This window comes from Pagrus major, chromosome 15 (genome assembly GCF_040436345.1).
Source record: "Pagrus major chromosome 15, Pma_NU_1.0".
In the NCBI taxonomy this organism is placed as follows: domain Eukaryota; kingdom Metazoa; phylum Chordata; class Actinopteri; order Spariformes; family Sparidae; genus Pagrus; species Pagrus major.
Window position 1 is genome coordinate 21,288,596 of NC_133229.1, and position 144,179 is coordinate 21,432,774.

Below are 144,179 nucleotides of genomic sequence, written 5' to 3' on the forward strand. Positions count from 1 at the left end.
TAAAGCAAAACGCCAACACATTAAAGGATTAAATACACCACATTAGTGAACCTATGCTGTCCAGAAACAACCAATCTCCTCTCAGTCTTTCCCTCCTGGGTGGGCCAGGTTCACCAGACCCCGTCTAATAAGCTCGTGGTAGTAAACAGTCAATGGAGGCATCCCTCCAGCAGTATGTATAGACAGTAGTCAGCAGCGAATGTCTCATTATCACTGCGACACAGAAAGTGCCGGTTGAACATGTCTGAGCTGAAAGGACGGTGCTCAATGGGAGACAATACAGGACACAAGGTCAAGGTCGCAGCTGAAAGTGTCAAGGTTGCTTTTAAAGTGTCAGCTATTATAAAAAGAAAGCAACATTATCTGTTGCAGTCATGCAGATTTCAGAAATAATTATAAAATCCACAGGAAATGAGGTCAGTTTCAGTTACTGCTTTTTATTTTCACTGACAGCAGAACTCTAAACTCTAACAACTCTAATAATAATAATACATTCAACTTTAATACAAATTTCTAAAGTCTGTCTGTGCATGTATGTATATATACTGAAGGTTATGCCATCCACAAGGCAGCTTTGGAACAAAGACATACAGACTAAATACTGTGACGCTGATGACAAGTTCCCCAAATCAACCAACAAAACATGTCTGATGCCTTGATTGGCAAGACATTTGTCTTTGCCTTCAGGTTTTTAAACATCATCTGCAACTTTATAATGGCCAAATAATGTTTGTAAATGAACTACACAGTATTTATGAACCATTTACAAAGTATAATAAACACGAGTTGCAACGTTACAACAAACAATTGCTTAATAAATGGTTTATAAAGCATTTCATTGTTTGTTGACAGTGAAATAACTATTAACCCTCAAAGACCTAGACAGCCACTGGTGAAAAAAAATAGCTATTGTTCTTAAATGTTTAACAACTTTTTAACTGCTAATCCTATCAATACGCTTTAAAATATTATAAAAGCTGAGTTTGTCAGCTTTTCGGTGGTATCACACGTCTCATTACACGTTCTGCAGCATTATTTTGGAAACTCACTTTTTTTTTTCCTCTGGGCCAACAGAGGAATGAAAGGCCTGGTTGTAGCCAAGCTACTTGTGTTGTTCATGTTCAATGGATAATATAATTATCTGGGGAAAAAGGACACTTTTGCTTCTGCATCCTCTGCTATGGTTTAATAACATTTCTGTTTACAAAAAAAACTAAACTTCCCCAGGTTCTGAAGTTCACAGTAAAAAAAAATAATATGCATAAATACAAAAAAAAGGCACCAAAGTTTCCATGCTCAGACAGAGCAAATCCAAAATTGGGACTTTAAATGAGCGAGGCTTGAAACTTAAGGTTCTCCTGAATCAAATGATGTGTGGTACTCGACGCTGATTGTCACGACTCATCAAACTGGATAAGTTCCCCTCTCTGTTTTCCTCATGTTTCATTCCTTGTGTTTCCTGTCTTACTTTGTCAATCACATGTTGTTTCCTCTCAGGTTCCCTCCCTTCTTGCCCTCCTGTGTGATTACCTGCCCCGCCCTGATGTGTTACAGCTGTGTAACTTACCATTATTAATGTTATAAAGTCTTACAGAAATCATCTGTTAATGAAGCGACATTGACACTTTGGTTAAGGTTTAGTTATTTAATCAATGGTTTACTTAAATTAAAGCATTGTATCATTATATACCAATGACTCTCTATTTTACTATGTTAAACAATAACATGTAAAACAGTAACATGGACTTATTGAAACATGAATTCTCAGGGTTTTTTTTCACTCCTGTACTTTTAATCCAGCACATTCAGTCCTGAGCAGACCTGCAGTATATTATGTCAAAGGCACGTCTAACTGTTGAGCTATACTCCTTTTATTTTGCCCATCAAAGACGCCATCAAACCACAGTTTGAAGCTTCACAAAAAGAGATTTCACAGAGGTTGAAGCATTCGAGCGGCAGATGGAAGACAGCAACGCGAGGACTGAGATCTGAGAGCGAAGCCGAGCGAAACCCTCCGGCCTCCGTCAAAAGTAGTTCTCAGATTTATGTTTTGAAATGAAAGCTGAGCATTTGAAAAGTAAAAAGATGTGCTGCGCCTCTCAGAAATGTTCGGGTAACTTTTTAAAAGCCTTATTTTTCCGTCTTCGTTTTCCTGCGGGTGAATTCTGGGTAAAAGAGAATATCAATAAGATTTCCTGTTTTGTGGAAAGTAAACAAACCTTCAAATTATAGCAAGCCTTTAATTAAGGAGACGATCAAACAATTAAAAGCTCGTTAATTACAGACCTCACAACCATCTCCGCCAACATGAATATTGAGGTCCTAATTAATATTTGTGGGGCTGTTTTGTTCTTGGAAGACATTGGCGTTAATTAGGCAAAAACAAGTCAAATTAACATTTCACTAATGAAGAAACATACCTTCATGTTCTTATTTCTCTCTGTCTGAACGCGCTCTGATACAAATTTGGCATCTCAAAGCTTTCTGAAGCATGTTGATGATGAGTTTTATCAAACAGAGGCGATGAAGTTTTCTGTTATTAATTTTTCATCCCGATGCACAACTGCTCAAGGTGTTTGTTCCTCCGCTTTCTTTACGCAAAGACAAATATTTACTGCTGTGGGAAAAAAAGTCACTTTTTAGTCTGAAACATTTGCTTTGCCGCCATCGGATGCAAGAGCTCTAAAGTCCAGCTTCAAGGAAAGATTTTAAACGTCTAAGTCAAAGAAAAATCTCTAAAATTGTTTTCACACATCATGTTTTTTTAAAGTGAATCTCTGTAGTTTCAAGCAAAAGTTTGTTATTCTATTTGGGGGGGGGGGGGACACTTATTCACTTTCTGGTGGAGAGTTAGATGAGAAGATTAATACGACTCTCGTGTCTGTAAATATGAGGCTACAGCCAGCAGCCAGTTAGCTTAGCTTAGCTTGACCGTGACCTGTACATTTCTGAATTCTCCACCGTGGGTGCACGTGGGACACGGACAGCGAGGATCACAAAAAATACAAAATCATCTCTGAAGTTGCAAGTGACAAGCATGTGCCTCGAGCACACAACACTCTGTGCGAGTCCCAAAAAGTTGGGTAACACTTTTTGGTGAACATGACCACTAAATCTTTGGACTCCACTGGCTTTGCAACTGCTCAGACTAGCACATCTCCACAAAGGTTTTCTGGCTTCCGTGTTTACTTCCTGGTTAGACTTTCCCCCACTGGCCCCGCCCACGAGTTCCCGCTCGGCCCATAGACTTTAAATTGTAATGATGTCACCGATTTTTAAATCGCTTTTCTCAGCCTATTGGAAGTTTTACAAATATGTTGCCACGTCCTAAATCATGCCTCGATTTATCATCTATATGACTTGAAACTAGTGATTGAGACCATAAACTCATTAGGAAACTGTTAAATGAGGTAACAAATCAAGTGAGAAGTAGGGTCATTTTCTCATAAGCTTACATACATTCTTTTTTGAAACCAGTGGAGTCGCCACCTGCTGGCCATTAGAAAGAATGCAGGTTTAAGTCACTTCTGCATCAGCTTCTGTTTACTTTTTATTTTCCATTTTTCTATGCTTGGAGAGAACCAGGCTAGCTGTTTTCCCTTGTTTCCAGTCTTTGCGTTTAGCTAAGCTAACTATATATTTATCCTCATGTATCCCAAAACGTCAAACTATTCCTTTAATCTTTATACTCCAGTGTCATCCTCGCCTCGGTCATCAGTCACCCTCCTCCTCCTCATTAGACGCTCTCTCACACACACACACACCACCAGCACTTAACCAGCCTCCAGCCCGGCCCACCAGCTTTTGCAACAAGGTTCTCCTTTTAACTGTCCCTTTCAGGCCGGGACAATCGGACACCTCCCATCGCCTCTTTTCAGGCTGCAGACTCGCCCGCTCCTCCACCTCCTCCTCCTCCTCCGCCTCCTCCTCCTCACACTGCTCCCTGTGTCACTTTGTGTCCGCTTCGCCCCCTCGCAATGGGTTCACATGACCAGAAAATGAAGCAGGGGTCTCTGCAAGCGGAGAATGAAAGCGAGTATGTTTGTGTGTGTTTGGGAGAAAGAGAGGGAGAAGGAGAGAGATTAACATGTGGGATTTAAGCTGGCGTGACGGGGTGAGGGTGTGTGAGCGAGGTTACACAGGGAGGAAAGTTCGGATCACGTCGGGCTTGCTTGCGTGTGTGTCCATCCATCTCAATCTTAATGTAACAAGACCATCACACTCACAAGGCTGTAACCAGGCACTGATACAGCGCCGTCATACAAACATGTGTATGTGGCACTGCAGACACACACATGGAAACACACACGCACTCCATTAGGCTGCAGGGTGAAAGGCCTGATACTGTTAGAGAGATTATCACATCATTAACTGCTAATGAAAAACCAATTCAGACGGCTCTCCTCCTGCGTTTCGCTCTCTCTCGCGCTCAGTCTGAGATTTTCTCACTAACGGAGGCAATAAAACATGAAGCATCTAAAGCAAGAAGAGAAGAGAAGAGAAGAGAAGAGAAGCTTCATGCTTCATGGTTCATGCATGTCAAGATTTATTTGCTTTTATTTTGGCAGGTTCAGCAGCAGTTCAGTCAGATAGCTCCATCAGACCTTGACCTTGTGTTTCAGCAGTTTAAAGGTCGCCAGTCGTCTCGACTCGAGGCCCGTTGATGAACCTCCAGCAGGCCTCGCGGTCCAGTGACAGAGATAGTTACTGTTAACTCAGATTGTTCATCGTTGCTGCTTGTCAAAGCTGAAACCATACCTTCTTTTCTGGGCCCGGAAGGATGAATCTTCTGTGAAATGAATCGTCTGCATATTTTAATGCTCCAGGAGAAGGTTTATGGCACAGAGAGAGAGAGAGAAAGAGAGAGTGAAGAAACAACTTCATCACACACATCATCTGTCCTGTGACTCTTTGCCTTGTGACACCGGTTTGCTCCTGTGTACAGCAGTTTGATATTTATGCGTCTGCTCATGCACACTTTTCTGTACGTGTTTGAAGGCACGTGTGGCATGTGTATGTGTGTTTTGACCGCACGCAGCAATAATAAAAATCACACCAGCACAGGCCACATTTTTCAAGTTTGTTTGACGCATTTAAAATGCTAATAACCAGTTTATTATGTGCTACATCAAATGCAAATGCTCTGTTTTACTGCCGTGAAGTTGGGCCGACGTTAGCATTTGCATATCTTATGTCTGTCTCCTTAGCATGCATGGAGGAACTGGATAGCGGGCAGACTCCCAATAAATAACATTAACAGGCGCATTAGATAAACAAGCTCCGATGATGCTGCTATTAGGCGATGCAGAGCCATATCCCGCTTAAATGTAGGTGTTTGACACAGCAGCATATGGCGCGGAAATTTCCCCCAAATCAACCGAACGCCGACGTTATCTGGAAATGTCAGGGAGAGCAGACGGATTGAAAAAACATCGCTTTAACGGCAGACGCTTTACGATGTTGAGAAAATGCTGCGGAGGAATTTGCCTCTTTAAGACCAACTGGCGGCTGGTGCTGCTCGTCATGTGTGTGTTTGTGTGTGTGTTTGTGTTTGTGCGTGTCAATGAGAGAGACAGCAGTTAAGACTATAGTTCAAACTCTAATTGTAAATGAGAAACTTTGTCTGGTTTAATGTTTAGTTCACTTAAAGTCTTAATCGCCTTCAGGCTCCATTCAGAAACTCGCTAAGATGCGAAGTAAACATTCCATAAAGAGAAAGTCGTATATTCTCGTTAAAGCATCTCTGAATATCACAGCGGCAATTCATTATGGATATAGACGGGGCATGATGACACTTTAAGGTGATCGGTTTTGTCTCTTTTGTTTAGTGTGTTGTGGCATATTGACAGATGTTTTCTGATGTGTCTATAACACACTGAGAGAGGGGAATACACAGCTGAAAGATGGCTTCATATCACCACACTACGCACTAGAGGGGTTATTCTGAACAACAGAAATGAGTCCTGTACTGTGACATAAATAATTGTTTCTAGATTCAGAAAATAGCATTGTCTGGTGCACCTGCTAAAGTTTTAGCGTACAGTGATTTCTTCTCTTCTGAATGTTTGTTTCAACTGGCACTAGAAGGCTGTTTTAACGTCCATCTGGTGTGAGCGGAAATTTTCTCCATGCTCATTGAAAATCTGGTTTTAAGAGGCTGATTTGTGACATCACAAATAGTTTTGAGGCCTACCCTGGTCCAACCCAACCACCAGAATAAATGTTCGCGACGTACGTTTCTGCAAAACCACTGATATGTTGAAACTTTACGTTTTTTTCATTAATTCATGTTGTGACGACGCTGTGTTTATGCTCTGGTTAGGTTTAGGAAAACATGCGGATATAATGTAAGCAACATTTCTGCAAACCGCAGAAGCATCCAGGGTAGACATTTGGCATATCACGTTCACATTAAAGTTTGTACTTATTAGATGGCATTCAGTTAGGGAGTTGGAGGGAATGGTGGTGGCACTTTGAGTCGGCTTTTTTTTTTGAAGGAGATCTGGCTTTAACTTTTCTGTGGTTTTGCAGAGATGTACTTGGCTAACATTTTTTCTGAAGTTTGGGTTGTAAAAAACACCCAGTTTTGTTGCCACAAATTCAGGTCACACTTACAAATGTTAAAACACTGCCCTCCTGATATGAAAAGCAGGCCATGAACAGGTAATGTTATATTACAAGTATCACAAAAAACTCAATATGGTACGTTGCCTTTGACATGTATAAATATGAATGTATCAGTGGTTTGCGGAAATATTAACTTTTTATTCTGGTGAAATCAAAGTGTTTTTTTAAAATAGAAATGATGACAAAGAGGTGCCATAATACAGTAATGTAAACTCAGTTGCAGCAATTCTTAGTAAACACAATTAAGTGTGAAAAAAAAGTTAATCAAATAGCAGAAAATTGTCTTGGCATGAGCTGATGGTGAGATAAAATCATGTGAAATATCTTTAAACCTCAACCTCCACAAATGTTGTGGACACACAGCTGTTAACTGTCAGAATATAACAGATGATTGTCTGCGGCATATCTTTGGCTTTAAAGAGTCGGATGGGAACGTCAGTCCTACTTCCTCTCTTTTAAAGTGTTGTGGTATTGTGTAGATATGTAATTATAACTGTGTTAGGATAGTCTCTGTTTAACCCAACGCTCTCCTCTCTCGTCTCCTCAGACCTCCTCTCCTCCTCCCCTTTGTTAAAAAGGCCACTTGTGATGAGATGCAAGCATTCACTTGTTCCTCCATTTGTACGCACTGTAAACGCGGGCACTCCGGATGAGTGTCAGCTACATAACCACAAACAAACGCTGAAGTGTAGATGCTAATGCTCTCTTTTTGTCGTTCTCTCCGTCCTCCTCCCAGCCTGCCCCAATAATCTCTCCTCCTCGCTCTCCTCCTCTTGCTCCCTGCTCCTAATCCGCTCCACAGCCGTGAAAACTCTCCATGAGAGAGAGATGACCCGTTCTAATGGGTGGAGGCAACCACCCACACACACAGCCGCGGAGGGTCCAGCCAACACACACACACACACACACACACACACACACACACACACACACACACACACAAACATATACACACACACCAGACCTCACTAAGCTCGCTTGGCTTAGTGTAGCCCGAGTAAGACGTAGCAAGCCGGGAACACGCAGCGTGATTTAAACCTCCATTATAACCCTTAACAACTGGTTTTCAAGCTTGTCAAGAATCTGCCCTGACAGCCAAAACACTTGTCTGCTGCTGAAACCTTTAGTTGATTAAATCATTAGTCAACTGATGGAAAAATGTATCACCAAAAATGTAAATAATCGAGAGAAAAATGTCAAATATTCTCCGGTTTCAGCTCCTGAAATGTTAAGATTTGCAGCTTTTCTCTGATTTATATCCTTGTAAAATGAATATCTTTGGATTTTGGACAGTTGGTCCAAGTAAACAAACAATCTGAAGACATTTTACAGATGGGGAATTATTCACGGATTAATTAGCGATGTGAATAATTGTTGATACTCTCGTATTTAAATCTCTTTATTCCTGCTTGATTTTTACAACTTTTGAGCTGATTAAATACAAAAATATGAATGCAGGGTGTGACACCCACAAGTTGTTTAGGATTTTGAAAGTTTTTGCACGTCACAGCTTTTGTTTTTATCTTTGTTTCAATAGAAAAAAACACCCAAATGTCTGGAAAGGGAGTTGGTTTAAGCTATTCTTATGTATCCCCATGCAAGAACAACCTCATAAACCGTGCTGGATCATTTGATTGGAGATCTCAAGCTTTCTAAGAAATATCAAATACACCAGGTTTGACTGTGACGAAATTGATAAAATTATGCACAAGGCATCTTCAACTTTCCATTAAATGTAATGTTGCATGGTGTAGCTCCAATGATGTGTTGAAAAAGACATAAAAATGTGATATTAACATCATTTTTTTGTCGTTTTAAAAGTCACATAGTGTAATCAAAGACCGGACCCAGTGCGCAGATCTCCAAACTGAGAGAGCGACATCGCTGTGTATGCGAGCAGCTGTCTCGGTGAGCTGAGTGTGTGCAGGTGTTGAGCTCTCAGTGGGATCGTTCAGCCATTTTCCTGCTCGTTCCTGTACACTTGTTTATTAAACGGCGTAAAGGACCATACAGCTGGTTGTGAATGCTTCTGGCCAGTCGAGTACCGATTGCATATGTTTCACATCCCTGCTGACCATTTTCCAAATCCCGGCACAAGTTTTAAGATTGGCTCTACACTTAGTAGATAGTTTTACCTCCAAGCTGTGAAAGTTTTTACTTACTTGAGAGACAATCAGTGTAAAAATAAGTTCCACTTTATTATTGTTCACAATTTCTTGTTCTTTGTCTCAGAGGTTTTGTTAAATGCAAACAAACCTTGTGATTCTTTTAGCATGTGACATATTCGCTCAGAGCATCCATAAATGAGGACAGTTTTTAAAACTACATCACAATGTGACAAAACAAACTAATATCAAAAAGTAAAATGTATGTTATTTTGAGCATGAATATAGCAACAAACTTTCTGCTTTTAGTGGAGCAATGGCATCCTCAACAGAGAACGAAGTCACACTCCCTCTGTGTGTGCTGTGATCTGAGCTTCTCTTTTCCTTGTTCTGGTGGCAGGGCTTGCTGCTCGTGTATGTTAGTGCGTCGCTCACATGCGCTAACATGAATTTCAGTGTAAACTGACAATAAAGTTGTATCGCATTGTATCACATCACAACGCATCATATTCTATTGTATTGCATCACATCGTATCATACCACAATGCATTGTACCGTACGGCATCACATCTTATTGTATCGTACCATACCGTACCGTATCGTGTCGTGTCGTATCGTATCGTATCGTATCGTATGGCATGGCATGGCATGGCATGGCATTTTATTACAGTGATCTTGGAAAGGTGGTCCAAATTGTGCATTGAATCTTTCTTTGTGCATGTTCAACCTCGAGCATTCAGCTTTTCAGACTATGGAAATGTTCACAAATGGTCGAGTTCACTTTTACATTTATGTGACCAGGGTAATTACTCAGACACAAGACCAACGTGTTAAATTGTCACCTGATTGACGTAACAAGGTGAACGTCTAACAGAGGCTCGACTGTAAAAAGAGTGTTCTGAATTTTTGTTGGTGTTTAACTGCTTATAAATTCAACTTCCAACATGTGAGAAAAAACGTGTTTCTCATTAATAACTTATACAGGCACAATTTTTAATGGTATGGTCCTTTACGACCAAGTTTAGATGATAAAAGTCCTGGAAAAATACACAGCAGTTTTTGGACAAATATGCCAGGGACCATCTACCCTGGGACACCCTGACACACACACACATTAAAAATACCCCTGCTAGTTAGCGAGTGCCAGGCTAGCCACATAGCCATGCTACAGTAGCGTTTCCTCTAGACCAGCTTCTCTGGTCCTGCTTCAACAGATGGCCCGACAGGTCCCTGGACAGGCCTGCAAGGTGGAGGGAGGGGAGTGGAGGAGGGGGGGGTGGGAGTACGGGGGAGTTGAACGGGGACGGAGGGAGGTTGTGGGGGGTTGGCACCCTCTTAGGAGGACTGAGGGGGGTGTGGGGTGAGCGAGGGAGGGAGGAGACATATGTCCACAGTCCTGGCCCCTGCCGACGGACTGTCTCTGCTGGCTGCCTGGTGGCTGGCTCGCTTTCTCACAAACACACACACACACACTGTAACTTGTTTTTGTCACTTAGGAGGACATTACATTGATTAACAGACTAAATTGATCCAAAACTGTAACTACAAACACAATCTTGACTAGTTTACCTTGTGGGGACCGGTGTTTTGTACCTTAAGTATGAGGTCGGTCCCCACAATGTGAGTAATATAAGACTCACACACACTCTCTCTCACACACACACTCACACACACACACACACAGATACACAAACTTACTCCACTAAGCTTGGCAGATCACTGCAGTACAGCTCCTCTCCCTCTCCATCTGCATCTAAAAGACCCACGCGCCCCGACAATGAGGTGACCATGTCACTGCCTGAGTCGAAGCAGAGGGATGGAGAGAGGGAGAGACGGAGAGAGAGAGAGAGAGAGAGAGAGATGCAAGAAGAGAGGGGAGAGGAGGGGAGGGAGGGGACGAGGGAGGGACACATTAACAAGCTATAATCTCAACTGCCTTATCCATAATGCATTGTGTGGGCCAATTTACATGGTGCTGGTCCCTCTGGGAGAAGGGAGATCATCCATCACATTACTTTATTAGCTCCCTCACACTCTCTCACAGATGCACACATGCGTGCACACACCCACGTGCACACAAACACACACACACGCACACACACATCATTATTTGTCTCTGCCTGTCCTTCGCTCTCTCTCCCTCTGTTTTGTGGGCCTGTTTTGTCATGGTTGTTGTTTCAAACTGCTGCTGCCTCTATAAAACAGCTCCAGACCGGGTCGTGTTGTGCAGACTGTGACAAGCAGGGAAGGATTTTTTTTTTTAAAAATACAACAGTTTGTTTAAAAAATACGACAGCCCCTGGTTTCAGTATGAGTCATGGGAGGGAGGATTTAGGTAAATGTCGGAAATCTGATGCTGAGCTTTGTTTTCCGGAGCTAAACTTTCTTTGTGTGTAAACGAATAAATCTCACCACACAGACGTATCATTAATCCCTCACAGTTTGTCTTCAAATTAACATAAACAAGTCAGCTTTTAGGGGAGATTTAAAGGGATTTAAGACAAACTGTTGAAACACTAACATTTCAGAACAGCAGTGCAACTTTTCTTTGGTAACCTGATCACAACTGTCTAAAAGTAGTCCTATTTTGCAAGATAGGAGAAAAAAAATCCTCCTTATTCTTGCACTTTTTGTACCCTCATGTTTGACGAAGACATAACTGCTAATGTGAAATGATGGAGTGATTCTCTGTGGACAATCAAAATGCTGATTGTTGCTCTTTGAAAGTCATTTAATTCACAAGGGCTTTTTATGCAGATTCCAGTTAAATTTAATTGATCTGCACTTTTAAAGGACTTCAGTTAGACGTCCTTATCCGATTAATTTTGATACAGTTTAAGACAATTTAGTGCAAAATCTGTGACTTTTATTCATGTGTTTTTTTTTTTTAAAAAAAAGAAGAAAAACGTTTTTATTGTCTTTATTTTTGCACACATCCCATCTCTAAAACTATAGTTTCCTTATTATGTTAATAATTTGCTTAAAATGACCCATGAATTTTGTTTTTATCCGGCGTGATTGTTTTGTGCGTCTGAAATATATTTCTATTATTAAAGAAATCAATTACGTTAATTTAGTTTTTAGTTGTTGTTTTTTTTACATCCTTTTATTCAGCCACTAAAAGGGAAATAATCGCTGATATAAGAAAACTAAATTCAGGCTGAAGAAGTTTGAGGGAAGAAATAATTTCCTGTTAATTCTCAAGTCAATCCAGATGATACAGATGCATTAAAAATACATTAAAACGTCCATAAAACCGAGTTCAGTCCGCGCGTGTGTGTGTGTGTGTTGTGTTTTTGTGTCTAATGGGTGGATCGACTCGAGTCCTCCGTGCGCGTGTGTGTCAGGGAAATTAATTGTTGGCACCTCAGCCACACACACACACACACACACACACGCACACGCACATCTGATCCATCAGATTCCGCAGCCACCCTGTGAATAAAAAGAGCTGTAATTGCAATCATGTATGTGGAGCTCCAGCACCGCGCGCCATACCGTACCATTAGTATCACAAATAAGTAATAATTTGCTAATGACAACATTATGTTGAGTCAGTTTAGGGGCAATTAAAGTGAGTGATATTTACATATGCCCAATGAATCACCGAGCGTGGCAGTTCGGGCGGACTCTAATGAATATTCATCCAGGCATTTCTCCCCTGCGCGCTGCAGTTTATAAACTGAATTATGGCTGATTTGCCCTTTTAAAAAATGAACATGGGCGCATCTCCCACAAGGAGGCGGCGAACAATAACGTCTGATTATAAAAATGTTTTACTGCTAAACTGCCGGTGAGGAGACGGCGGCAGCGTGGTTAAAGACTCACTTGGAGGGGAGCGGAGGAGGGAGAGCCCTGCACCTAATATCAATCCAGTTTAGTCTCGGCCTGTCCACCTTTTTTTTGGACTGACATGAATATTTACAGTGTGCATTCAGAGAGGTCTATACATCACGAGCATCACACTGAACGTGTAATTGATTTGTTTTTACAGGCTGCAGATTATCATCCCAAGTGGAGGTCAGGGATCACTGAGGAGCAGCCCCAGGACCACCACCACCTCCACCTCCTCCACCGTGTGTGCGGCTGGGTGCTGCTGACCTCTCAGGTGCAGGATCAACAGGCGACATCAGTTTGCATTCGCGCTTAACAAGATGGGCCGCGTGTTTATCATGCAAATAAGCAGCTCCGTGGCAGGTGTCAGACGCACACTCAACACACACGACGCGCGCGCGTGTACGCAATGCATGCGTGCGCGCGTGCAGCCGTCTTTGAACAGGACTGCAATCATCATCATCATCATTATTAAATTGACAAATGTAACCGTACACGCGCTGAGGTTTTTAACCTGACGAATGCAGCTGTGGATGTTAATGACCAGTGGTGTTAGACGAGTATTCATGCAGGAGAGGCTGTTTATCGGCCGGATTTGGGGGATTTATATGTTTATTTATCGGTTTTCGGCCGATAATAGAGCCGATAATCTGCTTTCACTATAACAAGTGCAGCATTTACATACTCCAATATGGTGGATGGTGGTATGCACCTTTCAAGTTGGAAGAAGAAGAAGAAGAAGAAGAAGAAGAAGAAGACTAGAGAGCCAAGCGGTGGATGGTTTTTAGAGTTTCAGAGGAACACAACACAATTGCATGTTCAACAAGGGTTCACAAAAGTTTTAACATAAATAAAAATTCACAGGAGTTGTGGGATACCCTGCACAGGTTTGTAAAAACGACAGAATAAATAAATTATTTTAAAACTGAAAAGTGTGAAGTTATCGGTTATCTTATCGATATCAGCCACGAGAAACAGATAACTGTATTTTGTCAGTATTGGTTGCAAAAATTAATTTTGTGCATTCAACAAAAAAAAAAAAAAAACACATTAAACTTACCATATTGATCCTCCAAGTGACTGAAAAGACCGTCAGGTGCAGTTTCCTCATCACTAGTCCAGCAGTATGCAACGCCTTCAAACCTCAACATGTAATTCATTATAAACTATATGTTTAAGTGTCTATAAAATCATCATGCACCTGCACATATGGTCAAATATAGAGGATGTTTTTTGCCACAGTCCTTTTTAACACATTAACATCCACAGTGGAATTTTATGATTTTCAGCAAAGACCAAATCAAATCATTTAAACTTCTCCAATCAGTCAAAGTGTGAAGCAGTTCAGACTTTTCTTCACATCCTTTTTTTTACTCGTCACAAGGAATCAAAGGCATTTGTATTTTTTAAAAAACATTTTTTTTAAAAAGTATCCCCCCAAAATGTAACACGATACAGAAACTACAGTTATATAAAGTGCATGCTACCACTGGATTCATGATAACTTCAGTTTCATTAGTAATTTCCTTTGATCCAGTGAGCATAACATGTTTTTTTAGTACCTTTTATTGTGTTTTTTGCTTTTAAAAGCAAAACAACTTGCATGATAAATACATGAAAATGTTTTAAATGTAATTTTGTTGTGTGTGTGTGCACGTGTCTTCACAGTTTCCACAGATGAGATTCTGTGGAACTTTCCCTTAAAATGATAAATATGGTCGTCATTAATCAAATTCACTTTTTATATGTCTGACTCTTGTTGGTGATTTAATCAGCTCAAATCAGTGGAGTGGAGAAACAAAATCTATGGGGGAAAAAAACATAAATTGACAAGACATTAGTGATACGTAAATCATTTATTTCTGTTTTGTTGTAAACAAACACAAGTCATGACATTGTAAATCCATTTCTTAAAACAAATAAATACCAGGCCATACTTTATTAACTCTCAACAACAGTCCTCCGTCCCTCAAAAATACAATTCCTCACAAGATTTTAAAGTGCTGAGATGCGTCACGACACACTTGTTACATTTAAGGTTTGCTGGATCCTTTAAAAAGTGGCAGATAAATAAAAGGAAGAAGCTGAAACAACCTTTTTCCTCATGCTGTCTGTCAGCTCAGTCCCGCCTCAGTTTACTCAGATGTATCTGCTGCCATCTTGTGGTGACAGTCTGGAAGCATGAAACATGGTAGACACATTTTTCTCTCATGTTTGAAGCTCAAGAGTAAATCACATTCTTGATTCATGACTTGAAAGGTTTTAGTCAAACACATGTGACATTGCATCTTTTCACAGCGTCTGATATGAGTAAGCAGGGCGAACAATGGTACAGTTTACATTAATCTACACTCGGAGTGAATTCAGCAACTGGATCAGAGTTTCTGCAGGATGGACTTCACGGTGGAAGCTCACAGTTCCTCTCTTTGTGATGAAGAGGAAAAAACAAGGGAAAAAACCTGTCACTTTAATTTAATCTTGGGTCGATCAACGTCAATTTAAGACGAACAACATTTGGAAACAAAGGACCCCTCAGCTGGAGGGGGTTGGCAGGCTCATCTCCTCCCTCAGAGGGTCTCTCATTAGCTGACATACTCCGTTCTAACATGCTGATAAACATCTGTGCAAAGTTTTCGGCCACTTGGGAAAATTATGATCAAAGCTATTGGCCTCGAACATCTAATTTTGTCTTGAGTGTGTTTAAGCATTTGTTGCCAAAATGTGCTTTAACTCTGAAGTCACCGCAAGTAAAAACAAATGGAAAATCCCTCAAAACAGATCCAATTTCCTCTCCTAATTTCCTCAGAAAATTACGGCAGTTTTTACGTCTTTAACTGACAAAACAAAATAGTTGGAGGCTGTGCAAACAGCTTCAGGTCAGGTTCATTGTGTCAGTGTTTCTTTGTGTTAACTCTCCAAAGAAACTTATTTATGAGCCTGACATTATATGTGACATAACCTGTGAACTCATGACCACTTTATTTCCTATTTCTCATATCATATGCTTGGAGAGACACAGCAGGTGAATAGGGTAAAAAAATTAACGAGTAGATATCGTTTTAAAACTTTCCCAGTTGATTACTGACATAAAAACTATTATTTTTTGTATTACAGGTTTTCTGAAGTGTTATGTTTAATCATGTTAATGGGGCATTATCCACTGAAAGATGCTCTAGTTTGCATTCATTTTGCCATGTTAATATGAATAAAATGTTTTATAAATTGGGCTGTGGATGATATATGAACAAACCCCTCTATAGAAACCTTCAGAATATAGATAGGAATAAAGCTGGAAAGTTTGGCTGATTTGAAGATTTCTGGCTCATGACAACAAAAAACTCATTTTGAGGAAATGTCCTGTAAAATGTAACGCAATTTCTTTGGCAAAAATGGTGAATAATGTAAAATAAACAAAAACAAAAACAAAAAAAAATAGATATCACCATGAAATCCTGGCTAATTACTTACACGAATACAGTTGTAATTAGTTTTTTTTGTCTTCTGTGATAATGAGGCACTATCTCATTAAAAATGAGCTAACTTGCTTACATTTCTGGAACAGAAATCATGACAAAAATTTACACCTAAATGTGATTTTGGCGTTTTTTCTTTCCACGTCTCTGAAATAAGATCATGGAAGGAAAACAGTCCAAAATCTCAAATTTAACCGGTGCATGAAAAACAACTTTACCTGTCGTGTCTCCCCGAAAAAATATTAATGTGACGAGTTGGTCTGCAACAAAACAGACTCACAATTCTTAAATTCAATGCAAAATATAGGAACTCAAGGGAGCAAGAAAGTGCCTGTCTGCAGGTGCTGAACTCTGAATCATCTCCCCCCTGTTTCCTCCTTGGTATCAATAGACAAAGCTCACATATATGACAGATGTCTCTGGTAATTTTGGCAGGTGGAGGTCAGGGAAGGGCAGCATGCCGTCAGTATCTATGTGAGTCTGGACTGTGTAGGCTTTGACCACTGCTCCCCACTCCAGCACAGAGCTGTGGATGACTCCCAGTCGGGCCTGCTCGTGGTACGCCGCTCCCAGCTCCCTGCCCAGGAGGATGTCTTGGATCTGGGGTGAGGACAACAAAGGGGAATCTCTCTTCATGTCCGCAATCAGATGCAGGTTTGTGTCTCTCTCCCGGTTGTATCTATTTGAGTCCAGGTGAGCACCGTTTTCTCTGTCTGTGTCTGTGTTCTTGGCTTTGTTTGCATCTGGACAGTTGTGAACCGGCCTCTGCTGCAGGTTCACCATCGTCAGCCTCTCCAGGTGCTGCACAGCAAAATGTCCCTCCAGGGAGGGAGAAGGCGTCCCTCTGGATCCTCCGGGGCCACAGTGGATCAGAGTGAGATGCCTCACCTCCGAGTTGTTGAGCAGCCGCGCGGCGTTGAACGGTGACGTGAACCAAATTGTTAAACGTCTCATCCTGAACACAGGAGACGAGTGCGACTGAGGGCGGTGCAGCGAGGACAGCTGGATGTCCTTACATTTACAGTCCGCGAGTGAGGAGACGCTGCAGGGCTGAGGGTCCTGGCTGCAGGAGTAGTAGAAGAAGCTGTTGTGGGTGACGTAAGCCAGGCGCAGGTCAGAGCGCTGCAGAGCCATGGAGACACACAGCAGCACACAGAGGAGAGGGGCAGGAGGGCTGACGGCAGGCATCACTGCTGGAGGACAGTCTCAGGGAGCATGATGGTGGTGTTCATGTGTGGATGTGTGCGTGGCTGTAGAAAAGAGAACACACACATTATATTTCAGAAAAGATGAGAAAATCACCACTGACTCTCATCATCCTGTATTTAATATATGTTAAGCTTGGCAAGTGTGTGCAACGGCAACTAGTGGAGGAAAATTATTAGTGCCACAGTGTAAAAATACTCAACAATTAAGAGGGCAAAAGTATTAAAGTCAAAACAAGACTTTTACAAGTTGTAAAGAATGTGTGTTTGTCAAGCTAATCTATAAATATGACCCCGACTGACTGAGTGAAGAAGTTATATAAAGAAGTAAGGGAGGAAAGGGATAAATTAGGAAGTAAGTAAAGAAGGGAGAAGGCTTCGTAGACAAGGTTACATAAAGCCAGAGTGCATACATGTGCTGTCTAATCAACATGAGAACGATTATACAGAAGCAGAGGGTAGAAAATGAAAAGAGGAAATAGAAAACTAGTAGACTGACACTTTTACGGTTTCATTATGCGAACCACAGAGTCAAATACAAACATCCACTTCATGTGTGGTGGGCTTGAGAATCCTGCAATGAGAAGAAGTCACTGTGGTTTTGGAAAAGACTGTTTTGCATCCCGTTTGAATCCCGTTTGAGCTCAGACAGACTGAGACTGTTATTTACTGTTTTCAGTGGCTTCTTCTTGGCATTTTCTTCGAGATCTGACATTTGTCCGTGGCACCGTCATAAAAGAGCTTGTTATATATCAGCCAAGACCTCCGGCTCTATAAGGGACAGTGACGGGCACAATTTGTCATCATTAGTTCAGACTGCCTGTTGTGATGTGAAGCGCTCTGATGCCTGACTGAGTCTCGTCTTGTTAATCAGGCTCTCTGTCAGTTGTATAAATGTTTTCATTTTCTTGTCTGTGAGATGGAGGTCTCTGTGCTGATGTTTAACCCTTTGTGGATACACTTAAACACTCAGCATGAGATGTTCAATGCATGCAGTGGAGAGGGACAAAATACATATGCTTAATCAGAGATACTGGTATGTTATTTTTATTCTAATTTTTATGTCATTTCCCCCATTTTCTTAAATCTCTGTTTCTTAAATGTTTACATAATGTGCTTTATATGTTGTTTATTGGCTCTTACTATCTTTATTGTCATTGAGTGTTTCTCTGGGGACAGTAAAGAAATGGTTACAGAGTGCACTATAGTTCGATTTAAATGTTATGTTCTTATGAAAACGAAAACAAGAGCATGTTGACCTAGCCCTCCTGACGCCTGTTTTTTTTTCTATTTATATGCTTATATGCTTATATTGCCTTATCTTGCTTACCTTGTTGTTGTTGTTTTGCTGTTATTTTGAGGTGTGTTATGTGTAGGACCTCAATAGAAATAATCCTTTGGCCTTATTGCGTTTCATCCTCAGTTTAATACATATAACTCACAATAACTTACTTATTTCTGCGGTTTTACTCCCTAACAAAATGTAAACAGACTGATGTGTAAAATCTGCAGAATTCCCCTTTAAGAAAAAGATCTAGATATTGATTCCACTGTTGTTCGTCATTCTCCAGGAGTGACTTTATGTTGTAAGTCCATCCTTTGTTTAAACATGTCTCATCATTTCTCTTTAATCCAGTAAATGATTTACAACCTGACCTCTTGACTGCTCCCAGGGCGCGGTGTGAACTTGTTCCATGTTGCTGCGGGTTGTTTTGCATCAGCAAATACAATAATGAAGCTTGGGAATGTAACTCCCATTAACGGTCAAATACAGCATGACAGTGAAATGTTTGCAGTGGTTGAACCTGACATAGTACATTTACTGAGGTGCTTGTACTTCACATGAGTATTTCCATTTCATTTCTCAGAGGCAAATACACTTTAGTTACTTTTAAACTTGTCAGATTTGTTTTCCTTTCCTTCCCGTCCAGTGAAAACCTCAGAATTTGAAGATTTTGAATGTGATTTTTTCTTTTTTTTCAGATAAACTGAAGGATTAAGTGTTCCTTTGTGGGTTTAGAAAATGTCTCCTTCTTCTTAAACTAAACAAACTATTTTGAAACCCTCCTGGATTAGCTGGAAAATTCACTGCCACAAAACTGAAAAACAAAGCTTTTTTTTCTCAGCTTGTGAAAAGTTCACTTTTTAGAGATGTGTGGTTCTCACAGCAATGAGCTCTATGCATTAGATGCATTGCTGTATATTAAAACTCCCAACAGTATATAAAGAAGTTAAACTGACCTCAACCTTAAACATCTACAGCAGTAAAACAAACATTGATGCACCAGTATAATTAAAGGCATACTATGCATGATTTTTCACCGTTTGTTAGAGCTTTAAGGTCCTATTTGTAAGAAAAGCTAATTTTGGAGTCTCATTCCCAACTTGTAGCGTAGATACTGACGCATTGTGATGGCGGCCGGCCCGACCCATGAAAAAGACCCTACAAAAAGATTATTTTCCGGGTCAATAAAGTCACAATTTGTCATAAAACTAATGAAATATAAGAAAAAACAAAACCCGTAACTTAAACATTGTAGAGCTGCTCCTGTATATTCGCAGCTCATACAACTGACCGACTCTGCCATTGTCAGCATGACCAGATTTATTGTGATTTTCATCTTTTTTAGTACCTTTTTCTGAGCCGAGTTGGCGGCCATGTTGGTGTTGGTGACGTGTGTTGAGAGAGACGATGTAGTTCACTGAGCGGTTTAACACAAAACTACATGGTATTTTACTATATCTCCGACAAACTGCGACTTTCTGGTATAAGGTGACCAGAAGGGGCGTGATTTAGGCACTCCATTAGTACTTTTACTCAATAAAAGGATCCGAGTACTATTCCTGAGTACTAGTGTTTATAAGAAAATCAAATGGTCGGGTCGTGAAGGAACCCAGCCCTCTTTCAGCTCGGGTCAACTTTCACACACGCAGAGTCAAACGCTCTGAGGTCGCTCCCCTGTGTGTTTCTCATCTATTAAGTATTTTCTTACCAAGACGTGAAGAGAGGGGATGTGGACACACTGACAGCTGGTTTGGATCAGGAATTTGTCCGTCACACACACACACACACACACACACACACACACACACACACACACACACACACACACACTGAGCCTGTGATGGGTGTGTTCTTCCTGCACTACAGTTAGGGATACATTGTTTGGCACTGGCAGCCCACATTGGATTTCACACACACCAACACACATTTAGAAAATTATAACTGTGGAGATCGCTGCGAGATTCCAGGGAAAACATTGTTTTGAAACCTCGGCTTTTACAAAGGTCAGGGTGATTTTCTGGTTTGGCAATAATATCAGACCGGGGAACATTACTTTCTGCCTCATTCTGAAGAGAAGTTGACCACCACATTCTTCCTTTGGCCTTCTGTGACATTAAAAACAGAAGTTAATTATCATCTACAGTATATTTAACATCCACTTTTCTCATATTGGCTCAAAGTTGGAAAAAAGTCCTATTTCACATGCCTGGCAGGATCATATGTATTGTGTACCAGTTTGTTTCTGCTCTTCAGTGAAGCTCTGTGGTGTTTGAAATGAGTGAAATATTTCAGATGCCATGATTTTGAAAATTGAGTTTGGCTTGTGTAACATTTATACACCAAGTTCATCCTGAACTTTGAAGAATTTGGGATCTTTGCTGGCTTTTAAAACACAGTTTTGTGGGTTTGAACATTGGCCGCACTGGTTGAGTTTGTACTTACTGACCCACCACCGGGTCGGGGAAGTTTATAGGGGCTTTTTGGGTTCTTTTCTTTCGTTTGTTTTGATGCTAGCTAATAGAAATATCTCGGAGTAGATAAGCTGTATGAAGAAATGTTAAATGGAGCTATTAAACACATTATAGTCATGAGATGAATGCATGTACATTAGGTGATCAGCTGTGCTTGTAGGATGAGATTAATGATAATCTGTGTTTTCTTATGTTTATAAATCCCATAATCACACTATCGAGTATTGTCTGTGAAGCTATTTTCATGTGCCATAGTTCATTTTGAGTTACAATAATGCCATGTACATCATCAATACTCATTAGTGCACCAAATCCGTTTCTTACAAATGCACTTACTTCTGTTTATCAAGCCTCTCTAAAATATGAAGCTAAACTGTTTATTTGGGACTCATTTTTACCTCCAACAGTGAGGTTATGTTTTCACCCGTGTTCATTGTTTGTTGGTTTGTGTGCATAGATCTTAAATTAAGAATTCGGGTGTATTAATAGGGGCTGGTATCCATGAATGAGTACAAATTGATGCTGATCTTAGATCTGGTGAGCTTTAATTATGGTCAAGCAGTTATGGGTGGTTTAAAATTTAGGCTGATTCCAGGCTATCGAGTTTGATATTGCATTAGGCTTGATAAAGGGGAGAAGTGGATTATGCTGCATGTTTGGGAAGTTTTAATTGACATTCTTAAAGTCCGAACATCGAACATGTTTCTTGCCATGGCTCTGTATCACCATTAGACTCAGTTAGGACTGCTGTGAAGTTGACTACAGCTACCATCCTCTTCATAGGAGCGAGTCACAAATGTTATAAAGCCCCAATGTGATAATGTGACATATTGAGTGGGGTGTTACAGGCAGGGAGAGGACCACATAAAAGATGAGAACCAGTGTAACCTTATATTTAATTCATTTCCAGGATCATACAGTACTAGTTGAGACTGTCCTCCAAAGAAGAACAGTAGCATTGTTTGGTCCAGTATCCCAAAAACAACATATGTTTATCTTCAATGACAAAGACCGATAGCAGACGAGGACTGTTGTTTTTTTAAAGCTTAGACACAATCCTTGTGTCCGACCTCAACCATGTGTTTGTTATTGAATACAGGACGACAGTGTTCCCTTCACCATGACAAAGTAGTAATTTATACCCCAACATGACCTTTGCCAAAACTTTACCGAGTGGTTTTTGTTGCTAAACCTTACAAGCCTTAACCAAAAAGGGATTTATTTTTTACCAGTAACTTGTAACTTGGATTTGATGCAGACAAATGTGTCCCCCTGTCGATAGGGCCATCAGATCAGAAGAAGCTTCTATGTGGAGTTCAGGAGGACATGGACAAATGATTTGTTGAGCTAGCTACTTTAAAGCAATGGTTTGACCTTTTGGAAAATGCTTTCTCTGATTTTTTTGCTGATGAGAAGAGATATCAATCTGGAGTAAGTAAATAAGATATCCAGGAGGCTTTGCCCAGGGGACAGCAAGCCTCGCTCTGTCTGGAGGTAACAAAATTACCAATGACATGTGATATTCAATATGTACCAAAATTCAATTAAAGCACGAAACATGCAGAGGATTCAGGAGGTTACTGTTGCAAGCCAAGATAAAGCCCAGCACCAGATGCCCTGTATATTTCTCACTTTGTTTCCAAGTGTTTACTGTCTTTATGCTAAGCTACGCTAACAGATGGATATTATGGCATCATTAAGGCGAGAAAGACAGTTCTCCCCAATTTTGAACTATAACTTTAAAAACGTCTTTGCTTAAACTAACACCGGACCTTTTTTGACTTCAGGAGGAAAGACTGAAGCAAATAATAGATCCAAGTAACATAAAGAACACAACAATCTGAGATAAGTTAGATAGAATACAAGCTTTGTTGATTTTTTTTCATTGAAAAAATAAATTGCTTGTAGTATTTACAAGAGGTTTCTATTGAGTTAAACCTAAGAGCTTCACCACCAATGACATGTTGCCAACTAATGCTGAGGGCAAAGGACAGATCAGTAGTCGAGGAAGATGGACAAGAAGTGCTGAGCGACAGGATTCAGAGGGCCACTTCTTGTTTTTCCTTCTCCTGAAAATGTGAGTGTGTGCCTTACCACATATCTGGCTTAACTTTGAATCACTGGATCGGACGTGAGCTGACTCAAACCTCAAATATTTAGCTATTGAATCATTTTTCTGGGTCAGGGGTTAAGTTTGCCTCGATAAAACTCACTGAAATGAGTACATTCACCACTTCTACTGTCTCGACTATTCACAGGTTCCCACAATGAAATAGAGGATTTGTATCCGGCACCATAAAGCACACTTTTAAAAATGTTCTATAAGAACAGATTTGCGAGAGTGTTTCTATTACATAACGCAGACACAGGAATGCACAACGTAATATGAGAATTTAGAGCAGTTTCGGCTGTCTGTGCCTTTTTAAAGACTACTGGAGTTAACTGCAGGACACAAACGCACATTTTAAAAAAGTTGTGAAAACTAAATGTTCGTCAATGCTAGCACACAGTAAGTTTTCCCGGTTTTCTGGTATGAAACTCACCTCAAGTTGCTGCTGAAGAGCTGATATGGGAATGCGTCAGTCTGAGGCTGGGATGGGGAGGAAAAATCACACATCCAGCTGACGTCAGGATGTGGGAAGTATCCAACAGAGGAGGCTGTAACTCACATTAAGTGCAGACTGAGTTCAGCCTCAAATGCCGTGTACAAACTTAGGCAGCTTTGTGTTTGCTCTCAGCAGAGCAGACCTGAATCAACGAGGATCCAACAGGGAGTCTACTTTTTACTGACAGACAGAAAAAGGGGTTCATTTAATTTATTTTTTTTATCAGAAGGGTTTTTTTAATAGAAACCCCACATTAGTATGCTCCCAGCACAGTAGAGCTAAAAGTTGCTTTTTTGTAAAATTCTGTATATGAAGTCATATTCACAACAAAAGCTACATATAATTGCCTTTTAAATAATCTATATATATGTATCAGATAACACATCAGATTGTCAACATGCTGCAAAAAGATCAAACGTCATCCCTGAGGAGGGACGAGGACGGATTTTTGGTAACTTCCCGTTATCGCGCCGCATTCATGCGCTGTCGGACATGTCTGCATTCTCCACTTGAGCGCAGAAAACTAACCTTATAAAGCGAAGTAGCACTCAAGTTGTGAGATGTCGTTTGGTCTTTATCATAAAAATTCATCTTCAGCTCGATACAGCTTCAATTCTCGAATGACACGAGCGCAGATTGGCATCTGAGGTACTCGGAGGGGTGAATTACGATGTTTGATGAAGGTAGCAAAGGGGCCGTTCCTCATTCGTCTCCACGGATCACAGCGAGAGGAGCCACTGGGCTTGGGAGGGTTGTTTCCTTCCTGCGGCATCGCACATAAACCTCTGATTAGTTCGCGTTAGTGCCTCCATTTGCTACAAACTTTGACGGCAAACAGCTAGCAATCGTTTGCCGGCTGAGAATGGCAACATTTCTTCCCGTTTTCCTCCTCCTTGTCGCCTGGTCCCAGGCTGTGCCAGCCCACGGTGAGTAGCGTTAACGTTAGCTGACTGACGTTTCCCTTCGTGCACTAGCTAGCTGATATTAGCCTGGTCGTACATTTAACAGCAGCCGAGTAAACCATTATTTGGCACACGACTAACGAAATGTACATTTAGCGTGACTGTCAGGCTGTATGAGGCATGTTTTTGTTAAAGAGGTGACGTGAGGACGGACTGGAAAACACCTGTGAATCCCAGCTAGCTAACAGCGCCCAGCCACTCTCAGGCAGTGGGAGATTGTCCCAGTGACTTATCAGCACTGGTGCTAAACAGGGCCCTATTGGATCTGTTAGGATTATTATTATTATGTTTATTCCTCCGAAAGGACTGCATTTTTGCAAAGTTACCAAACTCGGAGCACACGTCACATCTGGTGAACAATTATATATTTTTTGATAACATGATTGGGTGTGGGTGGCCTGGGGACTCTGAAACGCCTACACTCCTGCATGCACATACATGAACGAAATGATGCATATGTATCATGACCAGACGCACAAAAAACCCTCTTGGACCCATACCCTCAGTCCAACAGGAATTGTTGTGACAACGTTGTGCACAATTGCTGTATATTATGTTTGTGTAACTACAAAAAAGGTATAAGTTGGTAAGGAAGATATCACATCTAAGCAGGAGTACCTGTTGTGAGCACCAGGCCAGCTCTTTAACATGCCACATAATCATAAGTGAATTGTTATTCTCACAGTAAGAGTCTTTGGAGGTCACGTATGGCTGATGAAGTAAATTGGCCTTCTGTTTTTTGGGTTTTCTTCATTTCCTCTTTGTACTTTTGAATGTTACCCAAGAGGCTTTGTGTGATGCATTTTCTGCACAGTTGTCTAATTTTCCACATAAGAGCACGTAAGCAGCTTAATTTAGTAGCATGCATTAGGTAAGAGTCAAACCCTGCAGAAGCCAAACATTCGTGCAGCTATGCTTAGGGACATGGACACAAACTGGAATATCGTCTGCTCTTGCACATGCACATGTTCACTTCTGTGTAGAAAATGGCTGAAATAGGAAGCAGCTCTTCAGGCATTTAGCTTCATTTTGCACACAAACAAGACCATAAAGGGTCAGTAATGAGTCGGGGTGTTGAAGCGACAAAGATTGCGAACAGCCTGCAGGAGGTTCAGTCAGTAACTTTTATTGCTCTCCCCAAGTAATCATTTCAATTTTAGCCAGCTCTTTGCTTTCAGCTTAATGTCTTTTATAGAGCTTTTAGGGCTTTCCACAAGGATATGGAGTTGCCAACCGGGGGGAAAAAGTAGCCAGCAAGGGAGTCCAGGGGCTTGCCATACTTTCTATTCTTTAAATCCACTTTTACTGTACAATTAACAAATTGCTGCCACCAGTGTTTTCTGAACAAGCCCGTCTTATGAGAATGCCACCAATCTGGGCAATCAACACCACTCTCAACGCGTTTATTCACCAATTATTTTGTAAATATGTCAAACACTAAAGACGACTCTTGGCCGGACACAACCTCAAAAATTAGATATTGAATTAATTATTAATATAATAAAGTAGCTGGATTATAACAAGTAGTCAGCTGTTTGGCTTGCAGCTTACGCTTATGGAAAGCTCTGGGCTATTAATGCTTGAAAAAACCTCACTGACCCTTTTTGGAACAAAACCAATTATTTAAAGAGACTTCAATTACGCATGTATCGATTGCTACTCGGTGCTTAAATGTATCTTTGGGGATATGCTCAGTGGAAAAAGCTCTTTACAAAACAACTTTAGTGCACTCAGACTTCATTAATATAGCACTGATATGCCGATTGCACTGTTAGTATGTGGTCAGCAGTCTAAGTGTGAGCACAAAGTTGTCCCTGACTGCTGTGAAAGCCCCTTTCGATCCTTGTAAAGTGTACTAAAGTTAGTTAAGTGGGAAAAATAATCAACAGTAGTGCTGGGCAATATATACTGTATGTATTGTTATCATGATATGAGACTATATATCGTAGAGCCCGACCAGTATATCGATATTTGCTGTTTAAAGATATATTGGTATCAGCTTGTGTGTTGTCTGATATGAACTCTTTGTTTTGTTTAGAAATTGCAATGCAGAAAGAGATTCTTGGGATAATTAATAATTTCTCAGCAAGTTTACTCAGTCACAGTGACACAGTCAGGATCTTAGGTTTTTGATTATTTTTTAGTATTATGATATGGCTTAAGTGTTGTCTTTTCCTGGTTTTAAAGGCTGTATTACAGTAAAGTGATGGCATTTTCTGAAGTTACCAGTAGGGCTCCAGACATGTGACCTTTTTGTAGACAGTGTGACACTACACGTCATTATATCCACATTACTGATGATTATTTATCAAAAATGTCATTGTGTTAATGTAACATTTCTTTATTCCAGCTTTTCAATTGTGAGTATTTCCTGCTTTTCTTTGTCTGGGTTGCCTTTTTGTCTTATCTGATGTCGACACATTCTTGATATATCATTCCTATCTTTGGCATCTCCTTAATGTGTCCCACTTGCCGCGTAGAAGAGTGGTGAGCAATTAGAAACTACACCAACATCCTGTCATTTAGAGACGTGATACAGTGTCTTGCGGTAGTGGTATGCACTGTATCCTGTGTGTGTGTGTGTTTGCGAGTGCGAGAGCGAGGGGTCTTGTGGGAACATCTCTGGACTGCTGGTAAATGATGACAAACTGGGTTTGAACTTGCCACTGTGGCTTTCACAAGTTCTTGGTGTGTTTTATACAGTGAAGAGTATTGTCAGTCTTTCATCAAACAAGACTGGATTGGTCACCTATTGTTCTGTTTCTTGACATATAAATCAGGCTGCGTGGTTACTGAGAGATCTGAACGCGTTCCTCTGAAGCCTTGTACACAATTGTGATGAGTCACCATCTAAGAACTCCACTTGTGGTACCATGACTGGGACTTACCAAGAAATATCCACCTAACAATTGAGTTTCCTTTCATTTATGCCTTGGGATATTTTGTTTCATTGAAGTGTCGTGTCACATTTAATAATACATCACAGTGCTTGCTGTAAAGACCAAGTGAGTGGGAGGAAAATAACGACAAACTAACGACATATCAGTTATCAGTTTACCAGCCTGACAGTTTACAAGAAATGTCATTCGGGTTGGGTATCGAACCTTGAACACAGATTAAGAACAAAAACAAGTCAAATAGACCTGAAACAATTAGTTGATTAGCTGATTAGTCAGTTGACAGCAAATTAACCAGCAAGATAATCAATTAATTGTTAAATAATTTTTTTCAAATAAAAAATGTAAAACATGACCAAATTCCAGCTTTTCAATTGTGAGGATGTTTTTCATATTCTGTTTTTAAAAATATTTTTTATAAGAATATTATTGGCTTTTGGACTGTTGGTCAGGCAAAACAAGAAATCTTCAGATGTCAGCTCAGGCTTTAGACAATGGTGGTGGGCATTTTTAGCCAAGCAATGCAAACTGGCATCAGATATCTGGTTAGATTAATGCTCTTCTTGGTAGTAGTTCCAGATTTATTTTTAAATCTTTTCTGTTTTAGACTCATTTATTGGCCTAATCACCATGATGTAACCACCAATTACTTCCAGATAGACTGTTCGTTGATTTGCATTGTGGAGATCTGTGAAATCAGCAAATCGGCAAAATGTGCTGTGTTGATTTGCTAGCATCTTTGATATCTACACAACATCACACCTCGGACTAACTGCTAGTGTGGTTAAACTCAAGCTGTCATTTTCTTCAGTCCATGGCCCAACACATAAATAAGGTCTCTGAAGTAACGTTAGTGAAAGTTTTGTTACTGATAAGATATGATGGCATCAAACATGCATTTCAGATGAATGACAAGCATACGTGTTGAAACAGCATCATTAAAAAAGAAAGTTATTGAAGTTTTTGCAAACTAACATTGTGATTCAGTCTGTCTATTTTAAAAGTTGACATTTTACAATTAAATGTGCCATTAACCTTTTCCACAGGAGACATTTTGGCATGTCACAGCGGCGTAGCACAGCTGTTGAGCTAGTTCCAGACCTCTGTTATTGTGAATGACAGCTCAATGTCATGGATAGTGGGACACTTAATGTTGTGAAATAAAATCAGTACCTGCCAAATACAGGGTAATTGTTGTCTGTGGCAGGCATATATTAATTATTTTATCAAGCAATTTTTACGTTAAGCCGGCCAATTCTGGAAGAGAGTCGGATGCAGAGCCAGACCATCTGGAGGAATAAACACCTAGAGTCACATCGGACGTTTACCGACAGAAATGATTTTTTAGCTACTGGGATTAAAAAGTGGCGTTATCTTCACTCCCGTTTATCAACCCGACTGCAGCAGCGATCTGCAGAGGTGACTAGTATTGTCGGGTGTTTATGTTCTGTAATGTTGACTGCCGACTGGGGCTGAGAGAGGAGAGGGGCAAAGAAGAAAGAGAACCGTAGTCTTTGGTGAGTGCTGAGTTTAATGAGAGTTTGACCTGAATTCAAACACACAAGCCCTTTTCACACAGAGATTCTGCATTATCGCCACAACTAAGGCCTTTATGCCACCTTTGTTTCTTCACACTGAATAACCATAACTGATGAAAATCTATCTGAGGTGATGTTTTTTTATTCACGTTACGCTTAGTCTTGTTTTGCTGACTTCCTTCCTCACTCTCTGACTCTTTCCCGAAAGTTATAGCGACAGGCGACTGCACGAAACATACCATGACCTTGAATAACCTTGTAGGTTCCTCTGGGTTAAAACAATAGTTTGAAACATTTGGGATAATGTGAATGCACGACTCAACAAAAAATGTAATGACAAGTCTAGTTATTTTTTGACAACTCAATGCAGAAATTTTACTATATCTTTTCAGAATTGGCAGGGATTAAAGTGACACGGTGACATGATTTATTCCCCATTTTCACTGACTTGGTAGCCCTGACTCAGTGTGCTTTTCATGCTACAAATCAGAAGATCTATGGCTGACACAGATAATATGGCCGAGACACTGCGCTGACATTAAAGCAGTATGTTGTGTAGCTCACTGCTCTGTGTTGAACCCATATGCACGTTTTTGGCATTCACTTTGTCTTTAATGTTTCAGCAGTTTCTTGATACTTGTGATTGTGAACATCTGCATTTTGCAGCGCTGTCTTTATCGTCCATCCATCTCCTCTTTTTGCTTCCTTTTCACTTCTTCTTCAAGTGTTTTGTGTCAGTTTCGGTGTCTGTGGTTGAGCTGAATTCTTGTTCTCACGGCAAGTATCAAGAGAGGCAAATTGCAGTTGCATCGTCCAAATAGTTGCAAGGCCAACCAGGGATATAAAAATAGCAACATAAAAGTACTAAGAATAAGAATATGAAAATATCAAAACAACAAATCGTCATTGCATGCTACCACTTTTGAGCTGCAACAACTAGTCAGTTGATCAAAAGGAATCAAAAATGTCGGCTACAGCTTCTTAAATGTTAAGTGTTTTTGGTCTTCTTGTATTTTGAAGACGATATTTTTGGACATTTTATAAACTAAACGATTAATCAGTTCATTGTGAAAATTATCTTTAGTCCCGGCCCTGTACCATTTATGTACATTTTATTGCACTGCATGTTGCTGGACTTACTTTCACATCCTGCTGTTAATTTCTGTGCATTATAAACGTGTGTGTGTGTGTGTGTGTGTGTGTGTGTGTGTGTGTGTGTGTGTGTGTGTGTGTGTGTGTGTGTGTGTGTGTTCCTCATCACCAGTGCCCTCGTTTTTTAGCTCTGATAGCATCTGCTTTCTCTTCCTGCTTATGAAAAGGTTTGTGCTTACAAAGCATACTGTTACTGTTGCTTCTGTTTTCTATCTTTACAAGCTGACACTTAACACCTTCTTTACTCCGGTAGAAAACATATAGACATACAAACATGCTCAGTGTGTAGTAATAATTTCCACTCTTTAGTTTGGAGGGTTGACCTTGTTCCCAAAATGTTGACCCTTTTTGAAATGTTATGATTAAAATCAGTTCTCCAATATTTATTTTAAGACAGTAGATAGACCAAAAATTAAAGGAGCTTTGACAACAGTAAAACAGTTCACACTGCAAGTAATTTGAATACTTGCAGTGAGGAAGTTCAAATGTTTTCTCTCCATTCAGTGAGCCTAATGTTTTTTTGCACTTTCAGCTTTTGTTCAGAAATATCCACCCAAGTGTGAGAAGCTAAAACGGAAATTAAAATTGTGAAATGCATGAAAGTGTGTGTGTGTGCGCGCCTAGAGCTACCCTGTGGTGACAGCCCTCAGTAACCAAACTTTGCTGTTGCGGTTATCACTTCTTTCCAGTACATATCGCTGCTATCTGTGATTTCTCTTTCAGTCTCATGTCAACGTGCTTTTGCGTTTCTCTGTGTTTGTGTGGGTGTATATGCTGTCACGTGCTTGCAGGTAAATGCTGCTTCCCAGGCGAAATGAAACTATGATAGCAGGAGTGACTCATGACCAGGCTTGTAGCTACCATCGAGGACGCCGTGTTCTTTATCTTTAGTTTTTTTTTTAGAAATGTTAACTGTTAAAGTTTTCTAAAATGTTTTTGTCCTTTTTTTATTGACAAGAAATTAGTTTAAATCAAACCGTAATTTGCCAAGTCAATTTTCACACAGCACCTGTTTCCTCCTTGGGTGTAACAACCAATTAGATTGAACATAAAAGATAAAAAAATAAATCACAAAACAGGCAGTAGGCCACAGTAAATTAGGTAAGCAGTGTTCCCGGCTCCAAACAGCACAGCTACTGCAGTTGTGCTCCTCTGCTCAATAAGAAACTGAACTGAGAAAGAGTTATTTAAAGACCGGTCATATTCGTGACTGATTTTCTGTTTTCTAAGTGATTATTGTTAATGTCAAAATACATTGAATATACAGATTTATACTGTAGTCTTCAAAATTAGCTCAGGGGATTGGTAGGATTGGTGCAAGATCTCAGTATTTCTAAAATGACTACAGCCCTGCTCATGAATGCTTGCCAAAATGTGGAGCAGTAATTAATCCTAAAAAGCTTCATTGTCTTTAAAGTGACACACACAAAACTTAATTAATTCCTTAATTGTTATGCCTGTTGTTCATCTTCTGTCCTGTCCTTGTCATCTTTCTTTAAAGGTGCCATTTGTAAGAAAAGTTTTGACTCTCTCTCCCAACTCATCAAAAACTGATGCTTTGGGAGGGTGGCCGACCCGTCCTACAAACTAAAAGCGTCATTATTTGACGAGTTGGTTGTGATAGTCAAAAATAAATTTTTCTTACAAATAGCACCTTTTTAACAAGCAAAGAGAAAATATCATCAGTGTGGTAATATGCTAATGCCTGGTTTGAGCTGGTGTAGACATTTCAGATGCTTTGAGGATTTGGTTTTCAATTTGTAACCAGTCCAACGATGCCCACATGCAATATGACAGCCTCATGAAAACAAGCAACAAACATTTCTGCTGCCTGCATGATAAATGTGCAAACATCACAATGGTCACAACATTGCCAGTATTGCTTTAGTAATAACAAGGATAAAAGGGCTTGTTTATCTAACATAAGATGAAGTAGTTTTATCAAGTTTAAATTGGGAAGAGGTTATGTTTCGTTTGTGTTTGCGTTTTTGTTTTTGTTGGTTAGTTGGTTTGTCAGCAGGATTACACAAATACACAAATTCCACTAATCTTAGATGGAGGATGGGTCTCAGCCCAGAATAGAGCCACCTTTTGGTGTGGATTTGGATACGTTTACGGATCCAAGAATAAGGCTTGGACTGATATTTGATTTTATTGAATATTGCAGTATTTGCCTTCATATGCAGTATTTTTCACAATATGGAACAGCTGTTACAGAATATTCTGACTTTTATTTTGAAAAGACAATGGCAGCAGAGGCAACACGCAACGATATTTGGATTATTTGGATATTTGGGTTATTTGGCCTGATAAAGGGGCGGAGTGATTCTTTGTTTAAAAAAGGAAGTGAGCAGGGGAATCAGGAGGTGTGTGCCTGTGTTTGTGGTGTGTGGACACTGTGCAAAGATATGAAGCATGTCCTTCCTGTCACAGGTTTGTGTAAACATGAACAGGATAAAGAGCTGCTAGCACCTTTCCAATCTGCCCTGCTATTGGAGCCATTTAGTCTCGTAATGCTGTTGAAATTAGATAAAACTGTAATTGACTCCACTGAAGTGAGGATCATTTACTGAGGGGTTAAAAGGGGAAAACACGGGCTGGTTTTGGGCTTCTGCTACTTTGAATTGGAGGAAGTGTGCACAGATTCTGTCTCTAAGTCGATTGTTAAGGGAAAATTACAACAACTTTCTGGTAGTAGATTAAAGAATCTTGTGAGGGAGTGAAGAAAGAAAGAAACTGATCTGTATCTGCACTATTCCACTACTGAAAGCCTAAATATCCCCTGACATTTTTCTCTTTTGGTGTATTTTAGAGTTGTGTAGGCCACTGTGTCTGTGTGTGGGCAAACATATATTAGTATTGTATATTGTGTGCCAGTGCCCCCTAGTGGCAGATTACTGGTACTTAACTATACCCGTCCTCCCTGAGTATTACAGACTGAAACTCACAGGGGCAGAGTGAAGGTTGAGCCGAGAGTCTGTCATTGACCTTAATTGAAAAAGGGGGAAGAGGAGATTCACCTATAGCATAACAATTAACCGGTCTCATAATAATTTAATAATTTTGATGTTTGAAGACGTTCAGCGTAAACTGTGAATGCCTGAGAATATCTGCAGTCTGACGTTTGTGTTTGTGTTTGTGTTTCCATAGTGGAGCCGCCGACCAACGTGACCCTGAACTGCCGCAACCTGCATAACGTTGTGAAATGGAGTTACGGGGAATTCCTGCCGGGCCTCAAATTCAAAGTCTTTGTTGGCTCAACGTCAAGGTTAGATATAAATTTGCCTGGTCTCTACTTTTTTGCAGTTCAGATAATTGAATAATCCTGGATCATGCCTTCGCTCTAAATATAGAGAATACAAATAGGCTCAGAAGATGCACACGTAGTTGGATAAATAGTAGTATCGGTAGCCCTTTTCACACAGATTCTGCATTATCGGCGCAGCGAAGGCTCACCATTTCTCCGCCTTTGTTTGTTTACACTGAACCAAACAGCTCCGGCGTAAAGCCGCACCAGTGTGTCAATTCATACAGCAACAACTACAGCCGCGGATCCAAAAGAGGCGTGACGGTACACGTCATAACGTTGAGATCCGTGTGGTTTTCTTCAACGTGTTTCCCCGGTGTCCACCTGTTAATCTAAACAAGTATCGGCCGACTGTTGATAATCATATGGATGCTGTTATAAAGTGCTGTGATTGAGATCCTGACTCACCATGCATCCTGGGAAGTGACAAAGTTACATTTTTCGCTCTAAATTACATAAGGGGAGTGTGAATGGGGGGCTACTGTCTAAGAGCACTCTGCTGGAGAGTAATTCATACTAAACCAGTCCGTGTATACTAAAAAACAGATGGATGTGTTGATATGTGCTGATTATTTTCTCTTGACAAAACTTCCCTCGTCTTATTTGTTTCCCCAGTCCTCCTAAGAAGATTTGGGTGGACCCACCAAATCTCCAAGCCGATGTTTCATTTTCATCTGATCCAACAAATGACTACTTTCTCACTGTCAAAGCTGTGATTGGACAGAACGAGTCTGTGGATGTTCCTTCCGATGAGATTGTCTTCAGCTATTTTAAGAGCTCTCCAGCAAATCAGAAATGTGAGTCGTGATGTCGGTATTCACCAAGCTTATAATAAGGACATTTAGCTTTGAGTTGATGAGTTCAAATGCAAGTGTTTTATGAGGGATGCAAACTATAAGTTTGAGTGACAAAATAATGACTTAATACATTTGTAACACGCACAGAACAATCACTTTTGTCTTTGGCTTCTATAGCAAGTCACTCAGACTATAACATACCAGAGTAAAGGTTAGCTATTCATCATCTCTGTATGTTTTAGTCCCCAGCATGATGTCGAGATTCAAGTCATGTCCATGTTGATTTCCAGGCTCTCTGGACTTCCCAGCAATGAACGTCACTGCCCAACAGGATGGCCCCATCATGTTCAGCTTTACACATCCCTGGCTGTTGTACAACTATAAGTTGACCAGTGGTAGAGTGAAGAAAAGAGACAATGCACAGCGCAGCGAACCAATACCTGAATTTCAGTTCAACGTTGCGATTGACGGCCAGGTCAGACTTCGCAGTTTCTTCTCTTCTGAAGCTTGTTATGACATTGATGAAACAACAACTGCAGAGGAAATGAGCTGCAGACTCTGTTTACTCATTTAATTAATACTCAGTCATACTTTCTCCTAATGTTGTATTAATATTAATTATTAGTAGTAAAACTGCGAAACCATTATATGGGTGCTAGTGCAACATGTGTACAAATGACGTGCCCGTGTCACTGTGAAGTTATTTGAAAAAAAGCCTCTTTCTGTGTGTGTGCGCAGGAGAAGCAGATGTTCTTCTGTGACCAGAGGGTGTGTGAGGACAAGTACATCTTAGTGGATCCAGCACAGAAGAAATACTGTCTGAAGGCCAAAGGAGAGATGGACGGAATGGCAGTTGAAGCGACACGGTTGTACTGCGCCGAGCCAACAAATGCACCACCAAAGGACAAAGGTTGAGTACTTCTTCTTTTTTCTTTCATTTTGTTTTGCTATTTTTTTTTATTTTATTTTTTTTTCCAATCAAGATTGTTGAGATACACAACACTCAAGCTGTCATGTCCGCTTCGAGTTATGGTTTGTTGACAGTTGGTGGAAAGTAACGAGTTTTGCGTAAAGCTGTTGAGTCTATGTCTTCAAGTTGAGCACAAACGTCCACGTGGACTCAAAAATGAACTGAAAAGAATTTTGTAAGTCGAAGGTCAAAATCACTGTGAGCTCACAAAACACACTTTCAGCCATAACAAAAAATTCATACTTTTTTTAAAATTTAAATTAGGATAGAATTTTCCACAACTGTCTAATAGGATACAATGATTTTTTAATTTTTTATTCTTTTAGTTTTCGGGCCTTTTTTATGGCTTTTATTGATAGGGACAGCTCAGAGAGATGACATGCAGCAAAGGGCCACAGGTCGGTCTCGAACCCTGGGCCGCTGCAGCGAGGACAAGGCCTCTGTACATGGGAAGCCTGCTCCACCAACTGAGCTAACAGGTGCCCCAGGATATAATGATTAATGATATTAATGATATTTATATCCAAATAGGCAAATGTTTACTTCACAACATTCTGCAAAAACACCATTTTCAACCCATTATTCAACACCATGATTTGGTCTGTATACGGCCCAACTGAGGAGTAGAAGAAGAGATTGTGAGCATATCTCGGATACTGAATTGGTGACACTAATTTTGGCTGCCCATCTGGAACCGCGTGGAAGATGTTTGTGAAACAACCACGTTTTAAAGTCAGTAGCTTCTTTGTAGCAATATCTTCTTTTGAAGCGTTGTCTACTATTATAATCAGTTTTATTGGCAAAGCATGTGGACACGTACAAGGAATTCGACTGCAGTAGTCCACCACAAGCTACTTGGTTTTGCAGGTGTTGAGCCTCAGATGATCATGTGACGAAGCTCTTCATCAGTTCTCTGTTCTCGTTGTTTTTGAGTTTGGAACCCGTAGTATTTACACACATCAGATTTAACCTTGTTTTTGGGGGGGGGGGGGGATAAAATGTGCAAGCCGAGGCCTCCGCTATGATAACAGGACTTAACCAAGTATAAGTAAATCAGGAAACAATCAGGACTGAACGTGAGCAAGCTAGACAGCTTTTCAAGTCATGATTCACAATCATCCCAATAATGAAAAATCACCACGATCACCCTGATGTGTGTTTTTTATTGCAATGTAATCTTTTATCGTCCCATCAATGCAACCTGAGTGGTGTGTGGAGGCACACAACCGCAATGTAGTATTTAAGTTTAGAAGTTTGGAAACGTATTGACAAGCAGACAATCAGGTACAGTCAGGTGTGTGGATAAGAGCAGGTCAGACGTCAGGTTTAAAGTTTGATAGTCAGCAGCGGGGTCCGCATCGAGCCTCATCATTGGTTGGCACTTTTGCATCCTTTGTCATGTGTTTAATGTACTGCAGTAACAAAACCCCCTCTTTCAAGAGCCACATTGAATCAGAGACACAGGTTTATTTGGTTAGTGTGTGTATTCATGCCAACTAGTCTGTCTGTAAATGTATTTACAAAATGTATCTGTTGCATCTAGGTTACGTCTTCATCTTCATCGGGGTCGCCCTCTTGGCCTTGCTTGCGTTTGCCTTTATCTTCTACATGGTGTACAGAAAGAAGACCAAACCCTCCAGTTCTTTCCCAAACTCTATGGTATGTATGTCCAACTCTGTTTGACTTTATCAGCCTCATTTAAATGGAAATTTTTAGGTTTGAACATGCTTAAAGAATTTCTTTTCCCCTGCAGGAACAGGGTTTTAACAACTTTAACACTAATCTAACAAATTCTCTTTGTCTTAAAGACATTCAGTGGTCGAGTGAGGCAGTGGGCCTTGAGACTGCCTGAAGACCAGGTTATTGTGCCAGATGTGGAGCCTCCCTCACCCACACCTCTCCTGTCAACTCCAGAAGACACACCTACTGCTACTTCCCCTGCTCAGTATGAACTCCGTCTGCCGATCGGGCAGGTCGAGGGGGTGTCAACCATGGATGAAGGTGTTTGTGAGGACATAGAGGTAGGGAATCATGAAGAATCTTTCTACATGCACGGCAAAAACATGGAAGAAGATGAGCCAGAATTATCTGATCCAGCCCCCTCCGGTTACGAAAAACGTCAGGTGATTGTCGACTTGGCACCAGGAGAAAATGCTGAAGGTTACCGTGGCTGAGGATGGAGCTGTACGTTGCGGGACATTGAATGTTTGTTATTAGGTCCCAAACACAGTTGCACTCCTGCAACCTTACTGTTATTAATGACTTGCAGGGGAGTTGTGGATACACATTTTAGGTTTGTGTTGTGTGCTTGTTGGACCGTGTCAACGCCAAGTGAAATCAGGATCAGGAGCATCCCTCTTGTTACTTTAGTGCTCCCTGACATCAGTTACACATTTCTTTTGATTAAGACTAATATTTCAAATCAGCACAACAAGCTGCCTCTGTGGAATAAATTCTTGCAAACTAGTTATACCCGTTGGATGGCCTAAGATTAATGTAAATATTGCCAAATCATGTCAGCATGTTAGCTGTGTAGTAATATTTTGAACTTATTCATTACTTATTTCTCCAGCTATTTCTTGCACCATTGTTCTTTTGTAAACAGAAAAATACAACCGTATAACACTGCAAGTTTCTCTCTATTACCGAACTAACACGCTCTTAGTTGCCACAATAACTCATCATAAAACACATTTAATTCCAACTCAACAGAAACAAAAAGAGAAACTAACCAATGCAGTCTTAGTTTGTCTTTTCACAATCACCTCTGGTTTGGTATAAATAACCCTCATTTCACAGAGTAAGACGTGAAAATATTTCAGCTCTACACGCCATATTTACCCGCTGTTGATGTCTGACTTGCTCTCGCTCCTCTCCCGTCCCTGCCTGCCATGTCTCCTCATCCACAAAGTCATAGTCTTGGTCAAAGCTGCTGTAAATCACCTCCATCCTGTGTAACCTGTCTTGAAAAGTGGTCTCGGAGGTTGTGTTCAGTCCCAGTCTGGTGTCTGTTATGTGGCTCCTGTGGTTTCGGCAATACCTCCAATTTTTGGCCATTTCTTACAATTTACATTACATTATGAATCAACAGATGGGTGGCTTAGCTGTATCATTGCTGCTATATCAGGAAAATGTGATTAAGTAAAGCATTTGAACATTTTTTTCTTTTTAAAAAACAGCGTCACTTTAAAGAAAAACTGATCCTGATGCCACGTACAGACTCCACTTGCAAGACTTAACTGCAGCAAGTCCTACATAATATCTCTAAGGCAAACTCCTAATGCTTCAGCTCCTGTAAAGTATACAACATATTGACATTAGTGGTTATACAAATATTTAGATATTGTGTCATAAATATCTGTCAAACAGTAACGTCTATATATCAGGTGGATGCATGCAGCGATCTCTGTACTCATCAGTTACTGTGCTGGGTGGCCAAATACCATGTTCACTGTGTAAGTCATGTAAATACTGCAAATGGTCTGTGGCTTATTTGCACTACTGTATTTTTACAGTGAAACAGAAGTTAGAGAATCTGTAACTTTCTTAATGTGACAATTTTGAGTGTGTGAGTGAAATGCAATATTCGGAGCGGGTTTAGTTACAGGATGGATTTGATAAAAGTCCTTCAGATTTGATCACTAAGAAAGGTAATGTGTGCATACAGAGCAGTACAGATCTGTAGAGGATTGTTTGCCTCGTTCACCTCAGGGGCAGTTTTATGTCTGGGGTTAACTGTTTCTCAGATACTTTCAAAAAGTATTTTTTTAACAATTAACACACGGGACAAATGAATAGAATTTGGTTTTTAAAGGGCAATGTGTGAGAAATTGTCTTAAACATTCAAAAATATAAAGCTTCAACCGTACATGGCATTATGTCAAAGATGTCTATGTTTAGTGGTTTTTTTTTGGTTGTGTGTTTTTTTTTGGGTTTTTTTTTTTAACTTTCTTTCAAATTGCCAGCACAAAACACCTCACCTAAAAACATCAAACATATTGCACATGGTAATTTTTCTTACTGCTTTGTGCAGCAGTTGAGATTATGTCGAAGATGTCTATGTGTTGTGTTGCAGAGACATATGTTGAAGTTAGCATGCTAAACAGCTAGCATATAGCTATTTTGTACCTTAAGAAGTGATAGTCCAATATTAAACACCAACACTCCCCTGGCACTCCGAGCTCCCAGTCCAGGCAGAGTCGGCTAATGCGACCACTAGCTGCACGGCTAACTGAGCTCGCTAGCTACAGTTAGCAGTAGGCTTGTGCTGATATTAGATTTAATCAAATGTTGCGATACTTGCAGTCATAAGAGATATAATCAACATGATATACAAATAAAATAAAATACTATAATTATATATTGTAAGAAAGTACTGGATATCGCCCAAGCCTAGTTAGCGGCTGTGTTTGGCATTGTTGAAAGTAGGGTTGGGTACCAAACTTGGTACTTATAAGGGTTAAACAGGGTTCCTCACAGTGCCCACAGCTGACGTCTGCAGCCAGTGCCGGGCTCTTTAATGGAGAGTTAGACCCCTGTATGAATAGCGAAATCTTCAGTGAGGCATCAACAACTTCACTGACATCTTGTGGTAATTAATTAGCCCGGCAGACAAGTTGTTGCCGGAAATGAATTAGCTTTCCATCGTCTTGATTGACATTATCTCAGCATTTTTACTAGCTTTCAGTAACTCAGCTACTTGCTACATGTAAAATTCCTTACCAAGGTGCTGTTCAGTACGGTTAAACTGTATGTGAGATGACTGAAACCTAATTATGAAACCAGTAGTGCGTGAATTGTATAGTATGTACTGACAATAGTTACAACAGTATATCAGACAGTGTTCTTTTTGACAGGTTTGTAATGACATATATGGTAAAAAATGTTTGTCCAGCCACTTCTAGATCTTTGAACAGCTTCCTCTTTAGAAGTACCAGATTTTGCATCTTATACTCAGAGTATAAATCCTGCAGGTGGTCGATTCTTAAATATTGCACCTTATTAAATGCGCTAAGTGCTGTTTTAGAGCAGCCCTTAATTAATTTTCTCATGAAATGAGTGGCTGTCTCGCACCAAAAGATAATGTTATATGATGCAGCGTTACAGTCTGACAGACTTGTGCCTTATCTTTGTGTCTGTCAGTTTTTGAGTTGTGTATATATTGTTTATTTTTATTTTGAGAGTAGCTCTGCTTTTATTGAGTCACTCACAGTGTTGAATGTATGAAGAGTGACCGAAGTGATCCAGTAACACAGTTTTCTGTTATGAAACTTGGACACAATGCTTTTATATGTGCAAAATTGTCCAGTCCACCAATTTAATCAGGGAAGAAAACAGATCTAATAGTACCAGTCAGAGTGATCATGTTTGGATTTGAAAAAGCAGACCGTGAACAATTGCTTGCGTTTAATGGGCTGATACCTAACTTCTTAATCATTTGTCGGTATCTGTCTTGTCATCTTTGTGTCCTCGTCGAATGTCTCCTGTGAATTGCCATTTTTTTAAGCATTTCAATAAAGTTTAAAACAAGTATTTTCTGCCTTTTTTTGTATTCTCTTCCAGTGATTGGCAGTGGTTTACAAACAAGAAGCGAGTTTGTGAGAAACAGAAACTGGGTGTTATGCACAACATCCTGTGACCCAAATTCAAGCGTCCTTAATCTTATGTTGTGTTCATCAAATTACTGCATGTGAAATGCTGCCCATTAAGGAGAGGGAAGGTGTTATTTCAGTGTAGTTACACAGCCAATTGAGAGCAGAGTTATGGACTGAGCCGCTATGTAAAATCACTACGTCACATTCTGTCATGCAGCGTAAGGGAAGAAACCCGCATGTCATAATCGTTCATGACATTTGAGCAAACCGCTTTGTTCCTTCTTCTGGAACCAGTAATATGAGTGACAAGGGAGACCTCCTTTGTGTATGTTTGCATAGATGTCTGTAAGTTATGCTTCCTTCCTCTTTGTTTGACCTTTTTTTGTTTCCCGTAACAGGCGATAAAAGACTTCACTAATAGGTGTGCATCCTCAACTGATTGTTGAAATCTCAGGGTTTCTGGTAATCTGCAGCAGTGGTTCCCAAACAGCAGTGGTTCCCAAACAGCAGTGGTTCCCAACTGTTTTGCATTAGTACTGCTACAACTGGGAGTGGGAGAGCCTGAACACGTTTACTATTTGTCCATTAGGCTACTATTCGCTATCAATTTCAACCATTTATTGATCCCTTTTGGCTAATAATTTAAACCTTTTATCCACTTCTTTTATTAACGATATGAACAATTTAATTACAACTTTTAGCTCATTATTTTCACCCTCTGCCCATAATGTTTATCTGCTTCGACTATTTATCTGCTTCTTAAATGATTTTAACCCCTTGTCCATTACTTTATTCCAATCATTTATCCACTACTTTTAGCTCACTATATCGACTATTTATCCACTACTTTTAGCTCATTATATCGACTATTTATTCACTACTTTTAGCTCATTATATCGACTATTTATTCACTACTTTTAGCTCATTATATCGACTATTTATCCACTACTTTTAGCTCACTATATCGACTATTTATCCACTACTTTTAGCTCATTATATCGACTATTTATCCACTACTTTTAGCTCATTATATCGACTATTTATCCACTACTTTTAGCTCATTATATCGACTATTTATTCACTACTTTTAGCTCATTATATCGACTATTTATTCACTACTTTTAGCTCATTATATCGACTATTTATCCACTACTTTTAGCTCACTATATTGACTATTTATTCACTACTTTTAGCTCATTATATCGACTATTTATCCACTACTTTTAGCTCATTATATCGACTATTTATCCACTACTTTTAGCTCATTATATCGACTATTTATCCACTACTTTTAGCTCATTATATCGACTATTTATTCACTACTTTTAGCTCATTATATCGACTATTTATTCACTACTTTTAGCTCACTATATCGACTATTTATCCACTACTTTTAGCTCATTATATCGACTATTTATCCACTACTTTTAGCTCATTATATCGACTATTTATCCACTACTTTTAGCTCATTATATCGACTATTTATCCACTACTTTTAGCTCATTATATCGACTATTTATTCACTACTTTTAGCTCATTATATCGACTATTTATCCACTACTTTTAGCTCATTATATCGACTATTTATCCACTACTTTTACAGAAGGCCTACTTTATTCTTAATTTTAAGCATTTATACAGTATTTTAAGTAATATATTTCAAACATCTATCCTTTACCCTCTTAACCATTTATTCACTTCCACCATGACTTCTCTGCTAACTTTGTTTTCATGCACTCTGTTATATATTTTTAAAGGTTTGTTGTAATTCTGACAGCCAGTGAGAGAGACATAAACCATTCCACTTGTAGGCTATTAATTGTGTAGAACAAGGACGTACGAGTTGTAAAACTGCATAAAACATGCACAATCAGGACATGACGATACCAAATATAACCTCAGCAGCTTCTGCAAATATTTATTATACCCATTAACGATACAATTAATAATTAACACGGCTTGGAAACGTGAATTGATTGTAAAGACGTACACTTGCTTCCTGTTCATGTTAGTTGTCACTGAGATTGATGGTGTAACACTTTTCCAGTAAACTGTTGATGTTTCTGGTGAAATGTTTGAACAGCAGATAGTGATCACTTCTTCCTGTAACACCTGGCGTGGTCATTCTTCTGACCATCAGAGAACAAAATAGAGCAGGTATACATCCTCACAGAAACAACATCATTTCATTTGAAGGATGTAGTAATGGATCTTTTTCATGAAAGATATTTTGACACGTAGGAAAAGCCGAGGTGTAAATAAATAATAAACTAATGATGGCTGGATTTAATGTAGCTGCTTCAGCTTCAGGGTCCTCTGGTCATTATTATCTGTGCTTTTCCTGCTATGACAAGTCAAATGTCTGCTGTGAAAAATCAAAGACGAACATTCAGCCCTGCTTTTATTAATCTTTGGATGTGACCGTTAAACATCTGCCTGGTCCCGAAAGAAGAAAAATCCAAAGTGCAAATAATTTATTTTGATGGTTTGAGGGTTTACTGTGAATGTAGCAGGAGAGCTTTGTGTCGATGTGGAGTAAGTATGACTTGCATCTTTCACAGAAACTTGTTCCCACGTTCCCATTGGACGGTGGTGGTGGTGGTGGTGTATTTCTTTCAGCTTTCAAAGGGAGGCATGACAGATGAAGTTTAGGAACCACTGTGTTGAGAAATGAACACATTTCTCACGTATTTAACTTTTGTTTTACCTCCAAATGTGCCCTGTTTTTATACGTGTACCCTCGTGTGGAATTCACATGATGTATTTGTCAGTAAGCATAAACAAACATAGACTCACTCAGCTCCGAGACTATTAAACCATTTCCACCAGATAAAATGAGAAATATGAGACTGAATCTTGAAAGAAAAAACGAAGGTGGAGTCTCTATTGTGACTGTGCAGTCAGTAAATGCATCACAGATAAGGCTGGAACATTGGTAAAGTGATCCGTCACTGTTTTGTAATGATCCTGACACATGTGGGTTACACAAAAGCGTACTTCTGTATAACAAAAGAAAGAAAAAAAAAAGAGTGACGACGTGTTACATAGACGTAGTGGCCCTGTTTAGTCTTGCTGTGTCACAAATACCATAAATGGTCTATTCATGGTGGCATTTCGGGGGAAGGGGAAGTTGATGGCATGTAAAAGGCGGCGGTGTCGTCTGAAAACATCAGTCCAGCGTGGCTCGTTTGTCGGCCTCTCTCTCGTCCACCAACAGCATCAACGCCATGAACCGTCTGCTGCTCGGAGCTGTGCTGCTGGGAAATCTGCGTGACACAGTGTCAGGTAACCACTCGTATGTTTATCTGCTATTATCTGACTGATTGGTTTCACACTGATTTATCTCCAATAACAGCTCTGATGGTTCAGTGTCTTGTAATGGGGTGAATGGTGTCTCTGTCTCAGCCACTCCACTCCCCCCCATCACTTGTTTCTGCACTATGTAGCTTCAGTGAGAGGATCACAGTGTTACATACATGTTTACTGCAAGTTTTCATCACATAATATTGCTGTGAGGAGTTTTGATTGTAGTCAGCAGCTACATTACGTCTGACAAACTGTTACAGACCTGGGATTTGTATTTACAACAGTGGCGCTGCACTCAGAAACTGTCGCACAAAATGCAGATTTCTGCATAACGTTGTCTTTAAAATCTTCAAACTCTCTCTCAAACCACTGCTCGTGTTTTGAAAATCCATACTGAGTTCATAACATCAACGCTCCGCTGATATTTCTGGGTTAAAGGTGCACTACGAAGTTTTGGGGAAGAAATTTAAATCGGAAGAGAAAGATCTTCATGCTTAAACAAACTAAATAAACAAATCTCTCTTTGTTTTTCGTCACTGAATAAACAGACTGACTTTAAAGGACAACACAATTCAATACTGTTCTGCTTTGTTTACATTTGGCGGACCCTGCCACCTTTCTAGCTTCAGACAGTGTTCTGGGGACCTTATTTTCCCCTGAGGACAGCTTGTTTACTCAGTTATGGAAAAGAGTTTGTATTATTACCTCGTTAATGGTGTAAATATTAAAATTCTGAGTTTGAATCTCTTCTCCAAAACTTCTTGGTGCTCCTTTAACCTTGAAATGTTTCGGTCTGTGGCAAAAACAAACCAACCGATAACAGAACTTAAAAATATCATGGTGATCGTCTGCCTTATCTCAACATCTCGTCTGAATTAATGAAGTGTTCTTGTATAAGTATAACAAGAGGTTAATGAACTAAATCATCAAGGGAAGTGAAACCTAAACAAACAGGACGAGGATTTGTGTAAGAACAAAGCAGACATTTTACTGACTTCAGGCCCGGCCTGAAAAGACTAATGGTCTTTAGACTGTGGTCAGGAAACAAAACAAAGGTGTAAGTGTGTGAAGAGATTCGTCTGAGATTTCGAGGAAGATAATCTCCGTGCCAAGTTTAGAAAAACAGTATTTTTGAGTGTTTTCAGGAACGATGACCCACATTGATGAGGCTTCAGTGTGAGAGTCTCTCACACTGAAGCCTCATCAATGTGGGTCATCGTCACACTTTTGACCCCAGAGACAAAATAAAATACTCCAAAGAAACTGTAGTCCAATTTAATGAGAACAAAACTGTTTTATTCTTTGATTTTGTTCTGCTTTGACTTTTTTTTTTGCCATTGTAGTCTAAAGATAAACCAGGACCGTAGTTAATTTTTGCCAAATGGTGAAACACATCTTTCATTTATCCTTCAAGAGTCACTCAGAAGCTCTTCTGTCCAACCAGACATTGAACTATTTATATCATTTAAGAGCCCATTCAGAAGCCATTTGGATGCAGTGGAAAACAAATGAGTTGTGATTGACTATTATTAGACACAGTATGCTGCTGTATGCAGGTAGTGAATATATCTACTCACTAATCAATTCTTCTTTTCCTTCTTCTGTGAATATAACTGATGCTGTCGTCCACTCACAAACCGCTCTGTAATCAATCGCTTCACTTCCTCAGGTCCAGTGATGCTCGCTCCACCCACACAGGTGAGGTTTGACTCTGTGGACTATAAAAACATCCTGCACTGGACTCCACCCGCCAACAGCACCTCCTCCCTGCAGTACAACGTCCAGTGGATGATGTGAGACATTACACACACACGCACACACACACACAGTACAAACACTTGGTGTGTATTTCTTTGTTTTTCTTGAGGCAGATTGTGTTTCCACACTGTTGTATTGCAATACTTCCTCCAGCACGGCCAGGATCACATATAACTGTTGTCGATGTTGCACAGAGTGAAATAAACCTGTAGATTTCTTAATATAACTCTCCTCCTCCTCTCTCTCTCTCTCTCTCCCTCTCTCTCTCTCTCTCTCTCTGTCTCTCTGTGTCTCCTCAGTTACGGCGAGCCTGAGTGGTTGGACGTTGACGGCTGTCAGGGGATCCACAAGCAGCAGTGTGACCTCAGCGCCGTGACCTCTGAGCCCATGGAGTGGTACTACGCCAGAGTGCACGCTTCCTCTCTGCCCTCCAGCAAATCAGCCTGGGCACTCTCCCCGAGATTCAACCCGCTCTGGGACAGTGAGTCGTCATCATCCTCCTCCTCATCGTCTGCATCCTCTCTCCTTTGTCTACTTTCTTCCCCCAAACTGATGCAAAGAACTCGTTTATTTAGAATTTCACTGAAAATATTAAATTTTTGACTCTTTGGGTGACGGTAAGAACGAAACACAAGAGTTCAAGTTTTAAGATCTACGTAAAGAGTAACTTCAGGATGAATAAATCAACCCTAAGTCAACTTTTTTAAAAGCACAGACACTTAATTAAACTATCATTTGATCCTGGTCCCAGTCTGTTATTAATTACAACAGTATTTATTAGCAATTTTCCAGAGGAACTCAAACTCAACGGCCTGTAAACAAACAAACAAACAAACAACGAGTGAAAATTCAACTACTACTACTATTTGAGGAAACAAAACAATTTCTCTGCTATAAATACTAAAGAAGGTCAACTTCCTTCTTTTGGTGATGGCTACAAAATAAACTCCTCTACTTCCTGTCTTTCTTGTTGTGCTTTTCAACCTTGATTTTGTGCTTCGTCATCGTGCACAAAGAAACCGAACAATCATCTTGTCTTCTGCAGCAATAATCAGCCCTCCTGTGCTGAGGCTCAACGTCACGGCGCAAGGGATTGTGGTCCGTGTGAAGCCCCCGAAACAGCTCGTCAGGAAGATGCACAGCAGCCTGCAGTACGAGATCTACCTCACACACAATGGTGGAGAGAAGGTACACGCACGCACACACACACACACACACACAATCCTTATCTTTCATTTATTTTCCTGTGATGTAGCTCAACTGCAAGTGTAAGCTGGTGAGTGTTTTGGTCAGTGTGCAGCAGGTGAGCCGAGCTTACAAATACGTAAGCAGGAAACCACAAAGTTAATCAAGAATAAAGTAATAATGAGGATTATTAATAATAATGAATAATAAATACGTATTCCCCAAATTTTCTTTCAACAACGTTCCTATTTTTCCGAGAGTTTGAACCAATTCACATAGAAAATTGAACCTAAGTTGCAACATAAAGAAACATCCCACTATTTGTGTTTTTTGTGCAAACGTTGGCGATTGGGTCGTTTTCTTCGATCGGTCGCTTAGTCGTTGAACTTATTAAATGCCAAGGTCGCTTCTCAGAAAATATGAAAATCTCCAAACGTGATGTTTAGTCCACTCAGTCGTCCAAAACCCAATAAGATCCGGTGAATGATATAAAACAGAAAAAAGCAGAACATTTGGAGAAGCTGGAATCAGACGATGAGGGTGGCTTTGCCCAATAAACGATTAACGAGTTAAACGATTATCAAACTTGTCGATGATTAATTTAGCACTGGAGGAAATTGCATCACGGTTTTTCAATATAATATTTTTAATGTGTACATTTTAAATGCCACTGCCGCTGTTAGAGGAAGAAGAAGACGACGTAGAGCAGGCAAAAGAGGAAGAGCAACAAAAACACGAACAATAACAACAAAAAGGGAACGAGCACGCCGTGAAGACGCTCTTTCTCCACAAACATCTCAGTTTGCTCACAAAATCTCACAATCTGTCTGTTGTCTTACTCAGGAGGTGTTTGAGCTGGACTGCTGCCTCAACAAGCTGACTCTCAAAGAGCTGAAGCACAAGGAGGAGTACTGCCTCCAGGCCCAGACGCTGATCCCCTTCCAGGATAAGAGCAGCACTCTTGGCTCTGTGAAGTGTGTCACTACGCTCTGATCACACAGGTATGAACGTACACACTCATGTCTATGCTTAATGCTAATATTGACGTCTCCTGTTTACTAACTAAGCTAAGCGAGTAGGCTAACGGGCCTAAGTGATCTCAGTAGATCCATTTCTGTAAAATATTTGGTCCAAAACACACAGTACTCCGTGGATAAATGGCGACGAAACAGCAACAAACTGCGATCACAAATGCTTTTTTTATGCTTTTGTCTGTGAGAAAAGTCTATGCCCGCCCTGTTGCCTGCAACAGCCAACGAGTGATTTCATAGACTGGAGACCCACTCCTCGTTCCATCTCCTCTCCCCTGAGCCACTTACATGCCAGCCTCCAGATGATTTATGCATCATGTAGCCAATGAGATTTCAAATCCATGAGTATATCATTTAAATGGGTTTAAAAGCCCTGAACTTGAAAATTATGCAAATTTATGAAATTTTATGCCATTTTTTTTCCACCCAATCACTTGTTTTTGAATATTTTATACGCACAAAGCGAGTGTAAATAAGGAAATAAAGAACTATGATGAGTTTAATGCCCCTGTTACTCTCAAGCAGAGTTGTTTTGAGGTCATAAAATTGCTTTTTTTATGTGTTAAGTGTTCAGTTTCAGTGATGTTGTCAAATTTGAACTTGGGCCCATTGTGTTTTCTGGCTAATAGGGGCAGTTACAGGTCATCTACAGGCTTATCTTTCCATAGAAAGAAATTCAGACGCGAAAAATAAATAATTCAGTGTTCAAACTCCTATAGATCAATGACAGAAGCACTGACAGATAAATCAGCTTATAACTGTTCAAAAGAGCCCAAAACTTTACATGTCTGTACTCCAAATGGTTCAACGACAGCTTTGAGTTTGGGACAGGCGTTTTAGGATAACATCCCGTATATATTTAGAGTGCAGATCACTGGCTGAATGCAAAGTCCTGCTGTAGTAAAAGTGCCACTCTATCCGTGAGAATGTGTTACAAGCGTCCGCTTTGTGTGACTGTGTCTGCGCTGCGCACACACACCAGCCGGACGGTATCGTTAGCGAGTGAAAGCTAACCTCTCCGCTGCGACAAAAGATTACCAAATGAGAAGTCAAGTATCAGCTGTCCTGCAACAATCGCCCGAGGCAGTGAGACAGAAACAGGGAGGGAAAATGAAACTCCTGGAGGAGAAATCTTAGCAGGAGAGTTTCTCCACAAAGACTCTAATTATACCTGCTAACCCCGCCCTCTGTCACTATTTTAAGATCTGCCACGGCTGTGTAGAGCGGCGATAATGTCAGTCTGGAGTTATTCCTTTGTGCCCTTCATTAATCTTTAACTCCCCCTCCTCTCTGTTGTCTTTTCTTCTTCTCCCTGCTGTAGACAAACGCCACCAACGTGATACACCGACTCCACAAGTCCACCGCTACCTCGACGGCTATAAGGATATTTTGCCGCTTATTTTATTGTATTATATTTGTTTGTCTTAACATTTCTGTTTGTTTACAGTGAACTGAGAAAACCTCCAGAGTTGCATTTGGACTGAAACAATAGACACAATTTCCTTTTTAATCAAATGTAAATTAATTGGTAAACTAATTGGCTTTATTGACAGCGCAGTGATTGGATTTTAATTAGTCAGAAGTCATTATTTAATCCCACACAGTGTGTTTGGGTACATTACCAGAGCGTAACTTTTCATATATGCAGATTTTGTTACACTTTATTCTGTCACACGCACACGATCAGCCTCGCTCAGGTCGGTTTGTTTCTCCACCCGTGAGGATCCATGAATGTCATCTCAACTTTTAGCCAAGAGCTTTATTAAAAAGTGAAACTCAAACTGCCGTTCAGATGCACAACTCTGAGAATGTATGCTGCCAAATGTATTTGTTGCTTGTGTCATATCATTTCAAAATAAAAGCCACACACAGTTTACACTGGTTAACTGTCTCATATTTGTTAAGTTTGTCTCTTTTATAGTTGGTTGAAACTTAAAATACACCAGCTGGATCTTTTAAAATCTAAAATCCCATGAAAGGAAGATGAGAACGTTTTAACACAGTCTCTTGATAATCAGCCCCAAACCCTTATGTTCCTAATGAAGACTCAAAATGGCCACAAAGTTTACGGTTTCTGTTACAAAGAAGGCTGATTCATTCCCTAAAACAGATGGGGACTAGTTTTTAACAAATGTTACTCAAACATGGCTAAATAGTACTCTTGTGGGGGACTATTTTCAGTTGTGGATGAATACATATTTGGTGCACAAGCTATAATGTTTCTGACAGGACGACTCAAAAATTGCTGTTTTTGGACAATGATATAGAGCTTTTCTTTGAATGCATCGATATTTAAGGATAAGTACACCTAAAAATGAAAATTTACTGAAGTTAGCATGCTAACCAGCTAGCCCCGGCCCATCACGGTCCAAAACTCCTTAGCTAGTTGTGTAAACAGCAACACTCCTCCTGCTGCTCCAAGCTCCTAGTCCGGACCGCTAGCTGCACGGCTAACTGAGCTAATTTGTTTTTGTTTGTTTGCTTGTTTGATTTGTTTCATAAGTTTGGAAAATGACCGAAATAAACTAAACTAAAACTAGCTGATAGCAGCTACAGTTGGCAGCTACTGTGGCGATATGCTGCCCCCTGGTGGTTTGGAGTATGAATTCAACAGGTGGCCAATTCTTTCATACTGCACCTTTAAGAAAAAAAACAGCATCAAATGTTTGTGGAAATTCAAAAGAAGAACAAAAAGGCAACTTTAGTCTTGATTTCGACTTTATTCAAAATATTTGATAAACTTGATACTCTTGATCAATCAGGCGTGAAATAACCAATACTGTAATGATAACAAAAACGGTTCACTGAAACAGATGTACTCAAAGCTAAATCTGACACGTTCAGCGTGTCAGAAAAGATTTACAGGAAGTTGTTGCACTTAACAGGAAGTCTTGTTATTTGATCTGAAGGTGATTGGGTCTTTCAGCAACGGGCGCCGCACTGCGCCTCTGAGGTTGTTTGTGAAGTTTTCGTACAGAGTCGTTTTCTTTGTAAGAACTCCTCACTAGCAGCTAAGTTCATTTAGTGGTTTTGGTCCTGAAGACAGAGGAGGCCTTAGTGCTGGTACACTTGAATTTGGTCCCATAGCCAGAAGCCTGAATGCACCATATTGATAACTCGTATCACAAATATTCTCGCTGCAGTTTGTCTAATGTAGTGGAATGTTTATAATACACAAAACCTTTTCGTTACCACTAAACTGTGGCCGACAAACTGCAGGCTTTGAGGGGAATGTTTAATGTACAGTACCAGTGCATCGTGGTATTTACACATTACCCTTCATTCATAAAAAAACAGGGCGAATCGGGTGATATCTTGGCTTGTAAACTGCACCTTTAACAGCTTGATGATTAGTAAGGCCTTTACAGTGTTGGTCTGACAGTCAGTGGTCATAACACACACACAACATGGGATACTTCACATTCTAACTCATCCACAGATGTCACAGTGACACACACATCAGGAATCACAGCTGTATTTACACCATTTGGGAATTCATGTCGCTGTAAATGAGCCCTTGTTTTGTCCTTTAAAAGTGAGACACCTTCTCTGATGAACGTCTCAAAAGCAGACTGAAGGTAGACGGCGATAAAAAGATGGGGGAGTAAAATCAACAGTTTGTTCATTGTTTAGGGAGAGAAGCCCGGGAGTGACCGTGGAGGAGGTACAGTATATCCTGCATAGTAAGACAAACCAGAGAAAAACCTGCGAAATGAATCAGGATAATGAATTCATTGTTCATCCTGAGGAAGCCGTCAACAGGCTAAAAGTTTACAGACTGTGTCTTCACTCTCTAGCCAAAAAGCCAAATTCTGTCCTCAAACGTTTCTGGAAATTCCTGAGAGTTTGACAAGATGGGCGAATGGTTACGCTGGGAAACCATTTCCTAATGTCAATCTTGCTTTAAAAAAGCGTACAAGTAGACCGAATCACCGTGACGTCGCAGTAACAACAACAGTTACTTCCGGGTAGAAAACTGGCCGTTAATTTGCATTCTGGAAACCTGTTTGTTTGTGTCATGTTCAGCTTCAACTTTAATATTTAAAGATATACAGTAAAACACAGCGGTCCCACCTATCTGACGCTTCTTCTTTGCTTATTTTATGTGCCGTGCTGCTTTGCTAGCATCTCTGATATCTGTTGAACAGCACATCTTGGTCTAACTGCTAGTTTTGGTTAACTTAAGCCGTCATATTCTGAAGTCGGTGGCAGGTAAAGTAGGTCTCCAACCTAATGATAGTTATTGTAAACAATGTGATTCGGTCTATATAAATGAAAAACAACAACAACAACAATTAAACGTAACAGTGCCTTTAGGTATATTAAACCAGTAATGGCAATAAGGGAGAAATCTGAGATGCAGAGTAACCAAGTCAAAGTTGAGCTTTAAAAAAATCTGCATAAATTGCAACAGTGTGTGCATGATAATAAAACTGAGGACATGAATTAGACGTAAAAGGAAAGAAACTTTAGCACTTGACCGCACAGGGTGTATCTGATTTACAGTAGAGATATTTTGTGCACTAAAGACTAATTATAAAAATTCTCCATGTGGTCACTCCCAGGCTTTGTTAAAATGATGCCGTGTCAATGCAGCTGATCAGCTGTCATCAGGGGGATTGGATCATGAATTCATTACCTAGGGGTAGCTTTTCCTGACATGAACACATGTGGCTTTAGTGTCTCCCCACTTCGCTGCCAGCCCAGTCGCCAGAATGAAATGGCAGCATTTTGTTTCTGCAAACCACGGACATGCTTGAATTTGTACGTGTTATACGTACCATATTGACTACACTACGTGTCATATCCCGCTAACAATACATGTATATGAGCCGATTTTCATGTCAGGAGGCGGAGGGGATGGTGGTAGAGTCACAGCCGGGCGAGACAACATTTCAACATTTGTAAACTAAAATACAGGACATTTTTAACAAGGCGTTGGGACATTGTCCCGACATGTTAAGGGAGACAAAACCAGGTATATCAAGCCAAAACATGATCTTTTTGTAACCCTAACCAAGTCTTTTTTTTGCCTAAACCATAGGCTAAGACCATAGGCACAGCGCAAATTGAGAATTGAGCATAAAGAAAAGTTGCAACATAGCTGTGGTTTGCAGAAACGTACATCCCAACATTGCTTCTGCCGGTTGCCTTGTTGCTGCTGTGTGCCGAGTACGAGAAATATTAACAAAAAAACAAAAAAACGCTTCTATAAATACTCCATTTTAGTAACCCATGACCACAATGGTCATTTAAAATTTGATCCAACTTTAAAGGTGAAAAGGTTCCATGTTTGCTCAGTAGGACTTCCAGTGTTTTTCTACCTGTACCTCTAAAATCTTCAGGGCATTCTGGGAGGAAATGCACTCGCATCCCTGCAGCGATCCAGTATGTAACCTGTCCCTCGAACACAAACTGTACTGCAGCATCGCTGACTTTTAAAAACAGTCATAAAACAGCATAAATGCAATACAAAACAACTGCCAGCATTAGGCTGATAATGAATAGAAAGAGATATTTACAAACAAGGCATAATTATTTTTTTTTGTTCAACATTTTAAGGGTACATGCATGCATGATTCTCAAGTCAAAAAAAATCTAAAAAGCGTGATCGCACAACTTTGAAAACTGACATGGAATGTATGTCCTGCTGGTCGCTAAGGTAAGGTCGAGTCTCTTCATATTAAATTACCTATAAAAATATATATATAAATAAAAAGGTGAGGGTACTGTGTTGCGAAAGCTGCAGCAGCGGTCAACGTTGAGCTGCACCAACAGAACGAGAAACGAAGAGGGTGAGAGAGAGGGAGAGATGACCGAACAGAGGCGGCAGTCGAGCACCGAGGGGGTGAGAGGAGGAGCTGCTGGTCCAACTCTGTAATGTTCTGCTTCACTGTCAGAACCGTGTGTGTGTTCTACATGAAGACAAGGCGGTGTGTAAGGCCTCAGACGTAGGAAGACCGTCCTCAAACTGAGATGAGTATTGTCGATGTCGTCTAGAAGTCTCAGACTTGTTACGCTCTAGAACACGGACATCTCTATGTTCTAGGGCTAAGACGAAGCTGGGTTCTACGTTATAGAACTTTTTTTTTTTTAAATGGGGGGGAAAGGCAGCCCGGTTCTAAACCCTCCAGGAGTTTTAGGCCAAAAGAATTCTGTCTGTCTGTTCTGGAACACTCTAGATTACGTAGGATGACCACAGCTGATCACCTTTCAAGAGAGGAACTCTTTCTCCAGCTCGAAGACGGAGGCCCGCGCCGGGGAGCTCTGAATGCGGCACAGCGGCACAGTGCAGTCTCGTTTCTGGCCCTCTGTGTCCATGTCCAGCAGGGAGCAGCCCATCCCCACCTCCGAGGACAGCACCACGTTCAGGTTTTGTGCCGTCTTCTCTCCGGAGTAGTGGCCCAGGGAGTAGCTCTTGTTGCGTCCTCGCAGCAGGGCCCAGGCGTGGGGTTTGGCCCGGAACGAAACTGGCCGCGGTCTGGAGAAGGCCTCCCCAGCCGAGGGCTTCTCTGACACTCCGTCCTTCTCTTTGTCCTGCTTCTTCTGTGAGGCTGGAGGGGGCAGAGTGGGTGGGCCATTGGCTGGAAACAGACAGACACACATTTTTGTGAGTCTTAATATATTTTTGCAGAACGGATGTTACGGCAAATATTGAGATTAATTGATTACACAGCATGTAATTAATTAGATTAATTTTTAAATTGCTGGACAGCCGAGTATACATGCTTGTTTTCCTTCCCCTCTTTCCTGTTACTCACTGTTGTTGTTGCTGGTGTATTTCTTCCTGCGTAGACGTGTTCCTGTGTTGTGGTTGCTCTGCTCTGGTGGCTGGCTTTGGGTTTGCACTGGTGGCTGTGTGTTAGCTGCAGTGCTGTTACTCTGGCCTTCTGTAGAAGCTGCTGGTCCAGGTCTGGTTGGCTCTGCGTGATGATTGACTGCCATGAGCTCCACCTTCCCGGGGCTGGACTCTGACACCTCCACCTCAGACTGTAAGAGACACTTGGTGGAGTTGCATTCCATAATGGCCGACATGGAGATGAGATTGACAGGCTGGGTGGAGGTCTGGTTTGACGATGCCTCGTCTTTGCGTGAGCGACCGCCGCTTGGCGGTGAGGTGCTGCGGCGAAACCGGGTCGCGCGCTGAAACAGGCCCTCCTTCTTCTTCTTCTCTTTCTCCTCGCGCTGGGGCTCGCCTTCTTCCCCAGGGGCAGAGTTTTTGAGAGCCTCCCTGATGTCGTATCCGAGCACGACTGACGCCAGCAGCGAGCCGCAGCCGTACAGCACGGAGTCGGTCTTGCGTCGAGCTGACGTCCGCTTCAGGCTATTAGTGGGGGTGAGCTGCGGGGTGGTGGAGGTGGACGAGGTGGATGTGGTGGTGTAGGGGTCGTCTGCGGTCTCTGGTGGGCCACCCTGACCTCCGGCCCCAACCCCGGCATCTCCCGGCCCACAATGCCCACCAGGGCTCTGAGGCTGCTGCTGCTCGTCCCTCCACAGAGGTAGATCGATGTACACCTGGTTGGGGAACTTGAGCTGCTTTGGCTTGGAGCTATTGTCAGGACATTCCTGTGAGAATGCCTCATCTTTACCGGCCCCTGCTGAGAACACACAAGTGTAAATCAATATTTTATATTAATGTAAACACATGACTGAGGGACCATTCTCCAAACAAGCCCCCTTCACCATACAAGTACTTGCTAAATGACTTAAATCTTATTTTTCAGATTTAAAAAAAAACATTAGACATAATCTTGACAAACAAAGCTGAGCAAATTTCCACAATAATTAATCCAATATCAAATAAAAGATCTTATTTAAATTAAAACGTAGAGCATCACATTGGATTTTCAGCTCACCTTGTTCAGCAAACAGGGCAGCGAGGGGGACAGACTTCTGGGACTTGACCAGGCTGGTGGACCAGGGGTTACTGCCGTCTGACAGAGGACGCACTCTGAAAACCACAGACCAGAAAACATGAAACACACCAAGTCCGTGGGCCTGCATTGCTATCTTTATGAGAACTGATTTCAGTTTTAAAACTACTTCAGAGGTCTGTCTGAAGGTTAAGGTTAGTATTGCGTTTCGGTTTTTCGAGCTGCAACATGTGATCGATGAAACGATTAGCCAATCACAAGAAAAGTAATCGCTATCTGTTTTGATAACAGATTGTTTCAGACAAAATTTCAAGCAAATATATCAAACATTTTCTGGTTCCAGCTTCTTAAATGTAAGGATTTGCTGTTTTTTCTTTGTCATTTATGAGAGTAAATGAAGAGTCTTTGGATTTTGGACTGTTGGTTGGACAAAAGAAGTAATTTAAAAAGATGTCACTTTTTGATCTGGGACATTTTTTTTTACATCATATAGACAAAACGAATAATCGTTAATAATAACTCCGACAGCCTTCTTTTAACATCCTGATCAGAAAAAATTAATCACAAACACTTCAGTCACACATAATTTAGTAAACTACACTTTCTCTGTCCGGTCTGTATACTCTAAGCTCCAGTGTAACAACGCATAGACTCAAGATGGCGCTGTCGACAGACTGTGTGTGTGTGTGTGTGTGTGTGTGTGTGTGTGTGTGTGTGTGTGTGTGTGTGTGTGTGTGTGTGTGTGTGTGTGTGTGTGTGTGTGTGTTCTAACTCTACCTCTCAGCAGCAGCAGGCCGCTCTTTGCTCTGTACTGAACTGGGGCCCCAGGTCCTTCCTTTCTTCTTGATTCCCTTTTTCACATCATCAAACTCCTCTGGCCTGAAGAGGGAGCTGCGGCCCCACGTACGGTTGCTTTCATCTTGAGTAACTGTGAACACAGTGACTACAAGTGTTACCACACACTCAAACAGCTGCAGTCGGCCCTTTCAAGGAAAGAAGATTTAGAGGATGATTAAAGGCATTTTGCCACCTGTAAAACCCCTGGTAGTGATCTTTCTCCATAATGGTGTTAATCATCACCAATATATATTAATTTCTGAAAGTGTAAAATCAAAAATCAGGAATAAATACCCAAAATGCTGTTGTTAAAAAAAAGCTTCTTAGAGGTGTGTGTTAGTCATTGGGAAGTTGTTAGGAGAGGCAGGCTTAAAGATCTCAGGGCGACAGATTAGGGCCAAAATTTTACAATTTTAATAAAAAACAATAGAATGGCAGATTGGCCCGAGTCTGTGGCATAAACCTCATCATGGTCACCTGCTAGTTTGATTTTCAGGTAAAGCAGAAACCTGTGAAACAATTTAAACCAGCAGCAAAACACCGCAGTCTTGTTATATTCCACACTTCAAGAAAACCTCGCCAATCAGCACAAACAACCCCTTCATTCGTCAAAGTGAGCCAAACATCACACGCAGCATTTGGTGCCGTTAGCCACACCCACGCTGCGTGTGGGTAGCCAATCGCTTGCCTTTCCTCCTGAGCCCACAGTCGGCTGTGAGCTCGCTGGTCAGATCAACATCCTGTTCGTAAACATGCAAGCTCTGCATATAGGACGTCACTGAGGAGGGAAACATATACGTTACCTCTGACCAACATTAGCTTTATGATGAAAACAGTTATGAGCATTGTATGTAGGGATGCATCTATTTGAAAGCACGTGCACATATTTGCCTGAAATTTGCTGGAGCCGATGCCGATACCAAAATGACGACATGTATCGACTTATACACATTTTTTTGCAATGATCCCTCAAATGTTGTTATAAAACACAAAGATATTTAACATGGGCAGAATATTTTACAGTTTGATAATAAACTTTAATGTATAAAATGACATCAGTGCAGTGAAACAGTAAACTTAAAGAATAATATGTATTAATTCTGCATTAAAATGTCTAAAAACGACTAGACCTTTGTTATGTAATTTGCTGAGTTGTGTACTTACATTATCACAAGGTTACTCAAGGTAACATTTCATTAGGTCGTCACCGCTATTTCTGGGAGAGGGACGTCAGCGAACGAGACTAAATTTATGGTGAATAAAACTTTAAAACTATACCTCGTTTTTGAATATTTGTGCCTGAGTCAACAGATTAGAGTTTAATCATAACAAATAAGAGTGTTTCTGAGCAACAATCTGCACCCTCTGTCTGAATATTAGGACCTACCATGAAATGCTCAAGAGGAATTTGTTCCAGTTAGTGCAGGGGCGTTGGTCCGCGACTAACAACATTATCAAACTGTTCAAACAACTGGCTGACTGCTCGTGGCTCTGGAGCTTTTGGTCACACAGCTCTTGTCATTGTGAAAGACACTGTTATGAAAGGCATGTCTCCATGTTTCCAGTTCACAATTTCTAAGAGACAATGTTTTTTCTTCAGAATCATTATGTTTTTAAAGAAGCAGATTTCATTTTATCCAAGCCAATTCCATAAAATACAGATCGACAAGAATACTGACACAGAGGTGGAGGACAAAATCAGACCTCACACTTTGGAAAACGTGAATGTAGACAAACAAACAAACAGTGAACTCACGCTGAATGGCTCGTAGTCGGGGGATGAGTGTGGGGCTGCTGGGAGGAGAGGAGCTGGTGCTATGAAGGCTTCGCCTCTTGTCCATGGAAGGTGACGCCTGCACAGTGATCTTATGCTGGAAGTCTACAAAACATTTACACAGTTAGAGAGATTACACACCAACATGTTTCCTTCATAAAATGTTCAACTCAGTATAAATGTTCTCTACAGGACCACGTTCAAGACATCTGTTCACTCACCTGAGGGCAGGCTGATGCGGTTTCCATCCTTCAGTTTAAGGCGGGAACGTTTGAATTTGCCTTTCCTCTTCTTCACGTTGGGCTTGTCTTTGTTGAGCTGGAAAATGAGGATGTTGAGCTCTCTCTCCAGCACGTTGATCTCCCGCTCTGCCAGCTGCTGCTCGCGACGCTTCAGCAGCTCCTCCTGAGACTTCTGCTGGAGGGCGGCCCGCGTCAGCTCCTCTTCTCTGGAACGTAGCTCCTGAAGGAACCAGATACATACATGGTTAAATTAGCAGACAGACTTCTGTTGTCGTAATCTCTTGGGTACATATTGACAGAGCCAGAGAGAAGGCTGATGTTTATGGATGTTGTGCATCAGTTGTCTTATCTGAAATTGAAAATCTACATTAGCCAAATGGAGAAAAAGAAATATTTGGCAAGTACTCGGTTAGACAGTGTGACCATCTTCTGCTCCAGTGAAGCCTGTTTCAGATAGCTTCATCAAAACAGAGTGAGGCACATTAACACCCCTAAGAAATATTTTCTGTTAAAGGAAAACTTCAAACAGCACACTTCGAACGTTAGAAAAGTTGTATTAAGCCTTTTGTGTCTCCAGAGGGCGCTGAGAGAGTGATGTCACTTGAGGACCACTGAAGCTGAAAACTATAAATGTGAATGAAAGAAATCTGTGGATGTGGACTGAGACAGAAGTGAGCTAACCAGTCTTCTGGAGCAGAAGGGCAAAAGCTCACTTGATGTTAATTTTCAGTTTGAATACAGAACATTAAAGTGGGGCCTCACAATCCTTCTGACTCTTTAGGTTTTAAGCAGGAGGTGTCAGCAAAGTTAGCCCTGGATAACTGGCTTGTGGCGGCCGAGCATTCATAGTGAAGCAGAATTCACCAAGTGTTGGATAGTTCACCCACGAATAGGGAATATTAAACCCTGTCTTATAAGATGGAGGATACTGGGACAAAATCTTATCAAAAAGAGGTCTGTGGCGTTTAATTAGTGTCAGTTTAAGAGTCCTTGGTGTGAAAAAGTTGTGAATCACTTATTTTTAGGATGAAATGAGCATGTATAAAGTCTTAAAGTGATTTATGGATCCAGAGAGCATGTCTCTCCCCATCTCTGGATTACATTTCCAATCATGTTTCTGCTTTATACTAATATCAACACATGACCACGTTAGATATAAGCGCTTATACACTATTACCTTTTAGGAAAAGAGAACATGGATTACAGAAAGACAAACAGAAGTACATCTTATAATTCCCTTCCAACAAGAGAAAAGCGCCAGCAAACAGACATTTATAAAACAGGTGGGAGTGTTAGCAGTGTATTAGATAACTCTGTCTATTACAAGTTCAGGAGATTACTGCCTGCTGTTTCAGGCTGTGTTACACAGAGTAAGCCATGGGAGGAGACATGACTCTCTTTAGCTTTCTTCATTCCCTCTGTTTTCTCTCTAATTGCACTCAGCTGAGTAATAATAATCCTTACTGGATGACTTCCATGAAGCAGCTTTACAGTCAAGCCCCTCCAGCCACCCACCTAGACACAGATTACTGTGGGATGTTTACAGGAAATCTGCTGATGTAAGAATCTTATGAAAATTTTCGATGGGAAAATGTTAGGTTACAAGCGTTACATACTGAACTAATCTTAAAGAGTTTTGTCATAGCGAAGCGGTGCAGATTATAGGACAGGGAACGGTTAAGTGTGAATTCGGTTGATTGGACAATACGTAACACAAGAGTACATGTTAAAAATATATGGTTTAGCACTGACAGAAGCAGGTAGGAAAAAAGAAAATAATTTCACAAAAGGCACAAAACAAATCTCTTAAAACAAAAAACACCTGCAACTGTGGAGTTTTCAGTATCCGTGTCATTCAGTACACCATTCATCGACCCAGCTCTGTGTGCTGATCCTGCTGTTTCTACAAACACTAATTAACCCTCCTATTTAAGCCAACGACGGGAGACTTATACAGGAAGCAGATTAAGGTCTTAACAAGGGGAAGTACGCTAAAGCAACTCGGCATTAATGGCTTTGTTTTGTTAACTGCGCGATTAGCTCGTCCACTGAAAGTAACCAATTAAATGTTTTAGTCCGTCAAAGCTGTCCCAAGTGATCCTGCATCTCATTTCAATAACGGAATAGTCAATGTGTATCATCACTAAAAAAAATTAAAAAAACAATAGGCAGAATTACATGTACTGTATATATACCTTCTCTTTGGTCCTGAGCTCATCAAACATCTCCTGGATCTCCACTCGCCAGTCATCCTGCATGCTGTGGAAGGAGTCCTGGGGCATGGTGGCCATCACCGCCTCCTCGATAGCCGACAGCTGCTCCAGGATGCAGGAGAAGGAGGGACGCACGTGGGGGTCCTGATCCCAACACTCTGGACACACACATTGCAATGTAAAGACACATTAACACAGTCATCAGCGTATATACAGTAAGTATCGTTTTAATCTACACTTCAAAAAAAGAGAACAACAAACATCATGCAGGTATGTCTGCTTCTGTTAATTTACCTTCCATGAGCTTGGCGAAGGGTTCAGGGCAGGTGGAGGGGATTGGTAGTGTTAACTTATTGACTGCGACACCGTAAGCAACAGCCAGGCCGTCTATCCCACGGTATGGCACCTCCCCTGTTAACAGCTCCCACAGCAAGACACCGTAGCTGGTGGAAGGAAAAAAAAGACAAGAGGATTAAACAAAGTGAAAATGTTAGAGAAATAGGAAAGAGTAGACTTTTTATGCTTGGGTCTGTGTGTGGTGCGTTGTTTTGCCATTACCCCCAGACATCACTGCCTTTGGAGAACAGAGATGACTTGATGACTTCAGGGGCCATCCAGGAGTAGGTGCCTGCAGCTGACATTTTCGTGGTTTTGTGCCACTCCCTGGCCAGGCCGAAATCTGTGATCTTCAAGGTCTTCCTACCGATGTCGTCATTCTCAATCTTTTCAAGTAATAAAACTGAAATGAGAGAGGACACGGAAGGGATACGTTAGAAGGCAAAAAAAAAGGAAAAGGGAATAACAAACACTGAGTGATTGAGAGAAAAGGAAAAGTGGAAAGACAGGATTGGGATGTAAGTGACAGATGTGAGAGGGGGTAGAAGAGAAAGGCGAGTGAAAGAGAAAGGGAGATACAAAGAGTGGGGGACAGAGAAGAAGACAACCGTGCAGGTGAGGAGATGATAGTTGATATTCAACAGGGCCAACAGAGGTATGCAGGTCATTTATTACTGTAGAAACAGAAGGTTGACAGGACCACAAAGCACCTGTCCTCGGGTCCTAAGACTGTTTAGCACATTAAAGACAGCCAGAACCCTCCAAACCTGCCTGTAACGCTACACCTGCCACAGTGAAGCTACAACCTACCGACATGTCAAGACCCTCTGTGCCAATCATGTGCTGAAATAAATATGTGCTGAGACTACACAAAAACTAATATAAGAAAGATAAACAGGATTTAGGACTCTTTTACTCTTAAAGTACTGTAACAGGATCAGTTTTGTTTCTCAGATCAAAGTTGATCTGATGTTAAACTCCTGCTGTTCAGGGGGTGAACACATTCAAATAAATACTAGTACTGCATCAAATACTAACTACACAAGAAACAACATGTCCTGTTTTGTTGCTGTCATGTGTTGAAAGTTGCTCGCAAATATTGTCAAGTGTTCATGTTATTTTGTTCACCCTGATCCATTTTTGTGCACGATTTACATTTTCACTGAACAAGCAACAACTCATGATGATGCGACATTTGTTGGGGTCTGTACTAAAAACATATTTTCTTACATTTGGAGAACATGATTTGTCAGCGTATCTCTGCAGCCATTTTTGCAATTTCAACAAATTTTGCAGCTCTACTAATCCCTAAATGCTCCTATATAAAGAAATGTTTCTGATTATCAACCAGTTTCAACTCAGTTACATACACGTTACTCTAATTCAGTTTAGTCATGAGTCAATAAAATTAAGTTTGCTAGTCCCTGAATTTAAAGTGAGAAAAAAAGGACATGAAAGTCAAAAAGAGTAAACTGATTAACTACTGAGAAAACATCATACTTAAATAAGGAGTCACATATAAAATGTAGAGCTGCAATTTTTCTTTTCTTGATGAATGAATTAATTGTTTATTCTATGAACAAAATGTGAAAAATGTCCAACGCTACTTCCTAAAGCTGTTTTCAATATGACTCAGTTTAAATGATATATGAGCAGCAAATCCTAAAAATTGCGAATATTTGTTTTTTGGTAAAAAAAAAAAAGGAAAAAGACTAAAACAATTAAATTCCATTTCATTTTCTATTGAATGACTAAGTGCAGAAATAACATTAAACAAACAAAAAGTAAAATTACATCACTTTACTGTAATGCTCCTTTAAAACCAGGAAAAGACTCTTACCACGATATAATATGCAACAGACGGTAGAAAGATGATATAGTCTGATGACAATGATATTACATTTCTGAACATGTGCCGCCAAAGACCAGGTGACAACTGGGGAGTAGTAACATTTTTCTTCTGTCAACAGGAATAAACGTCCTCTCTGTGTGTGGATACGCCAACTGCCAAATATTCAAGAAGAAGCCTTCTCCATGAGGTGCATCAACAGCCAAAACAGACGCTTTGATCCTTTTATCCTCTTGGTATTATATTCAACATTTGTTTTTGCCTCTGCCAAGATCTCCTCACATTACAAACTGTCCCATTTCATTATTTACATGTAGCCCCACCACTGCAGGTCAATTTGAACACGTCCTGCCAGCTGTGTTGATCCTACAGCAGATAAAATACAACTCTTCGGTCTAATAGCCCCTTCAGGGGGTTTGACAGAGGTACTTCACAGCCAGGATTAAAACAAACACCTGAGTGTATTGTTGGCACATACACCATGTAGTAATATTCCCATGGGAACCACGGATATAATGATAAATATACATAGTGCTGACAAACGCATTGATAAAGTAATTTGAGTTTCTTCAAGTTCTGTATCACAGTGTACACTTGAAAGAGGTTATGTGCCACTCAGTTAAAAAGCTATTTGTTAACAGAGGCTCTTTGACGTCTGTATGAAAGTATTACATGAAAGAAGTAGCTGTGCTGCTGTTGTATTATCACTCACTGACCTTGGACTTACTCCTCCACAGCAGTACCAAACTAAAAACTGCCAAAACACACACATTTTTCTTCACTTTTTAAACCACAAACATGCACCTATTTTATACTTATACTGACGCATACTGATCTTCAACCCTCCTGCAGAATACACTGTGACCACTTACACAACAAATGTGTCAAGACTAGACCAGATGTACTGAAAAATGTAGGAGGGCTGGAGAAGAGGATAGCTGTTGAGTTCAATAACAGATAGCGTGGTCAGGAATAGGCTAAGAGACCTTGTGCCAGATTCATATAACTCAGACTCCACACTGAAAATCTGTGAATTAAAGAAACTGAAACAAGATAATCATCATATATAAATCATCATATATTTTGATAATCGATAAAATTCATAAAGTAATTATTCAGGCAAAACACTTTTGCTGGTTCCAGCCCTAAAATCATGATTGATGATGATTTTCTGTTTGTCTTTTTAATAAAGTAAATATCTTTAGGTGTCTTAAGATTGTTGGCCAGACAAAACAACCTACAAAGTGCCGCAGAAATACTCTATAAAATGTGTCCATTAATGTGTGTTTCTTAATTACATTTCTAATACTCTGCAATCCTCGCTCTCATCTCCAGTAGACTCTTTAAGGAAGGACAAAGTCATTTGGCTCGTCTAGTGCGAACACAACTGCAGTCATCCCAATTAACACAGGAAATCAGTTTTTCTGAGCATCCAAAACTTTTTTCAACGGATCTGAAATGATGTCAAGCAGCATTTTACCCGTAGTGTGACTCCAATGGGTCTCCACTAATAGCCGGGGTGTTGGTGCCATTACTAGCCCCGGGCACAGAGGGGATCCTCTACCCAGGCTACAACAATAGGAATTCCATTACAAACAGGTTTCACTACACCAATGATATACTCCTACTTCCTGTTGTCAAGTCCTCTCTCAGTGATTCCATAGATTCCTCCCAGCAGGCTCTGTAGCTTTATAATGACTTATGATGGGTTAGTTACACAACTGAGAAGAACAGTGGTTTTGGGATAAACCCATCTGCGCTGATTGGCCTATAGAATATCGTGCCAAATACTTTCTTTGTAGCTCGGTGATACTTCAGTGTCAGCCCTCTAGAAATGTCTGATAGAAGACCTAGCCCCCGTCTATATGACTCCATGCTGACGTTATGCTACAAAACACCTTTGAACCCCAGCCAGCCATTTTGTTTGAGTCTATTAGGAGCTAATAACAAACAAACTACGTAGACACTGAAAGTTAACCTGTGATTCCTGTGACGTGATTGATCCATTGTAAATCTATCCAAGCATGCAGTTCATAAACTTGAGACAAAGACTTGATATTGTGTTGGCTCTGTACTTAAATCAAATGATGAACTGTTAAATAAAGGCATAATAAATAAGGTCTCATTTAATAAAAGACAATTCAATTATTATTCACTGAGACCCCTAAGATGAGAGAAATAAATGTTGGTACCCAGTTCCACGGTACACAGTTTAAACAAAGGGGGATCATGCTTTTAGTGTTTTGGCGCCAATGCTATGGAACAACTCCCTTGAAATATTTGATCAGCTGAGTCAGTGCCGCAATTAAAAAGCTTTTAAAACAAACCTGTACAGACAAGCATTTGGATGTCTATTCAAAGGTTTTGAAGTTTCTATTTTACATTATGTTTTGTATCTCTATATTTTGTATGTATTGGTCTCAATTGTTTTTCAAGACATGTTTGTAAAAGTAAAAAATACACAACTCTTCGTTACTTAAGGGTAATGATAACATAACTGAAAATTACATGGGTCTCAATGAGCAAATTCATTTTAAAGATCATTCTCAAGCACAACAAACTGAAGGACCACATTTTTACAGCACTGCACATCACTATACATATCCTACATTTTATTGTTGTAAATGGTGAACTGTATCATAAAACTAGACCAGTCTAATTTAACTAATTATGAGATAATACTTGATGTAATAACAGGTGGTAAAGGACACACTCATCAAGGTCTCCTCTTCAATGACTAATGGCTCTCCTCCAGCCACTATATGCCACCAGCCGTTCTTTGAAGTCCACCTCCCATGACCTCTTCACCCTGTTCTACTTCCTAAGGTTTTTTAGGAAAGCTTAATCTCATCAAGAAGCTTCATATCAAGTTATTTTACCTAGCCTTGCAATATGAGAATGACCTACAGGAAAAAGCGGCACTTTAGTTATTCTTCAAAACACCTCTCTCTCTCTTTTTTTTATTTTTCTTTCATAACGAGGTAACTATGCAGAAAAACTAGAACAACGTCTATGTGCCATTGCCAAAAATAATCATGTGGCAATACATGACATCGAAGCTTCAAAACTGCATCCAAACTGCACAAAGATATGCTCTGGTTGACTTCGATTTAGAAGTCCAGCCTCAGGCCAAAACCCCACCCTGTATTGGAAAGATAGATCCAGTGCCTTCGTTCAGCTAATGCATAAAAAACAGGCAGTGGCTGTAAGTCTTGAGTAATGTTTTGGTCCTACAGGTAATCTCAGAGCTGTTTGGATGGGATATGTTTGACAAGGAGAAGTGGGGTAAACATAAATATTACTTCGTTTTTAGGCCATTACAGTAAATTTCAAGAAGTGCACACTCACACACACGCAAGAAAAATAAACTGACATCTGTGAATTTGCTGGTATACTAGGGTCATTTCTATTGGCAAAACAACCTGACCTGTATATTCTCTCTGTCTAGATTTTTGGTTTGGTAGCTACACAAGCTACAGGTGATGTTTGAAACCTTTGTGGTGTGATAAAATTTTTTTAAAAGCATTAGATTACTTTAAGACTTACTTACAATATTTCTTTACATAGTAAATTGTTTGTAAATATAATAAAAGTCCTGTGATACTTTGTAATCAAGGTCCTAAACTCTTTTCATGTCTGAATAGGTTAGAACTCGGGCTGTATGTTGTTTTCTGAGCTTCTTCTGCTTTCTCTCAGTCTATATTTTCTCACTCTTTTCAAAAGAAAAAAAATGTTTTGAAGCGGACAACAGTGCAACGCAATTGGAGATGGATATGCCTGCAAGGCAGACCCCACCCTCAGTCCAACCCCCATTTAATTCCCCTTTCCAACAGTGAATCTTCAGGCAGACCCATCTTTCATGGTGGAACAGTGGGAAGATCAGAAGCAAAGCTGCTGCCTTCAAAGCAGGTCCCACGCTTCTTCCCATTGCTTTCTACCCCTCAAGGTAAAAAGAAAAAATACACTTTTTGGAAAAACATGACCAATCCTTCTCTACTCAAAGATATAAAAATAGCTTTTCATAGAGGTTTTACTCTATATGTCTGCAGAAGATGAAATTAAAAAAAACTGATAAAGTTTAATAAAAACCTGAGAAAATCTTGCTTCTTTCTTATCTCTGTTGTTAGCTGCATATGTCCGATCAGACAGCTGGCAAGCACAGAAGCCACTAACAACAGATACTTATTAATTATTGTTTACTTCAGTTTCTCTCTCACCAACCGAACGATTTTCAACTGCTGCTTGAACAGACAACTGATTTAATAACAAGCCAGCGTCCTTAAATTCAACACACGTCACGTGAAGCGGGGCCGGAGCAAATAAATACCTGTTACTTTTACAGAGTCATTTTACGTGGGAGTAAATGCAGATTATACACATTCACACTGAAAACAAAAGCCAGATGTTAGCGGGTGTTAGTGGGTTTTCTGTCCAGTGTGGATGGGGTAATATAGTGTTAGATAAGCTTATATAAGATTTAGTGGCACATAGAGGCCAGGTTGCAGATTGCGACCAACTGAATACCCCTCGCCTTAACCCTCCGCTATGAGGGTCGCTAAAAACGCAAAAGGAATGGCTACTGTACGAACATGGCGGTACAACATGGTGGTTTTATGGTAACAAAAACACAACTATTCTTAGTTTCAGGCAATTAGGATTCATACATTACATTTCTGCCAATAGATCACAACACAATGGGCCTTTAAATTTGGTTTATACTGACAAAAGTTATCGCTCATGTCTTTAGTACTTTGGATACATCCATACCTCCATAGTATTTCATGAATATGATACAAAATTCAAATATCCACAGCCAAGAAGAGCCTTGAAGCAGAATTGAGCAATGAACCACAAAGCCAGTTAAACCTTTTAATCTCTGTCTCTCTAGCAACAGTGCTGTGTGAAGATGTACTTCTTTTGATGCCAACAATCTGACTTTAACTTTTAAAAAATGGTACAGCCTACTAATCTACTATTAAGCAGTCAATTTTCCAACATAACCCTGAGGCTTCTTTATTTTTGTGTGTGGCATAACTAAGTATTGATGCCACACGGTTGCTGTAAAGTGCAGCCTCCTAACTTGACGTGGCAGTATTTTCCTAACTGTGCCAACAGACTAAGCATGAGAGCAAGAGGGCTTCCTGTAGTAAGCAGAAACAAGGCTGCTAAACATTCCCCGCCTGGTCTGTCTCTCCCTGTTGAAATGAGAGTGCCCCCAGGCATTCTGGTTGATGGGAAAAGGATCAGGGCTAATGGCTGGCTAAATCCATCTATCATGGTCACGTCTCTCCGGGCCACTTACTCTTTGTCTGTTCTCTTCCTCTCCTAGTTTGTGTTTGCTTAAGCTTGAATTAACCCATAACTGGGCTAATTAAAACATAACAAGTGTTAAAGGTGTACAGCCAGTGCGTTTTGCTGTATTAGCATCTATCAATGTGCTCGGGAGCTACAGAGGGGATTGGTTGATTCAGAAGGCAGCTCTTCTCAGCTGTGGGCCCTTTTCCTTTTCACCCTGCCCTGCAACAATAGGTGCAGTCAGGGAGAGGTCATAAAAAACACAGTGAAAGCATCTCCACTCCTCCTCTCTCCCCTCTGCCCATTCTCTCGTCAGAGAAAAGACAGGCAGTAACTGTCTGTGTGTCACCAGGGGTAATTGTGGGAAGCCTGAGAAAAGTTGCCCTGCAACACCTAGTCAAGCTTTGGTAACTTTTCCTCTGTGATTCAACTTATTCCAGAAGTAGAGCACGACAACAGAAAAATTACAGGAAGGGGAAAAACATTCTCTGGAGGGATACTTCTTCTGAGCTACATCAAGCGTAACTGTTTTCTCTCCTGCGGTGAACTTGTTATGACCCAGTAATGAAAAAAAAGGATTTATGAGGTGTTCTTTTGCAGTGCTATTCCCACATAAGTAGAGTGGTTCACAGGGAAACCCAAATGTGTAAGATAGCTATGATCTTTTTAGTATTTTCATACATAAACAGTGCAGCAGGCTGATGAAATTTTTTTGAAAAAGAAAAACAGTTAATGTTCTTCAAGGCATATGGAAACACCTTTTCCAAAGTTCTGACATAGCCAACATTTAGATCATATATCTGATCAGCTGTTGCGTTTTTCGGCTGTTCCCTATCTTGCAAAAACATGGCTGGTAGTAGCAACAGGTGCATGTTTACCGATGAGGAGGCAAATTTCTTCTTGTTCTTTGAAGCTAACTGGTGGTTGGCGAACTTCTTTTTCAGTTTTCAACCTGTAGCTCCCGTTCCATGTTTATTGCAGCCATGCATAATATAGCCTTAACTGCCAACTTCATACACTACTTTATTCACTCCAATCGACTTGATGAAAACACGTCGAATCCCCTTGACAGATATATGGAAACACAGCTAGTGTCTGTTGTTTCTCTTAATTTGGGTACCAGGACAGAAAATGTGGAATAGCTGCATCACTAGTTTCTATCTTTTGTATGCAGATTTCAATCGCAATTGGGGAAAAATCATGGCTGTGTGACTGTTTTAATTTAACCATAGCAGGAAAGAAAACTTATAGGAAAAAAGCTACATGAAGATCTACCTTAGAAGAAAATCACATTACAGGATTACTGTAAGAATATATTTATGACATTACATCAATTTGGCAGATGCTTTTGACCAAAATTGCTAATAGAAAGTAGATTTGTCACTGCAACAATATAATTTTGCTACTTGAAGAATCAGCACACAGTGCCAGTTTTCATCAGTAAATCATGATGGGAACTGTTGCTTATAGCAGCTACAAGGAACTCTTTGTGGATTTTGATGGCTCCTGCATACAGAAGCTGTATGAGCATGTCATATTGAGTTTTTATAATAATAAGCCAATGGCAAGATAAGGCATGGCCAACATTGAATGTTACGTTATAAGCCAGTTATTATACTGCTGGATGGCAATATGCTGCTGTACCACCAGACTGCAGAGCAGCAGAGACTCTTCAATTCATCCTCAGCACTCCAACATAAAATATTTTTTCTTTTTTAAACATATTTTTTTGTGGGGAATCCGACCCAGTGGCAGGCATCAAGAATAACTACAAAAATACCAAATATTCCTGCTGATGGTCTCGTTTGCGTATGTATGTCATATAAAAGCATCAGCATTAAACTGAGACTGTTTTATAACCGGTAAAAAAACTCCTTGCAGTAGGTTTAATAGTAATGAGTTGATTAATGTGACTGGTTGAGAATCTTGTCTACTTATAAATGCACTTTTTGCACAGTGCGATACATATACAGAGATGCAAAAACAGAAGCACATGCCTTAGGACTTTGCCCCCGTTGCTGCGACTACTAGGTTAAAATATATTTAATTCAATAGTGTGATGTTTATCATCCTAAACTCATTCACTTATTATCTATCCTAATTCAAGAATCTTTCCTGCTCTTCTGCGACTTGTCAGGTCTTCACAGATCTACCGAGTGATGGGAGTGTGGAGAGAGAGACAGAGAGAGGGAGGGCAGCACAGGGACAGCGTGGTGATGAAGTCTAACAATAGCTTAAGATTGATGGGAGAATGCTGTTGCACACGCTCCAAACGGAAGTCCATCAGTTTCAGTGGCATTCAAGCACACATTCCTGACATACTATCACTCGCAACAAGATGTGAAACTACGAAGTTAATGTAGGTTATGAGTGCTGGCTCAGGGCCAGGTTTCAGTGTGATTCCTAGCTCTTATCCACTGCTCTATTTATACTAGCACTCCTACTAGCTTTAGGGAGAGAGTTTGAATCAAAGTTGTATGATGGGAAGGCTCAATGAAAGGATGTAATGAGTAAGACTAGGATAAAGCAGAGGAAAATAAAGCCTGTTATCAACAAATCCCTGAGCAGACCTGACTCAACAATGAATATGAATACTAACTAGCGAGGCACAAAATGAACTTTTTGGTCCATCTGCCAACAGCTGATAAACTGAAATAACAACAACACCAACATAAAATGGCCGAAATATTTTTAAACCAGCCATAAAACTGCAGAAGATACAATCAGGGCTCATGTCTAACTTTTCACAGTGGTTGCACTGGTGCACCTAACTTTTTCATTTAGGTGCACCAGCACATAACTTATGTGCACCTTGTAATATACTATAATTTAAGTACTTTGCACATCATGTAAATGATTGTAAACAGGAATAAAATGGTGCAAATGCACGTTTTTCTTCATTTAAATTTTAAACAGCACATGCAAAAAGAAATTGCGATATCTCAACTATTTAAAAATTAAACTACATTAATGACCAAATTTCGGGCGCACTGGTGCGACATGTGCAAACAAAATAGTCGCACCCTGGAGCCCTGAGGTTGTTACTAAAAAATAAAGATGAGCTGCTGCAATCACTGCTACTCATTGCATTGAGATTGCAGCCATAAAAAACTAATCTCTCCTCATCACCTTATCATGGTTATTTTTCTTTAAACCGTACTTCTACCATGCTCTTCATTTTTTTCATTTTAGGTTCATCTACTTCGATCTGGAATTATTAATTGATAGTCATAAATGTGCAGAGTCAATCCAAAACAAACAACTGGTGGTCAATCAAGTTCTGTTAGTAGTAAAGTAGGCCTATTCAGCAACCTGCCAATGGCAGCTGGCCTCATTTATATTATTTGCCAATATCAACTTTTATTAGCATTTATCTGGTGGCAGGTGCTAATTTTGGAGCCTGCTATCAAGTATTGTATGACTTTCAAGAGCCTAATATAACTTATGCATCCATGCTAAAGGACTCTGCTGACATTTAAAACACAGATGAGACATGTTTTTGCATTTAGAGGACATATTCCTTCATTACAATAAACATTGCATGTGTAGTTTGCTCCTCTTAGCTTGTGAAATTAGCAAAACGCTGTTAACATTTAGGCACTGTCCTGAGAAAACTACACTGTCCATACTTATTTTAATGAAAGAATACGAGAACAGAACAATGTTTGTAAATAGTTTTTGGATGACAGTAGAGCTCTATGGCACACAGGCATACTACACTACACAGGCTGCAGCTTCACAAACAATACTTGTTTGCAGGATAAATTCAGTGTTGTTTTTCTTGTGTTGAGGAAGTTTGTTGATTAATATCAAAAAGAAGAAGTAGCTGCAGCACTATTCTTCAAAGGTAGAAATTGTGTTGTCTCCAAAAAGTAGGCATGAAAAATAATAAGAAGCAAGTGGGAGCAGAAAGGAACAAGGGAGGGAAGGTAAGTAAGGAGAAAAATAACGAAGTAAGAAGGGAAACCCCCTCAGTTTGTGGCAATAAAAGAGTACCGCTGCTCTCTGGGAGATTAAATATGAACGGAACAAAACAAAACGAGGGCTTTGAGACCCTCCGAGTCCTCGCCATTCTTCTGGCCACAGTAGCCTAGCAACCGCTGCTTGACCAGTCCATTGTGCAAACGTATGTTAAGCTTTTATCCCTCATTAGCAACATTCCTCCCTGCAGGCTGGGATTTTACAGATTAGGTTGAAAAACACAAAAGAGATTGGACAAATCTTGCTGACTTCCAACATATTACTTTACAGGCTAATCATTGATCAAATAGCTGTATGTTTATCTGTGTGGAGCATGTGTACACTGCAAGTTGATAAATGACAGGCTGAGTAGTTGAGTGAAGATGGACACGTTTAGTTCTGCATTATGTACCTGTCTACGTCCTGGTTTATCATGAGAGGGAAAACACTGGAGTGAAACTACTTGACCTTATATATCAGAGCTACAGCCACACAAAGAGACATTTTGCTCATTAAATATTTAGAAAAGTGACAGATTGCTGATTAACAACCACTTATTGCGTTGTATCAATTTTCCTTTTACCCCCCGTGTAGTTAATTCTCACTCCTTTTATCCTTTTAGAGTGACCGACGCACACACAACGCCAAGACAAACAAACAACAAGCCCACACTAGCAGATGCAACAACTTCTCTAAGCTGCATTATTGTGAGTTTCTACTGGGAAAACAACACAACACACCGCAGGGTGCCGTATGTGTGTTTGTGTGCAGGAGAGAGTCCTTTGTGAACTCACTGCCCTGATTCAAAGCAAACACATACAGCTTCTATCTTCCTCTCTTTATTTAGATAAGACTGTATATTGACTACAGATGTTCAGACTTCTGACCCTGGAACTCAACTACCTGAAACTAGCAACTGTGCTGTTGCAAACGCTAACTGGATAGCTTAGCAATGAGCTGACCCTAGAAACACATATTTATAAAGCTCTGAGTTTCCCCATGAATGGTCTCTCATAAGTTTAGTTTTAAATTCTCCCTCTTTACTTTAAGCTTAGGCTGTGTCCAGGTCACAGTGAAGTGGCAGGATAAAGACACTGACTTGTGTTCGCAGCACTGCCTGTTCGGGGGAGTTCGTTTGTGTATGTTCGCATTCAAACATCCGATTAGCTCAAACTGTCTAAACAGCAGTTAAATCCTTTCTCTCCATCTGCCCTATAATTAACACAAATCTTCCATCTTAAATAAGACTACTTTTAGGGTTGGGCCCTTCTACGTGCACATAAACGCATTATTGCAAAGGTTTATTTGAAAATTGTTCGAAAAATCTCCCCAGACACAATTTCTGACTATCCGGATTTAAAATTATGTGAGGGTTTTTAGTTTAAGAGACTGAAACTGTTTTATTCATATACTGGAAAAACAGCAAACATCTTTTTACTGTAATGAATATACTGTACAAATATATAAAAAAGTGTTAGTATTGGGTCCGTAAGGAGTTGTTTTAGATTTACAACTGTTTACTTTTACTGTTTTCTTGTTAATATGACTGTAAAATCAGATGTAACCACACTGTTTATTACTTTAACCATGAACACAAGTCATGTCTGCATCACAGTCAGACACACTTTGTTTGAACTGCATAGATTTTTCATGGTCAATCTACACGGGACCCTCCATATCTGTGAAACACTGCGAGGCAATCAAAATGTCTTAATCTGGTGCAGAGTCTGGTCTGTGTGCATTTCACATGTATTCACACTTTGACTCTCACAGCTGGAGATAAACAGCACGGCGGAGCTGCTCCCCACATGGCCCCGGGTTGATAAGAGTCTCTGGTCACAAAGGGGAGAAATAGTGTTTGGAGTCATATTACACACATAAACACACCTGAGTTGAAGTGGGCAGCCTGTGTCAGCGGGACTCGCACTCTTTTTCTCATCGAGTCCTGTCCATTCATTATTCAGTCCTGGGAAACTAAAGTTTGCTGGCCTGTTGTCAATTACCAGCCCATGGAGGAACTAGCACAGTTGGTGACCTACTGCACTGAACCAAGCTCCAACTACATGATCTTGCTAAGTGTCTGTAGCAGTTGTGAAAGTATGCAGACAATCCCTGCTGAATAAGAATCATTCCTGAGAGTCCCGCCCCACAGAAAACCCCTAATGTGAATGGCTATCTCTATTATTATCTAGATAGGTTCTCTGTCTGACTCCTTTTTTACCCTGTGACCTCTGGTATTAGCTCTGGTTGGTCAAGCACATGGCCTGACAGTGTGGACCGAGTGTGTCTGGCGATGTGTTTGGTAAATCACTGACTTTATTTGAACAACATTTCAGCTCGCGGTGGAGAGGGGGCTGGGAAGGTGTGTTTGTGTGTGTTAAAGGATGAGGAGGGGCGAGTGCAGCGGGGGCAGCCCAGCTGAACAAACTCTGACTTTATTTCACATCCTCTCGATGGTATCCCCCCACCGCTTCATACACCCACGGACCTTTTACACCTCTAAAGGGCAGGGCTGTTCCAGCGAATTATTAGATTTCCGCAACCTCAAATTAAGCTGTAATGACAATGTTTACCTTATAAGCTATAAACACGAGGTTAACATGCCATTACTAGAATAGAGATTGTCTGGGATGGATGAGTCTTATAATAACCACTTAAGAAGAGTTTATAGAGCAAGTTAATACCAACAGTTACTCAAGCAGATCAGGACTTTAAATAACTTAAGATGGATTGCTGCATGTGCAACAGGTGGATGGTTTCTCCTCCTAAAGTTAGGTTGTTTATCTTAATTTCTCACACACACACACACACACACACACACTGCAGTGTTGCTTACTGTTGCTGGACTTCAGGTCACGGTGGATGATGGGTACCACGGCCTCCTCGTGTAGGTAGTGCATCCCTCGTGCAATCTGCACGGCCCAGTTGACCAGGATGTGTGGAGGGATGCGCCTTCCGGTCAACGCCCGGTTCAGTGTCCCGCCTCGGGCATACTCCATGACCAGGCACAGGTTGGGCTCCTCCAAACACACACCCTCCAGTTTGATAATGTTGGGGTGCTGCAGCATGGAGAAAAGTTTCGCCTCTTGTTTAACACCGCCGGCGGTGGCTGTTATGTCCTCGTCCGGGTCTTGGCGAGCCGCCTTCACGGCCACCTCCTGATCTTTCCATGTGCCCCGGTACACTTTGCCAAATCCACCCACGCCTATGATCTCCTCCAGCACCAGTTCACTGAAGGGGATCTGGACGGGCGAGCTCGGGACTCGCTCTGGTACCCCCACCGACCCACTCGTAGCGGGGAGACGGTAAATAGCAGGCTGGTAGGTGACATAGTTGGAGGGGAAAATCCCGACCCGGTGGTTGATTTTACCCGTCCACCATCCCTCGTCCCCGGAGATCGCTGCGTCCTTGGACAGCACCTCCACCACGTCCCCTCGCCTGAGGCTGAGCTCGTCCTCGCCGCTTGCCTCGTAGTCATACGCGGCTGTCCACAGGGACCGAGTCTGGCACAGCGGGGCAGAGTGAGCCCACGCCCGAACTGAGGGGGACTCTGTCCAGGCATGCTCCCCGGTCCCACTGCCGCCCGACCGCCCTTCACCGTTTGGGAAAGCGGCCTGCGAGACATTCATTTCTCGGTGGCCGTAGCGGCACCATAGGGTGCAGAGCTTTTAGAACAAAATGGAAACTTTAAACCCGTAAAAGGTAACTTCTTGAAATCCTCATGCTGTCACATATACGAGACTAGCTGATGAGAACAGAGGGGGTTTCCCTTCAGAGTCAAACCGTGTCCAAAGTCCTGCGGGAGGGAGAGAGAGGAGCGTCTTCAGCCCGTAGCGTTATCCACGTCGCCACTCCGGTGAAACCGTACGAGGGTCAGTCACTAGCCAGCGAGGCTGCTGGCCACGGTTAGCCGAAACACGTTCAGCTAGTGTCACCGCTGTGTGGGTTGACTGTTAAACAGCGATAATGTCGGAAATTAATGTCTTTAATCGAAATAATTAAACAACCTCTGCGACGAGAGTGACTTTAACGCGAGTCAGAGGCTTTCTGCCGGCTAACGTGAGCAGGCTAAAGTTAGCTCTCCGCCGATGGAGCCAAGCCACCAAGTTACCGCAGGTGCCGCGAGAGGTGCACCTGCACCGTCCGCTCCGATACAGTGAAGCGAGGCTCCGGGGGACAGGTTTCTCTCTGAAAGTCGCCAGTAAATCTCACCGAGTCCCCGACGCCCTCGATGTAAAGTTCTCTTGCTCGTTTGTGAACTTTTAACAGGAGTTTAAACGGCATTGGCTAGCGGGTTAGCTTAGCATAGGTCAGCCCGTAGACTAGTGAGGCAGTCGGGAGAAAGTTGCTCCTAAGATCGGTTATTCCCAAGTTTGTTTCTCCGTCGGGGGAAGTGAAGAAGAGCCGACTGTTGAGCACGCGGAGAGCACGACAAACATCCTGCGTTTCACCGCAACAAAAACCGGAGTAGAAACATGACCAGAAAAAAAAAAAATTCCGTCAACTTTAATCAAAACAACCCCCCCAATCGCCGTTGTCGCCAGACGAAGTCGGACCCAGCAGTGGCTGCACGGAGGAGCAGGGGGACGCTGCCGCTGCTCGCTGCGGGCTGTGGGGCCCTCTGATTGGTGGAGGGCGTGACACGTGACGCCGCAGCGGCAGGGGGGAGGGGGGAGGAGCTACTATAGGAATGTGTGAGGAGAGCGCGCCTTCAGGGAAATTATGGGAATAGTGGACCATATAAGATGACTGACACACACACACACACACACACACACACACACACTCTCTCTCTCTCTCACACACACTCTCACACACTCTCTCTCTCTCTCTCTCTCACACACACACACACACACACTCTCTCTCTCTCTCACACTCTCTCTCTCTCTCTCTCTCACACACACACACACACACTCTCTCTCGCTCCCTCTCTCTCTCTGACACACGTTTTACTCCTTTCCACAAACACTCCCACAGAAAATAAGAAAGTAATTTTATTGTGAAAATATGACTACTCCTTTTACTTTTGCCAAATATTTAGGAATACAAGGAATTTGACTCCAGTGTCAAGTGACCCTAATTGTGGAGTACTTAGCTACCCAGTGTTATAAAAAGTACCCAAATGTCATACTTAATATATCATAATATAATACTAATATAATACTTTGCTAAAAGTGAAAGTGACCCATACAAATAATACTTGAGAGAAAGGTCTTTAAGTATCTGATGTTAAATGTCCTTAAGTATCAAAAGTAATTTTCTGGTAATAAATGTAGGCCTAATTAAATATCAAAAATACAAGCAAAAGTAAATTATAAGTGAGGTATGTCCAGGTGTGCCTTGGGAGTTTGTTACAACCATAGATTATTATTGAAATATACAACTATACAACAAGTAATGAATATGTTTTTTAATTCACTATATCCTTTGTTGCAAACATCACTTCCTCAAAACAATTCCTGTAAAAACCCTTCAGGGAACTAAAAAAGCATGTACAAAGTGATTAGATAAGACGTGTTATAGAGGCTATTTTGCACCGATGTAAATACATGCCTTGAGATTTTGGCTTGCCTTTTGGTGTGCCTTGGACATGAAAGTTTGAAAACTATTGATGTATACTGTATACAATGGGTCATTGGACTATTGGATCTAATATTCAGGACTCTTTTTTTTTAACCAACTGTAAAAATGTGGTAGGCTACTATGACTCTGATGCAGCATGCAATTTGAAAAGTAACTAAATAAACTCAAATTAATATAGCGGAGTAGGCTAAAAAGTGCCATATTTGCCTCCAAAATATAGTGCAAAGTATAAGTACCTCAAAATGTACTTAAAGGTACAGTATGTAGGAATTTTAGTCTGAAATGTTCAATAATGAACTAACATTATCAGCAGAATGTGAAGAAATAACAGTTGTGACAGTATGTCAAAGATGTCTATTTATTGTGTAACAAGAATATCTACTGAAGTTAGCATGCTAACCAGCTAGCCATGATCTGTCCTGTCTGAAAACCAGCGGTCCAAAGCTCTTGTGATAGCGGTGTAAACACCAACACTCCCCTGGTGCCCCGTGCTCCCAATTTAGGCGGGCTGGAGTCTATAGCTAACTAGCTAACCACAGCTACAGTTAGCAGCAGTTAGTGGTTATTCCAATTCCATCCAAATCTTCCATATCGCACCTTTAAACGTACGATGCGAGAGCTCAGAGATAAGCCTACTTTTTAACTTTTAGGATTAAAAAGTGGATTTATCTTCACTCCTGTTCATCAACCTGACTGCAGCAGTGATCCACGGAGGTGACCTGTATTTTTGGATGTTTATTTATTGAAATGTTACATAGACGGTGGTGAGTGCTGAACTGGTTTGTGCAGTCGCTTGCTAACGTTATCTTACGGCTAATGTACAGTAAAGTAGCTAATCTGGCTGTTTGGGGCCAGATAAACACTACAGGCGTAACCCCGATGAAAATGATACCTTTGCTTATGGTTAATGACGTGACTCAGGCACAAATGTTCACAGACGAGGTTTAAAAACGTTTTAAAGTCATCTTGAGTAAACTTGTGGATTTCTCTGGGTTTAACATTGTTGCAAAGTCTGGCCGTTTGATGCAGAATTCTTACATATTATATCTTTGAAGTAATAATCTTGAAGATTTTCATGTACATAAATATCTGTAAAGTCACAACCTATCGCCAGATGAGGTAACACAATGATGATTGAGCCTATGGCCCACTGATGAAAGCCCTCACAGTTGCTGTAATACCAAAGATGTACACTGGGTGTCGGTGGCGACTTCCGGCGCACAGTTAGTGACGCGTGCACCCAGCACTGGTTGGTCAGCCAAGGACAGTAGGTGATTTGCACGCGACATAAGAGTTTTGTTTGTCCCGGTCTCTGCTAGCGTTGGGAGAAAACGGTCATGGCCGAACAAACAAAGAAAAGGCAGAAAACAGCGGACGATGAAATGGAGGAATGAATGGAATTAAATGTTATGGAGGCGTGGCAAAGCTGCCAGCTGACAACTGACTTGACGTCACACGGGCGACACGGGATCTCTGGGAAGCTTTGAGGTCCAAAAATACACCTGCAATTGCTGCTTCTGGAAATCTTTGAGGAAACTGAGTAAATGTACTTAGTTACTTTCCATCACCCACAGTGCCAAGAACATTGTACAAGAGGATACATATGAAACAAAGGGTTTATAAACATATAGTAGCTACTATAATGCACGTATAACAACAACACAGCACTATATAACACAATGTCTGGCAAAATCATATAGATAGACTGTATCCATAGAAGCAAATGAACACATGAGCTAAACTGTACACAAAGGCTACATACTCTGCACAATGTGGCTTAGGGACTGATTTTTCCTGCAAAACACTGAAGGTGGGAATCATATAAGAGGAGAGGATGGAGAGGGAGGGGAGGCAGAGAGGAGGAGGGGAGGCGGTCAGAGCTGCGCATCTGTACAGGCAGCTAGAGAGGAGGAGAGGGAGAAGGAGAGAGACGAACAGGACAAGATGAGGACCGCGGCGGCAGCAGCAGCAGCAGCAGAAGCAGCAGAAGCAGCGATGGACGCGTCGACATTGGGATGGGAACAGGCAGCCGAGAGGACGACACCGAGGACGACCGATGAGGCATGAGAGAGAAGGCTCAGGAGACGTGCTGTATCGCCCCAACATGGAGGCGTAGCGACGGTAGCATGCATTAAGAGGAGATCATTTCATTGTAGCCTAGCAGCAGCAGCAGCAGCAGCAGCAGCAGCACCATCCGTCCGTCCAACCTGAGCGGAGAGGAGGAGGAGAGCGGAGGAGAGATGGGCTCCCAGGTCGTGCAGACCCTGCGTCAGGGAGTCTGGGCATCTCTGACCGGGGGCTGGTACCACGACCCGGACCAGAACAAATTCAACAACTCGTGCCACCTCTATCTGTGGATATTTCTCCTGATGTTGCCCCTGTCTCTCCATCTGGTGAGTTTTTTTGTTTTTTTTATTGTGAGGGAACATGACGTTCAAGGCCGCGGAGGGGGTGTGAGGTGTTCACGGCACCTACAGGGAAACGCTTTTGTGTCATGCGCCCTTTCATCCTCTCTCGGATAAAAAAAAAAAAAAAACACGCCGTGGCTCTGCAACATCCTGCTGCAACATGCTGCTGAGAGAAATCCTCGGCTGGAAAGAGAAAACAGCACTGTCGCAGTATGTTTTTTTCCTCGCATGCGGTGACGGAACGCATGGCTGCTCCTGAGTCAGGAGGCGTGAAGCTGTGGCTCACGCACATTTCCATGTCATGGCCTTTGAGATAGGTGCAACAAAAGGCTGCGGTTATATCCTGACTGTGGGACTTTCACATGGGATGTTACAGCCTTTTTCCCCCTTGAAATTGAATAAAAGTGGAGGAAGATACAGTACAGTCATTCAGCAGGGTGGTGGCATGAATAAAGGGAAGCGTTGGCTGCTTATAGGTCAAACACCTTGACCTCAGCTATGATGAAGAGTCCATGGAGTCTCCTACTTCCTGAACAGCCAGCGCTTAAAGGATAAGTTCACCCAAAAATGAACATTCAATCACTATCTACACACTCGATGGAAGGTCGAGTGAGGTTTCGTAGTCCGTAAGACATTTATGGAGCTTTGCAGCAAAACGGCGTTGCAGCATTCTCATAAACGACTGAAGTAGATGGGGACTTGTTTTAAAACGGGAAAAAACAATAAAAAAAATCGAATAAAATTGCTCCGTACAGCTCGTTCGGTGTAATCCAAGTCTCTGGAGGCAAAGGATCCCAAATTGACTTGAAAAGACGTTATGTCCACCCTTTTTTAAGCCGAAATCTTCAGTGTAGCTGCTAAGCTAATAGCATTAGCACACACCCAGTCATGCATTGGGTACAAGAGTAACTACCGTGCGTTGAGCCGGAAAATATTGTATTGGATCTCAGGTCTTCTGGAGACTTGAATTATGCCCGATGAGCTGAATGGAGCCATTTTTTTGGGGGGGGGGGTTGTTTTCTCACGTTTTAAAACAAGTCCCCATCTGCTTCAGTTGTTCATAAGAATGCTGCAATGCTGTTCTGCTGTTCTGCTCGAGAAATGTGTGGACTATGAGACTTTGTTTAATTTTTCATTTTTGGGGTGAACCTATCCTTTAAGTATTGGCTGTTCAGGAAGTACAAGACTTCACGGGCACTTCATCATAGCTAAGGTCAAGGTGTTTGACCTATGATTCTTCCCTTTCTTCATGCCACCATCCTGCTGAATGCCGGGTTGTTCTTCCTCCACATCTACTGTATTCTTTAACACAGACAGTCTCCAGTACAAGCTTTTGTGGTCACAGTACACCAACCAGTTTAATCCAGATTAGACCTAATATATCGCAGATTATGGTTATGTGATTGCTCCACAAACCAGGGCTAATTGTGTGTGTGCTGTGTGATCAGAATTAACTAAATTAACCATCCAGGAGTGAGAGTTAGTAAGGTAACAGATTGTGCCGTGAGAGTGACAGCTCGGACGTTTGAGAGCGTTGCCACTGAAGCTATATTAAAATGTTGTAGCAGACAGTTTTCACAGACTGTTTGGAAACACCCACCGCTCCCCCTGCAAAAACAACACCAGCTTTCGGGGAGAGATGTTTCAAATTTCAGGTTTATTAGCATTTTATCTGAAGGTCGCACACAACACACAGCAGGAAGCGAAACGATGACAGACAGTTGGTGAACAATCAAGTTACAGCAACAATGACACCTGGCTCTAGATTTGTACTGTGACTGTGTACCTGCAGATATTAATGAATGTTCAAGATCTCTCTCCAGACCAGTATGACTCATGTATCTGCATGATGCAGATGCTTTGTCATTAATCTTCCTGTTCTTTGCTGTGGGCCGTTCGTCCCCTGAGGATCAATAAACTTCATGATTCCACCTGTTAATAAAATTAGACCTCATGGTTCAATGAGCCTGTAATTCACTCGGGGAACAGTGCTGGCTGTGTGACCAAAATAAGATTTACATTTTGCAGAATTTAATCTAAATGCAATAAGATTACAGAAGATAGTTGGTGCTTCTCTGGCTGCTACAGAATGATGCATTAAATCAAACTGTTCTGAGACTCTGGACATATTAATACATTGTGACGCTCTGCTTCTTCTCTCCACAGGCCCTGCCCCCTACCACCATGGCTTTGAGCATCTACTGCACCTCCATCACCGTCTTCTTCATCCTCATCAAGCTGGCCAACTATCGGCTGCACCTGATGTTTGACGAGGGCGAGGCGGTGGTCCGCAGCAGCCTCTCTGACCTCAGCAAGGCGCCAGAGAAGAAAAGTAATGCCTCAGACTCCTGCCTGCCAGCCAGCATCAGGTGAACCCCCACGGACACACTTATAATCCTGAAACTACAGTCAATTGGATTAATGTGCAGTAGCTAAAAAGTTCCTGCCCAAGACTACAGATGAGGTCTCAGCGTTGTGAGTGCATTAGACGCCATGCAGAGAGATACACAGCGCCGTATATCATCCCAGATAGCACACATACGTCTTGCAGATGATGGCCAGAGATTAGACATAATGGTTGGGTTGGAAATGCGTAATATGGGGAGTGTTTGCTAGTTGGGAAGACGTTGTCGAGATGTCAGCATTTGGTTGTATCAGCTCGTGTAATGGTGGCACTGCAGTGACAGATAAAAGATTCAAAGATGATAATAAAAAATAGATATAGCTTACAGCTGGAGCTTCTCCCTGCCTTGATACCCCTCATCTACTCTTCTGTTTACTTCACTTGTTATTTTTTTACCTCTTGATTTCATCCCGTTCATTTTCTCCCTCTGTTTTAGTCTCATTCACCATCTTACCCGGTATACTCTCTCTAATCAAGGCTTTTGGTGGTGACAGTGTGTGACCCACCTTAACTCAGTTGCCTGGTATTCAGGCGTCTATTGACAGAGCTATGGATGGACCAATTTTTTAGCATGGTAAAAGTGGGGAGGACTAATCTATTCATTTTAAAAAGTGATAGCTGCAACGCCCGTGGTATGCCAGCCTGGACCCTCGTCAGTATGCATTCAGAACCAACAGATCCACAGAGAACGCCACATCCACTGCCTTCTACTCAGTCTTCCCAAACATTGAGAATAATATCAGCTACATCAGAATGCCTTTTGTTGATTTCAGCTCAGCATTAAATGCAATCTCACCCATGAAGCTGATGGAAAACATGATACTCTGGGCCTGAGTACAACACTCAGCAATTTGATGTTGGACTTCCTTACAAATAGACCCCTAGACAGCGTGGATTGGCAGTCACACCTTCTCTTTCTAAGTGCTCAGCACATGACAGATAAATGAACCTTTGCATTCAACAAACAGGGAGTTTTGCTCCTTGTAGCTCAAGCTGCTCCCCTGCCAGGTTAGTCATTACACAATCTAGGCCAAAGGGATTAAATCCCTAATGATACAACTCAATTATCAACATGAAACTGTACATTCAGGCCTGAGACCTCCTTTTACTAGCTGTACTAAGTATAACTGAGTGTCTTATCATGCTTGACATCCGCTCGTTATGACCATTTTTAGCCTCCTCCTTCGCTCTCTGTATGTGTTTATTTTTCCTCAGTCTTCTGTTTCTCTGAGATCTCATTAGTTTCTTGATCAAGTGTGTCACAGAGGGATACAGACTCTTCCCAGTTCATTTCAAAAACTCATGACTGCACTGCCAGTTCAGCTAATGAAGGGAGGTCAGTGCACTCCGCTCCAATACTGTTGATCTGCACAGACAGAGAAAACTCATCACTTCCTGTTCCCTGTATCATGTTTTCTCTTATAATTTCTTCATAATCTTTGAAGTGCTTGTGGGGAGATGAAATAGCAAGTCCAGACACAGTTATTTTTAGCGCTTCTTCATCTTTGTAAATCAGCTTATTTCAGTGTCAAAACATGTGAGGCTGGGCATGAATGTCGGATGATTTCCTCCGAAAGTGATTGTGATTCGAAGCGATGTATGGGCTTCCATAATCTCCCCATCTCTCTCTCTCTCTGTCTCTCTGTCTCCTTATCATTAAATTTCTCCTCTCTCGTCTCTTTGTCCAATAGGAAGAGTAGCACAGTTCCCGACAGTGTTGCCATGATGATGCTGGCACGGAAGCGCCCCAGTCCGGTGATCCAGGTGACAGTGAAACAGACTGAAACCGACCCAGGACTGATTGGGGTGGTGAGTCAAAATAAAAAGCTGGACACCCGCCAACGTGAAAGCACAGTGTCGACCTACATTATGTCCTAATTTTAACCACGTGTCTCTGAATTCTCTTCCATGCAGGACTGCTCGAAGTCAGACGAGGCGGTGAAGACAGTGGAAGGTGATTCTTATCTTTCTCTGGGTTTGATTGAGATGCAGATGGGTGACTAGTGAAGGAAAAATGTGGATAAGTGAGCAGAGAAACATAACAAATGCAGATGCACGAGGTGTCACTGATAGTTGATGAGTAGGAAAACATTGTGAGTCATCTAATTTGTTTCCAGTTTAACAAAGATAGACTTTGATCTAACAGTCAGACTTAAAATAGACATCACCAAACGACCAGCTCTATTTAGGGTTGCAACTGGATGAGATGTTCTCGATAACGATAACCAGAAAATACATGTTCATTATCATTGTTATCAGTTAAAATGACCCCTAAAGGAATGCAAAGGTTACCAAATATAAAGCCCAGGGATCTGTTATAGAAGCATATATGTAAAGAAAATAGGAGAGAGCTGTTATATCACTAAAATATAACAAAGATGGGAAATTAATTCTAATCACAAGCTTCGAGGGGATCAGATTGAGAGAGCTTGTTATTTTAAAGCATACAAAATCCTCTCTAAGTGTAGGTTATTAATAGTCTTAAGCTTGATACAGTAGTTTTCTTGCAATATGTGAGCGTTGATGTTGTCAACAGTGAGTTTAGGTTCACCATTGATTCAGAATAGCTAGGGTTGATTAGTGAAGGATCTGGTTCCAGATCAGATTATGACCTCAGATATAAAAACATAAGTGCCAGGCCAGAGAGGTTGAAATTAGAGACTATATTAATATTTGTCTGATCAACAACTGTGGGAGAATCACCAACATTTGTATTTCAAACATTGGATTACATTTTGCTGCCGTCCTTCAAAAGTCTAATCTTTTATTGACATTTGTTCAGTCAGTTTGACGGCTGATATTCTCTGTAACATTTCCTTCAGCCGTGCACCAAGGTGAAAGAAATTAACTGTACATGAAGCAGTTTCTGTCGAGTGGTGTGACTTCCTGGTGATTCTGTGGAATGCTAAAAATGGCAATTTGACTAAGTGATAGAAAACAGGATGTAAAAGACTGTCAGCTGCAGCACAGTGTTTAAGCACAGTTCATCATTGAATCTGTAGTTACTGAGGCCTTGTTTGTGATTTGGGGGAAGAAGAGTTATGTGCAGTTTATTGTCAGAATCAGTCGTGAGCTGGAAGCCAACTGTGTTCCTCTTCCCCTAATGCACTCGATGGCTCCTTAGACAATGTCGACTGACAACTTCCTTTTCTGCAAACACATCATTGTTGTAAATAAGCCCAGACAAGCGCAGGACTAGCAGCCAGCCAACAAGACCAGCTGACGGCTTCCAGTAAATGTGTGACCTAATGGTGATTAGTCAGAACAAAGTCAGCACATTGAAAAAAGGGATATAAACACTGCAGCTGAATAAGAAACAATTGAATTTCCCTGGCATGATTTTTAGGATCGGAGCATTTTTTTATTAATTTTACATTTTAAATCAACAAATTGGATTTTGTTTCATTCCAGGACAGGGTGAGAGTGCTGCAGACGAGAGGCCTGTGGAGGAAGGCCTGCAACCAAGCCCAGAGCCTTCCCCAGATGACCTCTCCAGCCCCAATCCAGACCAGGCCGCCCCCCTGCTGCAGGCCCAGCAGAGGCCCCCGTCCCGAGCTGAAAGAGAAGAGATGCGGCCTGGATCTGCCAGTGGGACGGGGAAAATGGACGCTGAAATAATTGAAACTGCTGCTGTGAAAGAAGGAGCGGACGCTCAGAGCTCTGTAACGGGGACTGACAGAGAGCAATCGGAGCAGGAACGGACGACAGATAAAGACTCAGAGCGGGACAGAATAGAGGAGGAGGAAGACTGTGAGGATAAGGAGGCTGAAGACGGGGAAACAGCTGATGAAGGTCTGCCGCCGTCGAAGGGAAGTGAAGACGAGAGCGAGGAGGAGAGCGAGGAGCAAAAAGAGACGCCAGATGCCAATAACAACTCACTGGAGACTCCTCAGGAGCACCAGGAGGATTTAATCGACATCCCAGATCCTCCTGCACAGGTAGGACTCGCTGATATAGAAACAGGATTAATCGCTGTGATCATTTTGTCCATCGTGGGTAGAACTCTGTCTGTCTCTCGTGCTGCCTCTCAGGTTGAGCCAGTGGAGGAGACGTACTGTTCTGATGAGATCGAAGTGGTTCTGGTAGACAACTCTGGCCCCGGGCCCGTGGTGGCTCGCCTGGACGATAGCGACACAGTCAAGATCATCATCACCATGAGCTGTGACCCTCAGACTGCTGCTCAGCTGGAGGAGAGCGTCAAGCAGAGCCTCCTGGAGAACGCTCAGGTAAGAACCATGTTGGACTTCCATTTAGGGCTGTTAAAATCACCATCTGGTAGCATCACATATTTGTTCTGTATCAGCTTATTTCAGCTCTTTATTGAAGCTATATGATTTATACATTGAGTCAAATATTGTTGTGTTATGTTTTTATGTCTGAACCGTCCAATGTTCCAGATGTCTTCTTTTTAGATTCTACGTATATCTTTGGAAACTTCTGGATCTAAAACATTTCTGTGGGGTTTTTAACAGTGTCTGGCAGCTTTAGTTTGAAATGACCGATCCTCCAGCAGGTCAGTGGGGTTTAATAGGCTGGGAAAATTATCTGTATTTTCTGTTATGGGTGTTTTACATCATTACACCGAGGCTGCGAGGGGATTAAATGTACACATGTGGTGGGAATTTGGGATTCACCCATTGACACGGATGCCACGAAGGCCAAACATACTCTGCACCAAGTCTTCATGAGACCACTTGCAGACCTACACTGTAGTATTGAGTCTAAAATGAGAATCTAGTTGTAGTTGTTTAATAGTGTGTTGACCACCAGCGAAGCCAGTTTTTGACTTGCGTTACTCACACGAGTAGCAGTAAGGTAGCAAGCCACGACATGCACCAAGGGTGTGTTTGAATTCAAGTCAAGCCTCAGTGAACTCAGCACTCACCAGAACTCTGGTTCTCTCTCCTTTTTCTCCCCTCTCCTCTCTGTAACGTTACGTTCATGAAGTAAAGTACATTTCCTATCCACGGTCGTGAAGATGAACCCACCTTTTAATCCCAAAAGTTAAAAAGTAATCTCTGAGCTCTCATTCCGTCGGGAACCAGCTCCAGATCAGGGTAGATTCCTTTATTATTCCTCCAGAAGGTCTGGCTCTGCACCTGAGTCCGTCAGGCCCTCCTGTCACAACACACTACAAAATGTCTTGTTTTGATTGACAGCGGCAGAAATGTCATATTGTGTATTTAATATTTTGAGAATACAGTGTGTGTGTGTGTGTGTGAGTGACATGTTTTTGTGTGTCTTTCAAGGCTCAGAAGGACGCAGGAGAGTGTCACATCAAGATCCCCGTCATCACCTTCGACTCCCCCGAGGAGGAGAAGCAGGAGGTGGAAGAGGGAGAAGAAACGACCGGCTCAGAGGACGACCCCACGCTGAAACAGACAACGAGCCAAAGTGAAGAGTTTCACCTGTGCAGAGAAACGATCAGCTCTGAGTTCACCACAATGGACTGTCCAGATCCGGACCTGAAACACGCTGGTGTGCAGCTGACTAATGACAGCACACCGAGCCCGCAGCTGACTAATGATAACAGCTCATCAGGTATCGACGTTCACTCCCATCCCGATGACACGGATCCTCTGGATGCTAACGTGGATTCACAAGGTTTCCTTCGTCTGCCGCCAGCTTTGGGCCGCTACGGGCCCGGGGGAAGGACTCACATCCGCGGGCTGAGCATGGACAGCGGGAAAGATGCCGTGCTGCTTTCAGACCGCTCTCATAACACAGTATGTTGGCAGTCTAGCTCTGTTTCTATTTCTGTATGTTTACTCTAGTTAGCTCCATCCATCTGTTCAAGCATACATACAAAGATTTGTCTCTTCATCAGACCACCATGACCACGTCCAAGTCAGATCTGGAAGCGAAGGAGGGCCAGATCCCCAACGAATCCAACTTCTTGGAGTTTGTTTCCTTGTTGGGGTCCCTCAGTACCAGAGCGGCAGGCGCCAGCACACAGGAAGACGAGAGGCCAGAACGCAGAGAGGACGTGGGAGCTGCAGAAGAAGGTGAATCTCAGCAAGAGGGTCCTTTATCTGCACGTTTTATAGGGTCAGAGTTAAAGCAGATCTTTATACCAGAGTGCATACACGAGTGCAATGTCAGCACTGGTTTATGAGCTGCAATAAATTCCTACAGTTGCTCTGGTAGCCTGGTCCCATCCAGTATAATGTGCTCCGCACTAATACTATACCAGTCCAGATACTTTATGATTGGAGATGCACGATATGGATTTTTTTCAGCTGCTACTTATAATTACCTGCTGCTCATAGCCGATACCGACAACCGATAATTTCACTTTTTATATTAACCGATAATTTTTCACAGCCGGTAGTTTATGCACAACTGAGGTTTTCTTCTTCTTCATCTTCTTCTTCTTCTTCTTCTTCTTCTTCGTCCATTTAATCTTTTTGCAGAAAATCTGAGTGCGACTTCCAGACAAGACGAGACGATAACAGACACCAGCACAGACAAAAAACCAGAGAGACCCAAACCACCCACCAGTCTGCCTACTGACACACTGCAGGCTCTACCACCCACACAAATCCCAATAGTCTCCCCTGACAGGTACACATGCCTCAACACTCACATGCTGCAATAAAAATATACACCCTTTTATATCCGAGCACCTAGCATCCTGATGATTTGTGTTTCCTGTCTGCAGTCCACAGACGGACAGAGAGAAGGATCCAGACTACGACTCGCTTCCCTCTCAAACCTCTCAGTCAGAGAGCTCCATGCTGCAGGTCATCTGCAGACCAGAAGCCACCAACAAAGAAGAAGCCTACACCTTCCATACTGTACACAGTAAGCAAGATTGAGGAATCTATTTGTGCCGGGACGGTCTGATAATGTTTTGATCTTTCGTACACACGCAGAATGTGCAGAAGCGTCTGCCAGCAGTTGATGGCTTCACTGTTGAAACAGCTCAGAAAGCTGCTAGATTAAATGACATTTTTCTGGATCTGCTCCAAGATGTTAAGCTGTTCAGTTATAGTCCAGTCTGTCTGAAAGGCTCAAAAAAATCCATCAGCTGGATGTCAGTTACTGCACAGAAACTGTCTGTTTGTCTCATCAGGAGACAGGCCTCGTAAGCTGTATGCAGAGAGAGCTCTCAACCTGCCGCTCGGAGCTGAGCTCATCACCGGCAACATGTGGTACGGCTGTCAAATCTTTAATTCACTCCCTTTTACTCCCCCTCTTCATCATCTCTTCCTTTACCTGTAACAAGTTATCTTTTCTCCCGTTTTGTCCTTGTTCTGCTTTGTCGCCCTGCATGTTCTCTTCCATTTTACCTTATCGCCTTTCTCCGTCACTGCCTGTGTAATCAGGTTTATCCCACATATTAACCTCCTCTAACCTGTATTATGTGTGTGTGTGTCCTCAGTGACCTGCTGTCAACGTCTTCAAACTCAGAGTGTCAGGACGGCCTGGCGGGCGGTCACGCTGACTGCCCTTTCCAGCGACGCATCATCCCTGCACACAGGCTCCGGCCACGAAGGACTCACCCTGAGATCTTCCAGGTGTCCGTCTGCCTTCACCTTTTCCTTCTAGTTCTGCATGCCAATGATTTATTAAGCCTGATTTGCAGGATGTTTGTAAAGCTATACTTATGCATGGAAGTATGGAGACAGGGGGTCTTCCAAATGGTTGTCAAGCGGTTATTTAAAGGTACCCTGTGGGTTTTTGCACATGCATTCATGCAGGTGATATGATACCCCGTCTTCCTGATGGCTTTCACTGATCGACAGCTGGTGGGGGTAGCGTGCCAAGAGAAGTCGCAATGTGCCAACAAGACTGTTAGCAGGCAAACAGGGATGTAAACAGTGCAGGTTTCAGATTCTTCAAAAAGTCAGTTTAGCAGGATGGAAATGGATACACTTCATTTGTTTCCGTGTGACACCACTGGGTACCTTTAACCAAAATTAAATGAAAGCATGGATTAATTAAAGGAGACATATTATTCTCATTTTCAGGTTAGGTTTACAAGCTTTAATGCTCAAAAACACATCAATTTTTTCACATTAACCGTAACCCCCTCCTTCTAAAATGCTCTGTTTTAGCTCCTGTCTCTTTAAGACCCCTCCTGAATATCCAGTCTCCTCTGATTGGTCAGCTCACACACGCCTGAACCAGCAATGCTAACAACAACAACAAAGCAGCTATGCTAAATCAATGTGCCAAACTAGCCGCTTGGCATAAATTATGCAAATGTGTGACATAGTGTGAAGTCACAAAGTCAGGGAATTAAAGGCGGGGCTACTGATGAGGCGTTTCAGGAGCAGTTTTCTGTGGGAGAGAGGAGCTTCTGTTGGTGCGGACTTTGACCTTTTGAACTTTTAGACCTCAAGACCTTAAAATAAAACACTGAAGGAAAGATATGATATGTCTCCTTTCATTAATACATAACCATCAACATTGTCAATACAGCTGAATAATTTCAATTTGCAATTCTCTGCAAAGTTTTGCATCAACAAGTCTGGAGAAATAGACGCCAATGATAATCAACCACCTGGTAAATCAGATTATATGACAGAAAAATATGAGTCACTGCTGTTTGAAGCAAATGATCAGTCCTGAATTAGTGTACAAGGCTGCTGGATGCAGACCAGCGAGGTGACACAAGCTGCCTGGATCGGTCGTAGAAGCTGAAACAACACACACTCTCTGCTGAATCATTAATGCACCACTTTGTGTGTGTGTGTTTGGACTTGTGTTGCACATCGTGAAAAAAGATCTTGTGACTGTGGGCTTGCGATGATCCTGGCTGAATTATCCTACAGACTCTTTTTTTGTTTCCTGTGTTAGTGCAGTTGAATTCACGCCGGTACAAACGATTAATGTGTGTGTGTGTGTGTGTGTGTGTGTGTGTGTCAGGAGGAGGACTCTTTGGATGAGTCATCAGAGACTTCCACTCAGGAGAAACCGACCAGGAAGATTTATTACAAACTCAAACTTTATCCCGGGAAGTGGATCAACATTTTATATGACCGGCTCACCCTGCTGGCCCTTTTGGACAGGTAAGACACAGAGAACCTGCCTGCAAACTCTTTTTTTCCCCTTTTGTCTTCAGAGTGTCTCATTTCAATTCAGTCCATTGTAGCTCACATTGAAGTTGCATTCATATCGTGTCTGTCGAGCAGCAATCGATCCCTCAGTCTGGCAATAGACAAGTTTTCTGCTTCAGCGCATCATTTTGAAGTAAATGTTGATGCACAATAGTCGTCTGTTGCCGCTTTAATGTCTGTCTCTTTTTAATACAGCAAGTGAGCATCAGTTTTGTGCAGGAGTCTCATTTTGTGTCCCGTGGTATTGTTTTTGTGGCTCTTCCTGAGGTTACATCCCCGCTCCCTTGTTCATGTGTGGGACAGTCGTGTGTGTCTTTGTCAGTTAGCTTTAAGATCAGAGTTTGTGGTGCAGTGTGACAACATGTCAAAAATGGGATTTACTGCTGAGGGACTAAATACTAAATATTTATCTCAACCGGCTTGAGATAATTTTGGTTGTTCTAATGCATTACGTTTTTTAAAATTGTTATTTTAAATGGTTATTGTCGCTTTACAAGTAAAGAAACATTCCACTGAATCCCGCAGATTGTCAGTCTGGATCACCGCTGAAAACTGTAAAACAAAATTGCAGCTTCCCTTTATTTCTTTTTTTATTGAGCCTTTATTTAAGCAGGTTAGTCCCATTGAGATCACAGATCTCTTTTACGAGGGAAATAAACAATCACTTAATTGATCTCACCACAGTTTTAAAGCTGTTCAGCGGTACAAAATTCTGAAGTTGAAGTTCAGTCCGTCTCCAGCATGTGAAGACAATGAGCAGAGGCATTCATATCCAACACATCTCCATAGTCAGTAACAGGCACAAAGGTAGACTCCACCACATCTGGTTGTGAGCGAGGGTGTCCTGTGACCAACTAAAGGCTACTCAATCTAACCTGATTATGTCTTTGTGCAGAAACCAGGAGGTTCTGGAGAATCTAGTCGCAGTCTTCATGGCCTTCCTGGTTTCCTTCCTGGGTTTTGTGCTTCTTAACCACGGCTGCTTCAAAGACTTCTGGGTCTTCCAGTTCTGCCTTGTCATCGCCAGCTGCCAGTATTCCTTACTGAAGGTAAAAAAGTACTTTCTGTGACGGTCTAAGAAATCCATTTCACTCTCAAAACCACCTTGACTTGATGTGCGGGGTCAGGATAAGTATCATGATGACCTAATGTTGTTTCAAAGTAAAGCTGACCTCATACTTGTCTGTTCCTGTTTGCTCCCCCTCACTTCCTCTCTGTTGAAGAAGTCTGAGTACTGTTTTCACTTGTTTTCATGTTTACCTACAAATTAAATTATGGCTCCTGTGGTTTTGTTTTTCAGAGTGTTCAACCAGATGCAGCTTCACCAACACATGTGAGTTTAATGTTTATTTGTTTCTGAGCCTGAGAGGAAATATTACAGAGCAAAGACAAAACAATCTTCTCAAAAAATCTTAGTAGGTCGCATGATGAAATTCAATATTTGGGGAAAGTTTTTACATCCACGATGCCCATGTTGGCTGGTTTCAACCTGTGACCACTGTTCCTCTTTACTGATGCATTTTTTCAATTTTTGGCAGATGCCGTCATGAATTTTTAGAACAGTTCCCTTTTCCATTGTTTTCATTTTGCTGTGTTTTGACTGATGCACCAGAAATGTGCCCACAGAGGACAACAGCAACACCCAGAATAAATCGATAAATGCACATTTCTGTTGAAAGTTAATATTTCTTGATGTTGCAACTTTAGGTTTCTTCAGCTTCAGTTTTCAATTGTATGTTGTGACAACGCTGTGTTTAGGATCTGGTTAGGTTTCGGCACAAAAATAACTTGACTATGGGAAGGAAACGATCATGTTTTGGCTTCAAATACCGCTTTTGGTCACCACAAACACAGTTTTTGACTTCTTGTCAAAAATATCATTTTTTTGTTGCCACCATCTCGTCTGAAAGTGATCCATAGGTCTCCTTAAAAATACAAAATGGTGTCCTGGTTACAAATGTTGCAAACAACGTGGTCCCTCGTCAAAAAGGTCCAGTGGTTTCCAACTTACAAATGCTGAAACGCAGTCCTGAACTGAGGTCACTGGCTTCGCAGCTTTCTCACCTGTAACTCCACCATCCTCCCCTCCACCTCCAGATATGAAAGTCAGGTCATAAACATGAAATGTGAACGTGATATGACACATATAATAGAAATGTCAATATGTTATATATGATGTACAAATGTTATCTACCAATTGATAAGATATTGAACTGCTGTGTTTAAAGCTCTTCTGTTTTATCGAACATCCTAACCTGTGCGTGTTCATGTGTGTGTGTCTTCAGGGTCACAACCAGCTGGTGGCCTACAGCAGAGCGGCCTACTTCTGTATCTTCTGCGCTCTGATCTGGCTGCTGGAGCAGCTGCTGAGGAGGAAGGACCTGCCCGTCTCCACCCTGTACGGAGTCACCATCGCCTGCCACGACGTGCTGCACTTCATACGGGACCTGCTAGTGGGTAGGGATACACGGTCCAGGAGACACACATGAGCTTTGTTTCAGACAGTCTGGCAGCTGCTATATAAACAATAAGGTGTCCTCGAGAGATAACAAATGTCTTATTGTTTGATGCTTTAACAGGTTTTACCTACTGCTTCCCGATCACCTTCCTGGTGGGCCTGTTCCCTCAGATCAACACCTTCACCATCTACGTGCTGGAGCAGATTGACATGCACCTTTTTGGAGGAACAGGTCGGCAACTCTGACGCTAATCTAGTTCTCTAGTCTAGTTCAATTTAATTGTTACTGTAAACCCTCATTTCTGTATGCATCTGTGGATTTATGGCTCTAGTTCGATGCCTGTGTGTGCAGTCTGTTCTTATGTGTTTTGAATGTTAAAAGCCTCTGAAAACTCGGCTTTAAATCTTATATATTTCTCTATAACGTTAAATATTCATACAAAACATCTTGAGGTATAAATGATTAAAAGTTTAAAGGTCAAAAACGCAGCGAGTCTGCTTTGTCAGAACGCTGTGGGTGTGGTTTGAAGAGATTTGATGAGCCGTCATCAGATTCTGATATAAATGATTGCTGCATGGAAATATGTGACGTCTCAAGCCCATTATGAAGAGTTCAGAGAAGAAAAAAATGCAGGAAAGTCTTTTACAGAAGATTGTGTAATCAGTCATTTTAATTTGTGTGTCTCAGCTGCTACGAGTCTCATCTCTGCCATCTACAGCATCCTCCGCAGTCTGATCGCTCTCTCGCTGCTCTACGGGTTCTGCTTCGGAGCTCTCAAGGTACAACAGGTTTTGATTTTTGTACTCACGGCCATCCTCCTGGTTATCGAAGGAGAAGAAGTTATAAATAGCTCGCGGCAGCCAGGCAGAGCTGCAGCAAAAATACAAAGAGTTGCTAGTCATCCTTCAAAAGTGGCACCGAGATTGTAGCTGGAGGAAGTAGGCTTTTAAAATGTGAAGATCTAAAAGCAGCAGCCTCTGGTTTTAAAAGCACATGACGGTGTGTGTGTGTGTGTGTTGTTACAGGAGCCGTGGGATGAGCAGCACACTCCAGCTCTGTTCTCTGGTTTCTGTGGCCTCCTGGTGGTCTTCTCCTACCACCTCAGCCGACAGAGCAGCGACCCCTCTGTACTACTGTGAGTATCAGTGTGTGTGTGTGTGTGTGTGTGAATGTATGTTTGCATTAAAGATTAAAGAGATGCATGGGGAAAAAGAGCCGAATGTATCAACTCAGGGAAATGAAGGCAGATGGTGGATGTACTGTATATGCTTTACTCTACTTGAGATGAAAACATTTGTCCTTTATTATCTGTTGAGTGGATCTAACTCAAGCTGTTATTTGCGGACATAAAGTGAAAATGCTATTCACAATAAAAATGTCATTCATATGTATTTTTTTGCTTTTACTCATCCTGCTCAAGTAGTTTCATTCAAGCTGTTAAAAGCCCCTCTGATGGCTCGGCCCAGCCTCCTCCACACAAGCAAAATCACAGAAAATGAAAGAGAAAAAACAAAAGTAAATCAAAAATAGGATCAAATCAAAGGAATTAAGAGTGGATAAAAGATTAAGAGCAGTGAAAAGAATAAAGGACAATAAATAGATTAAGATAATAAAGGCAGTAAAGGATGGTAAGAAAAAAAGACAATGGGCCTCATGCTTGTATCCACATTATAATGTTCAATTTCCCACTTTATCTCACGGTGGTGCTCATGATCTCACGGTGGTGGTCCACCGCTTCTGAATGAATGTATGAGAAACACTGGAGAGGATGTTTTGCAGTAAAGTGCCTCAGGTTGGAATTGAATTCGGGTCACTGCGAGGAGGACTTAGCCTCGGTACGTGTGTTGTGTGCTCTTTCTAAGAACTTGTTATAAAGCGTTTCCATTTATTTGATTAAAATATTCAAGTTCTTCCATTTTCATGCTTTCAGCAGCTTCGGGGCTCAGTAACGAACTCTGTTTACAACAAACATCCTCTCGTCCTGCATGTGTTTTTTTTTTTGTTTTTTTTACAGATCTCTGATCAAGTCGAAGATAATGCCCGCTTTGGTGGAGAGTGAGGAAGAGGAGGAGGAAGACACGGACAGTAAAGACCCGCTGCCTGAGAAACTGCAGAACTCCATGGTGACTAGAGAGGATTATATACGAATACACTGATGTGATGTTTCATACGGGTCGGGTCACTGAACGATGTAGCTCTGTGAAAACATAAACACACTTTTTCTGTGTTAATTTTATCCCTCTGAGCTTTAATCAAACTGTGCTTTTATTGTTTTAGAATCGCAGCAGCCCAGAGCTACAGCAGAGTATTAGCTGCTCCTGTCAGCTCACACTGTTTATCATGAGAAAATCAATACTCATTAACACCTGAGTTGTGGGATTCATACACACTGTATGTGAGAGTCTCAAACTCAGATGATTAAACAATGTCTGCTGTCGATCACTGGCTGTGATTACATGGGATTATGCGCCGGAGAGAAAAAGCCTCCGCCGCCTTTTACAGTATTAACGGGGATTGTGAAGCTCTTCTCGAGCAGCTGCGTCTTTGATCTCCAAAAACTGAAGGCCTTATTATTATTAACGATCGCAGCTCTCCCTCCATCTTGTTCCCTGCAGAAGGAGATCCTGCTGTCGGACGTGATCGTGTGCTCTGTTGCCTACATCCTGACCTTCGCCATCACAGCGAGTACCGTGTTCCTGTCTCTCAGGGTGAGATTGTCAACTGTTCCTTATCTCTATACTTTCACTTTTTTTTGCCAGGATAGTAATCAAGTGTTTCTTTCACTGTATCGACTTGTTTTCAGCCCTTTGTGACCATCGTGCTGTACGCTTTGGCGGGGACGGTGGGGTTTGTGACCCACTACCTGATCCCCCAGCTGAGGAAGCATCACCCCTGGTTGTGGATCTCCCATCCGGTCCTCAAGACCAAGGAGTACCACCAGTTTGAACCCAGAGGTCGGTGTACCAGAGTTGTCTGTTGATCAGTGTGTCATCTCCATGTGGATACTGATCTACATCGTGACAGAGATTTGACGGAGGTGGCCATGATGTTAACAGCATTCCTGTAGGAGAAAATAAATGCTATTTGAGAAATTAGGATGTAATAATGACCTCCACGTTCAGGTTATTGATATTTATCATGTTGCTGTTGCCACCAGCTGATGAAAAAACATTTTGCAGAGCTCCAGACTGACTTTTTACACTTTTCTCTTAGCTGCACCAGCACATAATTTAGGTGCACCCTATAACACATTTTAGTTTACCAAGATAGTGGCACCCTTGAAGCCCTGATTTGCCCAAATACAAATTTTCCATTTCATTTAAATCTTTTCTGTAGTTTTCGAGATTTTCTGTTGGACAGGCAAACATGTAAAAGCCAGAAACATCATGTCCTTGGCAGAAGTAAAAAGGATGAGGCTGTCATGTCAGCAGGATTATGACATATCAGTCAGAATTGGGATGAAGTAACAAACATTTGTTTGTGTTATTTTGTTATTCTTACTTGTGTTGCAGAGGACGCTGTTCTCATGTGGTTCGAACGACTGTACGTGGGGCTCCTGTGCTTTGAGAAGTACGTGGTGTACCCCGCCATCGTGCTGAGCGCGCTCACCAATGACGGCTTCGCCCTCAGTCACCGCAAGAAGCTGGGAATCCAGTGAGTGGAGCCGCGAGCACACAGCATCACATCAAGCACGTATCACTTCTGTTTATCTGCGGCGTGAGCGTGTCGTCTGAACTCTCCTCTGTGCCTCCAGCTGTGACGTTCTCCTGACGACTGTTGCCGGACTGAAGCTCCTGCGTTCGTCATTCTGCGACCCCAGCTTCCAGTTCCTCACTCTGCTCTTCACGCTCGTCTTTTTCCACTTCGACTGTCCGCAGGCCTCCGAGAGCTTCCTGCTGGACTTCTTTATCATGTCCATTGTCTTCCACAAGGTGAGGGAGCGGGGTTTTAATGACATCTGGGAGCGGTATGTGTACCTGAGATAATGTGCTGCGTATGGGAATGCATTTGTGTGCGTCCTGACAGAAAGATAATCTCAAAGATAGACACGCAGTTATCTCACACACGCGATGATAAATGGATGCAGAAACCAACAGATACAGTAGAAACAAAGGTAGAGGACAAACAGCAACACACACTCCAGGAAACAGGCAGACAGATGTTTCGTGACTGACCTTTATATCGTATCGCTTCAAGTGGAAAACCTCCACTTTTACCCACAAAGGTCAGTTTATTCATCACGGAGGGTCGTGTGACGTCGCAGGAAAACATGAAATATGACATTATTGTGATTCGCGGTGATGTGCAGGAATGTAATGTACTGAATGTTTCAAAGGTTGTGTGTTGTTTCAGATGCGTGAGCTGCTCCTGAAGCTCCATTTCATCCTGGTTTACATCGCTCCCTGGCAGATTGCCTGGGGCAGCGCTTTCCATGCCTTCGCTCAGCCGTTTGCCGTGCCTCGTATCCTTTCCCCAAGACCTGTGTGTGTCCGTGTGTGTGTGTGTGTGTGTCTGTGTGTGTGATTGAGAGCTCGTCACTACCTGCTGGTCTTTTCTTGACCCGCGTGTCTGCGTCCAGATTCAGCCATGCTGCTGCTCCAGACTCTGCTCACCACTGTCTTCTACACACCGCTGGCTCCCTTCCTGGGCAGCGCCATCTTCATTTCCTCCTATCCACGGCCCATCAAGTTCTGGGAGAGGAACTACAAGTAAGGGACAGGCCCGTCACGGTTACGACTGTTGTTGGACGATGCATTGTCCCAGAAATAATTGTGATAAACAATATTATTGTCATTTAAAGACACATTTTAATGATGATATGATAATGTAAGTGTAATGAACTTTAAATAGAAGGAATTGGAATGGGAAGCATTAAAATATCCTAAATACTGTTAATAAGCTCCTCCTCCTCCTCCTCACCCTTACACAACCCCTCTGCTCCCTCTGACTTATTGATGTGAGGCTGTTTGTACTTCAGCTCACTGAAAGCAGTCCAGAAATACTCCTCAAGCTTTGTTGTGCAAACTTCAGAGATTTGACATGAAGCAGACTGCGATTATATTTAGCCGGTTGTTGTCTGGAGTCGGGTGTCGGTGTTTCCAGGCAGCAGTTGTTGCACGTTGTGACTGTGAACGCCGAGACAACACGACAGCATTAAATGAACAACAACTGAGACGACAGGACAGTTTAGTCTCAAAGTGTGTAGTTTGAGGCGCGTCAGTGGCTGAGGAGGTTTTGATAGATTCATAAATATTGATGTGTGTGAGCTGTTCTGCAACTTTGTACCTTTACTCCCTACGTTTTTACACAATTATCTGTGCTTTCTATTGCTTACCTTTTAAAAACAGGCTTGTAACTTTAGTTTTAATGCATTTGAGGGGAATTGTCGATTATTTTTATTTTGCATCATTACTGGAGACAGAAACAGACAGAGAGGGAGACTCGAATGGGGACAAAAGACGTGTTAGTGTCTCGTATCTGCAGAGACCCTGCAGCCCTCTGCCTGGATTTTCTTATTCCCTCAATGTTTTGCTGCTCAGGACGCTTCACCAACCCAAAGTATTGTTATTTGACGTCCTGGGAATGAGATTCAACAGTCGATTATCGTTCTGGTGCTTTTATGAACAGCTCGAACAAATCCTACTGATTCTGCCTTTAAGTTTAACGGCCTTTGAATTATATTAATATGACGTGAAGTGAAGTGAAGTACAGAAATGTCCTTCAGAGGGAAACTTTTTACTTTTATACTTTGAGTTCATTTCAGAGCCAGAGTCATTTATCTGTATCTGTACTTCTACCTGAGTAAAGTATGTGTGTGCTTTTTCCTCCTCTTGTCATTTATGACTGTAAATGAAGAGTCTGTGGGTTTTGGAGTGTTTGTTGGACAAGAGAAGCAATTTGAAGACGTCACTTTGGGCTTTGGGAAATTGTGACAGGCATTTTTCACATTTCATAGACTGAGATTGTTGAAGCTGTATTGGGAACATTTTGTCACTACAGCATAATTCTAATAATAATAATAAAACATTTTATTTATAAGCACCTTTCAAGTCACCCAAGGACACTTTACAAAGCAGATAAATACTGACAATAAATAGCAAAAAACAAAAGCAAACAAACAAAAAAAAACAAAAAACAAATAAAATAAGAAAAACATTTAAATAAAATAAAATTATTGGTGCCTTTTGGTATCAAAATATGTTTTTTATTGTTTCTTTTGTCTCACATCTCTTGCAGCACGAAGCGTATCGACAACTCTAACAGCAGACTGGTGTCCCAAGTGGACAAGGAGACGGGTGAGTTGTTTCTGACTGTTTAAAATGTCCCGTCCTCTCTGAGAGTCACATATTAAAGTAAGTAAAACTTACTTGATGTGTTGGATTTGTTCATTGTGAAGAGATCGATGCTGTTTCTTTCCATATCCAGCCAGCATCAGACAGTCAGAGAAGGAAGCAGCTTTCACTTACTTTGTCCTTTCTTGACACCCGTCCATCCGTCTGTCTGTCTGTACCTCTGGCTGTCCTTCTCCTGCAGGGTGTGATGACAGCAACCTGAACTCCATCTTTTATGAGTACCTGACCCGCTCACTGCAGAATTCTCTTTGTGGCGACCTCATGCTGGGCCGATGGGGCAACTACAGCGCCGGAGACTGTTTCATTCTGGCTTCTGACTACCTCAACGCCCTGGTCCACCTCATCGAGATCGGCAACGGGTTGGTCACCTTCCAGCTGAGGGGTTTAGAGTTCAGAGGTACAGTCCGACCACCTACCCTCCATCTTCCTCTCTGAGCGAACGACGAGCTGACTAACCATCTGGCTGCTCGCCTCCGTCTCTCAGGTACTTACTGCCAGCAGCGAGAGGTGGAGGCCATCACTGAGGGCGTGGAGGAAGACGACGCCTGCTGCTGCTGCGAGCCGGGCCACCTGCCCCACATGCTGTCGTGCAACGCGGCCTTCAACCTGCGCTGGCTGGCCTGGGAGGTGATGGCCACCAAGTACCTGCTGGAGGGTTACAGCATCAGTGAGAACAACGCCGCCACGATGCTGCAGGTGTACGATCTACGAAAGCTGCTCATCACCTACTACCTGAAGGTACAAGTCATTTTCTTGTTTCTGTTCATGTGTGTGTACTGTGAAGCCTTCTGAGACTAATTTGTGATTTGGGGATTCATAGAAAAATTGACTTCACCTCACTTGAATTTATCAAAAAAACTGATTCATGAAAAATGTTGTTATTTATACCACTTGAACAAAAAGGAAAATCAAAATATAAACCAACCAAAGAACACCTGTGTCTGTTCTTTGGTTGGTTTTTGAGACGTGTTTCCACAAAACTTAGATGGAGGACGGGTCTCAGCCCAGAATGGACCCCGTTAACTTTTGCTGCAGATCCAGATAAAGGGACGGATGCAGGATTTTCTTAAACATTGCAAGATATTTGGACATTTCCGTTAATTTCCCAGGGAATGATGCACGGATCCTGATGATAAAATGCAGGCATATTTGGGTGACTGTCATGTATGAGTATCAAATCATGGCTAAGCAGTTATGGATGCTTCGTGCAGGGTTGTCAAGTTTGATTGAACTGATCTGCTTGACTGAATTAAAGGAGACTGTTGGGCCTGGGAGGAGGTATGCACTCTAGTTTACATTTTTTCCGGCTTTTAACATTTCCACGCAGGGACGAAGACTGTAAGCCATGTCTAGAAGTCCTGTATACATCACATCAGTTGCATTTTTAAATAGATGTAACTGCCTACATGTGCTGTCCCTGTCACATAAACTGATTTCTTTCTGTGTCTCTGAGCTGTTATTATAGTATGTTAATATGAAGAGTCATCAGCATGTGAAGGCACCAAGTGCAGCTTAAATAATGCATCAACTTACAAAATATTCAGTCACTTTTACTTCAGTGGCGGACTGAAAATTGAATATTCCACTGACGGGCCAAAAGGTTAAACAGTTTGATTGGCAGATGAAGACTCTTATTCATTAATCATTATTACAAATGGCAGCCTGCCAGGAGTCACTCCAGCAGCTGTAACATGCCGTCTTTCTCTTCTGCTGTCCTTGTGTTCAGTATTCTACCTTCCTCTGATGGTGCGTCCCTGTTTTTCTCAGAGTATCATCTACTACCTGATCCACTCCCCCAAACTGTCAACCTGGCTGAAGGATGCCTCCATCCAGGAGGCGGTGCAGTCCTACACCAAGTGGCACCACATCGAGCGCGACCCTCAGGTCTTCAGCGTGAAGATCGATGAAGACTACGTGCACTGCCTGCAGGGGGTGACGCGCGCCAGCTTCTGCAACGTCTACCTGGAGTGGATCCAGTACTGTGCTGGGAAGATGGAGACGGTACATCACGTTAAGATTACTCTTATGGGTCAGAGCAGCTGAGGGATTTTCTACTTCTGAAAGTCTGAGAAAAACATTAAATATTCACATTTTAGAAGCTGAAACCAGCGAATGTTCTCTCATAAAGATAACTTATATTAACTTAACTTCTATAAGAACGTTTTTTTTCATTAAGGAATGTGAAATGAGGGCAGAAGTTGCATTAAAGTGGAAATTAAGCTTGAATTAAAGGTGCAAATTGTCAATTTGAATTACAAGCCCGTCTTTGTGATCGTGTGTGATGTGTCTCCAGCCTGTGGACAGTGATGAAGACTCTCATTTGGTCACTCTGTGCTACGCGCTGTCCGTCCTGGGGAGGAGATCACTCGGCACGGCGTCGCACAACATGTCCAACAGGTAAAGTTTATTACAAACCAAACAGCAACACAAGTAGACAAATGGACTGCCTCTAATTCATCCTTGAATTAAGTTGTGTGAGAAGATCATGGAGACGCTCACACCCTCATTTGTCAGTTGAGGGTGAATGTTAAGTGTTGTAACTGCCATTTTTGCCTTTTTCATCTAAATACAGTCAAATCTAATAGGTTTAGGATCACAAAAGAGTTGGTTTTGTGTTGTTCATGGTCATGGTAATACTAAGTGCTATATTGTCGGCGGCTGGACTTTTCAGTTTCTCGTTTTATTCAGCCTTTATTTAAGCAGGTTTGTTTGAGGTCACAGATCTCTTCTACAAGGGAGACCTGGCAACGCAGAGTTACAACAGCGAATTAACAGAAAGAGCACACAAATAATCAGATAAAACATTTGCACACAGACGACCTGGACTCAGTTGATTTCACCACAGTCTTAAAGCTGGAAAGAGAAGAAAAATATGTTTATGTGTAAAAACACTATTAAGAGCAGCTGCTGCAGATTTTTTACCTGCAGTTTCACAGATGCACCAGAAGAGGGCGTTAGCGGCTAAATCTTTGATCACTCAAACAGATTTCACTGTTCTCATGACTTTCTGTCTTTGTGTTGTTTATAACTTTCTCTGTCTTTTCCCCCCACACGCCCCGGCCCTCCTCTCAAAGTCTGGAGTCGTTCCTGTACGGTTTCAACACCTTGTTTAAAGGCGACTTCCGCATCGCCACCAAAGACGAGTGGGTTTTTGCTGACCTGGACCTCCTGCAGAAGGTCGTGGCTCCTGCAGTCAGGATGAGCCTCAAACTGCATCAGGTAACGTGAGCTGTGTCCTCATGCACGTGTCGATGAAACCTTTACATTTTTGTTTTTAACTACAGTTTTCTCTGCTCCCTCACACTCTACTCAGTCTTGGACGTTTGTGCATCATTTAACGCTTCTATAAATATCTTCATGATGGCCTCTTCTCATCCCTGGAGAAGTGGTGGAAGCACTGAAGTTTTTCAAATTTTGATGCGCTCGATCGTTTTCTTTTTATGCCACTTCATACTTCTGCTCCACTAAGATTCAGACCTTTCAGACCAGATTCTACCTTTTATTACACCGCATTTATTAAAACCACACAATATTTCTTCCACCCTTTGCCGCGGAGTTGACATTTTCCTTAAATCAAATCAAATCCCGCAGTCCTCCATCACGCCTCTCCTGCCCTTTCAGGATCACTTCACCTGTCTGGAGGAGACCGAGGAGGCATCCATCTTGTACGAAGCCATCACAAACTACCGCAGCAGCCTGGTCATCTGCCACGAGAGTGACCCCGCCTGGCGCAAGGCGGTGCTGTCCAGCCGCGACACGCTGCTCACGCTGAGGCACATGATCGACGACGGCACGGACGAGTATAAGATCATCATGCTGTACAAACGCCACCTCAGCTTCAAGGTCATCAAGGTAGGGTGGAAGTAGAGTTTTTAAAATGTTCAGATTTCTATGGAAAAATGTCTTTGCAGTGTCCATATAGCACGACAAACCTGCCTGTATTCACTTGGATTTTCGAAGTTCATCCTAGAGGTGTGGCATCAAATCAGCATCACTTCACTATCAGTACAGTTTAATGTTCACAAGCTGCAGTTTCATCATAACTAAAGAACATCTGAACAGAAAAGTGTTCAGCTGACACTCTGTTAAGATGCTTTGTTTAACTGTAGAAGCTGAAAATCCTGTTTTTCAACTCCAGGGGTCACAATTCTCCAGTATTTCTCCCGATTAATGACAAATCTTCACGCCCTCTCCCCATTTTAGTTATCACAACCTGTTTTTCTGGCACTATGCGACATGTAGTACACTGCACTATTGCACCCAGTCCCTCTCAATGAGTCGGCAAAGAGACGGACTAAGGAATGGAAAAGAAAAAGAAATGCGCAGGAAGATTTCAGACGTCCTAGAAAGACGAATTCCCGTCTCTTGCAGAGAGTTTTAAAGGATCGAGGCACAGGAGTCATACCAACGTCAGTCACACAGAGAAGCACAGATTATCTTTGGGACGGAGGCAAAGAATGATAAATGACTGAATGAAGAAGATGAATGTTAGATTATGCCAGAGATTCACACAAGCTCATGCAAGAGGGGGGAATTATTCTGCATTCTTTCCTGAGAATTAAAAGTAAAATTATGATCAATATTTTTGACTCTGCATTTAGTTTAAGTGCTCAGATTTCTACTTAACTCTCAGCACTTAATGTTTAAACCGTCTGACGTTGGAGGATGACGTTAAAGGAGCAGTTCAACATACACTTAATTGCATCCTAGATAAGAGTTTGTTGAGAAAAATCGATACCACTCTCATCGTCTCTCATTAAAAATGAAGCTGCTGCCGGCATGCAGCTAACTATTCAGTCTGGAAACACATACTTTGGCTCCGCCTAAAGGTAACGAAACCCACCTAACAGCACTTAAGTTATAAATAAATATAGATATTGTGTTAATTAATGATGAACTGGACGCCAGGCTCGCTGTTTCCCCCTGCTTCCAGTCTTTATGCTAACCTAAGCTAACCACCTGTTAAGTGCTCTCATTTCCTGCTAATCCTCCGCAACGTAAATTTTCAGTTGTTCAAGGATGATGTTAAAACTATAAAACATCCGGTCTCCTGGATGAAGCCAGTGATCCGATCCCATCTCTCTCTCTGCAGATCAATAAGGAGTGTGTGCGAGGCCTGTGGGCCGGCCAGCAGCAGGAGTTGGTGTTCTTACGGAACCGAAACCCAGAACGCGGCAGCATCCAGAACTCAAAGCAAGCGCTGAGGAACATGGTCAACTCGTCCTGCGACCAGCCGCTGGGCTACCCCATGTATGTGTCACTCACTGATAAGTTCTGATATGCTTCCCTACTTTTACAGTTTTGTCTATTTGCAGATGTCTCTCGTCGCTGACAGTGGTTTTATTATTTTTTAGGTATGTGTCACCACTAACAACATCATACGCAGGAACACACCGGACGCTGCGAAGCATCGGAGGAGGGGCTCTGAGCCTGGATGTGATTCGTTCTTGGCTCTGCACTAAGTGGTTTCGGTCAGCTGAGGATAAATTATTATTTCTGCATGTTCCCGTCTCCCTTTCTCTCTCCCTGTGACTGTCAATCACCATTCTTCACATGCTAAAGATAGAAAGAAAAGACTCCCTTGTCACTTTTTACTTAGTCCGGTCTGTAAAAAGACAATGCTTCCATTGAAGGGTTGTGGGTTCACTTCCTGGAACAGCTGTCAGTCTCTGAGGGTCCTTAGATAAGATGGATAAGAGGCTTTAGAGCGCACAATTACAGTAAAAACTTCCTCCAATCCTTCAGCCTCAGAGGCCAAACATAATGAATTTCAGCCAAGGGATAATACTCACGTGTAGAAGTACCAACGCAGACAAAATAGCATTTCACGAGAGACTGTGACACTGCTGACAAGTAGGCTGAATAGACTATGTTTACCTGGCGGCCATGTTCCTCAGGCTTCACGCTCATGTCGTAAAAACTTCATTCCCGATTGATCAGGAACTGAGAAAGACAATGAATAGTGAAAATTTGGAGGGATATTCAAGTTAAAACAACACATTTGATAACCCATTAGCTAACGTTAGCATTCAACCTCTACCTAGCTGATGTTACCGTTTGATTACATCCAGTGCCTTTCCCTTCCAGGCTTAAATAAACATGTCCAAGATGTACGTTTATATTTTGGAATAAATGTACGTCTTTTCTATTTTATTGCGTAACACTAGCCTCCTCCTAACGTTAGCTAGGAAGTGGTTGAATGCTAATGTTAGCTAACGGGTTATCAAATTTTCATACTTTGCTAAAATGGTGATACAAAAGGACTAATGAACAAGTAAAACACAGGTGTACACAGAATAAGGGTGGGAAAAGGATAAAGACAGGAAGTGGAAAGTAACAACGAGACACATGAGGATGAATCTACAAAGTAAAACAGGAAATGACTCACCAAAAACGCAAACCATGACACAGATATGTTGTTTTACAGCTCGATTTTCAACATTTGATCTTCCCACATCAGAAGAAAATGGCCGCCGTGTGAATATGGTCCATTAGGTTGACTACCTCACAATTTTTGGGCTGTTAAAGAGCAATTTTAGGATAAAGATGATGTGCGAGAGGCAAACAAGTTGATGACACACGAGTTGACGGAAAAACTTCATAATGTTTTCTCCTCCAGCTGCTTGTGTTTGGTGTAAATCACTCTGGATAATGTGCCGAGCGCAGCGTAATGCTCCGGCTGCCTGCTGAGTGAGCGATCCTTTGTGGATTTACTGATATTGACTCAGTGGAAGTCAGCGATGGGGGAGAGACTTCCCCCCGCCAACTTAATGTAATCTTAAATACATGAACGGGACAGTGGGAGTGCACACTTGAGATAAAGAGCTTCCTCTGAGTCCACATCACATCCCACATCTCTCCCTCTATCCTCTCTTTTTCAGTCTCGCACATTACACATTACCTTCAGCGTAGCTTATCATATAGGCTCTGCATTAACCTTTACAGCTCAGCTAATGGTGTGTGTTTTCTCCTTTAAGCTTCTTATACCGCCGAGTTTTCCCTTCAGATAAGATTAGATTGTTAATCTTGTTTCGTCGGCCTCGAGTTGAAGGTGTTGTCTTAATATCGCTAAGTAGCCGAGGAGCCGGGAGATTGGCCGAGCCTCGTCAGCCAGAACACACTTAACTAATTTAAGACGGAAGTGTGTGTCACGTATGCTCGCACGGTTACGTAACTCGTGTGAGTTTGTGCGTGTGTGCTGGAAAAGTCAAGACTCGATACATTTTTTATGGCTCTATGCCAGTGTTGGTCCCTCACGCTGATGCCGACATGAATAAGTAAATCAGAGCTGTGTGTGTGTGTGTGTGTGTGTGTGTTCTCCAGGGTGCGTAAGGACAACCTGACCAGCTGTAACAGCGGTGTGAACATGGAGGATGTGGACTGCGGTGCCGGCGGTTCGTCCTCGCTGAGCCACAACCGCCCGTCCTCCGTCACGTCCAACAGCCTGAGCCTGTACCAGCACAGAGCCAGGACGACACACAGCCACAGACACCACAACGCAGGTACACACACACACACACACACACACACACATGCAGGGATGTTAAAGCTTTTGGGGTTTTTATTTGTTACACCTGAAGTGAGACTACATGACTTTTGACAGCCAAACAGACTTTAACGCTCAGACATATTTCCTTTTTTCTCTTTTTTGTTCTTAACAGCTGTTTTCTGTCATTGTTTATAATTGTTGTTCTTTGTCATTGTTGTTACAATCACTGTTTGTAGTGGCTGCTTGTCTGTTTTACTGTCTTGAGTGATGTTTTATGTCTGCTAAAAAGCCGAACCAGGACTACGAATTATCTATCGCTACGACACACTGCATCTGTTTCATTTCATGTAGATGTAATAATGTCTATATGTAGAATAAACGAATCCATAAACTCCGATAAAGCTGCATAAATGACATAACTGAGTCAGATTTATTATACTTCTTCTACATTTTACCAAACGATAAAACAATATATCTGTGGCATGTTTTGAGGATTGTTCCTCTTCAGTAGGATCCAGTGCGTATTGTAGAGAAGAGACGGACTAACACACTATTTCTGGTTGGGTTACTCTCAGTGGTTTTTTTGTTACCTTCACTAAGGAGGTCATGTTTTCACCCGTGTTGATCGGTTTGTCAGCAGGATTACACAAAAACTACTCACTGGATTTTCTCAGCCCAGAGCAAAGTACACAAACAAACATATCTTTACACTCTTGATTTATTTGTTTGTTTGTTTTTTTTTAATATATTTGATTATAGACATTATTCCTGTGTGTTTGTTTGCAGCCAGGAGAGAGTACCGCAGTCGGTCGGTTCAGCCTCAGAGTCAGCGTCCCCCCGTCACCAGCCAATCAGGGCCCATCCTGGACTCGGGCTCCAACCACGGGCTCGTCCAGCGTCTGTCCAACAGTCAGCTGTCCTTTAACACGTCCATAGCCTCGATATTCTCCCAGGTATTCACACACACACACAACCTTTAACGTTTAACCGCTTCATGTCTTCGGAGAATAAAGCAGTAAGATGTTTCTCTCTCTTCAGGTTCCTCGGCTCTCAGGAGCGGGAGGGATCAGCTCGCAGCTTCAAGCAGCACAGCATCAGCAGCGCTCCAGCCAGGTGCCAGCTTGTTTTTTTACTCTTATACATGAGCATGATAACATCCTAATCGAAGTTCAGGGTTTCACTGATGTGATTATCATGCAAACTTATCCAATAAAGCATTTCCCAGCTGATGGCCAAAGCATGTGATCATAGCGTACAGTTATTCTTAGACGCAGCCTGCTCTCTCTCGTAATTGTTTGTGCATGAGCATATTTGTGTTCTGTGTGTTTTCGCCCAGGTCTCCTCGTCTTCGTCCACTCTCAGCCTGCTGTTTGGGAAGCGTAGTTTCTCCAGCGGCCTGGTCATCTCTGGGCTGTCCGCCGCCGAAGGGGGAAACACCACCGATACTCAGTCCTCGTCCAGCGTCAACATCGCCATGGGGCCCTCGCACAGGTCGAGCAGCAGGGCCACGCAGGTACGGGACAAAGACCGGCCTCTTTATACACACTGCTGTCTGGAGGCTCATACACAGTGAGGTCTTCTTATCGCAACATGGCCTTCACTCAGTTCACCAGCAGTAACCCTGTATTGTGTATTATTATTGTGTGTATTGTGTGTAACATTATAAGACCCTCTGCTGCTGGCGGTCTGTCGAGTGGACTGACTGGTAAACCAAACTTCATTATAAAAACAGGTGTTTTATGGTCGGGCCTTATTTTTTCACAGTAAAAACTTTTGTCACAACTTAACAAAAACTCTTTTTTGATTCGCTGCGATCTACAGACACAATCGGCACACACGTCATTTACTCAGTGACATCATTAACTAACCTGTGATGTCAGGATAGCTGTTTTCACTTGCTTCTAGTCTCTTCGCTAAGCTAAGCTAACCGTCATGCTGTCTAGTGAAAGAACTCTGTCAGTGTTGCACTCCTGTGGCTCACAATCAAAGACAACACCTCTGGACAAAATTGACTTTTTATCGGCCTTTCTACTGGTAAGACACTCCTTGAATCCATGCAACATTTTTAACCTGCGAGGTGTAATCAGTGTTACGGCCTCTGGGAGAAACTGCCGGGCCTTCAGTCAATCACTCACGGAGAGGAGAAGCTGGGGAGTGAGTTTTAAAAAGCCAGTGAGGCGAATGAATCGATCGACGCTCATATTAAAATCCTTCTCCCTGTTCTTTCAATTTGACTCTGGATGCAAAATGCAGTTCAGGTTTTAACAAAGAATATTATCTCAAAATCTTACCAAGTATATTTGTTTTATTTATAGTCGAAAATATCTCAGAACACTTTAGTATTGCAGCTAGAAAAATGTGACTTTTTAGACAATTTCTACTTGATCAATTGGCAGATTTTTCAAAACAATGACAAGCAAGACACACCATTAATCCATATTTTTGTCTTATCCTCTCCTTCTCAGTGGACATCAGAGCCATATGAGAGTATAGACGCGTCCTACTCCAACGCCGGCAACACGGTGAAAGAGCAGTCAGGTGACCGAGGCTGCAGCCAGGGATTAGACAAGACCCAGGAGGACTCGGCATCTGCCTCAACGGCTCCGGAGGCGACGGATCAAAAGACTGTCTGAGAGAGCGAGAGAGAGAACACACACACACACACACACACACACACACACGAGAGTGCCCATACACACACGCCCGTATACAGAGAGGACTGTATGAAAAGAGACGTATTAACACATCCATACAGACGATTGTATGAGAGAGCACCCATGCACACCGACCTGCCTCCTCTCCTGTCCTCAGCATGTGGTCTCACCCAGTTGTCTGAATGTAAAACAAGTCTGAAAACATGATGTTGGATCCAGCTGACGAAATAAAGATGTTTTTAAATGACGCTGCCTCTTTCTATAATCTGTTGTTTAAATGTGTTATGATGGGAAGTTCTTACGTGTGCTACTTTGGTTCGGCAGTTTCTGAGAAATGTCTAACCAGCAGTGCTGTAATATGTTTTCCAGCTTTCCAGGAACTTTCCGGTTGGCCTCCGGTCAGCGTTTCGTGCTCCTCGTCTCCTCTAAACACCCGAAAAGGCAAAAGGAAACACTGCTGAAGACGACTTGACATTTTTTTTTTTTTTTTTTTAGATGGAAATTAATAGTTCACAGTCCACAAAACATTTCTCCACAGCAGCGTTCACCTAAACAACTGCAGCAGTAGCTCCACGTATGCAGCCATTTTATATTTATTTTTTATCTTTTTTTACATTTTAAAACATTTCCATTTCAGTTGTTTTAGAAAATGCTGCACTGCTGTTTTGCTCCAGAAATGTTTTGCGGATCACGGAGTTTTACCCGACTTTAAATCAGCATGAGGGTGAGCAGCTAATGAGAACATTTTCAGTTTTAGGTGAACTTACCCTTTAACGTTATTGCCGCCAAAATTTCTTGTTGCCGTTTCCTCAAATGTTTGCTATCAAGGCTACAGACCAGTGCTTTGCGCTAACGCTAAATGCTAACGTCGGCATGCTACAATAACATGCTTGTAATGACGACGCTAACATGATAATGTTACTAATGTTCACCATCTTACTTTAAATCTGTGTATGAGCACTAAACACCAAGTACACAACCTCATGGTGGCGCTATGGGAAATGTACCGTGAGGAAATCGCTCTGGTTTCTTTTCTCCGGCAAAGAAAGACACAGTCACACGTGGCAAAAATCTATTAAGTATTTATTGTAAGTTGTTACATTTAGATTTCTTTCTCTAGCAGCACTATTTTAATTACAGATATTCAAGGGCAGTTACCATTGATTGAAGTTTTTCTCTTAATGCAAGATGTCATTGTGTAAACAAGGACAGAGACTGAACCGTAGATCAAAACGTACCACAACTGAACACGCTGTCGACGTGACGGTAACTCACATGAAGTCAAAAAGGCTGATGAACAACAATTTTTGCGTCTTTTGAGATCAAAAACAGAAACAATGACTCAAATAAAACCTGTTCAAATAAATTAAAACAGTACAAAACAAATCAAAAATGGTGAACAGCTTTCTTTTTTTTTTTTTCTTACAGTAACAATTTCTGTTGGATCTGATATGGTTGCTTGTGATCCCACATCAGTCACACTTCAACATGTTCAGTGCCTGTATAGAAAGTCTTCAAGTCTGTGACGTATGTGGATGATTCAGAAAGATGAACACGAACCCACGACAGCAACGTGAAAAGACATATAACAAAACGTGTTTCCGTAAAGAACATTTTGAGTCCAACAGAACATGTGAGTTTATATTCCAACATTTTCTTTTGACCCCTTTACATTGAAACAAAAAAAGGTAGATTATAATTTTGGCACATACCACCAAAGAAGCATTGTTGTAGCCCAACGTTAGCCTGCGTACTGGGACATCTGACCACTGTGTCAGGCAAGTTCAACCTTGTTTTTCCTTCTCTTTGTCAAAATTTTAAAAATCTACTCTTTTGAAGGAGCTAACTTGACATTTGGGGAAATTCGCTTACTCGCTTGCCGAGAGTTAGCTGAGCAGAACGTTGAGTTAGCAGCCGATTAGCTTAATTTAGCAAGCGCATGTTCTTGAGCTGTCTTGGAATAATTTGACATATAGCCCTCCATAAAATGATGAATTGTTGTTTTTACACTTTTACGAGTTAAACAAGGTAAATAAGTGCTCTTTAGATGTGGACAGAGCCTGGCTAGCAGTTTAGCTAGCTAATCCTAGCTAAGCGAAGATAACTAGCTGCTGGCTGTGTAACGTTAGTTTAATTGCTAGCGTAGAAATGTGACAGTGGTATCAATCTTCTCATGTAAATCTTGGTCAATGTGTTTATTTCCCAAAATGTTGAACTATTTTTTAATCTATTCTTTTGAAGGAGTAGCTTGACATTTGGGAAACTCTCTTACAGAGAGTTAGCTGAGTAGCCTAGAGCCAGGAGCTGATTAGCTGAATTTAGCATCACTATTTCTCGAGTTGTCTTGAAATAATTTGACATATAACCCCCCACAAAATGATACATGGACGTTTTTGCTCTTAGTTTATGTACAAATTAAGCAAACAAGATAAAACAAGCGCTCTTAAGAAGCGAACAGAGCCAGGCTAGCCAGTCCTAGCTCATCTAAGCTAACTAGCTGCTGGCTGTGTAATGTAAGCTTAATTCTTAGCGTACAAACATGAGAGTGGTATCGATCTTCTCATCTAACTCTTGGCAAGAAAGTGAAGAAGTTTATTACCCAAAAATGTCAAACTACGTCTTACACAACTCTCCACACCCATAACATTTAACTACAGTGTGAGCCTCCGCAGCTAATGTAAATTTAAGCTGTGAGGTGAGTCTTTTAGAAAACTAGTCTTGGGTGTAGGCCTAAATATTTCTTTAATCTTGATTCTACTGTTGCATCTGTATATTACTATCATGCAGAGAATTGCCAATGCCAACATAATTAAGTATTTTTTGAACCAGCTCTGTCTTGAATTAGAGATTTACATCCTTGTAAGACGAGGCTACAAGTCCTTGCTGTGCTTTTCTACAACAGAGGACGGTGTGTCGTCAGGGTAGAAAAAGTCTTTTCAATGCTACACTTAAGGGATTCCTGCATCTCAGGGCACTTTGCCGCTCAAGGATTGATGATCAGTTTCCTTTGATAAAATTCAAAGTCCTGATGAAAAGCAATCAGATCCTTGGGCAACACGACCCTGAAGGTTGACACAGTTGGGACACAGTGCTCTGAGATGTTTGAGGAAGTTGCACAAGCTATTGAACTCATGAACTGAGGTCACGTTTGCTTTGCGTGGCAGGATTTCAGTCCACTCTGCCTTGTTGACCCTTAGTGACCACAAGGATAAAGCTTCACCTGCCTTGATGTAAATAAAACAGCCAGGCTCTCAGTCGTCATCAATAATAAATTAAAATTTGAGCTCAACTGACCAAACTCTTGATTTAAAAGCCTGCTGCACGAGCACTGTCTGGGTTAAATTGCTCTGCAAGTCATGCACGTTGAAATAACCACATTTGTTAATACAAAGAGGGTCATTTAGTCATTCTGGCAATTCATAACACTCAAAACAAGAATTAAGAACCCATAACCGTCAATATTAGTGAAACATACTAGAAGAAATATATGAACCTCTCAAAAGAGTTTCTGATATTTTTAATTGTCTGCATACTGCAGTACTTGAATACATACTCATACAGTATCGTTTATAGCAAATAACTGAATTATTTCATTTATTTAGCAAAAAGCATGCTGAATAGAAAAAAGTCACTTTTTTTTTTAATCGTGACAGTAAAATTCTTTTCATTTTCACCTGCTGATCATTTCTCAACCACTTTGATCTATCTACAAAGGCATGACAAGAACCAAGAGGCTTAGGCATCTAAATCAATAAAGAGAAAAGTGATTGCCTAAAACTGTTGAAACCCAACTTCAACCAGTACCTGCACAGACATCATCTCTTTCCCAAAAGTAGCACAAACACCTCTGGAAGAGGTACGAAAGAGACAATACGAGGGTGACGGTATTCATGTAGGAGGAAACATCGGTGTGATTTTTTTGCTGTAACTGCTATTAACAGCATCGTATGTGTGATTTTTTACAGAGAGAGGGAGTGAGAGCCCGAGAAAGAGAAAGTGATGCAGACAGAGAAAGAGAGACAGAAAGTAGATATTGAGGTCTGTTGTGAAGCGTAAAGAGGCACCGAATCGAACTGAGGGAAACAAACGAAGCAGGTTTCAAACCAACATCAGTCGACAAACCTGTCTTTCTTTAGCCACGATGCACTGCGAGGAACTGTGGGAAAAATCTGTACATCGACCCTCCTGATTCTCATTTCCAAGAGCTAAATGTTCTGTACAAAAAAATAAATTATCAGACCTAAATTAAACCTCAACTCGAAGCTGAAAGTGGCTCCTAAGAGCTGAGCGAATGGTCTTTTAAGTAACTTATTACTGACTTCTTTTACATCTTGCATTAGCGGAGTATTACAAAAAGAGAAAAACCCACTTCTGCTGATGTGTTCTGCATCAACGCTACCGTATTAACACAGTGATAGTCTGACCGGATGTGGCTACAAAAAGAACGAGAATAGAAAAATAAGTTGCTGTTGTATGCTGATGACACGGTGCTGCACTCGTTTAATTAAGTCCATTGACAAACAACATAATCACGATAAGATGTTAATTATTACATGGCAAGTGGATTTTTTTTATTTTGTTAATGAGTTACTGGTTATAAAATGTGACGTATGTATGGACAGTGCACATCTCAAAGGCAGATACCATTAATAACTCCAGGTTTGCTCCAACTCAGCCCTTCAAAGTGAGACTACGTAACTTTTGACTGAAAAAATAAAACAGTGCGAATCCAACAAGTTCATGAAATGATGCACCTTTGCTCAATTCAGCACATATTTTAAGGTTTTAACATTTCAGTCTTACTTGGCCAAGTGTGACCACTAGCTTGCGGTGGCTAATGTTAGCTTGCTAAATTTAAGGCCCAATCCCAATTTCCAAGCTTTACCCCGACCCCTTGTTTTTGAGCGCTCCCTTACCCCTAGGAAGAGAGTTACGAGTTGTAGTGGTTGAAATCATCCATTACTATGTGAAATTTGCTAGCTAGCTAGTTAGCTACCGAGACATCAGAAATCTTAAAGAAATCATTTTATGCTTCTTTTCTTTTAAAACTAGAATTACTGCATTAAGTTTGTTTGTCTCCGTGCACCAGTCAAGTTGCTGTCTTGAGCTATGGTGTTGAATAATGGCCACAAGATTTTTAGCAGAATATGCTGATGATGTCACAATGTATATATCAAGTGGGTATCAAATGTCAAAACTCTGACATTTTATCCTATTAGACTGATTAAATCTTATCGTAATTATCGTATGAATTCTTAAATTATGGCCAAAAATTGGCTTGTACCAAATTCAAAGAAATTCTCATGAGGCGTTTTTTAAACCACGCGTTTACAAGAATTGGGCACCGTGAGGTCTCAATGAACTTGACCTTTGGCCACCAAAATCTAATCAGTTCATCCTCGAGACTTTTTTATAAAATTTGAAGAAATTCCCTCAAGACGTTCTTGAGATATCGCGTTCGTAGGAACGGGAAGGACAAAAGGACGGATGGGCGGACAACCCGAAAACATAATTACCCCAGCCACGGTTGTTGGGACACCCTACTCCAAGGCGTGAACGAGCAAAGGGAGGAGCAGGGCTATGTGGTCGGGGCGAGGGGTGTATCGGGATTGGGCCTATGACTTGTCTCTTCTCTAATTGTGCTACATTTACACATTTCATCATATCCCTTATCCATCAGCTGTCAACTGTGACAACAAAAGGCCTTTGTTTCGCAAAAGTTACATAGTCTTGCTTTAAATATGACCAAACATTACAATGAAAAATGACAAGAACAAATCCTGCGTGGCCCCGAATACCTTCTTTACCTCACAGGCTGAACATCAGAGAGTCACAATGTGGTTGCACCTTAAATAAATAAAGTTTTTTTTCCCCCTCAGTTAGGAAATACTGCACACGGCCAGCTACTTGTGTCGTAGCCTGAGTAATGAGAGTTTTTTCGTCAGGTCGGTCAACTTTACAAGTCGGTGAAGTTGAGTTCCAGTCGTCTATTTCATCTCACCAAGACTCCAGCACACAGCCACATAATGTCAGACAACAACACATTTATTTGTTTTCAGCAAGGTTTCTTTTTTATCATCACGAAGGCATATACTACTTTCTCTGTATATTACTTGTTTTATATATATATGTATATATATAATATTTATATAGAAACAAAAATAAGCGTACATTTTTGCTGAATAAGATTGAAGAATATCAGCAAAGGGCAATGTAAACCATGGTCCATCTAAAACAGCTGAAAGGTGCGGTAGCTCGCCCTTTCCCAACTCACCCACAGTAACAGATTTGCATAGGCAAAAATGGGATTAGCCCTTAGACAGTGGATTCCTGAATTCTTTACAGAGATGCAAAATCTAGTTCAGCTCAACACAAATAAAAACAAACATACATACAAACAAAAAAATAATGTCAACTAGGCCAAGCTCTCTTTTAACCCCTCTGGTCATATACATAGTCATTTTTCTGTGCACATTTTTGTTTACAGTGTTAGGCTTCAAGTAGATCTAAAAACAACTTGTACATTGACAACTAGATGTGAAATAAATTAACCAACATGAGAGGTAGTGAAAAGCCTACAGAGACGTTTGTTGTTGTTTCTTTTTTATACAAAGGAAAAAAAAAAAAAAAATAGAACGTGTCAGTAAGGCCAAAGCTTCGCAAACCTCCTCCACCCTATCAGGACATTTCAGCTCTCAACCTTTTTGTTTTTCAGTTGATAAAACCCACAGCCACGTCTCAAAAAAAAACACCCACTCGCTTGGGACCCATGGAAATTTAAAGACGAGAAAATCTAAAGTCAGCGATGACACTACGTCACTTCACATCATCATCATTGCTTGTAAAATCCACATGTGAAATGCAGTTATTAAAAATAAACAACCGTGTACTTTTCCCCCACTGTGTAAAAGTCACAATAAATTAAAAGGGAAAGGACGCGAGCAGGAAACACGTGTTTCTGCCGTGTGTGTCCTCCCTGTAAAACACTGTTACCTGGGTTTCTGCTGTGTCTGTCCTCCCTGTAAACCCTGTGAAGAGTCTCCTGCCAGCCGTAAACCTGCTGGCTTGCTCTGCTCACGCTGTGGGCAGTTAACTCCCCACTGTTACGAGTATTCAATAAGGTAAAACATCTCACAATTTATAAATGTAAACTTGGTTTAATTGCACCATGATTTCATCATCTTGGTTCTTGGTGAAACATTCTCTTGCTAATTACTGTGTAGACTCAGCGACGAGGAAACGTAACTTTACTGTGCAGAAGAAGGGATTCATCTGCGGGAGTGACAGGCATTCTTCTTCTACTGAGTCAAAAAACGTACGGAGTTGTCCAAATACAACGTCGAAAAATGCGTTTTTGTTTCCTGCAATAAAGTGTGAAAGTTGATCCTTCGGTGTCAAGAGTTGGATCGTTACTGAGCGCATGCATGCACACAAGCTCTTCATCGGAGCAGCGAAGCAATATCAGTAAAGTCCTCGTGGGTATTAATGTAGTCTGCATGTGAGTACTGTATTGCCGACGATTAAAGGTGCTATATGTAAGTATTTTACTTGAAATCATAAAATCGAAAATTATCAAAAGAATGATGAATGCTACTGAAGTTAGCATGCTAACCGGCTAGCCCTGTCACGTCTTTGCCCAAAGCTACTGTGCTCGCGGCATCAAGTCCCAGTCCGGACCGCTAGCTGCACATCTTACTGAGCTAACTAGCCTACAGCGGCTACAGTTAGCAGCAGTTAGCGGTTGCCCTGGCGATATGCTGCCCTCCTTTTTGTTGAGTATGAATTTGACAGGTGACAGCCAATTCTTACATAGTGCACCTTTAAATAAGCAACATATCAAAACTGTTGGGTGATTATTGGTTTAAACTTGCCTTCTTTACTCAATTTCGCCGATTTATAACAAATACTTCACGACTGAAAGCTTTTGCAGAAGTATGTAGCTTGGTTTTAAACTGGCCGCTTCACCCAGTTGGCATTTTTTGAACACTAAAAGGGAAAGTAAGCCTGTTGGAAAAACTCAAAATCCCATGATTCAATGGACTTGAGTAGAGAACCTACATTTCTTTTAATCTGTTTTGAAAATGCATCAAAACATTTTCTGAAAGGTGTCACGATTAGTAATTTAAAAGACGATTCAAAACCAATCTAACATAGTGGGGCCGATCTATAATCACTCACTACATCCAATTGCACTTCAATAGTCTGCTCGACATCCTGCACCGTCTACTCCTACATTTAATTTTGGACCAAACTTGGCACGTGAACTTCAGGTAGTTAAAGGAGGCGGCAACGTGTACGCCTGTTTATCAGTGAGGAGGTGGCACTGTTTCATTGACACTTTAAGACTGTGCTAATCCATCATGTGACGTAATCAATATACTTGGAGGCCCAGTTAATTTTACAGAAAATTAAAAAAGCATAAACTGCACTCATGCACTTTCTACTGCACATCCACAGGCCAGGAACAAAGTTCATGTTTCACATCATTAAAAAAAAAAAAAAAGTCCTTTTTATATACTAAAAATGTTAGTGGGACATTTGGCAAGACCCCCTTAAAGTTTTTTTTTTAATAAATTTTTCTGTTAAGTGTGTAACTGTACCGTACATGTACACACGTAGCCGTTATCATCGCATGCTGTCAAAGTCAGATTAGAAAAAACAAACCAGAGTGTGTGAGGGCTGGCAGTTGGATGAGCATTAGCATGGCTAGCACAAGCATGCTAACTGCTTGCCTACAGCATGCTGGAACCTAGTTAGCCGTAGCTTGTGGCATGACTAACGCTTCGCTAGCCCTGTGAGGTGGCGTGTTAGCACTATTTCGCCAACCCTCTTCACTTGCTCTGGTTAAAAAACGAGTGGGCAGTAGCTAACTGAAGGGCTACGCGTGCGCTCGCCCAGAAACTCTACAGCCTGGTGACAGGTCACAGCTAATATCTCTTCACAGCTTCGTTGACATCGTGTTTGGCACCCGGGTCACAAATCTAGAGTGTGATATTGGTCGGTCAACTCCAGGGACCATCATGTAACCTAGCATCTAAAGCTAAAGCCTTACAGACAAAGGCAAGGGCTCAATAGCCCTTTCAATTACTTCAGTGCCTGCTGCAAACCAGCTTTCCATAACGCTCAATTCAACCCTCAATGTGGGTTTGTCTTTATCTTCTCCAGCTGTGTTTTTACCCCCAGATTGGGCACCTGTGCTTGTCAGGCTGTGATGGTCTGAGTTGGAGGGAGGAGGAGGAGGAGGAGGAGGAGGAGGAGGGGGGAGGAAGATGGGAGGAAGGGATCGTTGGACAAACTGTGGTTGCTTTCCAGAAAAAACTCCAGCAGCGCTTGTGCTGCCTTTTCCTTACATGTAAAGGCATTGTGATTTTCTCAGTGGAGAGATTTTTTTTGTTTTAAAGTTCATGAGTAATAATAATACATGTAGCTGCCCAACCACAATTTTAGCCCTTACTTCTCCCAGTTAAAGAATCCTAAAGAAGGAAAAGTGCTCGGACGGGACGGGATGGACGTATGGATGGATGGATGGACAGGTGGATGGATGGGTTAGGTGGTGCTGCTGCTGCCTTTTTCTGCAGAAGCCATCAAATCTCCTCAATAAAAAAAAAACTGCAGTAAGCTTTAAAGTTGGCAGAAGTGTACTTTTTCCCTTCACTGAACACTGACAGCCAGACAGAGAAGACAGGTCCTCTTGTCTTACTACATCTCAATATTCAAAAAACGGTTGCAGTCCGCGGCTTACATCGTCAAGCTACTGTAGAGAGAGAGAGTTACATGCAGAGCCAGTGCTTCTACTGGGTAAACGGGGCAGAGACGCCCCAACTCCCACCAACGACTAGGTGTCATGTTCGGACAGTAAGGAAATAAAAACGAAATAAAATCAAAACACGTCTGAGGAATGGGACAGAATTAGATCGACAAAATACGAAAGAGGATGAGTAAAGTTAGAGAGTATTAAAGTGAGGGCAGAATGCATGAGGTCTAAATATTACAGTACAGGAACAGTTGGCTTGTCCTTTTTGTCTCTCTCTCTCTGTTTCTGTCCCCACCGCCTGAGGAGTCCTCGTCCACAGTTAACCAACAGCTGGCCATCGGGTTGGCCACTTCAACCGATAGCTGACAACGTGGGGTCGGCCAGTCAAACTGTAACAAACAGCACAAATTGCTAGCAAAACAATCACTGGCCAGCATTAATGGTCTTAAATCGACCAGTAACCCACCAGCAAAGGCCGACCTGGCTCCAGTGGAGAACTGGATATAAATCGCTTAAAAAATATAAATAAAAAAACAACCAGCTATCTCGGATGTAATTCAGTCTTTTCGATCGAAAAAAGAGGGAGAGATTTTTCCAAACCCGACTTCTGGCACCATAGTAGTATTTGAAGTTTAAGTAGTAGTCTCGTTGGCGTACGGTGGCGATGAGGGGAGGTGGAGGGGTCTAGGTGTCGAGGCAGGCGCGCCTCCTGTTGGCCAGGAGGTCTCTGTAAACGGAGGAGTTGAGGAAACGGGGGAAGGAGTCGCGGTGCATCAGGGTGTAGATCTGGAACTGGGCCTCCTCGTACATCAGGTTGCTGGGCTCCGTCAGAGTCTGGTTTATTCCTTCTCTTACTCGTGAGTCCAGACTCACCTGGGGCAAGGAAAACAAATCCCATTTATAAAACCACGGAGACTTTCTGAACCACTGGCGTTATTTATGTTAATGTATGCTGCTAGGGGTCTAGGTGACTTTATGTTTGAATGAACACAACTAGAGCTGGTACCTCTTTGGGTGACAATATGGACACGTAGTCTTCGTATATGATCCTGACTTTCTCATCCACCACAGTGGAATTCGTCTCCTTCTTCAGATCTTCGCAGGCCAACCAGAAAAGCAGGTTGTCCTCACTGTACTCCGAGCGCAGGAACTCGCGGAAGACCTCCCGGCCCTCCAACGAGCGCAGCATCAACTCGAAACTCCGTGACCATGACAGCACCTCCTCTAGACTGGCGTGTCTAAAAAGATGGAGACGTGGATGTTTGCGTGAGACTGACGGAGGCACGCGAACACAAAATCATTTGGGAGGAAGGATGTACTCACTGTTCTTCTGTAGCTTCAATACTGTCCATCTTGGTGCAGGTCTGTCGTTCACTCCTCTCCATCCTGTCTTCATTCCTGGTTGGAGACGAGAAATGATTATAAACTGGACATGTTTCTGACAATTTAAATGGATTAACTTGACGATTAAGAATTCCAGTTAAATCTTAATTCATTTTCCAGCATTTTCATTTACATGTCTCAAGGCTGCAACCATCTCTGTTAAGAGCCTGGAAGCGTCTCATGATGCACAGCGTCGTGAGCAGGTGAACCACGGAGCCCAACCAGCAAAAAAAGAAAAATACGGCAGCCGGGAGTTTCAATTAATCATATCTACACTGACAGCACGCACCAGTGACTGTCAGCAAGCATCGCTTTGGGTTAGTAAACATTTCATACACTGTCTAAACCTTCCCACCACAACTTCACTCTCCATTTATATTATTCAAAACACAACAGGACAACATTCAAAATGGGATTCAAAGAGAAACAGTGATGCGGGCCACGGTACTGTGTGCAGAGCTGTTCAGCAGCACATCATCAACATTAAGGGAATTTTCACTGTGGAGCTTCACAATGTAGAAAAGTATCGATGATAATGAAACTACTCAAAAAGGGGAAAGTATTGTTTGGATAGATCTACAGTTCACCTCTACTCATTGTTGCATAATGTCTTTTGTGGCGCAGGAGGGGCTTTAGAAAATTTGAGAGAATGACTGAATGATCTTTTGCTTTTGAACTGCATTATGGGAAAAATCCAATGTTTCACCTCTACTCAGGACTTAAAGTGAGAATATATCGGCCTCCGCTGCTTCAATTTTGACCATTCTTGGCACCATTCATGAAAGTGCAGTCCTATATTTTTGGAGCATTTATTGAGACAAATGGCATCCCCCTTTAAAATCAATGTCTGTGGGGTAAACAGACAATATTCCACGGGATGCTCCTGGGAAGAAAAGGCATTTTTGTATGTAGGTATGTATAACTAGCGCTTAGCAGGAAACAAAGTGAACCAAGTGCTAACTACAGCAGAGCATGTCTTAGTTGATATCGCTGACTAGCTAATCAGTGTAAGACCTACAAAAAATATGATGTGTTAAAGCCCAAACGGATGCCCTTAACTCACTATCAACCAGGGACACACTGTATTTTTTCCTTGATAATGCTACATTAACTGTTAGCTGCTTTGCTTTGTGTTTGGCTAAGAGAGCTCACGGAGCTAGTAGAGCTGCTAACAGCAAAAAGCAGGACTGAGAGTTTCTAACCAGAGGAACATGGTGAACAGCAGTTTTATGTGACAACACAACACGTTTACAGTAAATAAATGTACTAAAGTACTTCAGCTGAGTACTCTGAATGCTAATACTTTTAACTAACAAATACAGATGCTAAGAACCAGTTAAGAAAAGACAACATCTGGATTTTGGGACGGTTTACAGTCAGTTTGGGATTGTTAAAATTGTTTTTCAGGAGGGTGAAGAAGTTAGTTAACTGATGAGTGTTTGATTAAAAACAAACCAATTAATTAATGAAGTCAAAGTAACAAACATTCTTCTCACTTTTGAGGATTTATTGCACATATTTGTCATATATCAAAGTAATCTGAGTATTATTGGGCTTCGAACGGCTGGTCAGAAAGAACATGCCATCAGAAGAAGTCACCTCAGCTTTAGGAAACCACGACGGTCTCTTGTTACTTCTCAGTTCACCTCTTTCTTCCGGCCACTAATTGCACTGAGAAGCGTCACTTTGAGCATCGACCTCCGAAAATAATCGACAGCACATGCGGCCGTATATTCAAAGTCGGCAAGACAATAAAGCTTCAGTTGAAGCCTTTATGAAAACACTCGAAACACACACCGTAGCCACTCAGTCTATCGTAGCTCAGTCACACTCGCCGAGTCCACAATGCAACACACACTGAGCTGTCTATTTTTGTCCGACCATGGAGGATCTTTCCTTCCTCTTGCTATCTCTTGTCAAAGTCCCCATTGTGCGGCAGTAATGGACTAAGCTAGCCACAGCCCCCTGGCGCCCTCACAATACAGCTAAATATACGGGCTGTTCCTCACAGCTGTTTTGCATGTGATGTGGGGATGGAAATAGACGGCACCCCGACTAGATAAGGGCCTTGTGTGAGGGCGGGTGAGGAGGGTTAGAGGGAGAGGGAAAGGACGGATAAAAAACAAACTGTAACAGCATGTCGTGACCTATTAACACTTTCGTACACCCTCAGTCTCTAAGAATTCAACACCGCGACCATGTAACTCGGCATGATGGCCAAAAAAAAAGTGTGACACAGGGAGCATTCAGTGATTTGCACGTAACTCAACACAAACTTGCTCTGAAAAGGCAACCTAACTGTCCCGGCCTCGAAACTAAAATAAATAAACATGCGGGGGGTACTCAAGACAATTTACCAGGCTCGTTCTGGAGATCTGACACCGGCGTCTGATTGAGAAACACAGAGCGGAGTCACAGAGCACTCGCTATGGGCCCGGTCCACAAGCTGCCACCACTTCAGATGAAGTGGTGTGAAAGAAGCAGCACATTCACCATTCATTGGCTCGAAACAATGTTTCATTCACTCCTCTCTACCCGGCGAGAGTGCAGCCACAGCGAGGAGGCAGCTGTAACCACACAGTTAGTTACTGCTTCTGGTGCCTTGCTCAGGGGCAAGACTGTTTCTGTTACAGTGCGATCTGTAAGTGTAAAAACACGGAAACTTTATTTTTTATCGAGTTGACTGTCTCCTCTTTAGTTTCTGTTATTTTCGTGGTTAATCAGCACATCTAAAGAATCCAAAAAACCAACATCTGTAGAAGACTTGATCTTCATCAGGGCGCCAAACGACAAACAACACGACGTGGCCTCACCTTGGTCCGGGTATCGAACTTCAAACAAATCGAATTGCCTCGATTCTATTGAGTATTGAAAAATGTCTCGTCATTCAAAACCAACTTTAAATACCTAAGGAGTTAATCTCATCAGCGTCAGTGAGCCAATAAGCATGCGGCATGCTTGTTGCGTTAAGATCTAATAGTGCTGGTGACTGGCTGTCTCAAGCCAAGCAGGAGAAACACTAGGTCACGCCCAGAGACGGGGCTCACAACGTGAATGTGAAATGAAATCTTTTGTTAACATGGATTTCATAACATTAGTATTGAAAAGAGCATCGGTAAGTAAAATAAAGGTAAGTATCGTTACCTATCGTTATCGAAGTAAAGGTGACAGTAACGGTATCGCAATTTTTTTTCACAAAACCCAGCTCGAGCCTCACCTATATAGTTTCGACAGCCAATCAGAGGCGATTGCGTGACCCGGTACAGGAATCAGTGGATAAAATCACACTGTTCAGCTTCTTCATTACAAATACGGCACAGACACATTTATTTAAGATGCTGTTCCGGGAATAATCAATAGAGAGCCTAATATTCTGATTAATGGAGTTTAAATACATTATGAAAATCCAACAGTTAAGTCTTGCCACCAAAAACATTTAACACATTGTCAATTTCTCGGCCGTACCAGGTGATACAATGATGAAATGGTGTAAACAGGATTCAAGACATAATCCTTTTCCCACATGCCCAAAAATAAACCGGCTCATCCTCACAGATGACTAAGAAAAGCCGAAAAATGTTCACATTTGTAGAAGCTGAAACCACAACAGGTTTTTGTTTTTTGGGGAGTTGCGTGCTTCAACTAGTGTTTGGCCTACGGGGAACAACCAGAGACTACAGGAAGTCACGTACTGTCCTGGACTCTCAGGCGGTTCTCCGTAAAACCCAAATGTATTTTTACCTTTCTGTTTGTGTAACCCGGCTAGCTGTTTCCAGTCTTTCCACTTAACTACATTAATTGGCTAACTATAAAAACTGTGTAATCAATCACCTCTATTTCAACCATTCAATAACCAACAACACTGATTCTTATGATATTATTACAGGAAATAGATAGAACGTATTAAATATTGTGTAATCCACCACTGCTGATGCTTCAGGAAACTCCCACGCCATTTAATGACTTTTCAGGAATAGAGGAAGCCTTTTCAGGCAAATTTGTGATTTTGGCCCTTTGAATAAATTTGACTTGACTTCATAACTGAGTTTAAACGCAACATCAGCGTCATCACAGATTAGGTAACAGGATACAGGCAGGACCAACTGTTGGCTGTTTCAGGCACTGGATGTATTTTTATGTTTCCTAATAAATATACGCTTAAAGCACAAGTATAGTATAGTATAGTATAGTATCGTGCAGTATAGTATAGTACAGTATAGTATAATATAGCATAGTATAGTATAGTACAGTATAGAACGGCACGGCACAGTATAATACAATATAGCATGGCACGGGACAACATGGCACAGAATACTATAGTATAGTATAGTATAGTATAGTATAGTACGGCACGGCACAGCACGGCACAGTATAGTATAGTATAGTACAGTACAGTACAATATAGTAGTAATGGTATAATACTGTACAATACAATATAGTAGTAATGGTATAGTATTTCTTACCAGAGACACTTGCAGCAGCCGCACCAGCAGAGGCAGCAGGTGTTGGGTCGGGGCTGTCCAGGGGCCTGGGGTGGGGCCTCGATGTGTGCCGCCTGCCTTTTTCTCATCTCCACTCCACTCACACTCCGGGGCTGCACGATGGACACAAAATAAACACAGTTACTTTCTCTTCAGTTGAATTATAATATCACACAGAGTGCAGGTTCAAAGCAGGCCCCCATGTTTCACTTATAGCTCACCAGCAATATATCTCATATAGGGAGGAAAATCAAAGAAACTCTGAGTGTGAGTGTGTGTGAGTGTGTGAGTGATGAAGCGAGAGAGACGGAGCACTCAAGCAGGACAGAGAGGATTCCCTTCCTTGTACGGTACGAGGGTTTCTGGTGTTAAGCCAAGTCTTTCACTTGGCTCTGACAGACACTACACACACATTTCAATGAGTGCAGGCACAGACAGCGAAACAGGGTCGACACTTACTTACTTACATACGTACGTACGTACAATAAATACACAAATCCTTCCACACACACACACGCTCGTTCTGACCCATCCAGATGTTTCTATATACATCTGTCTGGCCTGTTGTTGCCCTCAGATTGCGCAGCGTTCTTCACACAGATGAGGACTGAATCAGTGACACACCACAAGAACTTCAACGATGTGGCGGCTCTTGTACACAGCGTCTCTGTGGTCACACTGAGTGAACTGCTGTTGTCTGACGGTCTTTGATTTGTGTTGAATGAGACCAACCTTCATTCCACAGTAATGTGGTTTCTGGTAATGCTTTTATGTCTCTGTTTAATGAATGAAACATGTTGTGAAAAATGTATAGTATGTAGCACATAATGCCAACATGCTGCTCTGTGGCATGTATAATAAGACAACTGAGTTGCTTGGAGTTGCAACTACGGACAACACCGGAAAAACGACTCATTCATTCTTCCGTGGTGAAATGGTTAGCACTGTAGCCTCACAGCAGGAAGGTCCTGGGTTAGAAATCCTGTCTGAAATGTGTGGCGACCGAATGTTCTCCACATGCTTGCGTGGGTTTCCTCCAGGTGCCCTTGATCAAAACACTGGCTTAAATCTGGAGTTGGTCCCAGGGCGCCATATGTTGGCTGCCCACGGCTCCTCCAAGATGGCTTAAACTCAGAGAACCAGGTTCGCTACATTGTATATTGATTGCATGTGTTTGCTTGTTTTCTTCTCCTCCTATAATGGAGATGTGAAAGCAGACAGAAATGGTGCCAGGCTGCCAGTCAGGCTTCATTTTCTTTAAGATTTCATACATGATCTCGGAACTAAGACTGTTCAAATGACTAAATTTCATGCCAAGCCGTCCAGTCTGAACCGAAGTAGTGGACCGATCGACCGCCAGACAATTCACAATTTTATTTGTGGTATTCAATATTCAATAAATGAGATTTGAAAAACTCAATAGCAACTTGTCTTTCCAAAAGCAAGCTCTCGGTTACTCAGTATAACTCAAAAATCTTACCGATCACAATTTCGTAGAGGTCACGGCACCTTAAGATATTATTCATTGTCATATAATCAGAGAGTGTTTGGTGAATGACTGACATGTTGAATCGATTGCCAAAAAGCTATCAAATGACTAAGCCATTAATCAACTAATTTCACTGTCATCGTTAATCATTAGGGCTATTTTCTCCCGAAGATATGGATCCACTTCAAACAGACAGAGTTGTAGCCATTAAGCTTGAGGCATTTCAGTTATTCTAGGCATTTTGTGAAGGGGAGATGGTTAACAAACAAAACGTTTTACATGATTAAGGGCACAGCTCAGAAAGGAGAAACTATTTGTTAGAATTTTAGAAAACATCACCAACTTGGGTATTGACTGTGCAGCGCTCACCTTAACTTCCCTACTGAACAGTTACGACTCTCACGAGCCGTTTCTCTGCCACTGCAGCGGTACTTCGGCGCGATTTTAAACAATCAAGCTCGAGTAACAAAAGTGTGCACCTGCATCTGGGCATTGCCCGGGGTTTTCCGTGGCCTTTAGAGAGGCTGTGAAGGTGATTGTGCCAGCAGCTTCGGCCTTGCAGGTGGAAGGGTGTGAAAAGCCACTTTAACGCCACTGATACTGCTTTTCAAGCCTTTAGGCGACTCTGAATAGAAATACCACTCTCTGAGAACTCATTCTTTTACATGATGATAATGTTCAGTATAGTCTGGTGATGCTATTTTTCCATCGTCCTCCAGGTAAGAGATTATTACACTTCTAATAACCTTATGTTACTGTGCAGTAAGCTTAGACTAGATCAGCTCTCTACACCAGGAAACATTACAAAGATCAGCTAAGAAGAGGATGCCACGTCAGGACTTCTTCTTTTCTGGGGGTAGAGGTGATAATAATGACAGATGTCTCAATTTGGGACATTAAAGCTTAAAATTGGGAATCAAAAGTACAATAAATGAAACTCTTACCTCTAAAGTCATGGTTCAAATTAAACTCCAAATTAAACACAAAATTAATCCAAAATCAAAATAACTAACGACAGAGGAGCCTTCTCTCGTCTGTGTTGTTCCCACCACTCCACATAGACATTCACTACAGCGACGACACACGGCAGGTAACGATGAGACGACCTGCCTGATATGCAAATGTCGTCGGCCATCGGTTACTCAGCTACCAGGCAGCGCCCGTAGAAAAACAGGCGGCTAGATGCAAACGACGATGAGGGTAGGGCTTTGTTCTAAACCCTGAGAAGGAGGCCGCATTGACAGCACATGCAAATACGGTGTGGAAATACAAATAGACGAGAGGAGAGGAAACAAATAAGAGAGCAGTATGATCGGTCACAGGTGGACTGGGTTTTTCCTCACTTTTTCCACATCTTATTAATTGAGACAACATTTAAAATTGCTTGAGGAGGCAAAAATTTGAGATGGACGGTGTTGAGCCAAAACACCATCCAGTGTGTTCATCAGATCACCCAGCTGTGCTTTGAAGCTTCAGCCTTGTTTCACCATCAGGTTATTGAGCCAAGAGATGACAATATATTACATGGATAATGTTTATAAGGCATTTCATTGTTTGTTAAAAGTGAAATGACTATCAACTAAAGTTTAATTAACTATAAATGTACTATTTATTAATGCCGTTTTTACAAAGTGTTACCAATGTTACATTTAACGATGAAAGTCTCCACTTATATGAACAGATATTGTCTTTTTTTCGCAGAGCTGTGACTGAATACTTGGTTTTGACAAGTTTGAGCAGTTCTCAGTCACTGAATGTCAAACCCAGTCGACTGGACTTAATGTCCTGTCAGTCTCAATCAAACTCACATGAGGAGAGGAGAACTTTCTGTAGGTGGAAACCGCCCAAATTATCCAAAACTTGATTTTTAATCCGGCAAAGTAAAACAACAAGTAGCCCGCTCAGACTCGATCACCAGAATAAATGTTGGCAATGTACGTTTTCTGAGAACCACTGATATGTTGAGACTTGTTGCGACTTCATGTTAATTCAGTTCAATTTTAAATTCTTTGTTCTGACAAGGCGTGCCTGTGGTCTGGTTAGGTTTAGCCACAAAAACATTTGGTTGGTTTTTGGAAAAGGTCATGTTTTGGATAAAAAAATACCTGTTTTGGTCGCCACAAACTCGACTGGAGACGTCCCCGCTTCATGTCAATAATATTTAGTAGTGTCACGCTTACAAATGTTGGAACGCAGCCTTGAACCGTGCTCTCAATATGAGAGTCAAGTCATGCACATGCAATGCAAACGTAGCCTATGACATGTACCAACATGTCCGCGGCTTGCAGAAATATTAACGGCCGACATTTTATCCTGACGACTGAGCTGCCTGATTGGGCAGGAACGCAGACAGCTGCAGTGTTGTTCTCAACAGTTTTGTTCTTACTTAAAACCTCTAAGTAGATATAAATCTTCCGCTTGATTGGCTTCGGTTTTGCACTGATATCTTTGTGAACTGTGAGGCTCCGCACACTGTAGACAGCTTTGTGCCTGACCAATCATGTCCAATCAATCCAATGCAGTTCAACCGAGTGTTAGGAACTCAAGTATGATCCGAGGAGCGAGGACGTGTCAGAGCTCGATGTGAAATGTCTGAACACGGATGTAAATAAGGGATTTCTGTACTTCAAATTGAATAAACGCTTGTAAAATATGTCATTAAAGCGTTCTAGCTTCATCGTGTGGACTGGTGCTTATTGACAGACGTGCTTATAAACACAACTGAGTGATCATTATTTCCCGCTCATTCAAACAGCGTAAACTTGGAGATTCAGCGTCTTCTTCGGACACAACAATATATCATCACAGTCGTGCTGAAGCGAGGTCAAACTTACCATGAATTAGTGAGTTCCTAAAAACAGGTCAGACAGAGCAGTCATGGTGTGAGGTAATAGGTTGCTGGACGATAGCAGGCTGGTTTGACGGAGTGACTGACTGCTGGACTGTCTGGCCGGAGGCGCGGGGCGAGGCGAGGACGTCGTCTTTACCACGGGGAAGAGAGTTTACTGGTCTCACCATCCCTGACCGACGGGCACAGAGAGGGACATGAGAGCTGAGGAGAAACGTAACTACTTCCTGTGCTCGCTTCCTTATTTCAATTGCTCCTTTTGTTTCGCTCGCCGTCGCCTCCTAGGCTTCCTTGGATCTTGGTGAAAGGGTCATGTATGGACTTGAGAGAACAGGGAGCGGTGAAAGTACAGCATCTGAAAAAAAAAAAGAAAAAGGGGTTTTTACAGTCAAAATTACAGCTGAATCATTTTATATACCAAAAGGTGCAGTAATTTATCTTCAGTGACAATGGTGTGGAAATACATCCGCTGCTTACATAACGACACAAGTGCACACTGGCAAATACAACAGTGAGAGATGAACCTGATTTTCATGTAGTATACGCTCCAACAGCAGCAGAACCTTTGAGGCCAGAAGACTTTAAGACTTAACAGATCTGATAACATGGACGGACGATATGGACAATCTCTCAAATCGGCAAAGCATAACCGCCACCAACATGAGAACACGATGAGCAGTCCAGTTTCATATCACGTGACCTTCCATGGAGGCAGCAAGATAACGCCAGAATCCAGCCCCGACTATATACCGGGGACACTACGGGATAGCTCCCACAGTTTTAAACCAGGGGTCTCCTATGTCCTTCAGGCAGAGGACTCCTTAGCTGATACAGAGACAGAGCAGGGACCCCCCCCCATTATCTTGTCATAATACGTAGTTAGCTTAATTTAGCTTGCAGTTACAGTTAGATGCTGTAGTTAGATGCTTGCTCACATGACTGCACTTGGATTAACAGGTAGACTATCATCAATGTTGCATAAAAGAAATTGTCTTCGGGTTAGGGCTAATTATTTGTTGGATTCATTTTAATGTGTATTTGATTTTTTTAAAAACTTTGATCAAACAACTATTGGTGGCGATCCTGCAGTGACTCTGAGGAGCCAGAAACTAATAGTTAATTAATCGAGTCGTGGAATGACATGACCAAATTTTGCTCATCTGTTCCTTTCTCCACTGCTTCCTGCTCGTCAAAATAAGAGGATTTGGTGCTTTTCTGTTTTTATATCATTAAATATTAAATATTTTGTGGTGTGGGTTGTTTTTAAGATGTTTCCTATAGTAAAACTGTAATTTGGCTTTGTTTATGTACAGAGGCTGTGTCCCTGCCACCCTCTTTCTCATCCTATTTCCCTTCACTCTTCAGCTATACGATCAAATAAACCCACTAAAACAAGTATTTGTTGCACTGCTACACTTTCTTATATCGTTGGCATTTCCCTTCTGCTTCTCCTTCTTGCTTCTTGTCGACCAACATAAACGCTGACACTGATCTGTCTGAGATAAGCTGCAGGATGTGGTCAAACAAAAGAACAAATAAACCAAATCAAGAAATGAAACACAAGCAGCTAATGAGCGTTGATGCAGTCATCATCATCATTACATCGACTTTAAAACTCATCGTTAACAGGATTAAGCCGATCATTTGGTGCCACAGCCCAACACTTACTCACAGTCAGGAGTGACTTGCTGGATTTTGTCCCTGAAGGCAACTTGGACCCTAAAGGCTACAGAGCCTCTCCGGTTGCTCTCACGCTGCCTGATTTCATACAGGAATTACTGTTCCAACAACTTCCTCACTCATAAACAACAGCCTGGAAGTGTTCACGTGTTGACCTCAACACTGGAGACTCTTTATGTTGCGAACTATGACTAGTCTGTGGCTAAAATTAGCAAGTGAAAGACAGCGACGAGCAGCAGACACGGAATCTCAAAATTACTTTTAAACTATTGATCAAAAAAACTACATTAAATATTCTTCTATCTCTGTGATACATTACATGTTTTTTCCCCAAAGCAAGAGAGAGGAATGTAGCACAAATCAAAAACTCACACTCGACACGTACGTCGCTATCATCCGCCCGATCTGACCGAGCGCGCCGTCTCGACGCTGCTCTCCTGTAGAAACCGTTCCCTCGCCAAGAGAAGCTTCCACTTCTGCTCATGCCAGTTGAATCTGGTTTTGAAAACAAAACTGTCCCTTGTATATTAAAAAATCTATGATGATGAATGATTTTGCATAGCTGTGTGCAAAGATGAGGCTTTTGTGTTTGTACTTGTGAGAGTTTGAACCGCCTGTTCCCAGGAGCAACACGGCCACAGAGTAACTTTAGTGACACGCTTCCTAAAACAAGACGAGAACCACCGGAGGGTTTGGAGCAGGGTGCAAAATTAACTTTTTACGTCCACTGGCGGAATCGTTAGTGAGTTTTGACACAATAGATTACCATTGTATTTTTGGGCTGTTAAGTGAAGCAAATCGACCATTTTACCATTGTTTAGCTCGTGGCTGGGGATACTTCTGAGGCCCGACTGCCCGTGAGGACGAGCCAGAAGAGGAAACGGAGCCTCGTTATGATGCCTGTCTGTATTATGTCGGAGCTAGACCTGAAATAATTCGTTGATTAATTGATTTGTGACGGAAAAATGTACGTAATCATTTGCGTACTTTTAGTATTTTCAGCTTTTACCATTTCATACAACTGTTAACTGAAATCTTTAGGTTTTGGACACCTGGTCAGACAAAACAAGACGTCTGACGACACCATCTTCAACATTTTTTCACTATTGCCTGTAACACGATAATCGGCTGACTGAACTTCTCTGTCGTTAGTTTCTGTCAGTGGACTCCATTTCTAAAAACTAACGTTAGCTGCTGTTGCTCTCTGTTAGCGAGGCGGAGAGAGGCACTGAGACGAGGCTGTCGAGAACGTTCATAAAGTCACGTCTTTTGGACTGTCGCGGAAAATCCGAGTCCAACTCAAACAAATGGTCCAGAGGCTAGAGACGGGGAAAGTCTCATTTTTCAGGTCACGTTGTCTGATTTCAGCGTCTTAAATGTGAATATTTTCTGGTTTTCTTTACTCCTCTATGACAGTAAGCTGAATATCTTTGAGTTGTGGACAAAACAAGACATCTGAGGACGTCGTCTTGGGCTTTAGGAAACACTTATTGACATCCCCCCCCATTTTCTAGACAGAACAACTAGTTTTAATGGAAGTTATCGTTATTCGGAGTTAATTTTTGACTAATAAATGATTAGATCTGCGATGACTAAGTAATTAATCAGTCAAATTAAATGCCAACTACTGAGATAAAAGTTGAAATTTCTCAGATTCCAGCTTAGTAAATGTGAATATATTCTGATTTCTTGACTCCTCTATGACAGGAAACTGAATATCTTTGGGTTCGTTATCAAAACAAGACATCTGAGGACGTCATCTTCAGATGTGAGAAGCCCCCAACAAATGTCACACCATCATGATTTCAATAGTTTTTCAGTGAAAGTGATTCCCACTAATCATGCATCATGAGCATCACGAGCCCTAATTTCTAAGTATAATGCTTCCATAGTACGCTCTGGGAAACGTTTTTCACCATTTTGTGATACTTTATAGACAAAACAACGAATCAATTAATCGAGAAAAATGTTTCAGCAGACTAATTAACAGCGAGAGTAACTGTTATTAGCAGCCCTACGAATGATTGAATCACGTTATTGATTATTAGAACAACTATCCCTCTGGACGTGTTAACTCTTCAGGACGTCGCTCGGCGTCTTTTGGATCGTTAAAGCGGCGCGATGTAGTTTTGTAAAAGAAATGTACATTTACAATATTTACGAGGTAATGATACAAACTCGGGAATATCTCAGAGAGAAAAGTGAGGTTTCCAGAACACTGTTTGAAGCTAGAAAGGTGGCAGGGTCCGCCGCATATAAACAATGTAAAACGGTATGAAATTGTGTCGTCCTTTAAGGTCAGTTTGTTTATTCAGCCATGAAGACAAAGACTTTGTTTGTTTAGGCATGACAAAAAAAACTTTCTTCCCCAAAAACTACACATTGCACCTTTAAAGTGTTGGTCTGTAGACACTGGTGCTGTAGATGTTCAGCGTTTTAAGTATAAATCTCTACATCAAACATCTCCACCCTACAAGAAAATCTGATTTATCTCACACGCGCTACTCAGACAGTAGGTTTCCACCTCTGAATGAGATGAGGAAGTCTCTCAGGATGTAGTAGCGACACAACCTGGGCTCCTCTGACTCAACACACCCATGGGAGACTGCAGTGTGGGTGCTCCCTCGGCTGATACCTCTACCTGATCTCTCTCCCGTGCATGGCAGCGGAGGATCGGGGTTTAAACGAGCCACAGCAGGGCGAACATACATGTGTTGCTGTCGCAGCGCTGGATCTGTTGCATCTGCCCGAAAGGCCTGTGCATATCTCCAGATAAGAAGAAGTAGGCAGAGCCTGGTCGGACCCTGCTCTCTCCCTCTGTGCACTAGCTCTGCTGGGCTAGCTGGCTGTCCTTTTTTTGTTTTTTTGTGCATGGTTTCTCCTGCAGCTGTCCGGACCATCTGAGCCCGACGGCTGCAGGTCCGACCAAGCCGGGAGAGGAGATCCCACACCAGCGATCAGAGAGAGGGCTGCACATCGCTGCCTGCCTGCACCGACATTTTTCAGAAATCAAACACCACCCACTTTCTGCTCGCTAGCTTTAGCCGACAGATCCGCTATCTCTCGCAGCGAGAGGAGGAGGTGGCAGCTGAGCAGCAGCAGCAGCAGCAGCAGCAGCAGCTAGCCCCGTGCTAACGTCAGCTAGCCTGCCCGTGTGGAGCCTTAGCGCACAATAATCAGCGTCTTACCCCTTTTTTGTTGAGCTGTCAGTGTCCTAGGGTGATAGGTGGGAAAACGCGATGTCCCGATGCTTATTTAGCGACATCGTAAGTGGGAATCCCGCGGTGTAATGTCCATCGCCGCTGTTTTTCTGCCATCCGCCCCACTTCAGCACCGAACGCCGCCGAGCCCCTGGATGCACTGCGCAGGCGCGCTGCCGCCGCCGCCGCTCCGTTGGCTGCAGTCGGTGAGGAGATGCACTGCCGAGGCTCCGCCGTGAAGCGCAGGGTCACAATACATCTCTGCTGTCCGGCTACCGCACTACAGCGTTACAACACACAGCAAATCAGTGTGACACAACCAAGGAACACGTTCATTATCGTCTGACTGTCCTTTGCTGCTTTTATTTGTCGTTTTTTAATCTGTTTATTGCCCTTTATTCCTGCGCATAATCATTTTATCTGCTCTTAATTCCCTTGGTGTGACGTCGTCTTCTTGTCATCCTTTATTGTTTTTATTCTTTTATTTATTTCTATTTTTGCTTTTTTTTTTAAATGATTTTTTCCCTTCTTTTTCTGTGATCTCACCTGTTTTATGACGTTTTTTCCTTTTACTTGTAATGACTCATATTGACTTGACTTTTCTGTTCTGCCTTCTCATTTTAATTCACCTTAGAATAGACTTCTTTGTGTTTGGCTTGACTGTTGAGTGTTTATTCTGCAATGTTGTCTTCCTGAGTTTCCTGCTTTTGCTTGATTGTAAACTCTGTTTTTAAAGGTGCTATATGCATAAAGTTTATATTTGTATATTTTAAGATAAGTAAAGACTAGAAATGCGACTATGGCCTCACACACAGCCTCCTGTAGTGTTACGTCAGAGCCATTTCTGCAAGACATATTCACTTCAGTGCGTCTGATGTTACATACACTTACATTAAATTAGGATATTTTAGTGTTTCACTTGATTGTTTATTCTCTGACATATGTTCATTTTTACTTTGTTGATATTCTCGGTCCCTAAAAATAATGCAACACATTTCATTTTACTTCTATGAGGGGGTGTTTAATACAATATATAATAATATGTTGTATTATTCCTCCTGTTTCTTAATGTATAGCCTTATGTGTCTATTCAGTGACTTTATAATGACCTTATTATACTTTATGATGCATATATAGGTTTTTTTAAAATAACATTTCCACTAGGGCTGCGTGATTTATCAAACTATAATCGAAATCACAATATTGCTGAGTGGAATATCCAAATCGTGAGAAGCTGCAGTTTTTTGATAAACATGTGAAAAAAACAGCCTTATAATGAAGTGCTAGTGGTGTAGTGCTGCCTGGCCTACAGATGTGGTTCTCCAGATGTGAGAAGCCCCCAACAAATGTCACACCATCATGATTTCAATAGTTTTTTCAGTGAAAGTGATTCCCACTAATCATGCATCATGAGCATCACGAGCCCTAATTTCTAAGTATAATGCTTCCATAGTACAGTACATAATACATACTTAATATACTCATTCAAATTAAATTTAAAAACATCTTTGTTTTCTTTAAAGCAAAAATGAATATCTGCAATGTTTTGTTTTCTAACCTCTTTCTACATGACTGTTCTACAGATGGTAGAAACTAGAACAGTACTCAGTAGAGCAAAGGCCCAGAAGTCTCATTTAACTGCATCAAATCATACTCACAAATTCCTGGATACGTCCCTTTATTTGGATCTGAAGTTAGTGGGGTCCATTCTGGGCCGAGACTCATCCTCCATCTGAGTTTTGTTAGAATCCATTCAGTAGTTTTTGTGTAATCCTGCTGACAAACCAACCAACAACGGACACAGGTGAAAAGAATAACCTTCTCTCTGAGACTAGGTTTGTGTTTCATGCATTAGAAAACATTCAAATGTAAAATATGGATTCTTACACAAACACCTTCTCTGTAATCTGCATCAAATCACCAGTCGTACTATGAGGTCGAGCAGCGAGACGCGTAAATGGGTGTTTGATGTTTTCACAGCTGTAGGAAAGTAATAAAGAATTCAATGAGAAACCAAGACAGCCGTAACCAAGACTGGAAATATAACCAACAAGATGAATAAATTCATTTATGACTTCAAACAACAATAACAATGACTTTATGATCCATTCATCTATCTCTATTATCAGAAATCTGTACAGACAAGGTGAACCAGACCATCTGTTCCTGCCTTTATTATACTTTTCTGCAGCTTGTGTCGTCTGTTCAGTTGAATTATTGCTCAGAACATTTGAATTTGCGTCTTTCGGTGTCTTTTATCGGACGTTTCTTCACTCAGCCGGCGTGCATCTGCAGTGGACCTTTTTCTCCAGTGAGCCTCAGTAGTGACGATGGTTCAAACTATATTTTCCTACACAGGGGGGCACCAAAACTCTGCTCTCTCTCTCCCTTTCTCTCTCTCTCTAACACACACACACACACACAAACACACTCAGACACACGCCTGTTTGGATACAGCGGTGACAAATCCAATCTGAATTTGAATGTGCTTGTTTGGAAGAAAACGGCATTATTACCGCTGCTGTGACAATGAGAGGCTTTTAAAGCTGACAAATAACACGTTTTGTGCCCAAAAATAGCAGATCAGGGTACATAAAGAAGGCCATCTCCTGGTTTGGTTTGGCTTTTCAAATAATTTCTTAAGGCAGCTGTTTATGTGTCGACTGAAGTGAGCGCTGCATGGAAATTGTACTGGATTGGATGTATTTAACCTGTTGATTTACTGTCTGGCAGTCTTTCATCTCTCAGTATGTAGATATGAGGGAGGATGATGAAAAGGTCATGAGAGGGAAGCCAAGATGGGAGATGTGTACGTTCCGTGAAGCTGTCGGCTCATTGAAAGGGATCTGAAAGGGTCTGGATCAACTCTGGTTTTCTTCACGCGCTGAAGGAGTGTAGCGCTGATTTGCATGTGAAAAGGTCAAGCGCTACAAAGGCTCGACGCTGCTTCTTTGTGGCTCTCAAACAAGCAGCAGTGAGTGCCCTGGAGGAAAAAGATAGAGGACTAACAAACCAGATGTGAGAAGCGCCTGTGTAGCATATATGTTCATCCCCTGCTACACACGTGCTTCTCACATCTGGTTTGTTACTCATATATGAGTCGAAGCATGTCTGTGCATCTGAATATGTATTATCTGCAGGTGCAACGGGTTGTGAAAGCATGTGTGTGAGGATCAGTATGTACACGTGGGTGTTTGAGAGACAGAACAAGGGAAGCGAGACCGCGATGCTTCAGCAGAAGTGCTCTTCGGGTGGTCAGACAGCTCTGGCGCCCTCCGCTCCCCTCACACCTTCTTGCTGTCAGAACAAGGGGGAGCTAACCGATGATCCATCATCATCATCATGTGGTGATTTTTGCCAGGTGTGTGGAGGTGAGAAAGTGTCAGTCGTGACTATTGACATGGTTGGACTACACAAACTAGCTGTTTTCAAGCATAATCAGAACCTTTACCTGCCAGCTTTGACTCTCACCAGTATGCTTTCAGAACCAACAGATGCACAGAGGATGACATATCCACTGCCCTCCATCCAGTCACCACACACCTTGAAAATAACAACAGCTACATAGGAATTTCCCAGTGTTGGACACTTGTCAAGAACAGGCTCCACCCTCCCACAACCCAGCAAACACTTCATGGCTGCACCTCATTTAATGAAACCCACTCATGGGTTGTCTACTCCGAAGTTTCTAGAGGCGGTGAGCCACACTGCACGCCCCTAATTTGCATAAAATAGCCTTGACCCTCAACTTCATGCAAATGCAATGCAGCCTTTTCTAAATCTGAATGCACTGCACAGCTGCTTGACAATGAATGTGAGGTGAGGACATGGCAGATCATGTGGACAGGTACCATTAGTCTAAATGCTAGCAGATCTGTGCTTAGGTGTGGCGGTGCTCTGAGCTAAATGCTAACATCATTTGAAAATTTTAACATGCTGATGTTTAGCAGGTTGAATGTTCACCATGCTCAGTTCAGCACGTTTGGATGCAGAAATTTACTAATAAGCACTAAACACAAACTGGAGCTGAGGCTGATGGGAGTTTGTGCTGCTGAATTAGTGAAACCTGTGACCTGGTGGCCTATGAATATAAGTAGAGTACAAATGTTTGTACAAAATGTCATGGAAATCCATATAAATGTTGTTGACATATTTCAGTTTGGACCAGCGAAGGGGATCGACCGACAGTCTGACATTGCCATCCCTAAAAAAGATCGGGCCTTAACCTGTCCAACATAACACTGTACCATCTCTGCTCCAAGACGTGTCTGTGGAGTTATCTTTCACCCCGGGTCATTGTGTTTGTGTGAATTATCGAGCGGAGCTCAGAGGGCCGTCTGGGACTTTTCTGGTGTTTAATTAGTTTGACTGCTGGTCGCGTAGATGTGTGTGTGTGTGAGAGAGAGATGGTCAGCGAGATAGAAAGAGAGAGATCAAGAAAGAAGGTGAAAGACAGATGGACACACGGAGAAGGGCAGACATGCTGGCTGGAGCCGACGCTCACACTTAAGGTACCTGCCTGGTTGTCTCACAGATGAATGACGAGGGCTGAATTCACATGAACAAGAGCAGAACAGGTCGGGCAAATCAATAGCTCAGAACATCAGCAAGTGTCTGGTTTCTTCTGTTACTGTCTGTGTCTGTCTGTCTGTCTGTTTGTGTGGGTGTGTGTGTGTGTGTGTGTGTGTGTGTACGCACTCAGGCCGCTCCGGGAAAATACAATGATTTCACCTGATTGAGTCAGAGTCCATAAGCAAACTCAAAGGAGAGTTGAGGTCAGTCTTGAGAACAAACAGCCCTTCGCTGAACACTTAAACATCCTACAAGGAGTTTTTAATTGGTTCTGAAACTCGACAGAGCTTCTCAGAGCCTGTCACTCAGAAAGACAGGCACAAAGCCTCAATCAGTCTGGTTCTTTGTCTTAGTCGTATGCAGTCGTTTCACCTGTGGTGGCTCATCTGCCTCTTGAACAACCCTTTATACCATCTCCACACTTAATAAGTAAATGTAAAATAATATTAAAAAAAACATAATAAATCTTTGTTCGTCTTTTTAATGTCATGCAGTCAGGCGTTTTTTACCAGCTACCTGCAACATCTCAACCGACATCCTGAATCATATCATCCCGGGGACAATTTGTTCCTCTCATTTCTGAGTTTCAGTTTTAATAAGCTTCAAAAGAGGAAATGGAAAAATAATTTCACATCCAAGACGGTTTTCATGGTATTTTCTGCTTTCTGTGACTCAGATTGGTGGTTCTAGGCAGGATTCAAGCTCAAAGATTGTTACCTGGTAGGGATCTTATCTCAGCGAGACAAGTTGACAGCTCTGAAATTGACCTTTCACAGGATGTCACCGCTGCCTCCCCACACACTCTTTGCACACTGTTGACCTGAGGCCTGACTATTAAAGCTGATTTGTCGAAAACAAGCACAGCGACAGGGGTGTTTTATATTTCTACATTATATTAATGAAGAAAGGGTCAGCTGTATCATCGTGGATGTTTTTTTTTTAAAGTGTCCAGTGTACAGAGTCATCTGAGTATGAAAGGATTATTAATGGGTGTAAAGCTTGTGAAAAAGCACGGACGCGTTTCTTATTCTTCATTTTTCTTTGTGTATTTGTCCACTTATGGCTGAGAGCTTTAATGAATTATCCATAGGCTATGAACGATGTATCTCACAGGGTACTTTCAGTATGTTTCTAAGGGAGAGAGATGATCAGAAGGACAAAAGAAGGACATCTTGCACAATGAAAAAGATAATTACCGACAGTGAGGTGTTTTTCAGACAGGAACGGAACAACACATACCCTCCTGAAAGCTTTTATGAGGAGGATGCGTGATCCGTGAGGATGACTGTAGACCTACTCATGTGAAGTGAAGTGAAGTTTGGTTCAATAATGAATTTTTTCATAGGTCTTTTTGCCCTATAAAAGACTTTCCTGCAGTTTCCAGTTTATTACTTTAAATTTTACTTTAAATTCTGCAGAATAATTCGCCCCTGAACTTGTGTGAAACATCATTCATTTATTCAGTTTTCAACCCCTCGAAAGTCTGTGCACACCGCTGTGTTTGCAGGCCCTCAGTTGAGCATATCTTTATCTTCTCCATTTTCCCATCAGCCTCTCACTTACTGAGGAGGACGAGGCGCAACGGTACACTAGACTACACGCTGTATAGTGCAAGAAACAGGTTGTGATAACTAAATGTGGGAAAAAATAGGTGTGAAAATTTGTATAAACTGGGTGGATTACAGGAGAATTGTGAGGTTGGAAAGAATGGCCCAAAGCACAGCTGTGCAGTAATCATGCTGTTTAATCAGCATCTTGCCACACCTGTAAGATGGGTCGTCTTAGCCAGAGAGAGAAATGCCTGCTAACACAGAGTTATGCAAATTTGTGCTAAAAATTTGAGAGAAATTAGCCTTTTGTGTGCGCACAACAGCAGATATTTTTAAGGAGATCATTTCTGGCTGTGCTTGTGGTGACAAAAAACTGATATTTTTGACAGCCATGTTTTCCCAACCCTAACAAAGTGTTTTTTTTGTTTTGTTTTGTTTTTTTGCCTAGACCTAAACAGGCCGAAAACACGGCTTTGTCAAAACATAAAATTGAAAACAACATTTTCAAAATGTCCATATCCAGTGAAGAAACACACATTGCCGACACTTATTCTGGCGATTAAGTTGCCTGTCACGCTGTTTAATGAGCACCTTTACATGCCTCACCTTCAGCTGGATGAGACTAAGCCGAAGGGAAAAGCTCAGTTACGCAGATTTAAACACATTTGAGCTCAAAATTTGATGCTAATAAGCCTTTCACTTCAACTCGTGAGAAATGGGAGCAAAAACAAGTTTGTTGAGTGTAGAACTGAGATGAATTAAATGGAGGATGTGGAGGTGTGGAGAGCCGGCAGGTGCAGCAGGTGTTGAGGCAGAATGCAACACTTTTCATTCGACTTGTTGGTGAAGCACAAAGAACCGAAAATGAACTGAAATTGAAATAAGTTTTGTAAGTTTGGAAATAAATTCTTATTCGAGGGTGCAAAGTGTTTCTCATTCAATTGGACACATTTCTCAGAGGTCAGGACATCCATTAAAACAGACTCTCACTTGAGTCTAACTGTTAATTAAGTGCTGCTTTCAACTCAGATAACTTTATACCAAACAGGTCGGCTAAAACACGTTCAGCAGACAGTTTAATTTGTTATTTTCTTCCTTTACTCAATTTAACTGAATTTAATAATCTGATGTTGGTTAAATGTTTCTCAAAATGCTTTAAATTCAGTACAATATGCATGTATTTTTCACTTGTTTATGTCAAAGTCCATGCACACTTCCAGCTAGAGCGGCTAGAGCCATTTAGCCTCACCGCTAACTGAGCTAGGTAGGTAATGTCAGCTCAGTAGGTAATGATAGCTACAGCATATAGGGAATAATGAGCAGCAGGTAGCGGTTATGCTGCCCCCTGCAGTTTTGGAGCTACGTTTGAATTCTGGCCATTTTTGTTAAATTACGCCTTTAACTGTTTACTTTGTAAAAGCGTGCCATATTACATACACTCCTGCAATTTTAGGTGTTATTCTTTGCTTAGAAATGTAGTTTTGTCCAGGAAGTTGACATTTTACAAAGATTCTTCATCTGACGTCACTGATCGACGCCGCAGAGCAGCAGGATCCCAGAGAAGTCCTGAAGTTTAAGTTGAGCCGGATGAGTTGTCATCGCTTATCATTTATGAGTGAAATGTCAAAACCTGTTTGTGTGTTGCAGCATCAACCAAACACACACACACACACACACACACACACACACACACACACACACACACACACACACACACACACACACACACACCTCTCTTTCCTCCCTCTCTGAGGCTCCCTGTCATACCTTCTTAAAACTACATTAAATTATTCATCTTCATTGCTTCAAAGCTGTGCTTCAAATTCATCATTCATTGAGTTCACCAAGAGACACTCGATAATCACCATCCGTTTTCCAAGTCAGTGAGCCTCACCATCTGCTCATCGCCGATAACCAAATCTGGAAGATAACCATTTGAGACGTCTCTGTTTTTACTTGATCAAACTTTTGAGATGGAAAAAACATCAGATTTGGAAACTCGTTTTTCCGTCTGATTGCCTTCAAAGCCGCTAAAAAAACCACGCAAATGTACACAGAGGCACGAGAGGACGGCCCACCCGAACTTTCTCAGTCAGTATCGTCAGAGATCAATGAAAAATACTTTCAAGCCTCCACGCTTCAGCATCCTTTCATCCACATTTCTCTGCCTGACACATTTGTTATCTCTTAAAACTTTGAGATTTTGTCTTGAAAGTAGCTGTTTGAGATTTTGAAAAAAACTTCTGTTTTTGGCAAGAGATGAGAAGATTACAGTAGTGCTCTTTTAAATTCAGTAGAGGGGCGGAGGTGAAAGTCAAACTCAG

General features: G+C 41.8%; 6 protein-coding genes across 8 annotated transcripts; 3 read left to right on the forward strand and 3 right to left on the reverse strand.

Annotated features, from left to right (window-relative positions):
- Positions 1 to 16,048: 16,048 nt before the first annotated feature.
- Positions 16,049 to 17,200, reverse strand: LOC141009829 (uncharacterized). Its single transcript, XM_073482547.1, has one exon. It carries the CDS (start codon positions 17,171 to 17,173, stop codon positions 16,424 to 16,426), a length of 750 nt encoding a protein of 249 aa, XP_073338648.1. The 5' UTR covers positions 17,174 to 17,200; the 3' UTR covers positions 16,049 to 16,423.
- Positions 17,201 to 24,086: 6,886 nt separating this feature from the next.
- On the forward strand, positions 24,087 to 40,761 carry ifngr1l (interferon gamma receptor 1-like). Its single transcript, XM_073481759.1, has 7 exons — positions 24,087 to 24,532; positions 33,306 to 33,423; positions 34,078 to 34,259; positions 34,550 to 34,734; positions 34,998 to 35,169; positions 36,773 to 36,888; positions 37,038 to 40,761. The coding sequence occupies exons 1-7, from the start codon at positions 24,469 to 24,471 to the stop codon at positions 37,401 to 37,403; spliced, it is 1,203 nt and encodes a 400-aa protein (XP_073337860.1). The 5' UTR covers positions 24,087 to 24,468; the 3' UTR covers positions 37,404 to 40,761.
- A 3,239-nt stretch (positions 40,762 to 44,000) lies between these two features.
- il22ra2 (interleukin 22 receptor, alpha 2) lies at positions 44,001 to 49,982 on the forward strand. Its single transcript, XM_073482485.1, has 6 exons — positions 44,001 to 44,108; positions 45,799 to 45,922; positions 46,187 to 46,368; positions 46,933 to 47,075; positions 47,916 to 48,073; positions 49,425 to 49,982. The coding sequence occupies exons 1-5, from the start codon at positions 44,051 to 44,053 to the stop codon at positions 48,063 to 48,065; spliced, it is 657 nt and encodes a 218-aa protein (XP_073338586.1). The 5' UTR covers positions 44,001 to 44,050; the 3' UTR covers positions 48,066 to 48,073; positions 49,425 to 49,982.
- An 821-nt stretch (positions 49,983 to 50,803) lies between these two features.
- Positions 50,804 to 77,030, reverse strand: map3k21 (mitogen-activated protein kinase kinase kinase 21). 3 transcript variants are annotated; one of them, XM_073481444.1, is made up of 10 exons: positions 75,320 to 77,030; positions 61,602 to 61,782; positions 61,338 to 61,486; positions 61,026 to 61,201; positions 58,810 to 59,050; positions 58,571 to 58,693; positions 56,755 to 56,905; positions 55,960 to 56,054; positions 54,865 to 55,698; positions 50,804 to 54,687 (listed from the first exon to the last, which is right to left on the reverse strand). In XM_073481444.1, the coding sequence occupies exons 1-10, from the start codon at positions 76,110 to 76,112 to the stop codon at positions 54,317 to 54,319; spliced, it is 3,114 nt and encodes a 1,037-aa protein (XP_073337545.1). In that variant the 5' UTR covers positions 76,113 to 77,030; the 3' UTR covers positions 50,804 to 54,316. The 3 variants fall into 3 exon arrangements, with proteins under 3 accessions (XP_073337545.1, XP_073337544.1, XP_073337547.1); XM_073481443.1 differs by having other exon boundaries at positions 54,865 to 55,701; XM_073481446.1 differs by lacking the exon at positions 75,320 to 77,030 and adding an exon at positions 74,371 to 74,519 and having other exon boundaries at positions 54,865 to 55,701.
- Positions 77,031 to 80,040: 3,010 nt separating this feature from the next.
- pcnx2 (pecanex 2) lies at positions 80,041 to 111,145 on the forward strand. The gene is made up of 40 exons (XM_073481240.1): positions 80,041 to 80,459; positions 82,641 to 82,843; positions 84,570 to 84,687; positions 84,793 to 84,832; positions 86,290 to 86,816; positions 86,910 to 87,104; positions 88,128 to 88,604; positions 88,706 to 88,883; positions 89,292 to 89,442; positions 89,540 to 89,682; positions 89,954 to 90,032; positions 90,263 to 90,398; positions 91,753 to 91,895; positions 92,839 to 92,992; positions 93,244 to 93,276; positions 94,229 to 94,400; positions 94,523 to 94,633; positions 95,090 to 95,181; positions 95,428 to 95,537; positions 96,417 to 96,525; positions 97,018 to 97,110; positions 97,206 to 97,356; positions 97,915 to 98,056; positions 98,157 to 98,334; positions 98,756 to 98,864; positions 98,982 to 99,111; positions 100,640 to 100,698; positions 100,937 to 101,152; positions 101,240 to 101,493; positions 102,523 to 102,756; positions 103,049 to 103,152; positions 103,830 to 103,974; positions 104,377 to 104,607; positions 105,848 to 106,005; positions 106,110 to 106,226; positions 108,079 to 108,257; positions 109,031 to 109,197; positions 109,283 to 109,357; positions 109,581 to 109,757; positions 110,710 to 111,145. Exons 1-40 carry the CDS (start codon positions 80,307 to 80,309, stop codon positions 110,875 to 110,877), a joined length of 6,411 nt encoding a protein of 2,136 aa, XP_073337341.1. The 5' UTR covers positions 80,041 to 80,306; the 3' UTR covers positions 110,878 to 111,145.
- Positions 111,146 to 121,243: 10,098 nt separating this feature from the next.
- rgs17 (regulator of G protein signaling 17) lies at positions 121,244 to 131,012 on the reverse strand. Its single transcript, XM_073482463.1, has 5 exons — positions 130,840 to 131,012; positions 126,499 to 126,629; positions 121,976 to 122,050; positions 121,659 to 121,890; positions 121,244 to 121,525 (listed from the first exon to the last, which is right to left on the reverse strand). Exons 1-5 carry the CDS (start codon positions 130,840 to 130,842, stop codon positions 121,337 to 121,339), a joined length of 630 nt encoding a protein of 209 aa, XP_073338564.1. The 5' UTR covers positions 130,843 to 131,012; the 3' UTR covers positions 121,244 to 121,336.
- Positions 131,013 to 144,179: the final 13,167 nt, after the last annotated feature.

Excerpts from the sequence above, each read along its gene's own strand:
- ifngr1l (XM_073481759.1), top strand. The coding sequence starts at position 24,469 with ATGGCAACATTTCTTCCCGTTTTCCTCCTCCTTGTCGCCTGGTCCCAG. Across the intron at positions 24,533-33,305 it reads CCAGGCTGTGCCAGCCCACG|TGGAGCCGCCGACCAACGTG; the intron begins GTGAGTAGCGTT and ends GTGTTTCCATAG. Across the intron at positions 34,735-34,997 it reads ACGTTGCGATTGACGGCCAG|GAGAAGCAGATGTTCTTCTG; the intron begins GTCAGACTTCGC and ends GTGTGTGCGCAG.
- pcnx2 (XM_073481240.1), top strand. The coding sequence starts at position 80,307 with ATGGGCTCCCAGGTCGTGCAGACCCTGCGTCAGGGAGTCTGGGCATCT. Across the intron at positions 95,538-96,416 it reads AGCGACCCCTCTGTACTACT|ATCTCTGATCAAGTCGAAGA; the intron begins GTGAGTATCAGT and ends TTTTTTTTACAG. Across the intron at positions 109,758-110,709 it reads CGAGCAGCAGGGCCACGCAG|TGGACATCAGAGCCATATGA; the intron begins GTACGGGACAAA and ends TCTCCTTCTCAG.
- map3k21 (XM_073481443.1), bottom strand. The coding sequence starts at position 76,112 with ATGAATGTCTCGCAGGCCGCTTTCCCAAACGGTGAAGGGCGGTCGGGC. Across the intron at positions 61,202-61,337 it reads CTTCGCCAAGCTCATGGAAG|AGTGTTGGGATCAGGACCCC; the intron begins GTAAATTAACAG and ends GTGTGTGTCCAG. Across the intron at positions 54,688-54,864 it reads ATACACCAGCAACAACAACA|CCAATGGCCCACCCACTCTG; the intron begins GTGAGTAACAGG and ends GTCTGTTTCCAG.
- LOC141009829 (XM_073482547.1), bottom strand. The coding sequence starts at position 17,173 with ATGGCTCTGCAGCGCTCTGACCTGCGCCTGGCTTACGTCACCCACAAC.
- il22ra2 (XM_073482485.1), top strand. The coding sequence starts at position 44,051 with ATGAACCGTCTGCTGCTCGGAGCTGTGCTGCTGGGAAATCTGCGTGAC. Across the intron at positions 45,923-46,186 it reads TACAACGTCCAGTGGATGAT|TTACGGCGAGCCTGAGTGGT; the intron begins GTGAGACATTAC and ends GTGTCTCCTCAG. Across the intron at positions 46,369-46,932 it reads ATTCAACCCGCTCTGGGACA|CAATAATCAGCCCTCCTGTG; the intron begins GTGAGTCGTCAT and ends TGTCTTCTGCAG.
- rgs17 (XM_073482463.1), bottom strand. Across the intron at positions 122,051-126,498 it reads GGCTGCTGCAAGTGTCTCTG|GAATGAAGACAGGATGGAGA; the intron begins GTAAGAAATACT and ends GTCTCCAACCAG. Across the intron at positions 121,526-121,658 it reads CCATATTGTCACCCAAAGAG|GTGAGTCTGGACTCACGAGT; the intron begins GTACCAGCTCTA and ends TCCTTGCCCCAG.